Source organism: Pteronotus mesoamericanus, unplaced genomic scaffold (genome assembly GCF_021234165.1).
Source record: "Pteronotus mesoamericanus isolate MK-2021 breed Mesoamerican mustached bat unplaced genomic scaffold, CSHL_Meso_final contig_25, whole genome shotgun sequence".
Lineage (NCBI taxonomy): Eukaryota > Metazoa > Chordata > Mammalia > Chiroptera > Mormoopidae > Pteronotus > Pteronotus mesoamericanus.
The window spans coordinates 2,633,027-2,773,670 of record NW_026555105.1 but is presented as its reverse complement, the minus strand read 5'-3'; the positions used below and the strand labels follow the sequence as shown (position 1 = coordinate 2,773,670).

The window sequence follows — 140,644 nt, the reverse complement described above, 5'->3', positions numbered from 1 at the left end:
GCGGCCGGATAATTCCCCAGGCAAATGCAGAAAATGTTGGGGGAGGGGGCCCCGGGGGCGGGGGCAACCTTTTATTCCCCCAACGCCAGTGTTCCAGGAAAGAGTAGCCACTTCCCAGCAAAAAATGTGAACGGGAAACAACTGCCAAATAGAAGTATTAGGCTTTAAGAGTAAATGCAGCCTTCAGGAAAAATCTTACTGCACTTACCGTATTTTCTCTTCTTTTGCTTCAGGCCAGCGAGCCACCTGCTGGGACTTGAGCTTGGGGGCCCTGGCTGAGTGGGAACTTTGAGTTCAGAAATGTCTCCTTCTGGTCGCTGCAAAGGCGTATCGCAAGCCGAGCCAGCTTCATGGGCTGTGGCCCAGGGTCCCACGCTCAGAAGGACCCTGCACTTGGTGTCACATGCAGCCATTGTCACCCTGAGACTCTCACGGCTCTTCGCACAGGAGCCCTGCAAACGAGGTAGATGAGCCTCGTGGGAGCGGGTGAATCTGCATGAAAACGCAGATTCAGTCACTCTTTGTTGAGGCCGAGGATGAAGACAAAGCCGGCAGGACAGAGAGCTGCGAGCCTCCTGAGTTGGCCAGCCCTGCCTGCAGCTGCCGCCTCCCTCCGGGCTTCTCGTCAGCGGAGTAGTAATCTCTTATTATTGGAAATGGCTCTCCTGTGACTTCTGGGCAGCCGGGCCCCTTCCGCAGGGGCGCTGAGGCTGGGTGTTGCCAAGAGAGGCACAGAACCTTTTACTACACTATCGAGTGGGGAAGAGGGCATAGAATTCAGAATAAATCACGAGATCACCGGTGTCCTGGCCTCTCGGCCTCACACCCTGTCCGCACAGAGCCTTGTGGACGCCCTGCCCTGCCACTCCTCCAGGCCTCCCCGTCGCTCTCATGGACAGAGACAGTGCTCCGCGACTCCCTGCATTTCTGCCCGTCTTGTGAGCGGAGGCACTGACAGCTTTCCTTCCGGTCTGTCTTTTCAAGGATGTGGGCAAGGGACAGTCTTGGAAGACAGAGCTACTGCCTCCCTCCGGGGCGGAGGGCAGGTTTGCTCAAAGGGCGATAGAGAAGCCTGGGTCTTGTGAGCTCGGGATTCCTCCGCTGAGGCTCACAGCCCTGCTTGTGCAGCACCCCCGGGGCCGCCCCGCCCTGCTGTGTCCCCTGGGCCTCGGGTGTCAGGGGCACCAGTGCAAACACAAATGCCACCTGCTGTGTGGTGAGCAGTCAAGTCCTTTGTCTCTGCCCCAGCAGCCTCAGGTCTTCTGCCAGCTTCCGTGGAGCTGCGAGGGGCTCACTTGTGAGCTTGGAGGTAGGGAGTAAGTAAGGAGAGGGGCGTTATCATTACCGCTGGAGCGACCCAATGTGTCCAGGCTAATGAAGAAGCACAGAAATTCTATACCCCAGGGCTTGGCACATAGGAGGTGCTCAAAAGAGAGTAGCGATTTGCCTGTGGCACATGTGGCAGTTGCAACTTTTTTGGTTAAATAACAGAAGCACAAATCAAACTGGCAAAAATTATATTCACTGGTTCACTTGGTTGAAACGTTCAGTGGTGGACTTCAGGCACAGCTGAATCCAGGCGCTCGAACGACGCTGTCAGAAAAACATCTCTCTCCATCCCCGCTTTCCTTTCTTTAGCTGAATTCACCCCGCGGCCACTTCCCCCAGTTCTGGGCTTACCTTCCTCCCCCACCTCAGCCCGCCACCCTCAGGGAAAGGAGAACACCTCTTTTTCAGGATTTCTTCTGCAAAGCCCTGGGATTGGCAATCTTTGGCCTGGTTTGGGTTAGATTTGCTTCTCTGAACCTTGCCCAACCCCCATGAACTTTGGGGAAGGGGCAGAGGGTGGAACCCTTAACAAGAAGGGACAAGGAAGCCGGGCAAACACCTAGCGTGCTCCCCGGGGTCTGCTGAGTGAGAAGAATCATCAAGGACTCAGCCGCGCTGAGGTCGGTGGGTGGGTGTAGCAATGGCAACCACACGGGTGCGCCCTCCCGTCAGCTTTTCCAGGACTGGCAAGCGTTTCTGCGGTGGTCCTCACTGCCTGGACACCCGGAGCTGGAGACACGGGTGGCGTCAGTAGGAGGGAGACACAGGGGGGGCCCCGGTGAAGTTCCACGCGGGGTGGGGGGGGGGGTGTGTGGCCAAAGAGACTCTGACTTTTTTTCACCTCAGCCACTCTCCTCCCCATTTCTTTTTTCAGCCAACAGCTGGAGGCCCTGGTTGTCCTCTTGGGCAGATACGAAAGTCACCGATTTAAAAATATTGGCGAGGACGGTGGCAAGGGCTTGGGCCTCTCCTCTGACTGTGGAATTACAGTGTCCAGCTGAGGACAGCGCTCGGACAGCTCACAACTCCAGAGGGCCTCACACTCGCCCCGGCCCCCGGCCCCACTGGGTGGCGTGAGCCACCTTGGCAGCCAGCTCGTCGCAGATCCCCTGGAACGTTTTATCTTCTCGCTCAAGTTCTGTCCGCACAACACAAGAGGCCAGTAAAGAAAGAAATCCAACGTGTCATCTTCTGCTTTTGCTGCCTGAGGAGAACAGGGCTGGGCCCACGCCGCCCAGATGTTTGGGACGATCCCTCCATCCCTGGGTGAGGAAACGCCCATGCAGGTGGCTAACGGCAAAGGCACCTGCCGGTGACAGCTACTTCGGGGCTATGGCCTCATATCTGCAGTGACATCCCAGCTGCCAGCTGGCACTCCGTTCCCACGCGGCCAAAGAGGCATCAGCATTTGCCAGTCTGGTTCGAGACTGGCCCTGTGCCCAGCCCTGGGGTTCTTGGTCATGGCGGTAGGCGGGGAACCAGGGAGGGTCGCCAGACCACCCCCGAGGGTCTTCAGGTTGTGCTGTGGGTTCCTCTCAATCCTCACAGGGTATTCGTCAGGACCCATGGAACATCTTTTCACATTTAGTGACCATAGATCGGTGTTTGGGGATGTTTTTCTGTGAAAAACTGGCCAAGCCTTTTCTCATGTGGGGCCAGTGTCTGTTCAACATGCAGTCTTCTATTTGGAAACATTTAATTATATGAAATCTCCACTCACTTCTCTGGTTTTGAAAGTTTTCTTTAAAAACCAGGAATTGCTGTTGCATTTATGAAATTCCTCTGTGACATCCATCAAGATGACAACATAATTTCCTTCCTTCCCCGCCCGGTGTGAATTGTATCAACAAGCCTCTCCTACTGGAGCCCGCTCGGCTTCTGGAATGAGTTCCCCGCCTCCCCGGGGTCGTTCCGCTGAGCTTTGTGGGATTCAAAGGCCCTTCTTCCTTCTTCTCCAAATCATTAACGTTTTCTTGGGTTTATTGGCAGGAAAAAAATCAATGTGAAAAAAAATCTACCATTGTTCTTTATCTTCTGTTAAATAATTTTAAAACATTTTTACACAAAAAATAGGGCTACCCCAGAACATGGTTCTATATCATACTTTTCTTTTTTTTTTTTAAGTTCAAACGCAGACATGTTTCCAGGCAGAATAGCACACCTGGCCTCACCCCGTTTCTCTGGTTGTTCTTTTGGGGGCATCTTCCTTTCTCCTGCTGCACTTTCAAGGAAGGTTTCCCCCAGGATTTTGTCCTGAGACGTCTCTTCTTCTGCCCTGCCCTCCCCAGGACAGCTTCCACGCACAGCAGCCCGCACATCCAGCCTCAGCTCCCCTCTGAGCTGCCAGCCCCCCCAGGGAGGCCGGTGACCCCGCTCCGAGGCCTCAGACCAGGGTCACGGGACAGACGTCCAGGCCAGGCCAGGCCAGGCAGCCCGGCGGGCTGGCCCTTGCGAAGTGCGCACCGAAGGTCATCCTCTCGTGTCCCCTAGAACAGATGCGATCAGTTCACAGAGGAAAACCAGATTTTGTTTAGTCTTTTCCTGGCTCAGGACGCCTGGTATTTAATAAACCCTGGAGCCAGCCCCGGGGCGACTGGCTTTTATGGGCTCCAGGCATCCCTGCTGGCTCCCTGCCGGCAGGTGGGGGGCTTGACCTGCCCGCTGCCCGTGGGAAGATCGGAGGTTTCTTCAGAGCCCCCACAGCTCCGCCCACCATGCCGCCACCTTTTCCATCAGCCGAAGAGAAACATGGCCTCTAAGGGGCCCTTCTGCCCAAGCCCAACTCTGGGGGCAGCTGCACCAGTTTAAAGGACTAAACCTGCTCCAGGGCTGACCCCAAAGGAACGTGAGGTGACCTTTGACCTCTGGTTAGCCCAAGTCACGGTTCCACCGAGTCCCAGTCCGTTGGGGTCTTGTGACCCCAGGAACCATTTACAGCCAGAGAAGTAGCAGTGGAGACAGCGGCTCACTTTAAGACAGACGGAGAGATTTTAGGGACCGCTCCCGGGGCAGCTCAGGCAGAGCCAGACGCGAGGCCCTGGGCTGCAGAGACAGGCCGACGCCCCGGCAGCCCCGTTGGCCGCCGGCCATCCCAACAGGCGGACCGCTCTTTCCTGCTCCGCGGGAACGGGCTGCGGGTGGACCGCTTCCCCTTGGGGCCCCGCCCCTACCCCGCAAAGCAGGCCTCCAGGGGCTGAAGCACCAGGGGATGGAGTGTGGGCAGCAGAGGGCACGGTCGCCGGCAGGGTGTCCCGGGGTGGCCGGGCGAGCGGGTCACAGTGACCACCGGCTGAACTCTTCCTTCCTCAGCCTCTTTCAGCTCAGCCGGGGTCCCAAGGCCCACGGTTTAACGAAGAGCAGTGTTTTTAAATGAAGGATTACACACTTAGAGAATGTTTCCAAAAAGCGCAGAGAAGGAAATGACAATCACGCCAAGGTCTGTCACGGAGGCACAGCCCTGTTCTGCGTCGGGGTGACAGGGTCTCCCCATGCCGGCCCAAGATCAGCCCGCGGCCCCGCACGACCTGCAGGACCTGGTCCATCCGCCCTGGGCGCTGCTCCAGGCAGGCAGCCGAGCGCCCCATCCATCCCGTTCCAACGCTTCCCGAGCGGTTCAGTGCGTGGCTGCCGATGTCGCGCCACGCGATGTCCCTGGATGTTAAAATGAATAAACGAACAAGTGAAAAAGCAAGTGGATGAATTCACGCAGGGAGGGAGGGAGCAGAGAGATCCCAAAAGGACATTCAGTAATGTAAAAAAAAAAGTAAATAAATAACAAATAATATACTCGTAAAATAACCCTTCTCCGCACTCCACACCCCCCCCCCCCACCAACGGCGCTCACTTGGTACCAGTAGAAGCAGCCACATTATGATGTGACCCCGATGTCCTGGCATCCTTGGCCTGGCCCAGAAATGAGCCCAAGAGCCGCCACGCCGAGCCAATCAGAGTTGGCGGGGAAACACTCACAGGGCATCTGAGAGGTAAGACGTAAGCCTTGGGAGCTGCTGAGGGCCATATTTTCATCCAAGTGGCCCAAGAAGCCCAGGAAGCCAGGGGCTCTGAAAGAAAAGAAAAAGCGGCGGCGGAGCAGGGAGCAAAGGCGTGTGAGCTGCTCTGGTCCGTGCAGCCACCTCCCCGAGGGCCCTGGGTTCTGAAGCCGATTCGGGTGGGGTTCCCATCCCTCGAGACCCAGAGGCCTGGACACACAGCTGTAGTTCACGCCCATCCACGTGCTCTGTGTGCAGCTCCCACCACGTGCCGGGCCCTGGAGGAAGGTCCGGGCTGGCCTCGGGGGGTGCGGGTTCCGTTTACACCCTGACCTCCTGCCCCCTGGCCCTGTGCTCTGAACTTGGGGTCTTCAGAGCCCTTTCGGGCACGTCGCCTCCTGTTCTGCAAGACGACTCGGGCGATGGGCTCACCGCCCTGTGGGACGGAGACGGGCTTTCAGCAGCCCTCTCCCACCGCCTCGTGTGCCAGATTCTGTGCCAGGTTCCGGACCAGGCCGAGTGGCTGGCTACATGCTGGTTCACCAGTCCCCGGCCGGCCCAGGTTGCATCACAGGGAGCAGAAGGGCCGGGCTTTGGGGACCCCTCCCAAACCCGCCTCACCAATCAGCAGAGCGGAGGCACGCCCTCCGCCACGCCCTATGCCACGCCCCCCGCCACGCCCCAGGGATTACTGTCGGCGTGGCCTGTCTCGCCCCTGCTCCAGCGCCTGTGGGTTCCCACGACCCAGGTCCTAACCAGGAACCCGCGGAACTGAATTTGGAATGCCAGTTCCGTGCTTCCAGTCATGTGCTGAACATCGGCCAAGTGGTTAGAGTCTCCAACCGTTCGGTTTCTCTTAAGTGCATGAGATAGTGATTCTCCTTGGTCCATGAAAGCAAAGGTGGTCCCAGGGGGCTGGCTTTATGGAGGCTGCGTGCCCGGTGAGATCTATGGGACCAGCTAAGCATCTTGTCTATCCGCGCTCACAGCCCTTCCCTACAGGGCGTCATTCTCAAACTCTGCTCCCGTGAGCTGGCTGGCGCTGGAGGAAACGGGAAACCAACACACAGGACAGTCATACACTTCAGTGAGGGCTCCGAAGATAGCAGAGTGAAGGAATGTGGGAAAGAGTGGCCGTGAGGGGGCAGTCAGGGAAGGCTTCCTGGAGGCAATCACTCAGATCGTGAGATCTAAACGACAAGGAGACAGGCCGCCGGCAGCTGGAAGGAAAGCTCTGCGAGCAGAGCGGGTGCAAGGGCAAAGGCCCGGTAATGGGGGGAGCTGGGGAGCGGAGGCCTGGGCGCGCCCAAGTGGCTGGGGCGAGGGACCCCGGGGACCAGCCAGGAAGGTGATGCTGCAGGGGGACAGAGGCCTGCAGGAGGAGTTGTGGTTTTGTCCTAAGACGCTGAGAAGCTATTGGAGAACTTTAAGCAGAGGGTGACAGTGGCCGCTCTGACCCCCGTGTGAAGGCGAGAATGGAGGGGCCACAGAGGGACCAGGCGAGGCAGCCATCGCAGCCGTCCAGGGCAAGCGGGTGCTTTCTGAGAAATTCTTTTCTGTCCCCGATCTGACCCAGGCTCAGGCAAGGCCTCTCGTCGTCCGGTGTCTGGGCCTCCTGTAATCTGACCGATTCTTCAGCCTTTGTCTTTGATGGCACGGACATTTTTGAAGAGGACAGGCAGGGGGTTCGATGGCTGAGTAGCATCTGGCTCCCCGTGTCTCTGTCATAATTATTCTGACCACGCGCATCCCACTCTGTCCAGGTCGTTCTGTCCGCACCTGCTCACAGTAATTATAATTACACCCCCGAGGGGGACGAAGGGTGTTCCCCCCGGGAAACACATCCACGCCCTAACCCCTGGAGCCCGTGGCTGTGACCTTATTTGGAAAAAGTCCTGGCGGATATGATTAAGGATCTCGGGATGAGATCATCCCGGGTTACGCAGGTGGACCCTCAGTCCAATGACGAGCGTCCTTACAAGGAGCTCATGGAGGAGGAGGAGGCCATGGGAAGATGGAGGCAGAGATGGGAGTGATGTGGCCACAAGCCAAGGGACGGCCAGAGCCACCACCGGTGGAAGAGACTCGGGAAGGTCCTGCCCTGGAGCCTTTGCGGGGCAGGGTGGGAGCCCAGCCTTGCCCACACCTGGATCCCAGACTTGGCCTTGAGAACTGGGAGCAAACACTTCTCTGGCTTTAAGCCGCCCAGCTTGGTGCTTTGTTAGGCCAGCCCGGGAAGACGAAGGCACCGCCCCTTTCCCTGTCAGGTCGGTTCTCTGCTCAGCCTCCCCCTAGCGCCCTCTACAGTCCATGAACGGTTTGTTGATTGACAGATACACAATACAACCCCCACAGTCTGGGGACCATCCGATGGGAAGATGGGGACCTTTAAAGGAGGGGCGGGGTCCTCCTCAGTCCAAGGAGTGATGGGGGTGGGGAAGCCTGAGGAGGCACAGCTGGGCGGTGCCTGGAGAAGCCCAGCTTCTCCATTCAGGGGCAGCAGCCCCAGCTCAGGAGACTGAAGACCTCAGAACACCCAAGTGCTTCTGGCATTACCCAAAGGGGACAAGAGAAGCCACTGGCATCTGGGTGGCCCTTCGGCGACAGGGAAACTCCCCTGCCACTGGGAACATGTGCTGGATGTTAGCTGGCCCTGCAGGCCTCAGAGCTGGGGGGAGGGCAAAACCACCCCGATTCAGGCACAGCCTCCCCCGCAAGAGACCAAGGGGGCTCCCATTTGCCTGGCAGCAATGACCAGGGACCCTTACTGGGGCCTCATGACAGGCTGTCCCATTGCGTGGGAAGGAAGCAGGTTGCTGGGGGGGTGCGGGGGGCGGTGATGTGGGGCCAGGTTCCCAGGGCCCCTAGCCGCTCTGGGACGCAGCGCTTGTCCTGCAAAGCCTGGATTCAGTTTGCACCCCGCCCTCACCCAACCCAGGCCTCAGCGCAGACCTGCCTCGAGGGCCCTCAGCCGCACTGGGCCATCGAGAAGCTTCAGGGAGGGGCTCTTTCCTGTTTTCAGTCTTCTTTGATGTATTTTGTTTTTAATTTTCATAAAAAGGGGACATAAAAACCTTAAAGAACTGTGGGAAGTGCCTCTCTTGTGCCACAGGGAGAGCTGGCGGTGCCCCGGGGGCAGCCCGGCGGGCCTGCCTCCGCTTTCCGGAGAGCCCGGTTTATTGTTAGCACCCTCCCCTCCCCGGTGCCCCAAACGGTGCCCCAGCCAGGGGGTCGCCCTCCCCCGGGGCTGCCCAGCTGCAGTCTCACCTCCAGCCAGACGCCCGCAGGGCCCAGGTTGGGCAACACCGGTCTACCTCAGGGATTTGTTGAACGAGGCTGTGAACCCAAATCTATGGATGTTTTTACATGTGGGCACTTATGAAGATTTTCAAAACCTGTGTTAACAGAACCAAGTTTTGGCATCAGAGCATGATTTCCGGAAGAAATCTTGGGCTGCCACAGCCGCACACGTAGCCTTTGCCTAAGCCTCTCTCTCTGTGCGAAGCCCCCTCCCCAGCATTGCCTTCTACCAGCCCCTGCCTGGCAGGGCTTGGCTGGGGTGCCTCTTCCTCCAGGAAGGCCTCCTTGACCTCCTAGAGCTGCCTGTACTTACTGCCTGGTTCCGTATCTGCACTGGAAGCACAGAGCAGGGGACGCCAAGCTCCCGCCTCACTGCTGGCGGCTTCTGCAAACACCCATGTGCACGCCAGGCTACCCTGTGAGCTCCCAGCCACCTACCCACCTGCCTGCCTGGCAATTTGGGAGGGCAGCTGGCCGCACCTCCCTGTAATCAGAAACACACTTGCCCCGGAGTTGAGACTCAGCTGCATCAGCACTGGCTTTATAAAGCAAAAATTGCCTAAACGAACATTCCCATTGGGAAGCTGTCCATTTCCGCACACGTCAGTACCTGTGGTTTTGTGTGCACTGGGCCAATTCACAGGCGCAGCTAATTTTCCTCTGGCATGAATCCGATTGGTGTTTTCTACTCAGCGCCATATAAAATCAGCGCAGTTAAGCCAGGAAAACCACGTTGGGAAGTAGGGAAAGGATAAACCTTGGACAACGAATCAGTCAGGAGACTTTAAGCTATAAGGCAACATACATCTACCAGAGGTTCTTTAAAACAAATCTTTGTAATTTCACATCACGATTCCAGAGGAGGGCTGGCAATGCCAGACTGCTCATTCAGGACCTTGTTGACATCATTGGAGAACCGGGATTCTTCTACCCTCCCTGGGTCAGCTTTGGGTCTCAGGCTCATCTCCTCAAGGCACAAAAGGGCTGCACCTGCTCCAACCATTACCTCCTTACCAGCTGTATTCGAATACAGAGAAGGAAATTTTCCATCTAGTGTTTGGTTTTGTCTTTTCCCTCTAAGACTAAGGAACATTTTCCCAAACTCCCTTCATCAACATCCAGTACTTGGGGAGGAGAATTGCGCGCCCTGATTGGCTAAAACAAAGGATTAGCAAACTCAGGCCTGAAGGCCAAATCCATTCATCACCCACTTTGCAAATAGCCACTCCCATCCATGTCCATATTGTCAATGGTCACTTTCATGCTACTGGCAGAGATCATATGCCTAAAATATTTACTAGGTGGTCCTTTACAGAAAAAGGTGCATCCCCTGGTTTAGACGCATCAAGATTGATATTGGACAGAAGGAGCCGTCCCTGAGCAACAGGCTTCTCCAGTGAGGGAGGCGGTGGAGAGGAGGGTGGGATGATTTGGGCAGGAACCCAGTGATGCCTGGTTCAAACCCAGCTTTGCCTCAGACGAGCTGCGTGTCTTTGGGAAGCCCCTCTTTCTGAGGCTCAGCTCCCCGTCTGTAACGAGGTAAAATCTTTTGCTGCTGTTGCTCGGATTAAACGAAGTGATAGACCAAAAGCACCTGGTACGAAATAGACCCTGGTGTGTTCTGTTCCCTTCAAGAATTTCCTAATGAATTTTATGCCTTTAGACTCCCTGTTCCCACCCCCAGAAGAGAGGCTGCCCACGGGATTTGTGGTTTACTAATTAGAATCAAAACGTTGCTCCTGTTCTTACAAAAGTCAAATGACCCAAAGGAGATGGGTTTTAGGAACTTTCTGAAAATCAGAGTGAGCTGACAATAAAGCTCCAAAGGGGGGCTGTGCAACATGGCGGTCAGGAGGCAGGAGTCCGCGAGGGGCCTTTTCTTGGGGCTTCGGGATCCAGGGGTGTCTCGCTGTCTGGGGGCTTTGCTGCGGGACGCCGGTGGAGGCAGGGAGCAGGACAAGATGCGGGCTGAGCGGGCCCTTGGCGACAAGCATCGAAGGCGGGGGCCCCAGCTCTGCACCCCCAAGAACCTTTTAAAATAGCACAGCCACCCCATGTTTTGAAAGAAAAATGACTGCCAAACAAAATGCTTTCATTAACGAGTTTATTTTCCCTTATTTTGTGGAAAAACAACCAAGAACAAAAGCATTGGCCAATCGGGACTTCTGCTGGGACCAGGGACCAAGAGTCATGAAGCAAAAGGACAGGCTGTGGGTTTGGACAGACCCGGATTTGCACCCTGGTTCTCTGCTTTCGGCCGGGCCCCCAGGGCAGGGACCCGGCCTCTCTGAGGCTCAGTGTCCTCATCTGTAAAGTGGATATGACGACAGGGCTTCCTTCTGAAGGTTCTTGAGACTTGGTGAGACCGTATAAGATGTAATGTGGTGAAAAAGGGTCCAGCCCAGGGTCTGGTACATCACCTATGCTCAACAAAAGTTAAATATTATGTGATACTATTTAACATATATGACTCCAACGCAGCAAGAGCGATTGATCACATTTTTCAGAAGAGGAGACTGAGACTCAGAGGTTAAGTAATTTGTCCAAGGGCACACAGCCAGGAAGTGGGAGAGCCAGAGCACGGGCCTGGGTGGCACTAGAACTCCAGTGCGTGGAGAGCAGGCTAGGGGACCAGCAGAACAGGGCCGGGGAGCCCCACCGAGCAGTGATCGCTCCTGCCAAAGCGAGGAGTTGGGGGTGCTGACGTGCCGGCCGCCTCCTCCTAGCAAACGGACTGCTACTCTTTACAGCGCTGACAGCAGCTTGTAGGGGCACATACCTGAGCCCACCCCAAGGCCGGGGCACCCGGGAGAGGGATTCTCTCAGCCAACTAGGAAAAGCTGGGAGAAGCACCCAAAAGGGAGCCTGGCAGACTTCCTTGCGGCCACCAGAGGGCAGCAAACACATCAGTAAGGGAGGGCAACCCTGGTTGGGGAGCCCGAGGGAGCTCGCACACACAGATGCCCCTCGCGCTCCTCCCCCCCCCGCCCCACACACACAGGTGAGTGGTGAAGCAGGGACTTAAACCTGGGCCGCTGGCTCTGCATCCTGTAAAAGGATCCTCATTACCTTGTAGATATTGCAACAGCTGGCACGTAGTAGGTGCTCAGGGAAGGACTGCCGGGTGCACGAGCGAGCAGTCTGTGGCTCGCTCTGAGAGCAGCTGCTCAGCTGCACTTTTGTTATTAATATCTGTGTCCGGGAAGTCCTGGGACAAGTGTAAATTAAAGGCCAAGCAGGGATTGTCCCGCTGGTTTCCTGTTGCTGGTGCAGGCGACTCTGCCCCCCCACCAGGGGGCGTCTGCGCTCTCTCGGCCCTGGCCCTGCGCGCGCTCTCACACGTAGGCACGCCCATACTCACACACACACAGCTGCGCGCTCACACTCGCTCACACTCACACACATCTTCCCACATGTTCGCTCTCACACACACGGTTCACACGCGGCCCCTGCAGGCTCACGCTCGCACACACCAACACATTCATGCTCACACACTCGTACATGTGCTCGCAAATAGACTCCTTTTCAGAGCCCGCGCGTCCACCAGGCCGCTGACCCCCCGCCACCAGGCAGGCGGGCGCCTGCTCCCCGTCCGGAGCCCTGGTACCCACAGACCCCCAGGCTGGCCAGGAGGGCTGTCACTCATTTAATCCTCTCGGCGACCCAAGGGGGTAGCGGCTGTTATAACCCTCCTTCCATGGAAGGGAAACTGAGGCACGGGGCGGTTACGGGACTTGCCCAGGCTAGTGCCAGAGCTGGGCCTCAAACCCAAGCAGTTTAACCCCGAGAGGGACTGTCCTCGGAGCCGCAGCACCGCCCCGGGGACACTGACAACGCAGCCCGGCCACCCGCCACAGCGGCCACACGGGGCAGTGGGCGTCCGTGCGGCCCGGCACCGCGCGCCTCGCAGGGGCGTCACCGGCACCGTCTGCGTCTGTGGGAGCCGCTCGGCTGCCCCGCTCAGCCCCCGTCCCCGGTGCCTTCCAGCGGCGCCGACTGAGTGCGGGCCGGTGCGGGGGTCGGAGCCGCGCCGCCTCCCTGGCCCGCGTGCTCCGTGTGTCTCGGCCCCACGCTCTGCTGTCTCCGACTCTCTTTCCTCTCCCTCTCTGTCTCTGTTGCCTCTCTGTGTCCCATCTCTGCCGTCTTACCGTGTCTCTGTCCCTGTGCTGTCTCTCTGTGAGTCCTTCTCTGTCCCTTCACCCCTCTCTCCCTCCCCGCACATGGCTGTGTGTCTCCACCACCGCGTCTGTCTGCCTGGGTCTGCCTGTGGGGGAGCAGGCAGGGTCTGGAGGATGGATTCTGAAGTCCCTCTGGGAAAATTCAGTGCCCCTGGGCCTCTCAGGATTCCCTTCAGTGTGGACCAAGTCCAGGGTCTTCCTGGAGGATGAAGGGGGCCCAGTGGTGACCCCAAGGACGCCGGCTGGAGTCACCCGACTGGATGCTCCACTGAAGGGCTCAGGCCTGACATCTGAGGCAGCCCCCCCACCCCTGCCCAGGTTCCCAGCCCCTGCTGCTTCTCACTGGCCACCCCCACCTGCAATGTCGTGCCCCCACCCTCTGTGGAAGCCCCGTCCTTCCCTTCTGATGACTTGGAGTAGGCATTGTAAAATCGTGCCCCAGAATTTGCCTGAAACAGAAAAGCCCGTCATAAAAGTCCCCCAGTCCCTCATATTCGATTTCACGAGCCATTGTCTGGGCAATGGCTGGGAGCAGCCTCCAGCCCCAACGAAAGAAGACATACACACAGCCGCCGCACGCATGGAACGGTGCTCGACGTCAATAGGAAAACGCAAATCAGGCCCACAAAACGCCACCCACTAGTATGGCTATACTTTTTAAAAATGGAAAATATCAAGTGTTGGCGAGGATGTGAAGACCTTGGAACCCTTGTGCACTGTTGGTGGGAACAGGAAGTGGCGCAGCTGAAAGGCAGTCTGGTGGGTCCTCAAAAAGTTCAACTCAGAATTACCAGTGACCCAGCAATGCCACTTAAGGGCGCACGTCCCAAAGAGCTGGGAACAGGGGCTCAAGCAGATACATGCACACGCACGTTTACAGCAGCGCTTTCCCTAACAACCAAAAGGTGGAAGCAGCCAAATGTCTACCAGCTGGTGACTGGGGAACAGACAGTGGTATGTAAGTACAGTGGACGCTACTGAGCTGTGAACAGGACGGAAACACGGATCCGTGTGGCAACAGGGATGAACCTCGAAGGCATTATGCTCAGTGCAAGGAGCCAGACACCAAAGGCCACGTGTTCTATAACTCCATTGCTGTGACATGTCCAGAAGAGATAAATCCATAGAAAGAGAAAACACACTGGCGGTTGCCTGGGGCTGGGGGAGGTCAAGGTTGGGAGCACATTCTGGGTACAGGGTTTCCTTTCGGGGAAACAAGTCTGTTTAAGAACTAGATGGAGGTGGTGGTCGCACAACATTGCGAATACACGGAATGTCGCTGAGTTGTTCGCTTTAAAATGGTTAATTTTATGGGATGTGAATTTCACCTCAATAAAAAAAATACTGTGTACATCCTGTGACCTTGAAGAAGAGGCCAAGGGTATCACAGAGACATCAGCGCTGACGTCACAGGGCTGCTGACACGATGGCAGCTGCCTCTCTGGAAGCTTCTCGTCATGGGAGCAAAGGAAGCCCTTCTGAACCGGGGCTTCTGACCCTCGGCACCGCAGGCTGGCCCGCGGGTCTGTAAGCTGCCCCTCAGCACTCCCGCCGATGTGGTTACCGCTGTGCTAGTCGGGGGCCCTCTGATTGCAAGGGAGAGAGACCCAGCTTTCGCCGGGAAGGAGGCTGGCCTCCAGGAATCACGGGCGACCCGCGGCTGACTGCGGCAAGAGCGCTCCACGTGAGTCCTACGACCAGGGGCTAAATTCTGCCACAGCCACACACGCTCGGAGGAGAACCTGGAGCTCCAGCGGAGAGCACAGGCCAACCAACACCTTGATCTCAGCCCTGAGCAGAGGACTCGGTCACACGGTGCCTGGACTTCCATCCCTCATACGTGAGCGAGAACAAACAGGTGTTGCTTTAAGCCACGAAGCTTGTGGCAACTTGTTACGCAGAGTTGCAAACTAATGCAAACGGGAGTCCTTTCAGGTGGCCATTGAGCTGGGAGGAAGCTCCCCGAAGACCCAGAGCCCCCTACTTTCCCCAGAAATCTCCCCTCTCCCCACCGTACTCTCCACCCCTCCCTGCACATCCAGAAACCTCTTCACCCCCTGCTCTGCCTGGATTCCTGGCCACTGCTCTGATTTCCTATTTTCCTCTGATACCTGCTCCACCAATGAGCCACGTGACAGAGAGTACTCCTTGCAAGAGGTGAAAAAAAAAAAACCCAAAAAAGAAAACCGCACTGAGGCTCTCAGATGAAGGCCCCTACTCAGGGCTGGAAATGCCAGGCCGGGCTGGCACGAGGAATGCCAGCTCCTTGCCAGCGCAGTTGAATGAGGTTTTTTAGTCCGGAACAAAGCTCTCCCTTTGATGACTAGCTGCCAACAGGGAGCTCTTTGTTTTGGGTAGAATTTAAGATGATTGCCGGGACAGGAGAGGGGAGAAAGGTGACACCGTCGGGACCGCACTGTGTAAATCCGGGATCAGACAAAACATCGGTTTTGTACCTTGTTGGCAAATATGGACGCGTATCGCGCTGACACTCTGAAACATCCACCTGATTCGGGGCCCGTCCCCGGTCTCGCATTTCCCGGCAGGTGATCCCGTCACAGATATGCTCAGACGTGGGAGGGTCCGGCCAGGGGAAAGGCCGCGTCTCCCTTGTCGGCTTTTTATGTGGTTAGAAGAAAGGAAAGCAGATCCTCAGGATACAGCCCTGGCGTTGTTTCCCCAGGCGGAGAGCTGGGAGGCGAGAAGGAAGCGCAGGTGCCCCGCGGGGGCCGAGGGCTCGCTTAGAAACAGGCCGGCCTGGCGCTCGCGGCTGCTGAGACCGCGGGACCCTGTGCCGGCCGTTCTCAGAACGGGGGTGGGGGTGACAGGCCCTGCCTCCCCGCTCTCCCTCTTTAAGACTCGGTCTCCCAGCGAACCCTGAATAAACTCCCACGTCCCACGTCCCACTCTGGGGCCAGCGCCGTCTGCTCGGCTTCCCTGCTGCGTCTGCGGCTCGTGCCCAGCCCTCCGCGCCCAGCCCTCCCTGTGCCGGAGCCACGGGGGGCACGTCCCCACCGCACGGTCTTTGCACAGCTGTCCTCGCACCTGGGATTTTGTTTCCCCCATTATCCACCTGACCGACTCCGCTTAGCCTTCTAGTTCGCGCTCAAGAATGTCACCTCCTCAGAGAGGCCTCCCTGGCACCTCCTGTCTCTTCTCTCTTTACTGGTTTCGTTTCACGGGTTTGGTTTTTACCTCTCCCCCTCCTCCCCTGGGGAGCCGGAGCTCCACTCTTTGATTTCCATCAGCCCTGGCCTCGTGGGCGGATTCGGGCCCGCAGAGGGACAGCTACAGCTCAGGGTGGCCGCAGCCACGGTCCCTGCCCTGCTGGGACTCCTGCTCGGGGCAGGTCCCGGACACGGGCCCGTGAGACAGGGTGTGAGGGTCAGCAGGCGAGCACAGGGCGCTGGCCGTTCCCCGCCCGCAGCCTGCGCTGGCCAAGCGGCCCCAGGTTGTGGCGGGCGCTGGCAGGCGGCCCCGGGGCTGACCTCCCTGCCGGTAATGATTTTAGGGCCGCGCCATTTGTCAGCTCGGCCGTTCAAAGCTTGCAGGCGTGGGCCCCGAGCTGCGGTCCCTCCTCGGTGATCTCAGCACAGGGAAGGGAGTCATGACCCAGATGGTCCAGAACAGCCAAACACCCCGCGGGACCGCTGATAACAACAGCCAGGGCACGCAACTGCACTTGTTCTGACCACGCAGCCTGGGGCGGGGAGCTGGACACCTGCTTTCTCCTCTTTTTCTTTTCCTTTCTTTCTTGTTTTCTTTTCTTTTTTTGTTCTCTCCTCTTTTCTAAGCTCATTTTTTAAAAAGATTTTATTTATTTATTTTTAGAGAGAGGAAGGGAGGGAGAGAGGGAGGGAGTGAAACATCCATGTGTGGCTGCCTCTCGGGTGCCCCCTCCCGGGACCTGGCCCACAACCCAGGCCCGCGCCCTGACTGGGAATAGAACCAGCGACCCTTTGGTTCACAGGCCAGTGCTCAGTCTACCGAGCCACACCAGCCAGGGCCTAAACTCACTTTTCCATTTTGATGGGTCTGTGCTCTATGTACAACTCTCCTCCTTAACTCACAAAACCAGCCCGACCACCGCAGCAGCAGCAGGAGTTTGAACAGGGAGTGCGGTTCTGGGAGTCGGGGCCCTTCCTGCAGCCAGGCCGCTGGCCTCACCGTGAGGACCGAGTCCCGCCCCAAATGCCCTGGGCCAGACTCGGTCTCATTTAACTCTCACATCCGTCCCGAGCCGCGGCCAGGCTGGCTTCCGTCCCCTTGCGTGCCCTGCCTTCCTCTGCCCGGGCTCTCAGACCCAGGATTCCAGGAGGGGGGACCCCCCAGGCCTGTCCGGGCCGCGGGCCTCCGCACGGCCTCGCGCGAGTCCAGCCGGATACTTTGGAGCCCTGGCCGCGGCCTGCGGTGGCCTCTTGGGCTCGTGGACCTTCATGTAAAGGGTGCTCGGGGGTCCGCACAAAGCCGACTGACCCTCCTCGACGCAGGGTAGAGGATGGGTCCAGCCTGGGATTCCGCGTCCCCAGGTCCAGTCCTGACTCAGGCATGACGTACTCGGCGCAGGGGTCACGGCCTCTCTGGGCTTCTGTTGCTCCAACTACAGAATGAAGGAGGGGCTCGCTCTGCCGCCGTGGTTCCGGGTCAGGGAGGACTTTGCTGCCAGCACGTGGCAGAAAGCCCCTCTCACACTGCTTAGGAAAGGACGAGGAAGGGTTTTCCCTTCTCATGGAGGGATGGGAAGTGCGCGGGTTCAGGTACGGCTCGATCCAGGGGCTCCAGCAGAGCCGTCCTCTCCCTTCAGGGTTTTCCCTCCACCCCCCCCCCCAGTTCTGCTCTCCTCGGTGGCAGCTCTAAGGTGGAAGACGGACAATTAAACCTGCAATGACAGAAGGATCGGAGGGGAAGAAGGACCAGACCAGAATGGGGGTGTTGACCAAAGGAAAGCGGGGAGGTAGCCTCCACTGGTCACCCGCTGCTGCAGAGCAAACCACGCCCAGGCCCCGAGACTTCAGACAGCGCCCCTTCCCTGGTCCTCAGGGGTGTGTGGGTCAGCTGGAAAGTTCTGTGGCCTCCAGCGGCCTCCACTGATCCAGGCTGGGCTTCGACCTTGTGTCGGAGGTCAGCTGGAGAGCCAGCTGGTCTGAAGTGACCTGGGTCACATGAATGGTGGTGGCTGGGGTGGGGGGCGTGCCTGGACCCTGCGTCCCTCATCCTCCAGCCGGCCAGCTGGGGCTTGTCTGCCCAGCCGCGGTGGGGGCCCAGGAAGTGGGGCGCACGGCCTCGCATGGCCTTGGGTTGGAACTAGGCACCATCTCTTCTGCCACCTGCTGCTGTCCAAGGCCGGCCCAGGTTCCGGGAGGGCAGGACAGACGCCGCCTGGTGTTGGGAGGCCTGACACAGGCACCGTGCGGGGCGAGGCCAGAGGGAGGCGTGGAGGGCGTGGCTGGTGACAGGGCCTGCACAGGGAAGGCACCGCGAGTGCCCGCCGGGGTCCCTGCAGCGAGCAGGAAAGTCTCCGGTGCCTCTTGTGCGGGTCTGACCACGCAGGGGCGCCTGTCCTCCGGCCAGGTCTTCCTGCCGCAGCCTCTGGGTCACGCCTCTCCTTCCAGCCAAGCTCACCTTTGCCGGGCCAGCCTGACTCCAGGAGCCGAGAAAAGACCCACACGGCCTGGCCAGGGCTGGGCGTCCGGTGCTGGAGGTTCCTGGTCCCCGGCGCCAGCATGTGCCGCTCAGAGCCGCCCCGCAGGCCCTGGGCTCGGCTGCTGGGCTCCCGCCCACCGAGTCCTGGAGCTTCTGTGGGAAGGGCCAGGAAAGCCTCCCTAGTCCTCTCCCAGGGCCGGGTTCTCGGTGGGCCTGACCAGCGAGGATCTCTCTAGATTTGCAGCAAAATCTGATCTCTGGGCCAGCCCGCTTAATGCGAATGTGAGCAGATAAAGGCCCTGCAGTCTGTCCCAGAGCTGCTTCGGGGTGGGGCCTCCGGCCGTGGGGCCAGCCCTTCCCTGTCATCTCAGTGTCCCTTCGCAGGCCCCGCAGAGCCCCGGGGGCAGCCATGGGGCGTCCGTTTGGGAAACAGACTGGGTGGGCTCTCCTGCGAGGCGGAGGCGGAAATGCTGAGAGCTGGGAGCAACCCGGCTGGGCGGGGCGGGCCGTGCAGGGCCCGTGGACGTCGGGGGCCATCTCCACGGGTCCCCTGCCCTGTGGCTCTCCACAGGGTGGGCTCCAGTGTCAGGCCTCCGGGGCTCCCCACCTGCCTCTCCCAGCTCTGGGGTTTGAATGCACGTCAGTCACCTGCAAAGAGGGGTGAGGAGGACGGGGGGGGGCCCACAGGGGGGCTCAAGAAATATTCGCTTCAGTTGTTGCTTCAGGCTCGGGGCGCACCTCGGTGACTGGGGAGGTCCACGCCCACCAGCAGTGACAAAGCTTGTGTTCTCGGTCCAGTTCTGGTGCGAGACACTCGGGGACATACCCTGGAGAAGAGGACTCATCTCCCGTTGTTGCTGCTGCTTCTGCTGCTGCTGGTGGCTGTCCCACAACCCCCAAATTATGGTTGAAAGCCACCACCTGACAACTTCTTCCCAGGCCCAAGTTCAAATTCTCAGGGAAGTGACTCTGACTGGCCCAGCTTGGGTCAGCACCCATCCTTGACCAATCAGCAGTCACCAGGGGTGGGAGGTCAGCGGTATGAGCATAGCTCCTGGGAGCCACTCTGTGGCCACAGGGCAGTGGGGGGAGGGGAATTCCCCCCACACATGGGGGGGGTGGTGGCAGGTGCACAGAAACCCTGCAGGCTTCTGCTATACCTTTGTTGCTAAATATAAAATATTACCTTCTGATTGTAAGAGTTATACATTTACACTGTAAACACCAGTTAATCACATACTGAAAGGTATAAAAGCAGTTTTAAATTGCTTATGTTTGCCACCCACTTGGTATCTCTACCTAGCTACGATTTTTGCGTTCTGTGTGGACAGACACACATGTAAGTACATGTGCTGTACAAAACCGAACCTGCATGTTCACTTACATATTGTGGACCTCTGTCTAAACACCGGTCTAAGGCTGAACATGACATCACAAACGGCAAGGTCACCTGGTTCCGTTCGGCCACACGCACCACTAGCTTTCGATGACTGGCTACTCCTCCACCGTGGCACCGTGCTACCTGTTTCTAACGCCCCCCTCACTGGTCGCTGGCGGTGGCCAGTTTGGGTCCAGTCTGGGTCTGTTCCGAGCCCCATTGCCCTGAGTGTCTTTTGCACCATGTCGTGTGCAGGACGCTCGTTCCCAGGACTGGCTTGAAGCACCTGCCTCCGCTGGGCCTGCTGAAGGCACAGGCCAGGCCAGGCGGGGAAACTGATTCCAGCCTTTGACAAGGCTGCCTGCTCCCGACGGGGAGAGCCCGGGGTTTCTGACCCCTTCGCTCCCTGCCGGGACCCCTACCCAGCCAAGGGCGGCTGGCCCCGAGTCACCCCTGCCTGGCCTGGCAGCTCTGGGAAGCTGGATTTTCGTCCCTTCCCCAGAAGGGGCTGTCGGAGGGGAAAAGCAGGCGTCAAGTCCGGTCTCCAGGGTCTGTGGCTCTCTCTCCGACTTCCTCCCATCGCTGCAGTGAACAGGGCTCTCCCGGGCGGAACCTTGACCCTGTGGGGCCTCAGCTCCTCCACGCCCCCTCCCTGCCTGGCTTCCCTGAACCCCCAGCACCTGCAAGGACAATGTGAACGTGACCTGGCCCGGAGGAGGGGCCTGAGGCCCAGCAGTGCCTCCTGTCCAGCTGGGCTCCGTCACCGCCTGGGGGACAGGTTCCCACGCCCTGGAGCACACAGCTTTCACCCTGAGCTGTGGGGGAGCCGGGCAGGCCAGGAGCGGGGCCCTGAAAGGGGGCAGGACGCAGGCCAGCCAGGGGTGACGCGGCGGCCGCTGAGCACCTGCTCTGGGCAAGGCAGAGCAGCTGCATCAGGTGCCGTCCTTGTCGCCCCAGTGGCTTCTGGGGCAGGGGGCAGGGGACGCCGGTTAAATGGCGGCTGTGGGTTCTGAGCGCCTTCAGAGCTTCCGGGGAGAGATGATCGTGGGGTGTGGGGGGAAGAACGTGGAGCCGGGAGTTGGGGGACAGTCCAGGCAGAAGGGGTGGAGGCCAAGGTGAGCCGGGCGGGGCGGGGAAAGGAAGACTCCGACCGCCACACTGCGGCACCCATGCCTGCCCCCTCCTCAGCCCAGGGCAGGTCCTGACCCTGGCGTCGCTGGGCAACACCTGAGAGGAGGGGCACCTGGGTGACCCCAAAAGGGCTTTCATTAGCGACATGTATATATACTCGAAAAGAACAAAATGTACACTCTTGCCGAAAACTCTTTCTTTAAAAGATTTTTTATTTATTTATTTTTAGAGAGGGGAAAAGAGGGAGAGACGCATCGATGTGTGGTTGCATTTCATGCACCCCCTGCTGAGGTCCTGGCCTGCAAGCCAGGCCTGTGCCCTACACTAGGAATCAAACCGATAACCGTTTGGTTCATAGGTCAGCACTCAATCCACTGAGCCACACCGGTGAGCGCGCACCAAAAACTCTTACACATGCTTCTTGATAATCCCAGACCAGCCCCATGTGAATCAGAGATGAGTGTCATATCCCAGAAGGGAACAGATGCTCACTTTCTGTAACCCCAGCCCGGGAGCCCGGTGCCCCTCACCCCCCTTCCCTCGGTGCGGGGTCTCCCTGCCCTCCCTGGGTGTTCCCATCAGAGGGCCTGGATGAGAGCCTGGCCCCCTCCGCCACCGAGGGGGAGAGATGGAGTCACCGCACGATCCTTTGTCCCACAGGCCTGGGCTCCAGGGCTCCCCACATCTGCGGCGACCGCAGCTGCTGCGGAGCGTCCCCTGGAGAATCGGGAGAAAGCTTTCCTCTCCCTGCCCAGAGCCGGCGGCCCTTCCGGCAGAGCCACCTCTGCCGAGATGCCGAGCTGCCGAGCTGCAGCCATGAGCCAGCCGCGTCTTGACTGCCCCATGCGCTCTGGCATGGGGTGCGCCCGGGTGGGCCCTCTCCCCATGTTGTGCCTGGAAAGTGAGGCTCGGGGCTCCTCTGCCCTTGAACCCCACCCCACCCGTCGCCAGGCCTCTCATTTTCTGTGTCTCTCTCCGGGAGCTTCTGGGGGTCTCCTCCGGGAAAGCACCACCCAGCCCTTCTGGGGACTTCCCACTGCCCAGCCCCCATCCCAGAGTCAGCCTAACAGGGGTGACCCAAAATGAGAAACAAGGGACCACATGGAAGGCAAAGTGGCTCTGGGGGTGGGGGGAGGGGCGCAGCTGGAAGTCAGCAAGGAGGAACGTGGGCGCCCTCGGGGGTGAGCGACCATTAAGTGGGTTCTGTGGTTTGAGAAATACAACTCAACACCACCCTGCAATGCCTTCGAAAGCCCGGATCGCAGGGCAATGGCCTTGGGAATGAGAAAAAGCTCCAAAAGAAATATTATTTGTATTCCGTGGTTGTAAAAGTGAATGGCCGTCCCCCACCCCGCACCAGAGGAAGGGAAACTTGAAACCTGTCATTTGGAAGCTGGTCTCCAAGTAGGAGGGCCAGGCCTTCCTCGGGCGGGCCTGGACGCTGAGGAGCACGCAGGGCTGAGAGAAACCGGCTGCAACCCCACCCGCCGGGGGCCTTCTCTTGCGGGGGCAAGGTAGCCCACACAACCCTGGTTTCATCAAATGCAATAAGCAACGTGTTAGATGAGAGGATGGGCTGCAAAATAAAAACTTTTTTTTTTTTTTCAGAATTTCTTAGCTTGAGGGCATCCTCAGAGTAGCACTGAGAAAACCCAGATGCCCAGGGGCGCCTACCTCCAGGATGCGGCTTCTGCAGGCCGGTGGTTAGGGCTCTATTCAGAGGGGAAGTGCTGGGATGCACGGCCCGCTCTCCCGAGAAGACCCAGCACCTGCCATTGGAGACACTGCAGCGCCATCCTGGGAGCATTTACATCTACAGCAGTGGCCGAGCCAGACACGAAGGTACCAGGGCGGAAATGCCCAGAACCGGCAGGTCCGCAGAGACTGCACGGAGGTCAGCGGCTGCGGGGGGCCGGGGCAGACGGCAGGGGGTTGGAACGCTTCGTGATGCAGGGTGTCCTTTCTGATGACAATGTTTGGAACTTGATAGAAGTGGTGTTTGCACAACATTGTTAACCTACTAAATGCCGCTGAATCGCATGCTTTAAAGGGCGCAGTTACCTTATGTGAATTTTACCTCCATTTTGAAAACGTACATCCTCTCCAGTGCAGAAACTTCGGCGCATGACCTGAGGCCACCGTGCACCCCATTCAGCCCTGACGTTAGAGGGGGCGTCCCTGCTGCTCTGCCTTCCTGTGCTAACCCGAGGTCCCCGCCACACAGTCAACGCAAAGACGGCTGCCGCCGCGGTGCTCGCCACGGTTGCCTCCGTCCAGGGCCCAGGCTTCGCCCCCCAGCAGCTGGAGGAATGGTGGCCTCAGCTCCGAGCAGAGCCTCTCTCAGACTTGCCCTTGGTCGAAGACAGTCATATCCCCAATATCACAGCCCCATCCCAGGACGGCGGCCCTGCGTCCACTGGGCTTGTTAACGGGGGCTTAGAGGCCGGGTCCCCGGCTCAAAGAAGGAAGGGAGGGAGGAAGGCAGGTCGCCCTGCTGGCTGCTCGTCGGTTTTTTGGTAACAAGAGCGCGGCCAGACAGACTTCCGGGGGCTCCGTCGCTCTTTCTCTGGAGCCGGGCGTCGGAACCGTGTGTCACTCAGCACTGTTGCATCAGACAAACGCAACGATGAGTGTACGAGCGCTCTACGTTCCCCCCTCTCCCCGGACTCCCCACATCAGGCAGAGGCGGGTGATAAGGTCTCCTGGCTCCGGGGGGACCCAAGAGCACAGAGAACCTACGCCAACCACCTGCAGAAGAGGAGGCAGGGCCAGCCAGCTGCACGCACTCCCCCAGGCACACGAAAGGGCAGCTGTCCGGCGTGCCTGGGGGCCTCCCGGCATTTGCTCGGCTCAGAACCCCACAGCACCCAAAGAAACCTTCCCATGGGCCCCCGGGCTGCTCTGCCAGGTGTGGCCGAGGGCCCCAGCACCCTGGACAGGCTTTGCTCCCAACACACGGAGGGCACAGGGGTGGCTGCTGAGAACCGAGGACCAGGGTGGAGGGGAAGGAGGCCGGCTTGACACATGCCTGGGGACAGTCCAGTTCTGATTCCACTGCCCACCTGGGACTGTAGGACACCACCCCCCCCCCCCCGAGAAATACTCCAGGGAGAGGGTGAACCCAGACCCCTAAAATCAGGTTTCTGCCACCTGGCTCCGAGGGCTTGCAAGGGAAAGCGGCCCCAGCCGGAGCTACGGTCCCTGCGCACCGTCGTCAGCAGACCGAACAACGCTCACGCCCACAACAGACCAGGGCTTCTTTAGCCCCTGGGGGGAGCAGTCAGCTTGCTTCAGTTTCGTGAGCCTCGGCTCCCAGTGTGCTGGGCCAGGATTGGCAAACTCAGGGGCCCAGCGTGACCCACCGCCTGTCCGTGTAAATAAAGTTTTATTGAAACAGCCATGCCTGTTGGTTTACACGTTGTCCACGGCAACAAAGGCAGGATGGAGTAGAGTCGAGAGAGATGGTCTGGCCTGCAAGGGCGAAAACATTTATAACCCGGCCCTCTGCAGAAAAGGCCAGGCCACCCCCGCCCCAAACCCTCCCTGGCTTTCTTACAGGCTCCGGATTCTAACTCTCCGCCTACCGGCTGCAGCCGCCGCTATTGTAACGTTAGGCACATATCAACCGCAATATGATGGGCTTTATGAAAGGCAACCAACCCCTCTAGTGGGCCAGGGGGCTGTGTCCCTCAACCACACAATTCTTCTGACGTCCCCTCCAAAGAATGAGCCCCGGGCGCGGCGTCAGGCCGCCTGGATCCCGCCGCACATGCGCCCGCTCATTCTGCCCGAGATCCCCAACTCTTCCTCTTCCTCCTGCAGCCCCGCCCCGCCCCCCACTTCTTAGAAGCCCCCGCACCCCAGGCTGTCGCGGAAGGGCCGCCGTGAGAAGAGAAGGGTCCCGGTTTGGGTTCCACGGGGAATCCACTCTGGCCAGACCGCACCCAGCGCCGTGGCTGCGGCAGGACCCCGACGTTTGTCTCTATTAATCACAGGGGGAGGCTGCAACTTGAGCCCCGCGCACCAGAAATGAGTGGAAAAAGTGCAACCTGACCACAAAAGTATTATTTTATAAATAAAGCCCTTCAGTAGTGGTTAATTGGATGCACATTTTGCAAGGTTTGGGGAACATTAAAACTGTCACACTCCAATCGACCGGCTGGCTTCGCATTACTGCCCTGGCCATTTTCTGTGCGATGTCAGGCCCCAGGTTGCAAATTCGAGCTCCGAGACTTTATTTTTCCCCAAAGGATGTCACTTCTCCACCCCCACCCTTTAAAAAAAAGGGCGAGATTGATTTAGGGTATGTTTAACAGCTTCATAAATCACTCAACATCCTTGAATCTCATCAAAATTCTGCCAGAAATGATTTCACTGAAGCAGATGGCCTGTTTGGGGAGCTCATTTGGCATGCTTTTATTTTCACCAAACTTCGATGAGCGCCTACTGTGTGTCAGCCTACACCTAGCCCTGGAAGGCACAGCGGGCAGCTGCGGCCAGCACGTGTCCCTGTCCCCAGAGGGGGCCAAAATTGCAACAGCTGGAGGCCGGAGATGTTCGAAGATGCAGGAGATCAGCCCCGGAGACCATGAGAGGCAGGGTAAGTGCTAGTTGTGCTGAGGCGGTTTAGAGTCACAGTTTTCTCGCGGGGACAGAAGATCAAACCCAGGACAAGCTTTAAGGGGCCTCTCCCGCTATGCTGGTGCGGGGCAGTATGGGGACAGTGAAGGGACCGAGCGCTGCCTTCAGAGAGAGGCCTGGGAGGAAGGGTGGCTGGTGGGGGAGGCCAGAAACCTCATACCCATTATCTCGCTCGTTCTTCAAAATGAGCCCACAGGGCAGGGGCAATTATTATACCCAATGCGCAGATGAGAAAACCAAGTCGCTAGAGTGTCCCAACGTTTTCCATCAAAATGTTCCCGATCAGAGAACAGAAGGAGCATATGAACAAGGGACGTGAGGGAGGAGGGCCTCCCAATTCCACCTGCTGCAGAGGTAAAATGTCTTTGAAGTTCGGGAGTTTTTTCATGTTGATTTGTATTTTTTTCCTGCTCTCTATCTCAGTTGGTTTTAATATAAAAATGGTGTTTTTAATGGTCTGTCAGTGAAATTCCACAAACTTCCCCCCCCCAAAAAACGTCTAATAAAATTAACATCCCGCAAGGATACACCTCGTTTCTTCTGGGGCTTTTTTGACTGCGTCGCCCGCTGATTTGTTCTGGAAGCTCAACATGCTCTGGTTTAGAAGGCTCAGCCAGAGAGGAGGGCTTGTAAACCGGCGATGTTCTGGCCGCCTGTTCCCCTGTGGCCTGTGTTGTATCTTTAGTTTTCTCTCACACACACATTTCCAGGTTCTCTTGAACGGGGTCGCCGGACAGCCACTGTGCGGCTCTGAGCGGTGGCGGCCGCGGCAGGCCGGGCATGCGTTCTGCAGTTTGCCGCCGTTCCCGCCGCTCCTTCGTGTCTGACACCTGACCGTGTCACTGGCTCATCCCCTCATTTGGACCCCAGAGGCTGTGAGAATGTGGTTCTTGCCACGGGACAACCGATATTTGGCGTACGAAGTGCTGAAAAGCCGTGGGTTCCTCCCTGGGAAGACAGAGGGGGCCGCAACAGAAAGAAAAATCTGCAGCTCTGCAGGGTCTTGACAACATGGCGGGCGGGGGGCGGGTGCGTCTCAAGGATGCTCAGGGAAGCCTTTTCATTTTCCATTCTGCCTCTGATGCTGGTCGGAGTGATGGATTAGAGAGGCTCATTTCCTTTGGTTGGGGGGAAAAAACACCCCACCAGAACGCAAAAGAAAAAGGCAGTGTTCCATAAAACGTATGACGCAGTGGTCTTGGACCCCTCAGCATGGGGCTGTTAATTGCTTCCTTCCCCAGGACGCTGGTTTGCCCCTCTCTCGCGGACTTGGATGTGTTTGTCAAAAAAAGTAGCAGCCGCCCATAAGTCTCCAAAATGGTACAATACATCACTTGAAAGTAAGCTAGGATCAACACGTTGTTAACTGTTTGATCTCGCAAGTCAGAATTAATGATAGGTATTTTGCACAAAGAGAAAAAAATGAATGTTAAAAGCCTATTGACGTTAACGAAAGACATCCCTGCGGCATCGGGGGCGAGCCGGGGGCGATTTCCTGCGGCACAGCTGTTCCCCGTTTGCGAGACTGCGGGTGGGTGGCAGCAACCCGTAATCACAGCCAGATTGAGGGTGCAGAGCCAAGTGATGGGGGGACAGGGGCTTTCTGACAGAACATCCCGGTGACAAGCTGGGAAAAGGGGTCCCGGGTCAGAGTGCGGAGTGAACTCATTCAGCGCTCCAGGGAGTTGGGGATCAGTTTCTTCATCTGAAAAATGGGCTTCAATCATTATGAAAGTATGTCATGGGCCCGGGCTGGGCCCAGGCGATCCCGTCGGGAACACACCGGGTCCCTGCCCTCAGTCGGTCTTCCATTCTGAACAAAGCCACTGTAACTGACAAAGAAACAAAGAGATTAACAGGCAAGAAAGCTCCAGGTTATAACAATACTATAAAGAGAACAGACAGTTTGAGATGAGCCTAGAAGGGACCAGGATGCGCGGTCAGGGAAGGGCTCTCTGAAGAAGTGACATTCGATGAAGCCCTGAGTGAAGGGCGGCTGGACTGAGCCAGGCCACGCTCTGGAGCAGAACCTTCCGGCAGAGGCCAAAGCCCGAGCAAAGGCCCTGAGGCAGGAATCGGCCTGAGGGTTCTCGGGCTGCCGCCGGGCGGCCCCTGCTGGAACCCAGGGAGGGAGCATAGTGGGGGCAGGAGGCTGGAGAAGTAGGGACGATGACGACGTGTCAGACGCAGGAGGCACAGGGTCCCGCTCTCCCCAGCCCACCCAGGCTGACTGCGGTGGAAGCTTTTGGAAACATCGCAGTTGTTTCCTTTTTGGGCTGCCAGCAGCAGGACCCCCTCACAGCGCGTCAGGTGGAGGCAAGCTCCGGGGCGGAAGCGGAGGCCTCTCGTAGGACCTGGGAGGGGGCTGGACCAGCGCCGGCCACACACAGCTCTCACCTGGGAGCTTTCAGTTTATTCAGAGGCTCAGGCCGCAGCCCAGAGCAATCAGTGAGGAGCCTCGGGGTCGGGCCTGGGGCTGCGCGGAAATTCTAACTTCCAATCCAGCGGGGAACCCCTGAGTCTGAGCCCCAGGCCTCGGCGAAGATGCCTACAGGCTTCCACGCACCTGCTTCCGTTCTGCAAAGACGCAGGGGCGTCTCCGGGTACCAGGGCCTGCGTCGTCAGGTTCTGGGGCCACAGCCAGGAGGAGACACAGAGGGGCGGCCACTGGGAGGTGTTCCCCACGAGCTCCCTTCCCCAGCTTGGTTCGAACTCCACAGAGAGAGCCGGCGGCCAGCCCAGCCTGGGTCACACACGCCGCCGAGTCCACCCGAGGCTGCCCCGGCGGGGTACGCAGCCAAACACGGCCGCCATGGGGACCGCCCTCGTGGGGGGGCAGTTCCGTGGGCTGGGGAGGAGGGTATACTCCCAGTGTCTGTTTTTACAAGTAGTCCCTGCCTCTGGGGAGCTGGAGGTTGGCATTGAGAAAACGCTGGGGAAGTTGAGAAAAAGCCATACCTGAGGGGCAGAGGGAGAGGCTGGAGCGGCCCTGAGCAACACACCCAGAGAGTCGCGTTCCTGGACAACCAACTCCTCTCCTCTGGCCCCCTGGCCACGAGGCGGGGCTTGCTTGGGGCACCCTTAATTTCTCAAATGCATCCATTCGCCGTATCTGTCCACGCAAAGGACAGGTTTTCTGGGGAGAATCAGGGTCCGTCCGAGAGAGCTTCCACGCGGCTGAGATCCCCCGTGTGGGGGAAAGTCTAGTCCACAAGAGAGCCCCCGGGGGCTAAGGCTGGGGCTCGTCACCACTGTCCCAGGGCAAGACAGAAGCCACGTCTGAGTGGCAGCAGCGTGGGAGTGAGGGACAGTGGCCGAGCAGACCAGGAAGCAACCAGGCTCACTCCAAAAGTTCCAGACCAATCCCATCCTCACGTGTTGGCGTGAAGTCATCCAAGTCATACCTTGCTCTCGTCATAAGGTTTTTCTATGTTGCAAGGGGTTCTCACGTGTATGCGTTTATTCTGCTGTTCCGTACAGGCTGTCCTGAACGCCACCGGCGGCAGGCGAGATGGTTTCGGGTAGGACACGGACACCCTTCTTTAATTTTACATACTCCCTTTAGACTGGATTAGGAAAAGCCTAACGAGCTCCTCCAACACATGACGGAGAAGTAGCTGCCTGCGTCGAGGCTCACGTGGGCATTTACAAGGGAAAAAGGAGGTGATTTCTATGAAACGCTGAGGAAGAATATGGCTCTTTTATGGCTGAAGTGTGGGGAACGCTTGCTCAGGGGGTGGCCACAGGCGCTGGAGAATCCCTGTGACGTGTGCTGTTGTCTCGAGGTGACAGGATAAGACAGGACAGTGAGAGACACGAGTCTCAAGTCACACATTCTGTGATGAAGGACCCAGGGCCCAAGAACGGGGTTTTCAACTCCGGGGTCAAAGGCCTTGTCCCCCCACCAAGCTGAGAAGTCGTCTGTCATCCTAAAATGTGATTTGGCCAACTCACCCAATACAGTGCTTCTCAAGACGTCTCAGGAAGCAGAAAAACGACAGTAAAATGCGACGATTATCAGTTTGTTCTCATTTCTCCTTCTATAGCACTGGTCCTCGACCGGGGGGGGGGGGCGGGATTTTGCTCCCGGGGGGACATTTGGCAATGTCTGGGGACATTTTTGGGTGGGGTGGGTGGAGGCCAGGGATGCTGCTTGACACCCCGCCGTGCCCGGGGCAGCCCCCGCCCCGGAGAAGCGCCCGCCCCAAACGCCCACAGGGCCGAGGCTGGGAAGCTCTGGGTTATAATAATCAACACTCATCTCACTTCCCAAAGTCCAATCTCAGACTGAAGGGTGAGAGACCCCTCTCTCTGTGCACTCCCGAAGTTTGCCCAGAAGTGAACGCTCTGTTGGCTAAACCTTAGGGTATGTTTTCTCATGAACAGCCAGTGTGATATAATCATATCTTTTAATAAGACTGACATTTAGAGTCCTCACACTGTGCCTGGCGTTGCATGGAACCTTCACAAGCACCGCATCAGGATGGTGCAGAGGAGGAAACTGAGGCACAGAGCGGCGAAGCTGCTTGTCCGAGGCTGGTTTCCAAGCCTCCTGTGGCTCTCTAACGGTATAGAGTCCCTATGTTCTATGGGACACGCTTGAACGGTTTTCATCATTAAATGGGGAAAATGCCCCACGTGGCTTTTATTTTCCCCGAGTTGGTCTTCATGAAGAAAGCAGGCACATGGCCGTTGCAGGCTGTCCCCCTGTGCTGCAGACACCCTCCCTGTTTGGCCTTCATTTCCTCTTTGTCCTCGTGTGCCGCATAAACCAGGCGGGGGGAGTTCGCGGCGAGGGCTTCGGCCGGCCCCTGGGCCGCAGCACCGACTGGCTCACTCCGAGAGGCTCGGCCAGGCCCGGGGGTGCGCCCGCCGGCAGCCCTAGAACTGGGCCGGCCTTGGCACGCGCTCCCAGGTCACGTTACCACGCCCAGCTCCTTTGGGGGAGATATTGTTTGTGTTTTTTATTAAGATAAAATCTGTAAAACAAAATTCAGCCCTTAAATCATTTTAAAGAGTGCAGCTCAATGGCTTTTAATGCATCCATGATTTCGTGCAACGAGCACCACTATCTAATTCCAGAATATTTTTGTCCCTTAAGGAAAAAAAAAACACCTCATATCCATTAATAGTCACTCCCCCCCTATCCCCTCCCCTCAGCCCCTGGCAACCCCTGATTTATTGTCTGTCTCTCCGGATTTGCCAGGTCTAGACATTTCCTATAAATGGAATCACATGCTACATGGCCTTTTGTTACTGGCTGCTTTCTAGGCTCAGCCACGCCGTAGCAGGTGCCAGAACTCCATTTGTTTTTCTGGCTGAATAATATTCCATTTGTGGAGGGACCGTGTTTGTTCATCCGTGTGTTATGGTGTTCAGGTTGTTTCCACTTTGTGGCTATTGCGACTGATGCTGCTATGAACGTTCATAGACAAGTTTTTGTTTGAACACTTTTGGTTCCCATGGGATACAAGTGGGGACCCAAACAACTGGACTTTATTTATAAGAATGTGTATCTTACATGTTTAAACTCCAGTCACCTTCAAAGTGCTCTCCATCCGATGCGATGCACCCATCCAGATGTTTTTTCCACTGCTCACGACAGTGTTTGAACTCGTCAATTTGGATGCCTTTCAGTGCTTCTGTCATTTTTTTTTCACCTCTTCCTCATCAGCAAAATGTTCCCCTTTAAGGACTTTTTCTCCCTGGATAAACAAACAAAAAAAAGTCACTTGGGTGAGACAGGGTGAATAGGGAGGGTGGGACACAGGGTCACACCATTTTTGATCAAAAACTGTCGAATTTTCAGCCCGGTGTGGGCAGGCGTGCTTGTGAGTCGCCCATCACAAAATGGGCAAGTGCATTGAAAGAGTCTTCAACAAAAACTCACTGACGCCGAACGCAGCCTCTCACCACAACGCCAGCTGGTGCACGGATACAGATGGGTTTCTAGAACACTCCCCTCGTGGGGGATGCCTGTCCTACAAGGGGCCCGCCCTCCAGCAGGTAATTCTGGTTTTTTGGCCCCCCCTTCTTAATAGGGCAAAGGGCAATCTCTGGGTCACAGGGTAACTATTAGAGTTTCAAGCCCACTTTACAGATGAGAGAACTGAGTCCCTGCGTAAACTTTCGCACAATCACATTCCTCTTATACATATTTTCTCGGCTTCATTTTGTTTCATTATCAAATAATCGCAGCATGCCAAGTAATTTTTTTAAAGCAAGTGTATTAAAAAACACATACATGACTCACGGCTCACATGCTTTGAACAGCTCTTACTTCCGGGGCTGTTTTCATCACCAGCCTGTGCAGCAAGGGCGCAACACGCCAACCGAGCCACCCTGGGAAGGAGAGCCCGATCCTCGGCCCCCCGAGGCTTCACCGTTCCCACGGACGGCGGCGATGGGGCCTCCGAGGGCCGGGCTGAGCCATCCTGGGAACATCTCGTGCCTTCCGCAGGTGCCGAGGCTCATCCAACAGCAATGGCAGCCCTGAGCCAACGACACCAGCTCCCAGGTGAGGGCCACACCACCTGGCCTATGTGCGAGTCTCAGGAAAACTGCCTTTTCCCTCCCATTTTCTTAGATGGGGACACGGAGGCTCAGGCAGGTCACCTAACTCGCTGATGAGCAAGGGTCTGGGCGTCTGCACCAGCCCTTTCTGACCTCCAAGCCAGCGAGGTTTATTGACCACAGACCCTTTGATTTTATATCCGTATTGCATGCGACTCGCAAACAATCCTATGAGTAGAGACGTTCATGATCCTCACCTTGCAGATAGGGAAACTGAGGCTCGGAGACAGGGAGTGATTTAACTGAGATCACTTGGCTAAAGGGGGAGTGGGGCTTGAGCTCAGACGCCGGGCCGAGGCTCTCTTTCTCACCCGACGGCGTTCTCAGGCAGGTCAGGTGTTTTTGAAGAGCCTTTCTCTTTGGCTTTCCATCCCAATCTCCACAACTTCCAGGCTTCCAGCTCGATTAGCTGGCCGGGCTTTGGTGTCACACCGACAGGCCTTGGTTTCAAATCCCAGTTCCCGGCAAGCTGCTTAAGGGGAAACCAAACTAAATAAATTGCACGTCCATTCCACGGGGAAATAATAAAGAAAATAACCTACTTGTCTGAAGAGCTCGTTTTGTGCCAGAAACTGGGCAAAGCACTTTCTGTGCATGAACGAATGTAATTCTCATAGCCACCCTTTATCTAGGTGCGCTGTTTATTCCCGTTTCAGAGACATGGAGACTGAGGCCCAGAGAGACTAAGTCACTTGCCCGAGGTCACACGCTCCCAACGGCCAAGGCTGGCATTTGCAACCCAAGCAGTTTGGAAAACTCCATGGGGGAGGCCCCTCGTTTGTGTTCCGTTTTAATGCCATGCTGTGTTTTCCGAGTGCTCTGACTGGGTGCGGAGGCAGGCACTCGGAATATATGTTGACCTTAACCTTCAAGCAGCCCTGCGGGGCTGCCTCCGCCCTGGACACATTCGGAGGGGAAGACTCGGAGGCGTCCGGTCACGCAGCCCTGAGAGTCGGGGCTGGATTCAAACCAGGTGCTCGGGCGTCCTGCATGGGCCCATGTGGAGCCCTCACTGACTGGGCGCCTGGTCCACCTGCGGGAGGTCAGCGCCCCCACGACCAGCCCCTGCAGTGGCGAGAGGGCCAGGCCGGTGGCTGTGATCTGTAGATGCCCAGGCATGAGCCTGAGTGGTCCCTGGAGACTCACACCCCCCCCCCCGCACCCCTACACGTGCAAGGTGCTTTCCGAAATACGCAACAACATGCAGCTGGGGCAGGGCGCGGCGGCCCCCACTGTGTGATGCTGCCCCGTTAGATGCCGAGCTGGGGTGCGGTGAGGCAGCGGCGGGGGCACTGGGCGGGGCGCTCGGGGGGCTCACGCAACGCTCGGTGCCAACGGGAGGCTTTTACTGCGGCCACAGTGAACCCGGGTCCTGTGCTTTTCCCTGCAGAGCCGGCTGGGCCCTCGGAAGGCAGAGCCCCAAGTGGGAACCGGAGTCCGGAAGATGTTGGGATCACAGCAGCTGTGGGACCAGCAGCAGGGACACGAATGGGGGTGGGCAGGCTCCGACGCCCGCCCCTCCAATGTGCCGGCCAGACGCAGGACCGGAAGCCGGAGCCACATCAAAGGGGCAGGCGCCCAGGCTGGGGCGGGAGGGATGGAGGAAGTGTCCGGCACCGCGATAGAAACCCAGGCCCCCAGCGCCACCGCCATATACAGTCACAAATCCTCATCCAGGGAGAGGCGGCGGAGGCGGTGGTGGCGGTGGCCCGCGTGGGCCCAGGCCCCAGGTGGCGCCAAGAATGTGTCTTCCCTCCATTTTGGAGCCAAGAATGTAGGTCGTCAGCCAGCGAGGCCTCCACGCGGCTGCAGCTCCAGCGCCAGGCCCTGCAGCTCGGGGCGGGGGGTCCGGTCCTGCGCTGGGTTCCCCTCCTGGCTCAGCCAGTCACGAGAGTTACGACCTTATACAAGTTTCTTTTTAAATGTACATTTTAAAGTTTTTATTTATTTTATAGCGCGAGGGGAAGGGAAGCTGAAAGAGAGGGAGAGGAACGTCGATGTGAGAGACATCGATCGGTTGCCTCTTGTACAAGCTCCATCCGGGGACCCGGCTGCAACCCAGGCCTGTGCCCTGACCGAGAACCAGGCCGGCGACGTTTCTGTTTTCAGCACGACGCCCCAGCTACTGAGCGACACCCATCAGGGCTGGGCAAGTTCTTAAGCCCCTCCAGGCCTCCGTTTCTTCATCTGTAATTAGAGTGATGCCACCTGCCCTCAGGGTCAGGTGCGTCCAGCCCAGCGCAGGGCACACCGGCGTCCCGGGAGCTCCGCCCCAGAGGCACTGCCCTCCGCAGTGGGCGGAGCTGCTGGATGGACAGCCCTGCCTCCCTGAAGCGCCAGCTCCACACTGCCCCCAGGGTCCCCTCCAAGCCGGAGGCGCAGAGCCCTCCCTCTGTTGGCTGCCCCCGCCCCCGCCTGACGCCCCCCGACCCCCGGTCCCATCCCCGGCTCTCCATGCAGGTCCCTGCATCTCCACTTCTTACCTGTAAAGGACAACGATGGCAGCTGCCCTTGAGTTCGCTGCCCACCTCAGTACACTCTGCAAATTCCAACGTGCTAGACCAAGCCTGGGGTGGTGACCACGGCACAGTGCCCCTGCCACATGCGTGGGTGTGCACACTCACACATTCCCATGCGCATTCATGCACACACACTCACAGGCACGTGCACTCTCACGGACACGCGCGGTCCTGGCTGCCTGCGTGCCAGACCCGCACCCCTGCCCTGCTGGGCTCTCCTTGCTTATTCTTCATCTCTGGGAAAACACAGCCTCCGCCAAGCCCGCTGGGGAGAGGCCTGCCTACTCCATCGGCATTCCAAAACAGAAACGGAGCGGGGGAGCCTCTGGAGGGACCCTCCCCGGGGCAGGGACCGCTTTCTGGCCTGGCCGGGAGGGGAAGAGCCTCCTTGCCCTGGTACAGGCGCTGACGGCGGAGAGCTCAGAACAGGGGCGCCCAGATGGGCGCTTCCCGGAGCAGCCGACGTTCAGATAAAGTCGCAGGACTTACGTGGAGCCCTCTCTTCTCCCCGTCCTTCTCTCCCTCCCCTCTCCCTCCTGCCCCCGCCCCCCGGCCCTGCGCGCACGTCCCTCTCTGACCCTCTGGTTCTCTCCCCATCTCTCCTCATCCTCATGGTTTTCACTGCATGGTTGCAAGGTGGCAGCTGCACCTCCAGACATTGCACCCACATTCCAGACACGAAGACAAGGCAGAAGGAACCTGAATCGAGGCCTCCAAGTATTTTTCCAGGTGTTTGTGACAGAGTCGCGGGTGGATACCTGTTAGAATGAACCTCCTTTTACCTAAGTACCCCAGAACCACCGCCACTGACGAGGGTTTGATAGCCCCCTTGCTCAACGTTCTCCCCTTTCCTATGCTCTGCGATCGCCAGGCTCTTCCTGGGGTTTTGTGGAAGAAAAGCGGGAGAATCGATGGAGCAGAGGGACTGGTTAGCGGGAGGTGCAGGAGGGAGAGCGGGGGAGGGGTTGACCGCCGGGTAGGCTCCCTCTAAAACCGCGCTTGCCCGGCCACATTCATGTTGTCCTTGGTTCCTTCGTCCGCTCGTTCCTTCATTCGTTTGTCCGCCTGCTCTCCATGGGTCCCCATCCTCACTTCATCGAGAACTAAGGGGCTCATCAGACGGCAGTATGACTGCCTTGTGCTAGTCAGTCCCCGGAGACTGCGGCTCCTGGGGTCCCTGGAAGACCTGGGTCCTGCAGGGGCTGCGCTGTGATGCATCCGGGGAAGAGCCGCCCGCGGCAAGTGCTCAGCCGACCCGGATCTCTGGGCCAGAGGAGGCGGAGGTGACAAGCATCCCGGATCACCTTTCCCCATGACCCCCCGCCCCCCGCCCGATCTCAGACTCCTGCCGTGATGCCTGGGTCGGGTTCCCCTCCCCGGCCAGGACCAAAGGTGCCCGGGCCCTTGCGCTGCTGGGAGCGTCACCTTGAATGATGGGGCAGGCGCGGAAGCCCCCAGGGGGCTGGCCACCCTGCCTCCCCGGGGGCCTGCCAGGCAAGCCTTCGGTTGGCTCCCACTTGCGGCGGGTGTAGAGGTGTCAGACCTAGGGACCTGGGGGTCGAGCTAAGTGGGCAGGCGGGTTAGCTCAGTTCCAGCAACGGTGGGCCCCTTCGCTGACGGCTGCCCAGACACCTGCTCCTACCAGTGCCGTCTGCCCCCGGAGGCAGCCGCCTGTGCCGGGCGGGGAGCATTGCCTCTCGCCGTCTCGTGGGTCCGCTGAAAAACGGCAAGGGGAGCCTGATGACTATAATAACAGCGATAATAACAAGTCATTGTGGACTTGTTTGGTTCCTGATTATCATAAGAAGCTACGTACATGATGTTTCTTTTTCTTTTTATTCTTCACAACAGCCCCGTGAAGCAGGGGCTGTAATTATATCCATTTGGCTGATAAGGAAACAGAGGCTCAGGGACGCCAAATGGCACAGCCGGTAAATGAGTGGCGCTGGGACTCAGCCCCTGGGGTGGGGGCGGCATCCGGCCCACGCGTCTCCTGGGCTGACACCCTCCCTCCCACCTGCCTCCGGGGACTGCCAAGTATTGGGCTCCTCGCCCTCCTGGTGTGAATTAATTTATTGTAACCTGGGAGTGGCCGCTGAGCTCAGCTCCTCCTAAAAATATTTGCCTCTTTACTTAAGTGCTAGTTCATCCACACGCACGCTTCCTCGGTGGGGTGTTGAGAAACGTCAACCAAATCAAAGGGCACTTCCCTTACGCCCATTCCCGCGGGGCAGGCTGGGGGTGCTGCGGGGGGCGCGCTGACTCCCCTTCCGTCTACCAACCCCTGTGGCCGCAGAGGCGGTGAGAACATCACCCGCAGCCCGGCTCTTGGCCGTGAGTAAGTCCTTCCGGGCTCTCCCACGGCGGCCGTTCACCTCCAGCCCTAACGACCGGCCTGCCCTCTGCATGTCCAGGTCTTGTTTGGACTGGAAGCATTTAAAACGCTCTCTTATAATTACAGAGGCGGTGCAGGCGGGGGCCGCGCGGCCGGGAGGCCACTGGACACGCACGTCTCTGTGGCAGCCAGCAATTTCAGTAATGATAGTCATGCATGCTGTTTATCTTTGGGGTTTCCAGAAATACAGGGACTTTTCCAGACGCTTGTGAGCGTCTGTGAGGGGAGCCGGCGTGCGTCACTCTCCGAGGCTGGGAGGCCTCACTCCCTGGACCAGGTGGGTCCCGAGAGCGGATGCGGCGAAGGAGACTCAGAAGTGACAGCTCGAGAAAGAGGGCTGGCCAGGACTGAGGGTTTCCTGGGACGGAGGACTTCCGGTTGCAAAACCAAGAGAGTCCCAGACACACGACGGTCACCCTGCTCCTGGTGAAGCTAGGGCGCGGACGGCGCGCGTTTTCCTTTGCTCCATCTGGAGACCTTGGGAAAAGATAACGGACTATTCAAAAAGGGTGTTAACCCAAAGAGCAATAGAAATAGAAGAGGGGACACCAGCAAGTGGAGGGACCCACGGCGGGGGGAGGCGGAAATGGACGCGGGCAACCCTCAGAGGCCAGCAGAAAGGTGGCCTGTAAGAAGCGTGGGTGTGGGGCACAGGCTCCCGAGCTCCATCCCCTCCCCGGCGGGGCGTGGAGGGTCAGCCCCACAGAGAGACGAAACCAGAGCCGCTCCCGGGGCACAGAGGGCAGCGCAGAGGAGGACGGACACCCAGCCGTGAAAACTGGACGCGAGTGTCCAAGTCGGTGAGCGTGGCAGGGAGGCCTTCCCCTCGGGCTGCCCCCGGGCCCTTGCTGGGACCCGCCGCCACGTCCGAGCCAGGAACTGGAAACCTCGGAACTTGGGGAGCCAAGGCAGAGCAGAGAGGAGACACATGCCAGAGAAAAAGGCAGAAAACTCAGTTATGAACCTCACGGAGAGAGAAGATTAAATGTGTGAAACAAAAAGAAAAGGCTATTATTAAAAGAAAAAAAAAAAAGGAGGAACCTTCAAGAAGCAAGAATGGACTCTTATAAAACCACAAGGAGTCAGCAGAATAACTGAGATAAAGGCCAAGAGGTGTCCCCAAGCTTGGCATGAAAACGCAGAGATGGAAAAATAGGAGGAAGAGGTGAGGGGGTGGCATCACTCCCGGGCACAGCTCCCAACTGGCAGGAGCTTTAGCAATGGTGGAAATGAGGGAGAAGTTAGCATAACATTCAAAAAAACGACAGGTCACCGGAGATTAAAAAAAAAGAAGAAGCTCCAAATTTTCAAAGAGAGGTGTGGGGAAAGGCTGTACACACAGGGTCAGGAACCAGGACTTCCTCACAGCAAAACACTTCGATGTACTATCAGAGGCACACGGCTCACACCAGTGGTGCAGGAATCACGGTATAAAAAAATAAACAAAAAAATCACAGCTCTGAAGAGCATGGGGCAAGCCTTGGGAGCCTCCAAACATCGGGAGGAAGATTATTCTCTAATCTGACCTCTCTATCGGGCGACCCAATCAAGGCGTGGGACAGAATAACAATGTCTTCAGGTACTGGAAGTTTCACGAGGCCACCCCCTATGTATCTTGTCCCAGGCAGTTCCTGGAGACCTCGTTCCACCCACACCGCAGGGTGAAGAAACCATGAGAGAGGAAGGCGGGGGTCCAGGAACCGGAGACACATCCCGGAAGGCCGGTGAGGGATCGGCTCGCGTGTAGCCACTGGAGGCCGCTGAGAAGGGTCCAGGAGCAGCAACGTAACCACCACACCAAAGAGTCGCCTGTGAGATGGCCAACTGCGTCCGTGCAGAGAACAGCTTCAGGACTTTCGGGGCGCATTGGACAAACCCAGTGGTGAATGCAGAGAAGACGAAGCAGGTTATCTTCTAAAGGCAGTGATGAACCCCGGGAAAACAAAAAGTTTCACAGGAAAGGAAACGATGCCACAGTCGACGCTACATGACGGAGAGGTACCTGATATTTACACGGCCACCATGACGTAATTATAAAAAACATTATGATTCTGTGGGCGACACTGACTAATAATTTCACCAAAAATCAGGATCAGTAGATTAAGAGATGGCAGTGGGAGGGACGCGGTGTAAGGTTTTCAGCCTCCGCCTGAGAGGTCAGGGGCAGCGAGTGGCGGAAAGAGGAAATCGAGAGAGAACAGCGTGAGCATGTCATTTAGAAATAGAAGAAGGAGCTGAACAGCTCAAAGGAAAAACTGGTTCCTTCCCGAGGCACTAATGCCCAGATTTAACGCGCCCATCATGTGCCCAGCACAATAAATCTCAGGATGACGGAGGCCAGCCGGTACCCCGGCTGGGACTAGGGGCGTCTGCTCAAGGGGGGTCGGGTACAGCTGCTTTTTATTATAAAGCTTGTATTGCAGTGTAGCTTTTTATTTACCTCTGCACAAATAAAAGTTAAATTTAAAAGGCAACAAAAGGACAGTTTTCTATGGGAAAAAGAAACGTAACAAGAGGAATTTGTCCGCGTATGCGTCTGCAACGCCGCGGGGCGGCCCGACCTCAGAATCGGCTGGACGCAGCCGCTCGAGGGCCATGACCAAGGGCAGGAGTGGCCGCCGTGACCCAGTGGCCCAGGACTCTCTCGGCTTGAGCTGTACCGTGTCCGCACCCCGAGGAGACCTGTCAGTCTGGGCAAACCAGGGCGGCTGGTCACCCAGAAAGGGGCCAGCTTTTCTGCCTCTCCTACAGGCCTGCCGTGGAGTCGGCATTGTGCCCGCCCCCCTCCCCCCCCACCCCGGGCAGCCCCTGGACCACGTGTGGTCGTCCGGCCCAGGTGCCGGCCCCCATTAACTACGCTGCTCCCTTTTAAAAAGCTCTTACTCCAGTTTTATTTGCCATCTTCCTGTTTTTCATGGGTTTGGGTTTTTGGTGAAGCCTCCCACAAAAGCTTTTGTGGGGGAAGCAGTCCATCTGTAAATCCCAAACAAATAAATGCACCGCTGTCCTTTCCGCAGCGGTCCTGGCATCGGCGGCCAGACCCCCCGATAGGCTGGGACCCGCGGGGCAAAGGAGCTTCTTCGGCCTGAACGGTTGTGCTTGCTCGTCAAGAGGGGTCCGTGGGCAGAGCTGTTGCTGATCCTCTCAGGCTGTGCTCAATAGGCGACCAATGAGCTCACTTGTTTTTGTTTTAATTCACCCACATACAGGTTTGGGCAAGAAGCCCTTCGCCTGGATTCCAGTTCAGGTTCGCAGAAGGTGGGCACCCACGTCGGTGAGGCCCGAGGTCTGCGGCAGAGGCCAAGGAACGCGAGACGAACATGGGTCTGCGGCAGTAGAGTCAGCTTGGCCTCCCCTAACTTGGGCGTGGCGGGGGGGGGTACCCTGGTGGGCAAAACAGCGCCGGAGATAGGAGCAGCGCTGGTGTGAGAGGAACCCAGGTTCAAATCCCTGTTCATTGCAAGTCTTTCTCTGGGCCAATATCCTCTTCCCTGGGGTTCTCTCTCAGCCTGCCTAGACCCTCTGTGTGAGCGGGGAAGAGGTGGCCTTCCGGGTGAATGTGGCTTTCCCAGAGCTCGGGCGACAATCACAGCATCTCCCCATGGATGGACCGGGACATGGATAGAAATGCTCCCAGCAGCCCCAGCCGACAGGGGCCTTGCCGTGCATGGCCAGCAGCCAGCGGAGGGCTTCCTCTTTTCTGCCTCTGGTCCTGACCTTGTCCCAAGGTACCTCTGTGTGGTTGCGGATCCGCCTCAAAAAAATTAAACTAAATTACAAAATTCAAAATTCACTTGAGTAACTCCCCAGAAAATATGTGAAAGGAAAAAGACGATATCAAGTTTTGGCAAGGATGGGGGGGCACGTGGGGCTCCCGTACGGTGGGGCTGTGGGGTTCAGCCACCGCAGAAAACAGTTTGGCGTAATCGGCGAGAGCGGACAACTCACAAATCCTGTGACAGGGCTGCGCTGTTCCGTTCCCAGGAACGGACCCAACAGAGGCACCTCATGTGTTCACCAAGACACGCGCAAGGACGTGCATAACAGCATGTTCTCATTAGACGGGAGCGGAAACTACCAAATGCCATCCATGGAGAACGGATCAACACATGTGCTACATTTACGTAATAGAATGTTCTACAGCAACGAAAATGAGCCAAGTACAACTGAACACAACCTGAGGGAGACACAAACGTAACGTTGAGCAAAAGAGGCCAGGCACACACGAGCACGCATCCTACTATTTGGTCGCATAACTTTCAAAAGCAGAAAAACCAAACCAATCCGCAGAGTGGGAGTTCAGGGCACTGGTTACCCTGGGCCGGGGGGGTGGCTAGAAGGGGGCACGGAGGACCTCCGGGGACTGTTTCTCGATGTGTTCCAGGTGCAGAGACCGTCATTCCAAATTCACTTTGTGAATGTTCGCTCTTACAAGTTTGTGCCCGTTCTGCCTGGGTATCATGGCTCGGTAGAAAACTAAAGGTAGCACTGGCTGGTGCAGCTCAGTGGATTGAGAACCAGAGGGTCACTGGTTCGATTCCCAGTCAGGGCACGTGCCTGGGGTGCAGGCCAGGTCCCCAGTAGGGGATGCGCAAGAGGTAACTGATTGATGTCACAATGATGTTTCTCTCCTTCTCTCCCTCCCTTCCCCTCTCTAAAAATAAATAACTAAAATCTTTTTTTAAAAAACCTAAAAGTCAATTGTTGCACAATCTTGATCTTGTCTCCCTGTTCAAGCAGCGGGGGGTGCTGAGCTGGTGGTGACCCCCCCTGGCATCCTGTCTCAGCTGAAATGTTACCTTCTCAGGGGAGCTGTCTCTGGAAGCCCGTCCCAAAGCAGCCACGGGGGCTGCCAGGCCCTTGGTGACCCTCTGCTTGTCCCCATGGTCTGCTGTCTCGCCTCTCTGCTGTTTCCTCTGCTCGCTCGGTGTCACGTGCTTGCGCGGTTCCGTTGGTCGAATGTGTCCGGCCTGTCTCCCTGGGAGAGCGGGGGAGCCTGTGGCCTTTCTCCCCACGGCTGGCCCGGCTTCTGGAAGGCGCTGGGCCTTTCAGGGCTGAGGTCTGTGAGCGTCGAAAGGCCGGTCAGACCTTCTCAGCAGGACCGAGCCGTGTCCGTGTATGTGGCGCTTTACGTCTGGTGAGGGCACGAGGTTGGATTTCTGGGCGATGTTTTATCTTTACCTTTTCCCATGTGCTGTTCCTTATTTCCAAATTGGGGCCAGGAGTAATCGGTGCTAACCAGGGGAGCATTCCGGTGGTGAGCCGGACGAAGGCTTGGCACCGGACAGTGCAGGCGAGTGCCCCACTGCCGATGGCGGGGGCGCGAGGCCACAGCAGGGTCAAGGCCAGAGAGAAATGTCAGGGTGAGTCCAGCCGGCGTCCCCGCCCCTCCCAAGTCCCGCTCTGGCTGAGGACACGGGGCCGCAGTGGCAGGTGCCTGAGCACACAGGAGTGTTGGCGGGCATCAAGGACCAGGCGTGCCAGGCCCCGCCACGGACGTCACACCTGTGCACTCAGGCTTCGAGCCCATGGACTATTTATAGCCCCGGAATGTCACCAAGACCCGTGCACAATGCAAGCTCCCAGCTGCCCCATCTGGCCGAGGACTTCGGCAGGGACCTGCTCAGAGTTATCAGCGGGCCCACTTCAAAGATAAGGAGGCTCCGCTTGGCCCCACTAATGGTATTATTTTAGGGACCACTCGGAAGGACCGGAGGGGACGGGGGCCCGGGTCATCTGTCATTCTTTCCTTCATCAACACACTCAACGAGGTCGAACGAAGACCAGCGCTTGTGTGGAGGGCCGGAAAGCCATTCTCCCGGAAGGAAGGCGGCTGGGAAGGAATGTGCTCCGAGCGACGGTCCCCACCCCCCACGGTCCCTCTGGCCGACCCACTACCCACGGGCTGAGGTGTGGGGTCAGGTGGAGGGTCAGAGCCGTTGCTCTCCAGCCCTGAGCTCGCGGAGTGGGTGGGACGACGTCTGCTAAAACCTCCTAAAATAGAGAGATCCTGGGTCTGGATTCACTTACAAAGGGTCAGAGCTCAAACATGTAATTTCTCTTCTGGCTTTAGCAATTGAAGCCATTTTTATTCGGCCTTTCTATAACTTAATTAAGTTGGATATGCACCGTCGAGGGTCAAGTACAAGGGCGCGGGCCTCCGAGCAAAGGGCGGCCAACGTCTGCAGCCCCCGCCCACCGCCACCGCCACCCCCCAGTCCCTCACTCCGCACCCCGACACACACACGCGTGCTTTCCTTGTGGCATTAAGTCATGACGTGAGTCAGGGAGAACACGGATCTGCTGTCAGGCTCATGGCTCCCAGGCTCGCCCAGCAGCTTCCCTTCCTGGGGCAGGAAACGGAACGCAGAGGAGACGGCCACAGGGCTCGGGACGGGAGTTGGCGGTCAACGCCCCGCTGCGTTGGAGACCCGCTCTCCGCCCCGGGAAAACGTGTCCCCGGTGATCCGAAAGCGCCGTCCGGAGGGAGCCGGCAGAGGCGGAAGGCCCCCCCATGCAGGCAGGGCCCAAGTCTCCCGATTCCGGGCCCGTTAATCACTGTAATGACATTTGTCCATCGGACTTGTCACGGGAGCGCTGCTGTGTGCCAAGCCCTGGGCTGGGCCCTGGGGACCCCGTGGTGACCAAACCAGACAAAAGCGCTTGCTTCCTGGAGGGTGAGGCAGGCACCATCCCATGAATCAGCGAAACATTCGATGTTGGGGTGGCGATGAGCCGTGGAGAGGACACAAGAGGCGTGGGGGCCGGGAGGGCCGGGTGGAGACTGCCGCTCTCCCCGGGGGCCCGAGGACGCGGCACAGGGCCTGGCAGCGCTTGGGGAAGGGCCGCAGCTGCCTGGAGGACTGCCTCGCTCCAGGCGAGGGGCGGAGCCCGCGCGAAGGCCCCGAGGCAGGAGGGCGCCGCTGGGGCGGAGCGAGGGAGAGGAGGGGGCTGGGGAGGCCTTCGGTCGAACCTGACGGTTCCCAAGCTAGAGCAGCTGTGCCCCCCAGGGGACAGGTGGCAATGTGTGGGGACGTGAGCGGCTGTCACAATAGACGGGTGCTACTGGCATCTAGTGGGAAGAGGCCAAGAAGGCTGCGCACCCTACGATGCACGGGGTCCCCCTCATCACAGAGACCTACCCAGCCCCAAATGTCGGCGTCATGTCCGAGATCCCATGTAACTGACTACGCTGTACTGGCGGCGGGTTTCCTCCTGGCCTTGACACTGTCCCTGGGCGGCTGCCACCAGCCCGGCAGGCCCAGGCGTGACACTGGGGACTTCTGACTGCTCCACCCTGCTCCTTTCTGACACCCTCTTCTACAGGCCCTGACTGAGGTGCCTTTTGCCTCCCCAGCCCTACAGGGTCCCACCTCTCCGGGGTGGCTTGCTGGTTCACCCACTCTGCCTGGGGTTGGACGTGCATCCAAGATAGCGCAGCCTCGCCTGCCCCTCAGTCACAGCATGTCTTCTGTGCCCAGAACACTGTTGGCAGCGAAGAGGTGCCCCAAATGCACTCGTTGAATGGTGAGTGTGGCAGAGGCCAAACTGGACCCCTGGGTCTGGCACCAAAGCCCTTCCTCTGTCCACTGGGCCCACGACCAACAATGGAGTCGAGGGGCCCGGAGCAAAATGAAGCCGTGGAACCTCGTTCCAAAGGTTCAGAATCAATGGCTGGCAGCTGCACGCGTTCACCCCAACTTGGGGCCACATGGAGCCGCCACTCTGCTGGGAGTGGGCCCAGCTCTGGGCCTTGCAGCCTGCGAGTTGGGGGCTTGAGCCCTGCCCCCTGGGCCCCCTCCCCTGCCTACAGGAGATGAAGCCTGAGATGGGGGTGGGCAGCCAGGACCAGAGCCAGTGGAGGAAGCGCTGTGCTCCCCGCCCGGGCGCACGCTGCCTCCGTCCAAATGGCTGTCGCAACTCCGAAGGCTTGGGAGAGGTCTGAGTTTTCCTCTTCTATTTTTATTTCCTCAAATCTAAGACCAAGAGAGGCCAGTGCCAGAGTTCTGGAAGGGTGGGAGCAGGGAGGAATCAACCCACAGGCGAGGGGAAATGTCTGCAGGAGGTCGCTGTGAGGATCCTCAGCAGGGATGGGTGTACGCCTATCTAAGTGGGGGGCTGGGGCTGGGGACACAGGGTCCCTCCCATGAGAAGCCCTCCACTCAGGGCTGGGGCCAGGCGGCCTGCGCATTGCCCCGCCCTGGAGGGAGCCATGTTCCCCGACGCCTGGGTGAACAGCACTACTTCTGAACATCCAATGGCACTGTCCTCTTCTCACCTGCCCACACTGCGTCTGCATGGGAAGGATGTTTGAGTTCGGAGCCCCCGGCTTCTCCAGAGGGGCCAGTGAGCTCAAGTGTCAGGCACTTAGTGTGCCTTGGGCGGTCCTGGCCCAGAGGGAGCACCCAGAACCACATACCACATTTTACAAAGATCCAGACCGGTCACACCATCATCCTTCCCAGGTGCGTGTGACAGAAGATAGCTGCGCCCTGGCTGGTGTGGCTCAGCGGATTGAGCACCAGCCTGTGAACCAAAGGGTTGCTGGTTCGATTCCCAGTCAGGGCACAGGCCTAGGTTATAGGCCAGGTCCCCCGTAGGGGGCTCTTGAGAGGCAACCACACATTGATGTTTCTCTCCCTCTCTCTCTCCCTGCCTCTGTCTGAAAATAAATAATTTTTTAAAAAATTTAAAAATAAAAGATAGCTGGGGTGATGGGTGACTTTATAAAGAATTTGGGGACTGCAGGTAACGATTCCAGGCACATGGTGGCCCCAACTCAGATGGTTCAACTCATTTGGGGAGGTGGGGAGATTGCTAGCAGGAGGACCGTGTTTAGCTGTGGTCACTATTATCTGTGTGCCTGTGATACGCCTGGTACTTTGTACACGCATGTCGTCTCCAACACCTCTTCTAACCTGAGACGTGCAGCGCAGGTTAGGTCCTGTGCAGGCAGAATTCGAAGTGACCCCCAAGGTGAAGAGATTTCATGGATGTGACTAGGCCTCTAATCAGCTGACTTTGAATTCATCACAGGGAGACTATCCCGGGTGGGTCTGGCCTAATCAGGTGACCCTTAAAAGAAGGAGGAGGCTGTCCTGCTGGCGTTGAGGAATCAAGGTGCCGTGCTACAAGGGGGCCACGAGGAAAGGAGGCAAGAGTGCCCTCAGAAGCTGCCAGCAGCCCGTGGCTGACAGCCAGCAAGGATGTGGGGACCGCAGTCCTACGTCGGCAAGGAGTTGAATTTGGCCAACAACCTGAATGGGCTTGAAGGAGGAGCCAGGCTCCAGGTGACAGCGCAGCCGCCGACACCTGGATGTTAGCCCGGTGAGGTCACGAGCAGAGAACCCAGCTACACCTTGCGCAAGCTCCTGACCCACGGAAGGCGCGAGATGATAAATGGTTTTGATGATTCAAGCCGCCCAGGTTGCGGTGATTGTTATGCAGCCATAGGAAACTAAGACAGATGGCTAACTGCTAAAATTCACCTAGGAATAGGGCCCTGACTGCAGATTTTTGACTGGGTACGTTGCCACCCAGAATAGACTATCGTTTCCAGTCTCCCCTGCATCTAGGTGTGGTTATAGGACTATTTTTTGCTAATTAAGAGTGGAAATTTTGTATCTACCCTTTGGGATGGTGCTTAAAGGGCACATACAGCCTGGAATATAGATTTGATGACTGGTGCGCCAGCAGTTATGTTGGACCATGAAGCAAAATGTGAGGACAGAAGCTGTGCGTTAGGATAACAGAACAGAAAGATGGAAAGGGACTAGATCCCAAATGGCACAGTGAAGCTGCCGTCCTGATCTCGGAGGACTGACCCTCAGACTTTCTTTAAATGAGAGAGAAATAAATGTTCACTCTATGTAAGCCCAAGCTTTGGGTTCGAATTTCAAATTCTAAGATCCAGCAATTATTAGCTGCGGATTTTGAGTCAACCCCTTCACCTCTTTGCACCCTTTCAGCCTGACCAGCGGGGATGTCAGGCCACGTGGTGGGAGCAGCGATCCCTGACGCAGGTGGCCTGGGAGCAGCGGCAACGAGAAATGCACTAAGGTGGAAATGAGGAAGAGAGAGGGAAAGCAGGAGGGGGCGGGGGAGGGCGAAAGTGGGCAGGGACGAGCAGGCCAGGTTTGTTGTCAGCTCTCTTCCCTGAAGTGCGTGGGCCTCTCAGCCCAGCTTTTGCTTCCCTGCTCTTAGTGGACAAATCAATACCGACAATTTTTAACACAGCACCTGCCATGCGCACCTTTGTGAGAGAGGCGGTAGGGAGTAGTGGAGACTGCGGCAACAACCCTTGTCTGGCTCCAACCAAGAGCTTCCGCGCAGGAGGAGGGGTCCAGCGTGGCCAGATCTGCCAACGTCTCAAGAAAAGCCAGAACTTGGGATTTTTTTCCTCACCCCAATCTTTTGATTTTTGAAAGCGTGTTGGCAATGAACTCACTTTTTAAAAAGATGTATAAACACCAGGCAGGGCCGCATCTGGCCCTCGGGTTTGCCATCTGGGCTTAAGCCTGTTAACAGAACAAAAGCGAATTGCACGTCAGGACCATGACAACAGGGTTTGGAAAGCCCAGGCGCTGGGGCTTGTTAAGAGCCGCCGCTGGTTTGAGGCACCAGGGAAGAGAGGGCGGCCGGGCCAAGGAATGGCCGCGATCCTAGCACCCTTCAGGTGACCTTAGTGTGTGCTTCACAGCGAGAAGGAACCCAGAGGAGGCTCCACGTGGCGTGGCTGCTCTGTGCGCATCCAGGGCCCTCCCCAGATGGGGCCTGGAACCCGCAGGTCCCCCCCGACCCCCCCCAAATAATCCACGCTGGGCAGTGTCAGCTCTGGGGCCTGTGCTGCTTTAAAGTTTTGGGTGTACACTCCCCTCCCACCTTTTTTTTTTTCTTTCTTTCTTGTGCCTCTATTTTATTGGGATGACTAAACCTTTCAAGTATGCTCGCAGTAAACAGAGCTCATTTACCCCCCGCCTCTCTGAAACAGCTGCTGACAGCTGCACTCCGCGTAACCCAGGCAAGGACCTTTGTAGCGGAGCCTACCAAGTTCACATGGGTCGTGGGGCCCCATCTCTCCTGCCCAGAGCCCCGTACAGCTGCACCAAACCCCGGCGCGTGCCCATCTCCCCAGGGCCTGGAGGGTAAGCAGTGTGTGAAAGGCGGAGGCTCCGCAGAGAGCGCTCAGCTCACCAAAAGGACGCCCGTGCCCGGAGTCGAGAGGAAAAAACAACACGCAGACACACACAGGCCTAAGAAGCAGAACCAAATGTCTCCTTTTATTGCAAAGTCAAAACCCTTTTTATTTTGTCTCTTTATACAGAATTTTCGCTGAGGACCGCTCTATGCAACAGCTGGAGGTACATTGGTCCGATCGTTAATAAATAGTCTTAAATAAGAAAATAAGCAGGTTGGAGGGAAGGGAGCTCATCATCCCAAACAAGCGACTGGAGGAGGGTCTAAAAAGAGCTTCTGATGGACATAAATAATTTCTTTGTTTTGTAACAACTATTTACACATTTCAATGTACAAATGATGCTAACCAGAGGCCGTTTGGCATAACTGGTGAGAAATCTTGCACCAAGAGGGAATCACAGGAAAATCCTCAGATCTGCCAGCAGACAAAACAAAAATGTAACAAAAACCAAGACTCTTCCCTGTTGACCCAGCAGCGTGAAGGCTGCAGCCCAAGCTACTGAAGAAGAAAAAACAAAAGAAAGTAAAACACAAAGTTTCTCCAAAGTTTCCAGTGGCCAACTGAGTCATGATAGAAAAACAGTTCCCACTAGAGCAGGTTCCAGGGACCTCCTGGGTAACCCTGGTCTTTGTTCACAGACAACCCTGTGTGCCCAAAGCCCTGTGCCGGAGTGGGGGCACGGCGGGGTGCACACGATTTGGGGACCCACTGGCCAAGGGGAGGAAGGCTCTTGCCAAAAGCCATGTCGGAAATGGCACCTTTCAATCAGGACACCAGATTAGGACGTCACTCTCAAAAGGCTTCTAGGTCCTTCCATTTGAGATTCGTGTCTGGCACACCTGACACCCCGCACCCTCCCGCTACACTTCAAGGAACCAACTGCTTGCAGAACCCACAGTAGGGGGTCTGCCAATGAAAAGAGGGGGCCTCAGAAGCCCAAGCCGAACCCAAGATTTCAGAGCACGGCTCTCAGCGAACAACGGACGAGCCTCCTTGAGGGACGGATGGCTGCCCTGCCGAGAGCCAGGCTTCCTCGGCGCTCCTTTGAACAGGCCATGTGGCCCAGCAATCAGGGTCAAGTTGCAGGTTCTGTCCTAGCGCTGCCGTCCTCCACGCCGCCCTTCACACTGGCGTGGAGGGGTGCTGGAGAGCCACTCGGAAACATCTGCTGGGGCGCCAGTGCCTGTTTTAATGTCTGCCATCCCACGCCCAGCCAAGTGACAAAACACATCTCCTCCAAGGTCAGCTCGCCCCTTCCTCCCAGCAGAAATGCACCCTTCCCCCGCCCCGCCAAACCTTGGTCATGGGCATGTCCACGTAAACCCTGGGTCTCTCTGGAAACCTCGGATGAAACCCAAATGGAATGAAGAGGGGCCTCCCCCCGCTCCGCCGGCCACAGCTTCTGTTTATGGAATTGGAGTAAACCAAGAAATGGGAATAAATTGTTTAGGAAAATATATCTGTAACATCCTAACCACTTTCATTCACTCGTTTTATTGGGGCATTTATTACAGGAACTTCCACGCCAGGGTCCCTCCGGCACAGGCGCCGAGGTGCCCACCCTCGCCGCGCCCCCTTCCGCCGCTGCTGGGTGGCCTGGCCGAGGGGCACCCCTCGTCACCCCAGGAGCACGTCAGGGCCCAGCCGAGACTTTGCGGCCCGTGACCGCGGCGGGCGGTTTCTTTGTACGTTCTTCTTCCTATTAGGTTTGGCCTGCAGCAGCTTGTAGGGTCTTGTCCATAGGATGACAAGGAACAACCCATCAAAAACCATTTGCCTCTCAAAGTCCTCATTGCTCCTACACCATCCAAGCTGGGGCAGGGGATGGGAGGGCCCAGCAAAGGGCGGGCAGCCTGCTGGCTCCTTGCCAAGGCGGGCAGCGGGGCACGTGGGATGGTGAGATGTAGGGTCCAGAAAACTGCGGCCCCGCGGGCCTGGCTTCCAGGAGGGGCTAGTGGCAGCCACAGGCCCGCACCACCATGTTTCTGTATTTCTTCAGGATGACGTTGGAGCTGTCGTCGAAGTAGAGGACGGAGATGGCGTTGAGCTGGGTCGGGGCACAGCAAGGCTTGGGCACCGTGTCCGGGTTGATGAAGTGGACCTGGAACACACCCAAAACGGGGGCAGCGGTGAGTGCGGCGCCCCCACTGCTTCTCTCTGGCCTCCCTATGTCTACAAGGGCCGTGTGCCGCGTGGGCGAAATGACCTCGGCGACGTGCGTCCAGCGTGCCCCATCCTAAGCACATTGTGTGCAACTACCTTGGTTCTGCGGTGACCCCCGTGCCACAAAGGAGGGAACCGCATACAGGCCGGCTGAGCACAAGGCTGGGAAGTGAGCGCCAGGCCAGAGGGCGGGGCGGGGCTCCCCTGGGCTCGGCGGGGTGTTTAGCAGCGCCCTGGACTCTGAGGTCAGGCCCACTCCACCCCAGCCCCCAAGCGCGGCATCCGGAAGTGCGGCTACAGGCCCAACAACCCCGAGGGGCAAAACTGCCCCCCCCACACCGTGGAGAACCACAGGGCTGGACCAGGGTCAGCCGCAGGCCCAACCCGGCCCCGTGAATAAGGTTTGCTTGGCCCTCGGCCCGGCCCATTCACCGGGCGCGTCAGGGCGGCGCTTTTGTCCCAAAGGCAGAGCCGAGCAGTTGCGATTTATGACTCTCAGTCAAAAATGTTTACTCTCTGGCCTCTTTTCAGAAAGAGGCCACTGTTCCTGTTCACGAAAAATAGAATGCAAGTCACGCAGGTGATTGGAAAGGTTCTTGCAGCCATATTTCAGACGGTGGGGAAGAAACCGGTAACATTCATTTATGTACTATATCTAATTGAACCCAGGGTTTCGAAAATATTATCATTTCAACATACACTTAATATAAAAAAGTCATTAATGAGACATTTTATCTTTTTTGGTACTAAGTCTTCGAAACCCACTGATTCATTCGATGGGGGCGGGGGGCACAGGCCCAGTGCGGGGGAGCCACGCGTGAATCGGCTACCGTGTTGGATGGCACACGTCTAGACCCCACCAGGCTATTCTGCCTCTTGAACAATAGCAATAAGGGGAAGGAATCTGGGCAAATCCTTGGGAGACGTCAACAAGGACGCGGCACGTCCAGAGGTAGGAACGAAGAAGGAAGACAGCCAGGTGCCCAGGTTTCTGCTCCATCTCACACCTGGGCCTCTGTGTGCCTTACAGGGGCTAGTAGGGGTCAGGGGCAAACAGACCCCTACAAGCCCCTACTGGGCTCTAAGTGCCTACAGGGACCACACGAGTGTCACTGAGGGGTGAATGAGGCCAGGAGTGAGACGATAGGGAAGAGTGAGACCTGGGGCAAACTAAGAGGTCTCTCTCCTTCGGCCACAAACTGACCGCGGCCACCGATGCCGGTGTGATCAGATGTGCTGACTGTTCAAGATAGGCTGGGGATGCTGTTGTTTTATTTTTAGGTGAAGTTTCTGGTTTCCAAAACACACGTGTGCCCAGTGAAAGCACCCTGCTCACCAGCCTCCGGTCTGTGACTTTTGACACATGGCCATGCACTTCCTAAACATTTTATCAAGGACAATTTCAAAGCCTAACATCGAAACCTTCCCCACCTATTTCACCCGGGAATAATTTTAAAGCAAATCCCAGGCATCAGCTCATTTTGTTTGTATTTTGTTATGACTTCCAAGAAGATAAGGAGCCACCCCCTTTGAAAACATGACCCTCGTTTCGGACTAACTGGAGGATTCAGGCTGACCCGAGGCGTCTCCGGAAAAACACGGATTGAGTGGGTGGGCCCGGGCCCAGGAAGGGGGCGTCGGAGTGCAGAGGGGCGCCTGCCCCCCGCAGCCTGGGGACACTCCCGTCACCGCCCTGGGTCCTGAGAGCAGGACCTTAGCAGGGACCGGGGAGCAGGGCCGGGCCACGGAGCAGTCTGGGTGATGGGTCATTTCCAGCGCAGGGACTTTCAATCCCAAACAGTCTTCGGGGTTTGCTGTTGCGGGAGGCAGGGCCTGGAAGGGCAGCATAAAAAAGGGGGCCTTTCCCTCTGAGGGCGGAGCTGGTCTGTGAAAGGACCAGAGGGGCTTTCCCTCCGAGATGGGACACGGGGCAGGGACAGGGACAGGGACAGGGACCAGGGAGGCCGACCGACCATGCCACCAAAGCAGCGCAGAGCTCCCTGACACACAGCACCGTGGGACTGAGTGGCGGCCCTGGGCAGGGAGCTGTCTGCCCTCAGGAGCGGTCAGGCCAGGGAGGGTCACCCGTGGTCCGGAACGGCCCAGGCAACGCCCATGGCAGGGAGCCAGACAGCCACGGCCCTGGAACCCCGGACTCTAAGCTGGAGAGCAAAGCCCCCAACTGTGGCCGCTGCTGTGGGCACCGAGCCCTCCGACGGCCAGGGGTCCAACCTGGGGCAGCCGGGGCTCCCAGCCCATCTCTCTACCCTAATCCCCTCTTGGCATCTCCCGGTCACTCCCTCCCTCCCCGGTTGCCTTGGTTGTTTACTGAGTGTTTCCTCCCTGGGAAAGCGAGGCCCTGAGGCAGGGACCCCGTCCGTGCTGCCTCTGCGGTGTCCCCAGCTCCCCGCGCAGGCTCCGCAGGCTGGAGACCCTCACCAAGCGCAGTGGGTGCCCCTAAAGGACTGAAGGGTGAAGTTCAAGGCTAAGAGGATGACATATGAGCTGGGGCGGGGCGGGGGGGGGGCGGGGGGAACAGGCTCTCGAGCCCCTGACCTAGGGGAAGAGCAGACATCATGGGGCAGGAACAGGCCTCCAGACACAGAGCAGACAGGCTGACAGCTGAGAACAGTCGCCCCAGGCGGGCCAGGCCAGGGCCCACGGTAACGTTAGGGACCCACGAAGCTGCTCTAACTTCTTTTTCAATGAGGAGAAATAAATAAACTTTAGGGACTCTGGGGTCAAAGATTACACACATCGTTAGGTCAACACAGCAGTAAAATATAACTTTCAGCCTTTTTTTTTTAACAGAGAAAGGGGCCCCCAAGGAGGGAGGAGCCACAGCGGGACGCGGGGCCCCGCCCCGCCGCCTCCCGCCTGCGGCACTCACCAGCGTCTGCACGATGGCGTGGTTGGTGGCGTTCATGTAGGAGTTCAGGGGGAAGGCGCACTCCCCCTCGCAGTAGTAGGCGGCGTAGCCCTCGGGCGCGATGATCCAGTCCTGCAGGGAGGGGCGGGGGGCCGTACGCAGGGCCCCACGGGAAGGGTGAGCCTCAGGGCCCCAGCCTCCAGGTCGGAACCCCCTCCTGTGGGCCAGACTCAGGCGCTGCCCGGGTCGAAATCACCCTCCTGAGTGGCAGGAGACGCGGGCGGTCCCCATGGAATGCAACAGGAAGGACGGACCACGGTGGAACTGGGCTGAGCCCGGAACGGACATCGTGTGGTCTCATCAGCACGTGGCACAGAGTGGGGGGCCAGGGAGGCACAACTTTACCTCTCCTGGGGGGTAACGCCCAGCCGTGGCCATAAAAACAACACCCCATGCCTCCGTTCACCTGCCCGGGAAGGGGGCTAATGGCCCACCGTGGGCGGAATGAACCGACAGTGTGGAGGGCTCAGCCCGGTGCCTGGTACGCACGGGCGGCTCTAAGAAGGACGCCCGTGGCGATGCTTTCTTTAGGGTGGGGGTTTGAGCCAAAAGATTGTTCGAGCAAAAATTACACCTCTCACGGACCCAGGTCCACAGCCTCCTCCAGCAGAGGACCCTGGAGTCTGGGGCCCTGTCCCAGGAGCGCGCTCCAGCAGGAACAGGGCCCCCCTCGGACACGAGGACATGGTCAAGGGGGTCTGAGCTGGCTATGCGCACAGGGGCGCTGGGAGTGTGCTGGGCACGACCCCCAGGGCAGAGCTGGACTCTCCCACTTGACCTGCTGACTTTATGAGAGCGTCCTGCCCAGGACACTGGAGCTCCGTGAGGCTGACCTGTTGCCCCACTCACTGCTGCCCCTTCCGGGCCTGCAAGAGGGCCCAGCAGGTGGGAGGGGCTCCTGGTTGTTAGACCCTCACTCCTCTCCCAGGATCCATCCATCTCCTGCCCTCCACCCCACTCCATCCAAATGGTTCCAGAGGGGCAGCCATGCTCCTATACCATGACCCCGCCCCCTAAAACAGCTCATTGGTTCAATGAACGCCTGACCTGAGCTGGACCAATCAGACCCTTCTCTGGGAATCTGAATAATGGAGAAGGAGGGGCAGACTGGGAGCCCACTCTCCAGGCGGCTGGGTCCCAGCGCCCATCTGAGGAGCAGCCAGTGCAGGATGGCAACGGGGTTCACATGCAGAATGACATTCAGAGTCCCAAGTGTTTGAGTTCCTCATTCTTGCTTGAGTCTTGGCCACATCTCTGCTCTTGGGTTTCATGAGGTACCCCGGATCCTTACGCTAAATCCCCGACCCCAGTTAGGCCTCTTGGCACCGGAGTCTTAACTGACGCAGATGGAGTAGAAACAGGACTCGCTGCCCCTATGGGGCACAGCCCGCGGCCTTGGGGGAGCAGTGGGAGCCCACCCCTTACCTGCCAGCCCAGGTCGCGGAAGCTGACGTACAGTTCATGCTTCTTGCAGGCCTGCCTCTGGTCAGCGCTGCTGTTCTCTGCACGGAGGAGCGGATGGCGGGGAGGAAGAGGGAACACACAGGCGTTAGTCTCCCCAGCCTCAGGCCGGGCTGAGCGGAGTCGCACTCCTGCGGCTGCAGAGCGACTCTTGGGCCACAGGTGCCTTCGAACGCGGTTCCACCCCCATCCAACAGCCTCGCAGGGGAGGCGCCGACACCCCCATCCCGCTCGCTCAGCCTCCGCTCACAGAGCCCTCGGATCCTTCTGCGGACACGGGTTTCTTTTACACACAAACGTGGACTCAATGCTGACATCCGCTGGGTTCCATACGGGAGTCAAACCCGTCCACGCTCCACACTGGCTGCCTGGAGGGGTCTGCTCTCAACCGGCCTCGCCATGGGCAGCCAGCCCACAGTGCCCACACCTCTGCAGGAGGCAAGAGGGGGTACAGACAGGGCCTGGGACAAAGTCCCCGTCACCACTACCACGAAGAGTAAACAAGACGGCGCGAAGCCAAATCCCACTGACCTTCTAGAAAAACACAGGGCTGACCTCAGGCGTGAGAATGATGCACTAGGGCTTCCCAGAAGAAAGTGAGGTTTGCAGGCACGGGGGTGAGGGACCGAGCATTTGTAAACATGCCCAAATCTCTATCTCTCTCTCCCAGATAGAGTGTCCCCCGAGCCCAGCTACCTACCCACAGCGACCCTTGGTCTGCTGGGCCTTGGCTTTCAACATGAAGCCAAACACCCTGCTGTGCTGTAAGGCAGGGCTGGGGAGCGGTGCCCAGGAGCCGCCTGAGCCTCCTCTGCTCCTGGCAGGCATTGCCCATCAATCGTGGCACGTGCCGCTCACTGAGCCCTCACACAGCTCCAGGTCCTTCTTTCTGTGGAGCCAGCACCAAGCAACTGTTGGTGCACAAAGGGAAGGAATGGGATACTCGAGAAGGAGGTCCCGCGCTGCTGCCCCTCCAGTCCCGCCCCGACGGCCCGCAGGCGAGCAAAGGCAAGGCAGCTGCTTCCTCCACCCCCAGGAGCTGCAGCCTGAGCAGCCAATGAGCTACAACTGGTGTCCGGGCTCAGCTCCCACCAGAGGGTCATCTGCTGAAAAGGGTTAATTACCAGGGAGGTGGGTCCCCAAGTGGGTGGGAGAAGGGCTTGGAAGGGAGGCAGCGAACCCAGGCTCTGGCCCCAGACCACAGCCGGTGAGCGGGCCCCGGAAGGCCTGGGGCGGGGGCGCCCGCAAGGAAGAGCTCCCCGGTGGCCCACACGCCGCGGCTTGTCTCCTTCCAGCGCACAAAGGGCTGTGTGGGAGCAGAGCCGACGTGTGTGGCCCTCCAGCAGGACTCCTGGCCTGTCCCGCAGGTAAAGCCTTTCACACGGGCATGTGCGGGCACGCGGGCACAAACACACGCAGCTTCCGCCTGCCTGGGCCCGTGGTGGGGCCCAGGCCTCCAGATTTCTTATCAAACTTCCAGGCCGGGCTAAGTGGGTCGTCCCACAGGGCCAAGATGCAGAAATCCACAGGAAGGAGGGGATGCCAGGCAAGAAAGCACATCTGCCCTGTGCGGCAGTGAGAGACCCGTCCTGGGGGTTATGTAAATGGAGGCTGGCCGGGGGGTTGGTGAAGAGGTGGCGGGGAAACTGGGTGTTGAATTCTAAGGCTTTGAGGCACCCCGGATGGAATGCGAAGACACGGCATTTTTCCTGGGATGGAATTCGCCGCACTTCTGCCTGGCTGACTTGGAAAGGCCCCCCGACTCCTCATCCCCAGGCCCTGCTCCCCACCATTCTCAGGGCAGCGGTGGGATCAAAGGGTCATCTGATCAGCCCCACCCAGCGCCATAGCCTGAGACTCTGCAAAGGCTCCCACATTTGCTTTGGAGGAAGCTCAAGCTCAAGACGTGGCTCCCAAGAGGACACTGCCATGCGCTCACCTCAACAGCCCGACCCTCCCCTGGTCCCAGCCGCTGCGCCCTTTCACCCCTCATCCCTCACAGGCGCCGCATGGCCTCCCAGCACCGACCTCCGCACTGCAGACCTGCCGCCTGAGCCCTACGATGGAGCCAGCGCAGCCCAGCCTCATGGGCACCCGCCCGCCCCAGCGCCCTGAGCCGGGAGGTCTTCTCTGAACCCCCAAACTGGGGGTCCCTAGTCACCACTCCCCGACTCTCAAGGCCGTCATTAGTGTGGCCGTGAAAGACCACCAGCTCCTGGGGTCCCCTGTCCCCAGGGCACCACGGCTGGCTTTCGCCATCGAGCCCCAGACACCGAGAGCCCAGCATGGAGGAGGTTTCCAACACAAGTTCAGGGGTGTGGCTGGTTTTAACCTGGGGGAACACAGACCGCTTTGAGGGAAGGATGATGCACCTGCCGGAAAAGAACCCCCGTGCACAAACTGCAAGCCCCCCACTCCCACCAAGGTCCTCCCGGGCTCCTGGGGGCCGGGAGGCCCACTCCTAACAGCTCCCGCACCCACAGCAACCATATTCCCCTTCCCTCGAAAAGAAAAATGAACCGCAAGGTCCAAGTCGGCTCGGTGAGGCATAAGAAGCGGCTGGCAACATAAGGCAGATTTGGGGGTGCGGGCTGCTTTGCATATTCTAAATACCCCTGTGTCCCCCTTCCAGGGTTCCTGGGACCAACCCCAGGCCTGGGAGCCAGTGTGGCTGATGAGCTCCTCGGTGAGCTCCGAACACGCCGGCCAGCGGGCTGGTCGCTGCCTGTGACCCTCCTTTACCTCGAGACCAACCCAAGGCACTGGGAGATGGGCTCCGGATGGGAAAACCCACATTTAACAAGCGTTCCAATTTGCCAGGAGTTTCCAGTATTTTTCACTTAAGAAATAAAATTAAAGATAGAGCAAAGCCCCCCACTTTTGCTCCTGCCCACTCCGCAGGTGGCCGCGGCCTCCCCGGGGGGTGGTGTGGCATCTCCCAGCTCCTTTGCGTGTCCTCCTTCATTTATCTCTAGCCACCGGCTGACCCACTTAGAAATGGCACGGCGGGTCAGCCCCTGTGTTGGTACTTGCATTTCTGAAAGAATTGTGACTTGCACACAGTTACGAGGGTGAGCTCTGCGCAGAGCAGGGGTTTGTGGATCTTGCCTCCTGCTGCATTGGTTCCAGAACCGTCTGTGGGGCACAGGATTTCGAGTCGCTCCTCGCCGGGCCCCTCCCCATCCCCACGTCCCTGGGGTCTGTGTCTGGGCCCTCCTGCCCCGGGCGTACCTGCCACGTTGGCCATCCTCAGCGCTTCCTGGTTCTTGGGCGTCTTGGAGCGGTTCTGGCCGCGCTGCCGGCCCCCCGTGGAGCGGGTGCTGCGAAGGTGGACCTCGGTGGCCTTGAAGAAGGCCACCATGAAGGGCTGCTTGTTCTGGGGTCCGTGCCGCCCGATCAGGCCCGCCAGCTTGGGGTTGATGCTCTGCCCTAGACCGGAAGCAGCCAGACGTGTAGAAGACGTGGTCAGCGGGGTTTCACTTGTGCCTCACAGCCCACTCACGCACTCGCTGTCCACCCGCCCAGCCCCAGCTCTGTGCCCGGTTGTGTTAGGAGCTTAGGACACAGTGGGAGACCATGCAGAGAAAACTCCCCGTCCCCTGGGGCCGGCTGGCAGGAAACTTGGACCACAGGCATCCCACAGTGAAAAGACGCTGCAGGGGAGGGCGAGGAGCTGGGCTGAGGTCGGCAGAAGGTCTCGGGCTAGAGGAAGTTCCACTCGTTTTTCCATGGGCAGAGCAGGTACATGGTCTACCTACTACCTAGAGGTGGGGCAACTCCAGGCCGGCCAGGGAAGGTGGGAACAGCCGCAAGCCGTCCCCGCATCCACCGCCCTCAGCTCGGAAGGACCACTGGAGCGGAGACGTGGGTGACGGGGGGGGAGGGGGAGAGCCACTTGGCTATTTGGGAGAGGACGTCCCAAGCAGAGCGCACTGGCAAGGCGAATGGGGGCCGGAGCTGGGGGCCGGGGGGCGTGTTTAAGGAGGCCGGCCCCCTAGTGGGGCAGAGACTGGGGCTGGGGAGGGTAGAAGGGGGGTAGGAGGGGTGAGTGGTGGGGGAGAGTAGGGCATCAGCAGCACTACTGATCCCTCCTCTAGTTACTGGGCTGAATAGCGTCCCCCGAACCTCAGGGTGGGACCTTATTTGGAAGTAGTATCTATGCAGATGAAATCAGTTAAGGTAAATTCACATAGGATTAGGAAGGGCCCTAATCTAATGACCAGTGTCTTTAGAAGAAGGCCATGTGAAGTCACACACACACACACACACACACACACACACACTCATACACGAACGATGGCCATGGAGCACGAAAGAGCTCCCGGAGCCTCCAGGAGCTGAGGGAGGCCAGGCAGGACCCTTCCCTGGACCCTCTGGAAGGAGCACAGCCCAGGGACACCTGGACTTTGGACTCGCCGCTTCCAGCCGGTGAGAGAAGGAAGCCTGCTGTTCTCAGCTCCCAGGTTGTGGTATTTCATTACTGCGGCTCCGCGGGGGGGCTCCTTTGATCTGCGTGAAGTGGAAACCATGGGCGTACGAGAGCCCAGGCGCGGGCAGCTCGAGTTGTTGGCAAAGACCACCGCAGCCTGCCCGGCGCGCTGCCCTGGGGGGTCAAGAACGGAAGCGGGAGGGAGACCAGGGCGAGGCGTCCCGGCCGGGGGCGGGCAGCCAGAAGTGGTCAGCTCTTTGGTGGTTCGTCTGTAAGTCCATCTTTAGAGTGGATTTCTAATGTCTTGTTTTGAAATAATTACTCAAAGGAAATTGCAAAAAAAAAAAAAAAAAAAAGCCCCAGGGAGGTCCCAGGGGCCCTTCACCCGGTGGCCGTATTCATCGCGCCCAACACCCCCACCTGGACCACGACCCCTCCTGGATCTATTTTGAGAGGAAAATGGAGGGAACTTGGTGAGGGATTGGGCGTAAAAGGTGACACAGGGAGACGTCACACGTGACTTCTGGGCTCTGGGCCTGAGCGCCTGAGAGACGGGAGGGGCCCTTCATGAGGTGGGGAAACCAAGGCAGGGCTGGGAAGTGGGACGGGGAATGGGGAGAACTCGCCCGGAGGAGAGGGTGGAAGGCGGCGGCGGCGCGGCGCAGCCTGGGTTTGGCGCCTTTGCCGGGGGTGGGGGGCGGCGGGGGGTGCGGATGACAACGCAGGCTTGGAGCCAAGACCCACTCTGGCCTGGGACCAGCCTCCCGGGGTTCATGTCCTGCCTCTGCCGGTGGCGACAATATCCCAAAGAAAGATGAAGCAAGAGACTGGACAAAGAAAGCCTGCCATCGGAGAGGCAGGAGAGCCCGCCCAAGGCCACGCAGCCTGGAAGCAAGGAGCGCACCGGAACCAGGTGCGGCCACGTGGCCACCGCAGATAGGACGCCCCCACGCTGGGCGGCCAGGGTCAGAGGCCGGCGGGACCGGTGCTTCGGGAGCCCAGGCCCAGCCACATCTGGAATTAACTTCACCTGGAGCCCCCCGGGCGGGCGGAAGTCAGGAAACCTGGCCTCCCAAGGGCCCGGCCAGCACTAGGGGTTCGCTTTGGTTTTTTAACAAGGAGCATTTCAAAGACCAAACTCCCCGTCCACCACTCTTTCCCCCTAAATTAACCCCTTTAACGTTCGCTCTCCTGCATTCTTGAGTGGGGTTTCCCCGAGTTCACCCATCTATAATTGGAGCGGTTCTGTAAAAAGAACCATTAAAGCAGAGCCCCTAGGATTTGCATTCCCCCCTGGAAGGCTTTTAAGGGCAAAATAAAAATGCATCGCCTGAAAGCGCCACGCTGCTCGGATACAGTAACCCCCCACTTGCCGCGGGGGTTGCGGGCGGGGGCGCAGGGGTGGCCAGGGCCGGGACCACAGCCTCAGCGGGGAAGCGGGCGACGGAGCAGAAGGAAGAGGGTCTCCAGGTCTCTGCACCCACACCCGCTGCTGACCGGCCTGCGTGGGCCAGACACGGGACACTGCGTGCCGGGCCCAGAGACGGCCACTCAACAGAGGGCCGAAGACGCAGCGGACTTCTCCACCCGGCAGGCGGCGTTCAGGCTCTTCCGGGGGCCGCAGGGGTATTGCAGGGTGTGCGGCAGCATCCCTGGTGGTCCCAAAAATGTATCCAAGTGTCCCCTGAGAGGCCAGGCATCCCGGGTGGAGCCATTACTCCCCCCAAGGTAAGCCAGGCTGGAGAGCCGCGCACAGGTGAGTCACCGAGTCAAGCCTCTCACTGCAGAACCTGAGAGACGACGTGAGGTTTTATTAACACAAGATAATTAAATTCGGGGACATGGCTACACAGGCACCTAAACAAGGCGTGCATCTCTTCACAAGCATTCCTGGCGCAGTGTCCGGCCAGCACTTTCCTGCGCCCTGCAGGGTGCCCTGGGAACCAGAGAGGCCCAAGCTCCTGTGGGGCCCACAGAAGGAAGGGCCCCTCAGATCCGCCCCAGAAGGAGAGGCCAAACATGATACGGTGTGATTTACAAGCGGGAGGAAAGAAATTTAAAGCCTATACGAACATATGTGGGTACGTTCATACATAAAGTTCATTTTTATTTTAATATCCCCGAAAAGGGCTGGGAAAGATTATATTGGGGGAGAGGACATGCGGGTTGGCTGGGATAGGAATTCCTTTTCATTTTATGATATTACGTATGTAGGTTTTACTTAGCAAGTTCACGCATTCATGTGGGTTGTTTGTGTTTAAATGTCCAGGGCGGCCCTGACTGGTGTGGATCGGTGGGTTGGGCGTCATCTTGCAAAGCCATAAGGCTGCCGGTTTGGTTCCCGGTCAGGGCACATGCCTGGGTTGTGGGTTCGGTCCCCGCTGTAGGGGCGCATATGAGAGGCAACCAGTTGATGTTTCTCCCTTACATCGATTTTTCTCTTTCTTTCCCTCCCTTTCCCTTTCTCTAAAAGTAAATAAAATATTTGAAAATAAATGTCCAAGGCAAGTCACACTGACAGGGGAGCCAGACCAAATGTATTAGGCAGACAGATCGAGGCGGCTGAATTAATTGAAAAAACAAACAAACAACAAACAAAAAGATGTACATACTCTTTCAACATAGGTCTGTGTCTTTAGTAAAGCTGAAAAAGGTTTCTATTCTAGCCAAGGGTTAATAGATTTTCAAGAAACCTGAAAATTTTTCCAAGAATAGGGTTGTCAGATTTTGCAAATAAAAACACAGGACACCCAGTTAAATTTGAATTTCCAATAAATGAATAATATTTGCTATACGTGGGACATACTTGTATTAAGCAATTACCTGTTGTTTACCTGAAATTCAAGTTTAACTGGGCGTCCTACAGTTAAGCTAGGATGGACAGGTTGACCAGATGGACGATTTTGGCCGAAGCCCTGCAGGCAGCAGCTTGGGGTGGGGGCAGTGTGCTGGCCACCAGACAGGCAGGTAGGGACCCGGGCACTGGATTCACTGGTCTGTTCTTTAGTAGAGCTTGTGGTTTGCCTCTCTGTGGTGTGTTTTACTTCTTTTGTATTTTGCCTTTTTAAAACTTTCCTTTTTAAATTAACATGTAGTAAAATTGACTTCTTGTACACAGATCCGTCAGTTTTATTTAATGCATGTGTGGATTCATGCACTCGCCTCCTCTATCAGGAGACAGCGCAGCCCCCGCACCCACCAAGGGACTCTCTTCTGCTGCCTTTCCTCTCAGTGGGTCGAGCCGAGGGGGACAACCTCTGCTAGTCACCACCTCCCCCCCAACCACCCACCAGCCTCTGGCTACAACTGACCCAGTCTCATCCCTCTAGCTCTGCATTGTTTCGTACGCATGGACCCCCAGGCTTTTGCATTGGCTTATTTAATCTGCAAGCCTTTGAGATTCCCCCACGGGGTCCCAGGCTTCAGCCCTGCATCCCCTGTTTCCCTGGTCCGTCCCCCGGTGAAGGGCCTCTGAGGGGAGCTTCCAGGAATATCGTGAGAAACGTCCAGGACAGAATCTTGGGAGGCCTGTATTTTCATTTCTGTGACTGACGCAGAGCAAAGTCCATCATGGGGCCCATTTCCCACTGTCCCTGAGCACTCGAGGCATCCACCAGCCCCGGGCCCAGCACCCCTGCTCCCTGCCGGGGCCAGGCAGCCGTTAGCATGGGCTCCGCTCTCACTCCAGAGCTGAGAGGACAGCACCCACCCTAGCAGCGTTCAGTGAGGCCACGGCTGCCCGGGCAGGCCCACCACCAGGCCATGCCCAGGGCCCTGGTCCCCGATCCTCCCCCAAGGAGGTGGCCACTCGGACCCTTCCCAGCCTTGCCAGCAGCTCCTTCTAGCACGGCTGCGGCAGGCGCCTTGGAAACATCCTCCTCCCTAAAAAGGCAGGCGCGAGAAGAGAGCATCCTGCAGCCAGTCTGCCGGCCTCCTTCCTCCATGCTCAAGGCCCCAGATGCGGCCGTCTTGCCAACTGTGACGTGATGAGCCTCAGGCAACAACGGCAACACACGCCACGTGCGAAACCAAGAAGAGACGTCCTCACCCTTTTCCCAGGGGTCTGCACACTGGGGCCCCCAGGCACGCCCAGCACACCGGCTGTTTCTGCACAGAGTGCTTGGAGCCCTGCCACATGCAGTCACCTACATGTCGGCTGTCTGCTTTCACACGGAACAGCCGGGTGAAGGGCTGCGACAAACAACGTCTGACCCACGAGGCCCAAAATACCTACGCGCAGGTACCGGACCCGGAAGGTTGACTTGCCTCTGCTCTCACCACTCCTAGCTGCACTCCCTTCCAGACGTGCACAGAAATCCATCCATGTCCCCATGAGGTAAGACCACCCCCCCCCCCCCCCGCCTATTATTTGCCAAGGAAAGTACTCCTGATAGAGCCGATTCTCTGTCTGTTACCGGTTCCCAGCCAAGATAGGAAACCACCATTCTGGAGTATTTGCTCTGAGCCCGGCGCTGTGCTGAGCGCAGCCCACGGGCAGGACTCCTGGTCCCATCTGCATGGATGAGGAAAGGGAGGTCACAGGCATGAGGCCACCTGCCCAGGGCCCAGCGACAAGGCGGGCAGAGACGGGGCCCACGCCCTGGCCCGGCTCACTGTGCCTGAGCCCTTAGCCACCGAGCTGCGGCTGCGGCTGTCAGGGCAAACGCAGAAAGGGCCGTTCGCCTGGGTGTGGACGTGGGCGAGGGTGAGGAGGGTCCGCTGAGGCACAGGGAAGTAAGACCTCCCACGAGGCCAGCCAGGCAGGTGGTGGTATGGACACAGAACTTTGGGAAGGACACGGGACTCTGAGTTGGGGACAGGGATGGGTGGCAGGAGCCAAATCAGCATGCCTGGCCCAGAGGGAGAGCATAGGGGTGGCATGGAGCACAGCGGGGGCCTCTGGGGGAAGGAGGGGTGCAACCCTCCCACGGGCAGGGCGGCACCTCGGTTTCCTTGTGGCGTCTTTGTTTTCCAGGCCCAAGGCCGTTGGCTGCCCCTAGGAGGCCCACAGCGTACGAATGTTCCTTGTTAATTGTGCAAAGCATTAATTCCAGCCACTTGTCTTGATGGACCAAGGCCCAAGTGACAAGCAGGACCACAGTTAACACTTGTGACATCGGCGCGGCCCAGTCCTGTCGCCCCCACCACGTAGGCCCGCCCAGCCCTGGGAGGACCCATCCCAGTCTCTGGGTCACCCGGGCCTCTTCTCCCTCCTGCTCCAACTTCTGCACAAACAGGATGTGAAGCAATCTCCAGGGCGCAGCCGTCTTGGGGGCAGCTGCTCCGGGGGCGGGTTGCTCGCCAGCCTCGGCTTCATCGGGCTTGGCCTCCGCGACCGCCGCGGGCCAAGAGCTCATTCCTGGGCCGTGCCCGGCTGTCGCGGCTTCAGCACCACCCCTCAACATGCCCTCAATCCCTTCAGCGCCCCGATGCCATCTGGGAGGATCAAAAAGAGGGACCCAGGACCCACGCCCGAGGAGAGCTGCCCAGGCTCCGCTCACAGACACACAGAATGTATCCCACTCTGGGCGGCAGAGAGGGGAGGGGAAGCGGCCCTCCTGGCGTAGGGGTCCGGGGCACGGCAGGCAGCGGCTGGAGGGCTGCCCGGGGCAAGTGTGAGACGGGGAAACAAGGCCACCAGATGGTCTTCTGGGATCGGAGAGGCAGGGCGGGTCCATGCTGCCCTCCTGGGCCTCCAAGCTGTTTCTTCTGCAGACAAGGAGGGGGACCCCGTGAACTCGGACGAGATGCCAAGTCCTCCTCTTGGGAACAAACGACCAGATGCTTCTGCGTCTGCAAGGAGGAAAGAGCCCCCAGCCCAGAGCAGGGTTCACCGCCCCACAGCATGGGGTCGGGGGTGGCGTGGGGAGCGCCATGCAGCGAGGAGCCCTCCTGAGCCGCCCTCAGAGCTCAGAACTTGTCTCCAAGGCCTCACCCCGACCTCCGGCACACGGTCCCTTCACCCTCAGCCTCTCCCTTTCAGAGTCGGAGCAATGTGACGGCAAAGCCCCATCTGTCTGGGCCCGTAGCAGTCCGCAGCTTGCTGTAGGTACAAGCCAGCGTTTGTTGAGTGAGTACGCGTGGTTCTTCTGCAGGTGAGGAGGCTGCTGGCTGTAGGAAGCGGGTTTTGACAGCCAAGCGCTGGGCGGGGAGGGCCCGGCTTCCCTCCCCGGCCAGGGGTGCGGGGCCCAGGGCCAACCTGTCCCCCAGGCACGGTGCCCGGGCCCGCGACTCTGTTAGAGCCCATGAAAACGTTTTAAGGTCTCTTAAAACCAGAAGACAAAATATGAACTGTTCAGGGTCAGAGAAAATGTTTTAATTTTTAATCCAGCCAGGATTATAGGTGTCTTTAAATCAACATGGTCATAAAACGTGCTTTTCAATGTTTTTTTTATGGAAAGGGGAGCCCAGGAAAGTCAGACGCAGCCCTGGCCGCCTGTGTGTCGCGGCTCCTTCGATCAGTCCTGCAGGGAGTCTGCTGTCTTCTGGGTTCTCTTTCAAACTCTGGCCTCCCCAGGAAAGGGGGGACGGCAAGAATGGCCCGCAGGAGCCAGGGTGCCCTGGGGCCCTGGCCCAGCCGTGCACCGAGCAGGGGATCTTTCACCTCGTCTGGGCCCCCTAGTCTGGTCCCCGGTGACCACAAGCTTCGGAAGGCTTTCTAGCAAAGAGCAAGTCAGAATCCATGGTGGCATCTAGGGATGCCTGGAGCTAAGTGACGCTGGTCAAGTTGCTTGGCCTTCCCCTCTGTTTCTCATCTGGAAGAGGCCAGTGAGGACAACAGCGCTACCCGGGCAGGCTCATCGCGAGCATCTAACCTACCAACAGCAACGACAGTAACATCTCATGCTCAGGAGCACAGGCGGGGCCCGGGGCTCAGCATTTTGCATGAATTCGCTCCTGTCGTCCTCCCAACTGTTATTACACCCATGAAACTGATCGAGGGACCAGGCAGCCTGCGGCTGGACCAGCAGCCAGAGCTCCCACGAAGCTGCCTGCAGGAGGCCGGCATCTGTGCGGGAGCCCAGCCCGGGGCCTGGCCTGCAGCAAGGGCCGGCTCTCCCCAGAGCCGCCTGGACAGGGGCACGCTGCCCGCTCCAGCGGGGCCACCATGTGCCAGGACCCCTCCGCACAGGGGGTGGGAGCACAGGCTGTGAGCTCGGGACCGGGAGGAACTGCCTCTCCTCCTCTCTTCTGCACAAGGGGCCAGGCAAGCAGATGCCAGCCCTCCTTCCTGCGGCGTCCTGTCCTGGGGATGAGATGATGCTCCCAGGTGGCTCCCGATGAGCCGCAGGTGTCCGGAGTTTATGGGCCCCCCACCTTGCCCAGTCCCAGAGCCGAGGCCCAGCTGTGCCGCTCCCAGGGGTGACTGACAGGAGGGCCACAGCTAGAGAAAGCGGGAACAGACACAGGCCGCCTGGGTGGTCGCAGGCGACATTTGGGGACCAGGTGGGCGGGGGCTCACCTCGCACCAACACAAAGCTTCTGAACAGAGGCCTGTGCCGCCTTAGATGGAAGGGAGCCCACCCGCGTCACTGTCGCCAGCAGCCGCTGTGTGGGCAGGAAAGGGAGGCCCTGCCGGCCGACAGGACTGCCCAGTGGCTGCAAGATGCTGTCTAGGCCTGGACAAGGATTAGATGCCGTACCCAGGACCCCCCTCCTCCCCTCCTGGTTGGGGACAGGAGCTGGGCATGGCGACTCGGCTGCTCCAGGCGCTGCCCGCGATAGCAGTGCTCACGGAGTTCCTGTTCCTGCCAGCGGGGGGTCCCGGGGCCGGGACCGGGCTGCCTCGGCAGGCGGCACAGGCTGGCACGCAGCAGGGGGCACCAGGCTGCCCAGCACGTAATCCCTGGAGACCGCAGGCTCCCCAGCAGCCCTGCGGGCCTGTCACCAGTACAGACCTCTAACAGGAGGAGGATGAGACCCAGAGCCTGAAAGGAGCCAGTCAGCCCCTCTAATGAACAGGGCGCCGCAGAACACAGGGTGCGACTTTGCCCGAGTGTTATCGCCAACCCAGGCCCCAAGTCGCCCAAGGGGCTCGTGGGAAAAGGCAGGTGCCTGGGCCCACCCTCGGGGACATGGCATCAGGGGGCTCTGGGGTGGAGCCAAGGAATCTGTATATTCATGGTGCCTCCCCGGGAATCCTGGAGGGCACTGTGCTGGACCAACTCCGTGGCAGGGAGAGGAAGAACTTCAGAGCCTATGGTCTGGGAGATGCTGGGCTCACTCGCTTCTTACCTTATTCCCAAAAACTCACACGCCTCATTGGCCAGACTGGCCAGCTGGTACACTGCCCCTTCCCCGACCCAGGCGACCACACCAAATGGCACGCCCAGCCTCTGGACAGGAGAGTCCCAGGGTGGTGGCACCATGCCCGCCCCCCGTGCCCATCCTGGAGGGGCACCGGGTCAGGGGTACGGCACCCCAGCCTTGCCCTGGCTCTAGGCAGCGCCTTGTGACCACTAGGCTACACTCGCTGCGGATGGAGAGGGGTCCCAGACGGCTGCGGGGACGCGGCGCCCCGCCACCTGTGCCGGGGGAGGTAACGAGGGCGCCCTCTCACTGGGGAGCCGTGCGGGTCACGGGGGACGACCATGGAGGGCGTAAAGCACAGACATGGGGCCTCACAGAGGAGCTGCCTCGGATGGAGCAGTAGTTACGTTCTTCACTTGCACAAGCTCTGCTCGTCCTCCGCCACCACCCTGGCAGATGGAAACTACTGTGAGCCCCATTTTCCAGTTGAGGGACAGTCAGGGACACACTCTGGGTCACATGGCTAGAAACGGCAGAGCTGGGGTTTGAACCTGGGGAGTATGACTGGCTCTTGAGCCCACACTCCACTGGACAGGTGGGGCCAGCTCGCTAAGCGCTAAGCCTATCCACAGCCTAGGGTGGAGCAGGAGTCGGAGACAGAGGGGCACGAAGACCCTGACCTGGGGGGAGAAAGAGGGTGGTAAACCTGGCACAAGTGGGGACCAAGCTGAGTTCGGCAGGGCAGGCAGGACAGAGAAGCACTGGCCCCACAGGGGTCCAGTGGGAAGGTCCAGCCAATATCTGCAAGTCTGGGGCAAGGTCACCCTGGAGAGAGAAATCGGGTCTGGCTTAGCCTCACTTTCACCTCGTTCCCCGCTAAGTCCCATGGGGGCTTCAAAGGGAAAAGAGAAGCTAAATGGTTCTATGGCCAGATCAGCCTGGGATCCCGCGGGCGATCCCTCCCATCAGGAGGTTCACCACGAACACCGGCCAAATAAAGGCTCTGATACGGCCTGCGGAGAACGCCGTGTTCACGCGTCACCGACCGTGGCCCCCAGCAGGGCTTGCGAACTCCTCCCGTCAGCAGCATTTCTGAGTGACGCGGGTTTTCAGCCGCGTGGGTCACAGGGCTTCTGTCGGAACGGCTCCGCTCTGCTGTCGCGGCACAAAAGCCACTCTGGCCGAGACAGGAGCCAACGAGCGTGGCCGGGTCCTGACGAGGCGTCACTGCCGGACACCGATGTGGAAGGGTCGCAGAATTTCACACGTCGTCACCAAACAGTCTTTTGATTTTTCTCAACCATTTAGAAACGTGAAAACCCTTCTTAGCCCACGGGCCAACCAAAGCAAGCAGCAGGCCCAGCGTGACCCATGAGACGCCCAACGTGACCCATGAGACGCAGTTGGCCAACCCCGTACAGAACGATGGGAAATCCAGCACCTCTGAAGACCCACTTTTAAGGGTCAGGGGTGTGGACAGGGGACCATGAGTAGAAAGAAGACCGGCCTGCAAACAAGACAAGGGTGCTCCCAATTTCTGCGGTCCCCTCCCATGTGGCTGTGGCTTTAGGTGAGCGATTCTGGTTTTTGGAAGCTCAGGCGGGGGGCGTTGGGGAGGCGCAGCTCTAGACCACAGCAGCGACCTGATAGGAGGGAATCGAGGCCAAGCCCAGGAGCAATAAAGGAAAAGGTTATAAAAGTTAGCGACGTTGTCCAAATCCACTTGGCAAAACCCAGTATTAACCCCACTAAAAAGAAAAATCACAGACTGGGAAGCTGTTTGCAGCCCCAATCACAAAGGGCCAAAGGTCTCCAAAATAAAAAGGAGAGAAAAACCAACACCTGACGCGAACCGTGGGCCGAGGATGCAGACGGACAGACAGCACACAGGGCATACCTGAGGAAGGGCCCGGCCTCGCGCACGACAGAGAGAAGCAAAGCGAAACGGCAAGATTCTGCCTGTCATCGGCTGGATTAGCAGCACGGAGCAGTGTGAGAACTTGTGCTGACGAGGATGGGAAGCAGGGGCCTTCGTGGACGCTCGTAGGGTGCGACGGAATGTCGCCTAGGGAGGGCGAATGAACAATGCCTGTCACATCCACAAATAGTGCCGTTGGCAGGCATTTATCCTTGGGCTGCACTCACTCGCAGGGACGATGACGCGTGCACTGAGGTTTTCCACTGCAGCCCTGTTTGTACGAGCAAAAGCCCAGAAAACACCCAGGCAGCCATCCCAAGGGGGCTGGGTAAGTCACTTTCGGTAGCAATAGCAACAGCAATAATAATAACAGCTCTCATCCAGGGCGAGTGCTAGGAGCTGGGTCCTGTTCCCAGCCCTCGATACTTGAAGCCCCACCCAGAGACCAGCAGCAGCCTCTCAGCCGCCTGGGGGCTGGCTGGAAATGCAGGTTCCCAGGCTCCGCCCAGACCTGCTGAATCAGAATCTGCATTTTAACAAGACCCCCAGGGGGTTCCCGTGCAAGTTAAGTCATTGTTTTTAAACCCTTCCTGCACTAACTCCTTTCACCTCGGAACAACCAAAGGCCCAGGCCCTCTCACTGCCTGCCGAGGCCCAGAGGCAGTCACGCAGCCCGTGAGAGGCAAGGACACACTCGCTCCACGCGCACACACACGCACATGCACACCCACAACGGCCTGGCCTTTAGCGAGCGAGGATGCTCTTGAATCGCAGCTAAGGACCAACCTCCAAGATAAGTTGCCAGGTGGAAAAAAAAGCAAGATGAAGACACTGTATACACTCTGCCACTATTTGTGGGAGAAAAATAAAAAAAGGAGAACAGAATTTGTATGTAATTGCTGAAATACCCAGAGAGCATCTCTGAAGAGATATCCAACTGCTTGGAAACAGCAGGTGCCTCTGGGAAGAGGAACTCAGCAGCCGGGGGAAGGCAGCCCGAGGGACGCTATTCACTGTGGCACACGTCTGCACCCGCTGAGTTCGGGGCCATGGGCATGCATTAACCTACTTTACCATAAGTGTTTTTTGTTCTCTTCTTAAAAACTGGTGGAGGAAGAAGCGACACCCCCGCACCATTCTCATTAAGAAATACACTTTGGGGAAGAAGAAACTGGCACAGCTGGGCCACCCCCACTCCCCACTCCCCTTCCTGTCTGCCCTTCCCGTCTGCACACATCCCTGAAGACGGATGCGTGGAGGGCTGTGAACGGTGTTGGCGGGGGTGGGGGCGGGGCGCGGGCGAACAGCAAATTCTCTGAGTATTTGTGGCTCAATAACATTTACGTTTTCATGGAAGGGGCTTAAGGCCTTGCACCCGCCAGTGTGGTGGTCCTTAACGAGGGGCGGTTGTGAAACGTCTGGAGACCTTTCTGGATGTTACAGCTGGGAGCGGCTACGGGTGTTGGGTGGGCAGAGGCCAGGGATGCTGTTAAACAGCCTGCAATGCGCAGGGCAGCCCAGGCTGTCCCGTGTCCCGAGGTGCAGGAGGCACACTGGCATGTTGCAGGCGGTCACGTGCTTGGGCATCACCTGGGGCTCTCGTTCAAGTGCAGGTCCTCATGCCACAGCCCTGGGGCGGGTGAGGGTTGGCCCGTCTAACCCTGCTGCTGTGGGACCACGCTGAGCGAAGAGGCCTCCTGCGCAATCATCGAGGGCAGGGGGGCTGGCGGCCGCTCTCGGTTTGGACCAAAAGTCTGGACCCTGAGGACTGGTGGGGGAGGGGCAGGGGCTGCCGCCCTTGATGGGAACAAGCCGGAGCATTCAGAGACCCTGCATCAGTCCAGAGTACAGGCTGCATCAGAACCAGCGGGGGAGGTGGCTGGGGACTCACCATCCAAGGTCTCCACGGAGAGCTGCAGGCCCAGGTTGTGCCGGGGGTTGACCACCCAGTGGTTGCTGGTGGCCGTGATGTCGAACACCAGCCAGCCCTCCTCTGAGGCCCAGAGAGTGCGGCTGTCAAGCAGGAACAGGTCCGAGTCCCTACAAGAGAGGAGGGGACACAGGCTCTGGGTCAGCAGGTCATGGCTCTGTCACCCTGTGATCCAGCCAGACGCTGATGGGGACAAGGACCGTGGGGGGTGAGGAGGCAGGAAGGGGTCTTCTGGTCCCCAAAACTGGGTGAACCAGACCAAGATCCAGGCATGGAGGCCCCTCAGCAGCTGTTGTGGGAAAAGGGACTGCGGGAGAGGCGTAAAGAGATGCCCATCGGGGACAAGGCGCGGCTGCAAGGCACGCTGGCTGCTGAAACCTGTGAGCGGGACGGCAGCGGGACAGAGTCCAGGAAGGCAGGAATTAGACAGCCTCCGTACTGCTGGACGTCTCAGGGACAGCAGTCCTCATTTGCTGGGTCACGTGCCCTTTGCCAGGTGCCAGCTGCCCCACGTGTCTCCATTCTCTCGGCCCTAAGCTGCAGGGATGTTATCATCTCCATCGAGTCCGTGGTAAAACCCTGACTTGCCCCGGGTCATCCGGCCAGGAAGTTGCCAAGTTGAGCCCAGGAAACTGGGCTCCAGTACACTCTCATTTCCAGGCTACATAACCTCTGTATGAGCCCAGCCGGTGCCAGGAGGCGAACTCCAGGGCTGATGTTATTAACAGAGCCGGCCCTTTAATTCTCTCTTCTTCACATGCTGCAGTAGCAAAATGGGTTGGACCACAGCTGGCCTTGCTGGGGATGGAGGATGGATACATGGATGGACAAACGGATGGATGATAGATGAGTGGGTGGGTGGATGGATGGACTTCACATTCCTAGATAGGCTTCTAGTGTATAAGGTATCATAATGTCTCTTTTGTACTTTTAGTGGTAAGGATTCAGTTATAATATGTTGAGTCTTTTGATAGTCGATTGAAATATCTGAGCCCCTACGTGGTGCCAGGCCCTGAGCTACAATGATGGACAACACCCAACCAGCTCCTGCTACGGCCATCTCCAGGTTACTCGGAGTAGTCTGCTTTCCCTGGAAACTAAGGTGAATGTTCTCTGCTCACAGATAAAGCCATCACATGTAATTACTTTTATTGAGCCCTTACCATGTGCCAGGCCCTGGGTGGAAATGCCTGACAAGCAGCGTGTCCTTGAGTCCTTATAATGACGACATAAGGTGGATACTATGACCTGGGTCACCGTGTAAAACTCAAAACTGAGGCTCAGAAAGGTAAAGCTGCTCACCCGGTTACACTGCCCGAACACAGGGAGGCAGTGTGGACAACTCCCTGGTTCTGGGACCCATCCAGGCCACCTGTAAGCCCACCTGTGTGACCACACACGAGGACAGCTCTTCTGGACACGACCTCCGCTCAGGGGCCGTTGTCATTTCAGAGCGTTGGGGAAGTCACTCACTGCAAGATACCCACTAAGCTTTCAGCACGTGTCTCCCATGGGTCCCGCCCGCCCCTTCTGAAACAATGGCCAATCATGCCCGCTCACCTTCCCCGTGTGGCCCACAGACCTCCAGGTTTGTGAGGTTGGCCAAATTGTAACTCTGCTGCATGCCAGAACACGTCAGACCCAGGCACGTCAACATGCACAAGACTCGCAGGAGGGCACCCAGCCACTAAATCAGCAGTGTTTGCCTGTGTCTCAGATTCACGTGAACTCAAACCCACCGGAAGTGCAGCAGAAGATTAACAGGTCACTCAGAGAGACCAACACGGGGTCGCAGAACCGGGCTCAGAAACACACAGGAGCCACGGCCAGTGTGAGGGCGCAGGCCGGCTCATCACAGCGGCAGAAGGAATGAGCTTGAGCCGCACTTCCCCCTCTGCATCTCTCCACCCAAAAATCTAGGGGCGGAGAATCCAGCTGGTCTGGTCAAGTCCATGCCCAGCCCTGGGTCACGGGAGGGCAGGGCACTCCATGGTGATGGAGAGCGTCACCAAGGCCACGGGATGGGAACAGGGGTTATCCCTTCCACAGGCTCCCTGAAATCCTCCTCTTTACGTAATACCACCTTCCAGAACCCAATTCCGAAAACGCTGGTTTACGCAGTGCGTTGTATATGGAATGGAATGCAATGGGACTTCTGACCCTAGACCGACGAAATGTAGCCATGGTATGAGACACTGCATTGTCTCCTCGCCGGCCAAAAGGAAGTCCTCTCTCAAACGCAGAGACAAGATAGAAGCAAAGAAGTCTTTTCAGAGACACAAAGGATTTTGAAGACCCTAAGTTTGACTTGCAAGTCCAAGCGGAATAAAAACAAGGAGATGCTCTCCGGTGACCCATCCCCTCCCCTCCTTCCCAGAGCCCGTCCAAAGGCAGTGTCAGGACTGGCTTGGGGGGTGGCCACACAGACGTGAAACGTACAGGAGCTTCCTGCGGGCGTCATCTCCGATTTGCCTCGATGACTCCCCTGGCCGTGGGGGGCTCCCAAGCCTGTCAAGGAGCCAGTCCGTTGCCCTCAGCAGTTCAGTGAGAGAAGAAACACCACCCTGAACCAAAACAAGCTCCGTCCCGGGGAGCCAGGCTCCTGGGGCCCCTGCGCTAACGCCCCCACGACGGCACAGAAGTCACAGACCTGGGTGGTGACTTTGCTGGGAAATTGTTATTTGTAGGAAAATGTGACCAGCTCCCTGGGGAGGCCCTTCTGGGCAGCAGAACAATAAATAGTAACTTACGGAGCAGAATCGGGCCTTTGATGAGGGAGGCTCTGCCAAGCGATACTAAGCCTTCTCTTATTACAGGCCATGACTCCGAGGGCCAGATGTTACAGGCCAGCCTTGACTCATCCCTGAATCAACACAAGCGCACCGGCGCGCCCCCTCCACGCCACAGTTTGCACTTTGTTCCAGGCGCGCTTGGAGGAGCCAACCCTTCCTTTGAGGATGTCGGGACGGGAGGGCCTGGTTGAGGTGGGGAGGGTGAGGTGCCAACGCGGGTTTTGCTTTTTGATGGAAGGCCCGGGCAGGAGGTTGGCCTGCGAGAACAGGACCGCGGAGAAATAGCTCAGCAGCCGAGCCCTGACAGACAGGTGGGAGAGCGGGACTTTCTAGCTGCCGTCGGGAGCATCTCATTAGAACACGACAGTTCTTAGCACCAGGAGGAACTGAACAAGCCCTTTGTGATGTATCTATTTACCTTGAACACACTGGCCTCCCAGACCCAGCCCAGGTGAGGGCAGGGTGGGAGAGGCTCAGGGGACGGCCCGAGGAAACAACACGCACTCATTCACCGGGCCCGCGGCTGAAACCTTAGGGGCTTTCCTGGCTGCAATTCCCTGACTCTCCCAACAGTAAGACCACTGTTCCCATTTCATAAATGGGCAGAGCGAAGGTCGGAGGTGAAGCCGTTTATCCACACTGACAGACCTTATAGGTGATCTTAACACTTGAGCTCTGAAGCTTGTCACCTCCTTAGCTCACCCTCTCACCAAGGGACAAGAGACACAGGGAATCATTGACTCCTGCAGTACACGTTCTTGTCACAACGTTGCACGGGGCCGAGAAAGTTCTAGAGATGATGAGCTCTAGGTGGTGGGGAACAGAGAAGGCAAGTAGGTCAAGCCAGCTAAATCCTGAGCCTCAGCTTCCTCTTCTGGAAGGTGAGGATAACGCCACCTTCTTCAGCGACCGGTGACAGCCAAGTGAAGACCAGCCGGGGACAAGGCATCAAGGCTCCCTGGAGCTTCTCTACAGCTACGACCAGTCCCGCAGGTGTCCGTGTGCACTCCCGGGGAGATGGCAGGAAATTCTGGGAACTTTATCTGTCTTGGCCCCAGTCATTATGTGACTTCCAAAGACCCGCATGTCAACAGACCATATATTCATTCAAAGGATGGTCATTTGGCTCCAAAACTCATCAGACAAGTATATCCGCATGTTCCCAGCTGCAGATTTTCCTGCTGGCTTCATCTTCAATCTGTCTTGATGACTTTCGACCACTAACCACTAACGACCACTAACAATCCCTGCTATCACTGGACCCACACGCAGCTCTACCATGAAGTTGGGGCTGACCACACCACTCGCTGTGAGCCTGAGAGCCCGTGGAGGGGTCCCGCCATGTCCAGGGCTAAGGTGGAAGAGCCTCGGCACTTCTCTCTGGGAAGCTGGCCGTGGGATCAAGAAATCTGACTCTCTGCTGCAAAGCCAGACCACAGGCAAGGGAAGGAGGTGGAGGCTGCGCAGGAGGCGGGTCTGTGAAAGACACCAAGCCAGCCCTGGGGGGAGTGGCCGCCTTGGGCGCTCCAGCCCCGACCGGGCGCCCAGCTTCCTCAGTGACGCAGCAGCTACGGCAGAGTAGAACCTCCCTGCTGAGCTCTGCCTGAATTCCTGAGCGAGAGAGTAATGGCTGTTTTAGCCACTGGGTTGTGGGTGGTTTGTCTCCCACTGACATGGAACCCAAGCAATAGCCTCACTGTTTGTAACAAAAACTGAACACAACCCAGAGGGCCTGGTGCAAACATGATGGACGTACGAGTGCTACACAGCCGCGTCAACGGGCCGTGCAAATCGACTTCTCAGAGAGAAGGAAACATGGACTTCACCAAACAGGTATTATGGAACAGCATGGGCAGTGTGCGCATTTCTGGGAAAATACAGAGTGCTCAAGATGGCACGAAAAGGTGTTGAAAATTTAGCCACCTTTCCCAGCCCTAATCCCCAGATGGTTTTAAACTGTATTTTCACCAAATTCTCCAAATTATCAACAGATAATTTCTTCTTATGCAAATTGATCAAGAAAATGGAAGAGAGCAAATTGGAAAGCTAGTATTGGAAAGCTATTGCTTGTATGCTGTCGATTCCAAACATGGATAGGGCCAACTTGGACAGACATTTCTCTAAAGATGTACAAAAGGCCAGTGAACACATGCAAAGATAATCAACATCTTAGGGAACTGCAAATCAACACCACAGTAACCCACTAGCATGGCTAAAACCAAAAGCATAGACAATAACACGTGTTGGCAAGGATGCGGAACCCTCGCACCCTGCTGGACGGAATATAAAATGGTGCAGCTGCTTTGGAAAACAGCACAGCAGTTTTTCAAAAGGTGAAACATGGAGTTACCATATGCCCCAGTAATTTTACTGTGCAAGCGAACTAAAAGTCCTATACACGAATGTTGATTGCGGCATTATTAATAATAACCCAACAACTCAACTACCCACCACCTGAGAGCTGGATAAACAAAACCGGGCAAACCCCTACAATGGACTGTTATTTGGTCACGAAAAGGAAGGAAGCACTGACACGCCCGCCACCTGAGAACTTTGAAATCTTTAAGGACAGGAAAAGGAGTCACACACGAAGGACCACACACTGCATGGTATCATTGCCGCGAAATGTCCAGAAGAGGCAGATCCACGGGGACAGAAAGGTTAACCATTGCCAACAGGCGGAGAAAGCAGAGGTGGGGGAGGCTCGCTGATGATGGGTACGGAGCTCCCTTTGAGGGCGATGAAAATGTCCCCACTTTGAATGGTGGTTTTTGTTGGACAACTCTGAATAGACGAAAAACCACTGAATGGTACACGTTACAAGCATATATCTCAATAAAGCTATGTTTTCAAAAACAGACAAAGACAACATAAGTCCCAAATGCATAGCCTGACATTATTGGAGTAATTCTGCGTTCACAGTGTACACACCTGCGCGCGAAAAGCCCGCACGCCCGCAACGCCGGAGTACCCGCGGCCGTTCACTCGGAAGGTGCTCCCCTCGATGCGAGCACGGCGACACCGTCCCAAGTTAGCAAGCACAGTTCTCTTTCCACAAGAAGCAAGATCCAAGGCAGGGGGTCGGGGGCCGCACACTTCCACATGCTGCTGGATCCGCGGAGCAAACCTGGGCTAGGTGGGCGCCTGCCTCCTGCCGCCGCCCCGAAGCTGACAGGGAGGCTGCGAGCTGGGACGCAGCCTTGGCGTCCCTCCCTCCTTCTTACGCGGCTTCCGAGGAAGGAAGTGGCAGGAAGACCCAGAAGGTCCCCTTCTTCCTGCCTGAAAACCCGGTTCCCCCAAAGCCCTGCGCTCTGTGAGGCATGAACCACCGGGGACCCTGAGCCACAGCACTGGGGGGTGTTAATATTTCATTGCCTGCCTGGGGACAAAGCATGGCTGGGGCTTGCAGGCTCCTCCTCGTAGGGACACCATGAGGACCAGTGAAACCTCACCCACAGGGAAGAGGAGGACCACACACAACCTAGGGGCTAGTTTCCACCCGTGTCCCTCAGCCCACCTTCCCCCAGAAAATGCTCCCATGACGGAAAAATGGGTATTTTAAAATCTCCAACGTGGGAAGGTGGAAAGTTGTTTTTTCCCCCTCTGGCTCTTTAGGGACTATTTTTAGAGACCACAATCTCAGGGGCCTTCACCCACGGTCCACTCCGAGGGCAGGAAGACCCCCGCACGGGACACAGGGTGTCACGCCTGGACCGGGGCCTCAGAGAACACTCTGCACACACACACAGCCCCAGGGAATCCGGCCCCAAAATGGCAACGCGGGGCTGAGACAGACGCCTGAGGGTCGCCCTGGCCCCAGGCTCTCCGGGGAGCAGCCGGAGCCAGGGGAAGCAGGGGCTCCCGGGGGCCACCCAGCGCCCGCCGTCCCAGCCCCCAGGCCAGCCTCTGGGCCCACTTTCACACGTCTTCCCTCCTCCTCCGCAGGACTAGGTGGGTGATACCTTGGACCCGCCAGCGTGCCCCAGGGGTTTAGGCCTGCACAGCCCCACCAGACCTTGGAAAGGTCCCTCCCGCTGCGTTTCGGCTCGGAGGACCAGGGACGCTCTCTTGTGCGCCCCCCGCTGGTGGCTGCGTCAGAGCCGGACCCAGTTCGGGGCCTCCATCAAGGGTGGGGGATGGAAACAGTCTTGTGTCACAGCCCGGACCCAGAGTCACTCCCCCTAACCCCCGATGACGTCCCTCAGGACCAGCCCATCACCGTCAGGGGCAGGTGCAAGCCCCCCCGGCCCCCTCCCCGCTCCAGGAGCCACGGCGGGCGGCCGGGGCCTCGGCACCCACTGCGCCACGAGCTCTCCAGCGAGTCTCTCGCCTCGTCTTCTTCCAAGGAGGTGCAAACAATGGCGAGCCCCGCTTTACAGATGAGACCACTGAGGTGCCGAGGAGTTAAGAAAGCGTCCTCGGCCAGATGGAAGGCAACAGGAGGCACGTGGAGCCACCTGTCACCAGGGCGCCCCCAGCCAGGAACTTCCCCCCAGGGTTAGAGGAGACAGAGAGAATCCAACAGAGGATGCGACTGGCCTAGGGCCAAGTGCCGCCCCCGACCCCTTCGAAGAGGGGGAAACGAACTTCAGATGCTCTGGCAGGCAGAACGACCCCCACCCCGAGGCCCCACATCCTAACCCCAGACCCTGTGACTCGGGCGCTTGCCGTGGCAAAGGGACTTGGCGGGCGTGACTGAGTTGAGGGTTTCTGAGATGGGAGATGACCCTGGATGACCCAGGTGGGCCGCTTATCTGCACACGGGTCCTTACGCGTGAAAGGGGGAGACGGGAGGACAGAAGCAGGGGTCAGAGTGACGAGACTGCCAGGGGAGGGACGCGGTGGCACGAGCCACGGACCGGGGCGGCTCCGGAGGCTGGAAAGGACGAGGGAACGGACTGTCCCCCGGAGTCCCCCAGAGTCCCCCGGAGTCACGCAGTCTCGGGACGCCCTGACGTTTGTCTGGCAAGATCCATCAGGATGTCTGACCTCCAGGACCGTAAGACAGCCCTTTCGGCGCCTCGCACAGTGAGGGTCGCTGAGCCCTGATCAAGGGCGGGACAGGGAGGGATGAGTCCTCTGGGCCAGCGGGCGGAGGAAGAGGCTGGACACCAGTGTCGGGGGAGGGGGTGACAGTGTTCGGGAAGAACGTCCTTTGGGAGGTCGCTGGGAGGAGCAGGGCTGAGGCGGCCAGGAGGGCTTCCGGCAGAGGTGACGGGATGCGGGCTGTGATGAGAGAGGCTGACAGGGAGAGGGAGCAGGTGCCAGAGTACAGGGGGCGGGGGGATGGCTGGAGCCCGCGAGGCACCCCATCCCCTGCCCCCCCGCCCCAGGAAGGTTCTGGCCCTAAGAGAACCGGGCGGCTGGGGAGAGCGTCAGGCAGGGGTGGAAATGACCGGCTCCGTTGCTCATGGTCCCCGGCAGGCTGTCCCCCACCCCTGCTCTGACCCCTGACCCTGACCCTGCGTTTTCTCTCTGGAAAGCCCCACGACCGACCGGGCGTTTTCAAGCCCTGCGTGCCAGGCGCTGCTGCCGGGCCCAGAGGCCGCGCCCCTGAAGGCAGAGAGCGAGAGACAGGGCGATGGAGAAGCCAGAGCTTTCCCAGGCTAACATGATGTCAGGGAGGAGGGCAGGCCTGTTGCTGCCACGGATGAGTCAGGCTGGGGAGCCAGCTCCGTGCACCTGGAGTCCGACCAGCCCGCGAACACCAGCCCTGCAGGGAAGCCAGCCGGGAAGGAGATCAAAGGAGCCTGGGAGGAAGTCGGGCGTGGCAGCTGCCAGGCCCGGGTCCAGGCAGGGCCCCTCCTGAGCCCCAGGCTGGGGAGGACCCAGCCCTGGCCCCAGCACCCCTCCTGGGCTTCGGGGAGGGCCCTGCCTTTCTACCCCGTCACCAAACAGTCCCTGGCGTCCCCAGGGCGGGAAGATGAAGTCAGGGAGGTCCAAAGCTTTTTTTAAACACTCTTTAAGCCTGCACATCCAGGAAGACTAAAATTAAGTCGTTTGGGAGAAAGGTGGAAAAACACACAACGACGCATGGAATCCTCCTCCCATGCGCCGCCAGCCCACAGCCTCCCTGCCCCGTGACCCTCCGTCCGTCTGTCTGTCTCTCTCCGTCCTCTCTCCCGCCCCCGCGCCTGGGCATTCACGAGAGGTCAGGCACACTCCTGCCCCGAGTCCGGAAAGCCCATGCGGTCAAAGTCAGAAAGCGAGTCAGCAGCCGTCAAGGTCCGGGTTTCAGCTTCCCCGTCAGCAAGCGAGGGCTAGAAGTTTATCAAGGTCTTGAAAACCAGCCTCCATTAACAGGACATCCAAGAGAAGAAACGGAGAGGGTCAAAAATCCAAAAAGCTCTGCATTTTGCCCTGGCTGCTGTGGCTCAGTGGGTTGAGCACAGGCCTGCCAAGCGAAAGGTCACCAGTTCGATTCCTAGTCAGGGCACATGCCTGGGTTGCAGGCCAGGTCCTCAGTTGAGAGGCAACCACTCAACGTTTCTCTCCCTCTCTTTCTCCTTCCCTTTCCTTCTCTCTAAAAAATAAAAATTTTACAAAAAAAAAAAAAAAAAAACAACCCCTCCGTATTTAGGTAAGTTTGGGAAGCACTACACGATTGTTGCTCCTTAGAAATTTCGTATTGCACATTAGCTCTCTAAAGGCTCTGGAAAGTTCTGCTACAAAGAAATGTCTACTCTGGCAATGCCATGTGGTGAAGAGGCTCTTGAACTCGTGCGTCCGCGCAGAGCGCAGTGCTGGGCGGGGAGCGGGAGGAGGAGCACAGTGAAAAGCGGAAGCCCCCCCTCAAGGGGTGCCCCGACCGGCAGGGGAAAGCAGCCAGGAGGTCTGAGTGGAGCACAAGGTCCTCTTTGTGAGAAGTCCCCAGGGTGGTCCTTGGTCACACTTTGGGTGGTCAGGAATGGAGGTGTCACCACACAGGGCTCTGGGTCCTCAGGACGTTGCAGTACAATCCCAGGGGAGGGACCCTGGGCCAGCCGACCTCTGTCCCTGAGGTTCTTCTGTTTGTCAGGTGGAGAACGGCACGAGGCCTGCGGATTAAACGGACGCTGCAGCCCAGACGCCAGCACAGAGCCGGGCTCGGCGTCCGTGTGAGAACCTTCTCCCGCGGACTGCAGCTGCCCCACCCCCAAGGCAAGGGCTCCCAGCCTTGCCGCGCGGCCCTCCTTCAAGACACAACACCTGAGAACAAGCCTGGCTCTGTGACACCGAGAGAGCTTGCGGAAGCCCATGGCACCGGGGGCGGGGGGGCGGGGAATGCTGTTGTCCCGTCGGGGGGAGACGGAGGTTCGGCGAAGCCTGCCAATGTCCCCAAGATGGAGGGAGAGCTGCCACCCTCCCTGTCCCCAGAAGCCTGCACAGGCTTTCAGAACCTCAAATCTGAACAGACAACTTCGCTGCCTTAACCCTTTATTAGTTCATAAGATAAAAAGCCCAAATGCCCTAATGTCTTCCATGACACGGGAGATTATGTAGCTGAAGGTGCAAAGCGGGAGAGGAAGGAGGCACTATTATAACCCCAGGGGAGCCCCTACCTCTAAGGCCCTGAGTGGCCCATCCCCCAACACCTGTCTCACTCCCCTCTCCTGCCCCTTCAGCTTCATCTGCCCAGACTCCAGCCGGCCACAGGCCTTTGCACATGCCGTTCCCGCTACCCGGGACGCTGTTCCTTATCCTTTACCCTGCATCACATCGTTCACCCTTCCGCCCCCTAGGGAAGCTTCCGCCAACGCCCTGGAGGGCAAATCCTCATTGGTCGCCCTCTACGACCCTCCTTTCCCCCGTTCAGGCTGGTGTTTCAATTTGCTTGCACAGTTCTCTGGGTTTTCCTCTCTCCCCACAAGACCGTAAGCTCCTCGCGGGCAGGGGCCGGGCCTGCTTGGCCCGCCACTGTCATAGCCCAGCGCCTGGCAGGCAGCACGGCCCACAGCGCGTCTTAAGTGAGCGGCGAGTGGGTGCGCTGCTGTCCTCGGTGCACTCTGGCCAGCCTCGGAGGCTTTCTGGCCTCGCCGTCTGCAGCTTGTGTGAGTAAAGGAGGAAGAAAGAATGTTTTTCCAAATTACGCAGGTGTCTCCAGTAATGGCTTTGCCTCCAAGTCCCCGGGGCCTCGGGCCGCTGCCCCGCCCTGTGCCCATGGGTCAGACACCGTTCGGCCCCTGGGCACCTGCACGTCCCACCTCCCACGGGCCTGCTTGTGCAGTCGGGGGGTTGCCAAGTCACCCCCTGCAGGACCCCCGGTTGGGAGTCGCTGGCTGTTTGGGGTGTGCCTCGGCCACCCCTCCGGGCCACCCCTCCGTGCCACCCCTGCATCAGGGCCCGTGGCTTGTCGGGAGGAACCCCGCGGACACAGACAATAAGGAGCCACATCCGGGAAAACGGCGAGTCTTAGGTTTACCTTTGAACCCGACTCTCGCTCCCCCTCGCTTACAAGCCCTAGGTTTGGGTCCCAGAATTTCCAGAAACTGGAGGCCCTCTCTTTCCATTCAGCCCCCCAAGGGATGAGCAATAAGTCACACTGGGGGTGGCAGCGCTCAGAGACAGATCTGCGGTGACCCACAAGGACCTCTGGGGTCCCCCTGGAAACCCCAGGCCTTGTGGGGAGCGCGACAGGGCTTCGGAGACGGCTCTGGAAAGCGCACACTGCTGGGCAGCTGCGTGCGGCTGGCACCAGGGAGGTGGGCGGGCGGGACGCCAGCGACGGAGACTCATCGCAGAGACTTTCCCTGGTTGCCCCACTTCCTCCTGCCTCCAGCTCCAGCCCAAAATAGAACGAGGTAAATTCAGCCTCTTCACGCACATTCAGGGAATAAACAAACCAACACAAACACAGTTATCGGGCCGGCCGGGTCCTCTTTCCTACCTTCTTTTTTTTTTTTTTTAAAGAACCACAGGCTGTTTTCAGATTCCCAACCAGAGGCAGCAAAACGAAGTGTAGCCGGCAGACGGGGGAGAAAGGAAATGAGCTTAACAGCGGCGTCTGCAGACAGCAGCGTGTGTCGCGATGACCGGATTCAAGGTTTCCAAAAGCAAAGGACAGTTCGGAACAACGCGACGCAGGGGTGTCTGAGTCATGGGGACTGCGGATCCTCAAACCGAGGAGTGGCGGCCCGGGAGAGGGGCGGCGGGGGCCAAGGCCTGCTCAGGAAGGCGCCACGTGCCACGCTCCCTCCCACACTGACCCGCGACAGTCCTTCCAGGTGGATGCTCACTCCCCACCGTCCTTCAGGGACCCCCGGGAACAGATTCTAAGTCAAGGGCTTGAATGCGAGTAGTCTGTCGGAGAAGTGGCCTCAAGAGCCACCTGGAGGGAGGCAGGGAGGGAAAAAGACAGAAAGGGACGCAGCGGGCATCTGGGTCCCCCAGGCCGCGGGCCTCACGGAGTCCTCCCTGGGGAATGCAGGGCCCGTGCACATGTAACACCCAAGGAGGACCCCCACTTCCTCTCTGCGACAGTGACAGGTTTCTCCAGGAGCTCCCCTTTCTACCTCGGTCCCCTCTGCAAAGCTGGCTCGCAAACCACCCTGCCTCCCCCAGACCCCGAACTGCGGGCCCAGCCCCAGGAACGAAGGGTAAGCCCACACCCCAACCTACGACGCTGAGGGGAAAAAAGAAGCCTCCTGTGGACCCAAGTCTCTTCTTTAAAGAGTCCTCGAGGAAGAGCCAGGAAAAAATTCCTATCCCTCAAGAAGCACCAATATCCCAGTTCTCACTGCAACAGCCCAGACCGTGCAAGGCTGTGGGAGGGGCGGGGCCGGAGCAGCGTTTTTGGGGGGTGGAGAACGGCAAGCAACACGGGCAGGAAGGCGGGAAGAAGCCAGGACGGAGAAGCGCGGTCAGCGCCCCAGTACCCCGCACCCCCCCGGGGGCTCGTCCAGAAGCGCAGCACCTCGGGTTCTTCCCTGGCTCCCAGACGCCAGCCCCCATGTCACCTGGAAGCATCCGGGGATCACACCGCTCCCTCCACCCCAGTGCTTCTCAACCGGGGGCGACCCTGCCTCCCAGGGGACATCGGACAATGTCTGGAGACACCTCGAGTTATCGGAACTGGCCGCATCCTCTTGTGTCGAGGCCGGGGATGCTGCTCAAGCCCCGACAGTGCACAGGCTGCCCCGCAACAGAGGACGATCCGCCCCACGTCAGCGGTGCCGACGCTGCGAGTCCCTGCGGGAGGAGCGAGCCCGAGCCACCTTCCGGGGGACTCCACGTAGCGTGGCCCGCGTGCCTGGCTGCCCGCCTTGCTGGACACACTTCCCCTTGCCCTGCCCGTCTCTGGGAACATTTCCTAATCATTCAGGTTCACACACGACCCTCGTCTCAGGGTCAGCTCCCGGGAGGCCTGACCCGAGACCACTGGCCAGCAGGGTCCCCTCGATGGCAGCTTCACTCAACTAGCAGTGTCTGCCTCACGCCCGTGGCTCGGCAGGAAGGAGCGCTGCAATCCATTGGCAATGCCTGCCCCGGGTCCCAGATGGGAAGTGAGAGCGTGCACGCTGGAATGCGGGCCAGGTGTCGGCTTTCCTCCCGCCCCTCTTGGATGGGCAGAATGCAGGGCCGTGGGTCTTGTGAAGGGAGAAAAGAAAAAAACGCAAGAAAGAAAATGGCCCTGAAGATGGGGCTGGCGGTAGGAAGACACAGGAAGAGCCTGTGTTTGGACGGACCTTGAGCGTTTACCCAGAGGCCTGCTTCTGCCCTGAACTCAAAATGACCAAGGACTTCCTTCCCCGGGGTTGACTCCTGTAAAACATTATCTTCTGGGGAGCCTGCATTCCCCATCCTCACTGAGTTCATACTTGAGCAGGCACTTTCCTTCCCAGCCACAGATGACCGCCCATGACCAAATTGAAAAATATTAATTCTCTTTGTCTCCTGCCAAAAAGGCTAAAGCAATTACAGGCCTTGATATGAAACACAGATGTTAATACATTTGGAAAAATAGGCTCCTATAGGCGAGCAGAGGTCCAAGTATGAAGTGCTTTTGGAATTAAAGTTCCAGATCAAGTTATACCGCCAGCCCCCTATTCTGACGCCCGTTCTCCCCGAATTCACTCCAGGGCAGGGAACCCAGGGCCACGGCACACGCGACATCTCCCCCCTTTGCAGACGAGAACCATTCCACCCTTGGGTACCCCCTGGCGCACAGGCTCCAAATAATATAATTATCATCATCACGGGGAAACTGCCCTAAGATCGAAAAGTATTATAATTACGGGCAATTTTCACTTTTTGGAAATTGGGCTCAGATGCTGGAGAAAGACCGCAAACAAGGCGTTCTCAGGTTTCCGTTCTGGAGGAGAGGACACCGGGATGGACCGGCCCGTGGCGGGAGGCACTGGGAGGGCGAGGGGCAGGGAGGGGTGCCCGTGGCCGGCGCCCACCCCCGCTCCTGCGCCCCCCGCCAACAGGTATTTGCTGCGCAGGTCCCGGTGTCAGGTGCCGCACTGGGCGCTGGCAGTGCCTCGGTGCAGGATGGCCTGCCGAGGCGGGGAGCCGGCACAGGAGGCCAGATCCTCCTTCCATCCGTCCGCGCACGTGCAATTTGCTGAGCGCCTACTATGTGCCAGGCTCCAGGGACAAGAGGTGCATCCGCACTGCTGGGCCAGGGTGGGCAAGGTCTCTTGTCTTCCCGGCCTCAGTTTCCTTGGGCGGAAAATACGCTTCCCCCTGTTGCCGATTCCTAGGATGTGTGAAGGGGAATAAATATGTGTGTCCACCAGCCAAGGGAGCCAAACAAATGGGACCGGGGAAGGGGTAAGTTTCCATCCCTTAACCCCTACCGGGGTGTTGTGCCTCAGTTTCTTTGTCTGTAAAAGGAGGTGGTGAAGGTATAGCCCCCGTGGGGGTTGTGTTGGGAAGGACTAAAGAGTGTCTGCTGCGTGGCCAGGGCTCACTACAGTCACCTCTGTCACCGTCACTGTTCACGAAGGCTGCCATCTCTTCTCCCAGCCCAGAGGTGCCACCAAAAAAGCAGGGGCATGGATTACATGGTGGATTTGGGAGACAATGGCCAAATCAATTGAGACGTAAAAAGAGCAACCCTTTCCCACAAGGCAGGCCTGCACAGGGACCACTACATGGAGAGATGTGCTCACCTTGACCTTCACAGTCAAATCCACAAGGAGGGTTGGGGCCGAGCAGAGAGGAAATGTCCCCGGCACTTGCACTCGGTGTCCCATGTACCCTCCCCCTCCCAGGAAGATATCAGGACCCCCACCCGCCCCCCACGGGGAACCCTAGCCCCTCACCAGCACCGTCCGCCTGTGCACTCCCTGGGGAGGCAGGATGCAGGCCAGGCATCTCCAGCCCCATTAAAGGAGCAAAGTGACTCCTCCAAGGTCCCCCCAGGCCCTCAAAGGAACAGAACAGAGCAGGGAGCGAGTCTCCTCTGGGAGCCTGAAAAGCCCTCAGTGCCGAGGTGAGGCCGGAGCCAGCACATCGGAGCTCCGAAGGCGGGGCCTCAGCACCCCAAGTTTCACTTCCTGCCTGGTTTCGAACTCGGCCTCGGGAGGGTCATCTGACTGCTCTGCGCCCCAGTGACCTCACCCACAAAACGGGAGAAAACAGGCTGCTCAAGGTCACTGGAAGGAATAAGGCAGGGTGCGTGCCACTTGGTGCGCACCAGCCCGACCCGCCGCACGCCCTCGACAAATCAGATCTGCCACCGCCGATTCCCCCGCCGCCCATATTCTCCCGGAGAAGCCAGGCTTGGGATGGATTATGGAAGGAAATAAAAGGCACAGAGATCAAAACAGCCCCCGGGGCCCACCAGCTGCTTCAGCCCGCAGGACAGGAAGCCAAGGGGCCCGTGGCCCCGGGAGACCAAGCAGGGCAGGCCAGCTGCGCTGCAACCACGTTAATGGGACTGGACACAGCGTTTCCACCGCCGCCAGCGAGGGGTCCCAGGGTGCAGGCTTTTCCCAGAGTGGCCCCCTTGGACATGCGACAGGACCCCGAGGGGGACCGAGAGACACCCGTGGCCCTCGTCCCTGCTCAAGCCGCTCTGAGCGGGGTCTGGAGTGGGGCCTGGAAAGGGGCAGCAAGGAAACAGGCCGGGGCGTCCCGAGCAGGAGGCTGCTCCCTGGCGCACTCCCCGCTGACCTTCCGGGCTCTTCCGGCGGGGCCCTGGCAGCCAGCGGCTCCCTCCTCGCCCGCGACAAGGCTACTACGGAGCTGACAGGGAAAGTCCTGAGGAAGCAGCTCCAAACCAGAGCTCACACCCTGGGGCTGAGGTGTACTGGCGAGAGACGGAGGCCAGGAGACATGGAACCAAGCACGTAGGCCTTCAGGAGCAGCAAGGAGGCTCCAGAAGCTTCCAGAACCAAAGCCCAAGGGGCTCTGCACCCTCCGCCAGCCACCTCCCTGTGCCATTCGGACACTCAGTCAGGGCCTGGACTGCACTTGGAGTTCAATCTTGTGAGAGAAAAACCGTTGTCTTTGAGAGACCAGGCTAAAGGGCGCCGGGGGGCCCGTTACTGGGAGAGATCTCTCCCCTTCCATCGCGTGGGCACAAGGCGGCTCACAGACGAGAGAGAAGAGGGGTCCTAGCCCTCAGGCCACAGCCCTGGCTACACAGGGAATCGCCTGGGAGCTTTAACAGACATCGATGCCCAGCCCCACGCCCAGCCTGCGCTGGACGCCATGATTCCCGTGTGTGGCCGGGGCACAGAACCGCAGCTCAGGATGCCTGTCGCCCTGGGCGAGCCCCAGGGGAGGGGGCTGGTACAACGGGAGGCACCACGTTGCCGCCAGGGCCAACAGCCTGAGCCTAGAATCTCAGCCCCACGGAGCTCAAGTCCCAACGCGGCCGCTCGCGTGCTCGCTGCGTGGCCTCCACTGAGCTACCTCCGCGCTCTGAGCTGCCTCTGCACCTGAAAGCGGTGAGGGGGCCAAGTCCTCAGAGGATCATGTCCAAGGCACACAGCCAGGCTGAAGTGCCTGGCCTGGCGCAGGCAGGCGGCTGGAGGTGCTCTGGGGCGTGACTACGTCCCTCTGCCCGGACTGGCTCGCAGCGACTGAAGTCTGACAAAGTCCTCGTCTTGCACCCCAGCCCTTTGCCCTGCTTAGCACGACGGAGACAGGAAGTGTGGGGCGGCCCCCGTCCGGAGCCGCGCCGGGAGACGTTGCGGGGGCTACCGTGTTCCACGCCCAGCACCCGCGTACCTCCCCGCTCCTTGGACCTGACCCTAAGGACATCCCCCAGCCTGGGTCAGAAATGCAACGGCTCAGGCGCCACCCCAGCCAGCTGACCCCACACTGTACTTTCACCTGATCCCCTGGAGCCATGCGGCCAGGTTCCCGGGGACTTGGGGACACTGCTGAGACCAGCGAGGCCACCTCCTTGTGGGAGCTGAGAACCTGGGTTAGGCTGCTGGGGGCTGCAGGTGACAGAGCACCGCCCCTCCCCCCCTCCGCCCCAGGGCAGCGCAGGGGCACCGGGCTTGCCCCTCCCCGCTCACAGCCAGGGGGCTGCCTCGGCTGCCTTGGGGCGGAAGGGCGCCAGCAAGCCGCCCCTTGGCCTCCTGCTCCAGCGCACGGCAGGGACAGCGGGACAGCTCCCTCTTCCTCAGAGTGACTCAGGCTGCCACCGAGCCAACCTTGGCCCCAGGGACCACTCTGAGGTCAGCCTCCTGGCAGCCAAGTCCCTGAGATGGACCAAGGGATGTTTTCCATCCAGCTGCCCACATCATCGAGACCTGGGCAGTGCCCGGCGCCCTTCAAGCGGGCTCTGCTGCCCCCAGGGCCCGCGACCCCCAGGGGTACCTCACAGAGCACCCGCGTCCCCCACAGAGAGGGCAGCACTTGGCGGAGCAAGCTTGGCACCTGCAGGGGCAGGCAGGGGGATGGGAGGTGCTCGGTCTAGTTCCCAAGAAGGAAACCAGTTGTTGACAAGGGTGACCCCCACCCCCCAACACCCGCACCTTCGGCTGAAACTGAAGTTTGAGCCAACGGGGACAGACAGACGTGGGTCCTGCTCCAGGAAGCTGGGCCCCAGCTGCCCAGGCCCTGGCGTGGAGTCCGGAGCAGGAGGGCAAGACTCGGATGCCGTGGCCCCCACTGCCCCCCAGCAAGGCCACTGGAGCCAGGGGCACGGACCCCGGACCTGCCTCTCAGCCGCCTTTGGCCCGTGGCCCACCACGGGCGGTCCCAGCTCGCCTTTCCAGCTGTTCGGGGCCGCGCTGTGAGCCGGGCCCAAGGGCCATGGACAGCCTCCAGCTCGGCTCATTGTCGGAATTTAATCTGGATTCCGAGAGATCAAGAGGCCTCGGTGGAAAGAGGCTGTCACAAGGGGCGAGGCGCAGAGGCCAGCCCGAGCCAGCTAAGCCCCAGCACCCCGGGGCTTCTCTGGAGCTCAGGCAGAGGCTCGCCGGAGCGCCAGACGTCGCAGCTCTGCACAGCTGGGCGGCCGCGGCAGGGAGGCCACACAGCAGGGCGGCGGGGCAGGATCTTGGCTCCTCTCAGGGAATCGGATCAGCCCCAGGCCTCCAGCTTCAAGAAAAGGGCCGGCCGCGGGCTGAGGAAATGCCGACAAGGGCGCCACCCCTGCACGAGCTCCCGCTTCCGTCCCGTGGAGGACGGCGAAGCTCGGAGGTTTGGCAGAGCCGGGGAAGCGGCGCCACAGCGTCCTCGTGCCTAAGGAGGTCTCTGAGGTCCTGGGATGGTGGTGGCGGTGAAGGCGGTGATGGCGATGAAGATGACGGTGACGGTGGTGACGGTGGCGATGCTGATGGCGATGCTGATGGTGGTGAAGGTGATGGATGGTGAACGCAGGGGTGGCGGTGGTGAGGATGCTAATATCCGCATACCTTCACGGAGCACTTACTGCGCTATAAGTAAGTCCATTAACCTACCTATCCTCACCACAACCCCGGGAAGTAGACGCACTCACCATCCCCGCTGTGGAGAGGAGGGAACTGAGGCGCCCATGGGTTACGACTTCCCAAGACACGGGCACATAGTGTTGGGATTCGGACCCACACTCTTAAGAGCTGGGCTCTCCCTCTTGGGGAATTACATAATAGGATCGTCTTGCTTCTGGATTAAAAAAACAAAACAATCCACGAAGGGAAAAAAAAAGAAACAGTAATTGGTTTTCTTTTTTTAAATGTAACATTTTAACTTCTGGGGAATGAGGGACTCGCTTCCTTTTTTCCTGTGCAGAAGGAAATTTGGAGATCTGAAGGGAGCAGCCCCTCCCTCCCCTCCCCCGTCTCTCGCTCCGCCCCCTGCCCTACCTCACACTCTGCACCTGCCCGGCGCCTCGGGGGCTTGAAGGCAGCTCCCGGAGGGCAGAGGCTGCGTCCCGCCAGCCCACGGCACCCAGCAGGCGCTCGGACATCGCTGACGAGGGACTGGGCTCCCAGCAAGCCGAGAGCCCTCGGACGCAGGAACCCAAAGCTGGGCTGGGCATCCCAAGGCCCACCTGCGGCCACGCTGCTCACTGGGGACAGGCGGGCACCCCTGTCCGGGCCGCCTGCTGGGGCGCCGCAGACAGCTGTCCCTCCCATCCCGCTTCCAGCCACAGCGACGGGGACCCTCTCCTCTGCCCCAGGACGTCCGGACCCACCGCCTGGGTCTAAGGCAGGGGTGAGGAGGCCGCCACCTCAAACCATGGCAGGACCAGGCGCCCACGATGTCAGCAGCTGACACAGGCAGAAAGACAGGCCCTGCAGGCCGCCTGCTGGGGAAGCCCCAGGCTCCTGCTTCGCCTGAGCAAGGAGCAAGCGGCGCTCTCTGCCCGCTCACGCCTGCTGTCCGTCCAGCCTACGGCGCCCGCTCCATGGCCCACCCCTGCCTTACACCTTGAAGTTCCCCTGAGATACTCCCCACCCCCCCAACCGCCAGATCCTTCTTGTCATTCAAATGTCCCCCACGCAACAGGGCCTTCAATGGCCACCCAAGAACCTCATCAGGCCGGGGGGGTCTACCTACCCGCTTGCCTGTTTACTGATTGTCTTTTTCACACCCTGTCACGAGTTGAACTGTATCCCCTATAATGATGTGCTCAAGGCCCTGGCTGGTGTGGCTCAGTGGACTGAGCGCTGGACTGCGAACTGAAGGGTCACCGGTTCGATTCCCGGTTGGGGCACATCCTAGGTTGCGGGCCAGGTTCCCGGTTCGGGGCATGTGAGAGGCAACCAATCAATGTTTCTCTCCCTCTCTTCTTCCCTTCCTCTCTCTCTCTCCCTCTCTGAAAATAAGTAAAATCTTAAAAAAATAAATAGAAGATTTGCTCAAGGTCTGCCACTGGGGCCTGTGAATGTGATCTTGTTTAGACATAGGGTCTCTGCAGGTGCGATTAAGCCAGAGGAGGTCCCACGGGAGTAGGGTGGGCCCTGCACCCAAGAGGACGGGCATCCCTACAAGGAGAGGAGCGAGGCACCCAGAGGCAATGAAGGGCTCCAGGGAGCGAGGCCCGCCGGCGGCTTGGCTTCAGACTCCCGGCCTCCGGGACGGCGAGAGAATAGGTTTCCGTTCCTTTACGCCATCCAGCCCGTGTGGCTCTTTGCTGGGGAAGTCCCGGGAAACAGATGCACCCCCTTAGCATTTTAGGCCAGGTCCTTGCGTGCATGACCCGAGCTGACGTGCAACCACAGTCCAGACCTGAGGCGAGAGCCAGCAGGGAGGGCTCAGTGGCCAGTGATAAACAAATCTCTGGGCTCCCGTGTTTCTCTCCAAGCGCAGTGGCCTCTGCCCTCTGCGACGCCCGTCTCGGGGGCTCTTCCCAGTGCGTGGAGCCAGGGGGTGGGTGTGGGTGGAGCACGGGGCTGTGGGGCCAGTGGGCGGGGCGCCCCTCCCACCCAGGGCTATGACGAGGATGCGGGCAAGCTCCCCATCACAGCACGGGGGCCGACCAACCCCAGCGCCCCAGAGGCCAGCGGCCAGGAAGGGGAGCCCATGGCTGCCCGGAGAACTTGCCAGAAGGGCGGCACAGGTGGCACCAGCAGCGCTGTCGCGTCAGCCAGCCCCAGTCGGGGCAGCTGCGCTCCTGAGGTTAGCCCTCCTGGTGGGGGTTCCTGGGGCAGGTGTGGGGGCCCCCCGGGGGCCCGGGGGTGAGCAGGGTTCGGGGATCACTCAAGCAGGCCGATCGAGGCTGCTGACGATCAGCCTCCGGGTACCCGCCTCGCCCGCCCTTAATGTGCCCTTGTGAGAAAAGTCAGATACATGTTCTGGGTCAAGAGTCCCTGGGGATTTTTCAGGGTGCAGAGCAAAGGGATGCTCCCCCCAATCCCTGCTCCCCCAAGAAGGACCTCAGTGTTTCCTCTGTAACAGGGCCCGGGGCCAGGGCACAGCCCGCCAGGGGCACCTGGGGCACACGAGTCCTTTTAGTAAAATTTGGAGGTGACTGTCTGCCGCCGTCCCTGCACCACGCCCAGGTCCCCCAGGTTCCGGCACCACAGCGCACGCTGCATTTGAAGGGGTGGGGGGCTCTAAAATGCAAATTGAATCCAGTCAGGTACCATTTGTCACCCACCAGACTGATAACCAAAGATCAAAACAGTCTGACCGCGCTGGGGAGCACGTGGGGACGCGGCCTTCGCGGTCGCAGCCGCTGGGACCGTAAACGGACGGAACCCCGCGGACAGCAGTGAGACTCTGTCCGCGTCACCTCTGCCTGTGCCACCTCAGAGGGCCGCTGCAAACGGGGAACGAGATAACAAATGCGAGACATCGGAAACCCTGCAGACAAGTTTGGTTTTCTCAGTATTTAAGACGACCCCCCAAAATGGAGGCGGCTGGCTAACAAGGTGCTGCCGGTCCCCATGGCCCCGATGTGGTAATAGGTCCCCTTTCCAAGGAAGGTGCTCACCCGCCTCTCTTCCGGTAGTTACGAAGGAACACTGTGCCGAGGGGGGAGCTGAAAGGCTGGTACCCAAGACACCCACAAGCCCAGCCAATGGCTGGTACCACCGTGGCCTCGGCCACCTTGGGACCGCAGAGTGTCCTTGTCACATGGTCCAGATCATTCTCACAGCCTTCTTGCCTCTCGGAAGATCATGAAATTAAAGAGGTTCAAGAAATCCAAGCCTTTCCACACCAGCTTTTGGTTCCTGGCCTGACAGCCGGGACGCTGAGAGTTCTCTGCCTATTTATTCTTGGTTAGGGGGTTTCCCCTAACACTGTTACCAGCGACCACTCTGGTTGGTTGCCTGACATCACGTGCCGGGGTTCAGAGTGATGAATGGGAGGGAGGTAGACTTTTAAAACCATTTCTCCTTCTTCCTCACCCCCCTCTTTCCATGCCCCTAAACACACACCAGACCCGGATCACCCAAAAACACCCGCATGGGGCCACAGGACCTCAGGCCCAGCCTGGCCATCCCTATTCCTAACGGGATCCACGGATCGTGATGGTTTTAACAAACAGTGACATACACCATACACCTTTTAAAAGGCTATTCAGGCCCTGGCTGGTGTGCCTCACTAGGTCGAGCACAAGCCTGCGAAGCAAAGGGTCACTGGTTCGATTCCCAGTCAGGGCACATGCCTGGGCTGCGGGCAAGGTCCCCAATAGGAGTGTTCAAGAGGCAACCATACATTGATGTTTCTCTCCCTCCCTTCCCCTCTGTCTAAAAACAAATAAATAAAATCTAAAAAAAGATATTCATCACCGGGCCTGGCACGTGGTGAGTGCTGCGGGGTGGACGCAGCCGTGGCTGTCCCTGCCCCCGCCTGGTCCCATCCTTGGCTGTAACCCCCTTCTCCCTCTGTGGTCGGAGGAACCTCAGCACCCCTCCAGGCAGCAGCACAGCACCCACCTGCCCAAGTGCTCCTGCAGCACCTGGTACACGCTGATCCGAAACGTCTCGTTGTCGAAGCGTTCCCGGATGTAGTCCTTGTAGATCCGGAACTCGGCTGCAGTCACGGCCTCCCCCTCCGGGATCTTGGAGAGATCGAACCGGAACTCCCGGTGGTGGTAGCGCGGGTGGAAGAACTCTTTGTCGTGTTCCACTGGGAAGGGAAGAAAACACACACCGGCCCCAGGAGCTCGTTAGTGACTGGGTGTCACTCTTCCGGCTCAGAGCCCAAGCACCTAGGCTGTGCCGCACAGAGACGGGCCCATCGTGAGCGACCCCCGGGGCTAACTGCCCATTCCACGCTGACCCGCGGCAGACGGACGCGTCACAGGCTCAGACCCCTGTGTCACCTTGGAAAACAAGGGCCATGACTCTGCATCCACCCTGCTGGAAACAGTGGAGCATTAACCACAGCTGTCCCGGAGGCCCTGGGCAGACTCAGCTTCCAGGAGATCGGGCCTGGGTTTGAATCCCAGCCCAGCCGCTAACCAGCTGAATGGCGTGGACGAGGTGTCAAGTAACCTCAATTTCCCCATCTGAAAAATGGGGTTGATAATGCTCCTCCATTTGTTGTGGTCAGAAGTAAGGGATGTAATTCACTTAAGTAGTTTAACCTCAGGTAGGGCTAGCTAACTGTGAGCTATTATTCGTAAACATCAACCTTGCTCTGCCTATATTTCCTAACTGGCTCTCTGGGTCCCTGTCTGCGGTGCTGGCTGAGTTCCACCTCGGCAGACCTCCACTTCCCTGCAGAGGCGGGCGGGCAGGCAGGCACACGGGGTTGCGGTGGCCCGCGGTTCGCGCCCCGCTCTGCCCCGGCTGCCTCAGCTTCGCTGGGAGCACGTTCAGAAACCTGTACTTTGTAAAGCACCCAGATACTTCTCATAGCAGCCAGGGTTTACAACCACGGTCTTAGACTAAAAGCAGAAAAAGAGATGGCAGAGTCCGGGGGACGGGGGGAGCTTTGGAAAATGACTTCAGGACAAAATAAGGCACGGACCTCGGCGCTTCTCCCTGCCGTGGGCGGTGAGCCCTGACTAAGACACTGTGCCCGGCTCATGGATGATAAACCCCAAGACGGGCACAAGCCCAAGAACAGGTTCCGGGAAAGGACCTGGGGTTCCCGAGGATCGCACGTCCTCTGACCAGAACGGAGCAGGGATGACGCTGGGACTCATCAAGAGCAGCGGAGGTGCAGCCTGGCCAGGCTCCGCGTTCGCAGCATCTGCAGACCCTTTCATCTCCCGGGAGACGCAGCCCCATCTGCACTTCCTGCCCCAGGGTGTTGCGGGGGGGGGGGGGGGGGGCTTGGCCAGATTGGAGGAGCAGCGGCAGGCTGAGTTGGGGCCGCCACAGCCCAGGCAGGACCCGGATGCCTTTGAGGAAGGAGGGACCGGTACCGGTGGCCCAGGGGCCCTTCTTGCAGGTCTCCGTGGAAAAGACACTGGGCTGAGGGGGCCGGTGGCATCATCGAGGCCAGGGATCTGGCCGGCACAGGCGTGGCACTGCCTCGGGAGCGGCCTCTGGAGCCTTGGGCTCCATGGGAGAGCCGGCCAGAGGAGAGGACCCTCCAGGAACCAGATCGCAGCTGCGCACACTCACACACACACACACACACACACCCCTTTACACCCCCAAGGGACACTTCCCTTCTGACCCTAAGCAAAAGGCAAGGCTGAACCTGATGCCAAAAAATGGCCATGGGGATTGAAGGTGGAGGAGGAGGGAGGGGTCTTTTGTAGTGACTTCCAGAAGTGCAGACCATGGGGGATCAGCTGAGCCTCAGGAGGGGGCCCCGGGGAGTGGGGGGGGCATGGTAAGCCGCCTTGGCTGTCGCTCAGAATGCTCTGGGCCAGTCCTCTGTCACCCCTCGGGCTCATTCCACCGGCACGTCGGGAGGGGACGCACCTGAGACCCCAGTGGGGCAGAGTAGCCTGTCCACAGAGAGCCGGAACTGAAACCCAGGTGCCACCCCCAGAGGAGGCCTTAGCCACGTCTCCGCGGCGGCGCTGACAGCTGGGAAGGGGCGCGCCTTCGCGGGTTCGTCAGTTTTTCATCGTGTTACAGCACAGAGAGTATGTACGCAAACCAGCTGTGCGCCGCTTAGCGGATCCTCACAGAGGGGACCCACCCACTGGACCCCGCCCAGATGGGGACACCAAACGTGGCCGGCGCCCTCTTCCTCCTCCCCACGGAGCGTCCCCAACCCTAGGTCAGCTGTGCTCCCTCTCCGACACTCTAAGCAGGGGGTAGCACGGACCGTCTACTGCCCCTGCCTGGCTCCTTCCCTACGCAGGGTCAGTGGGACCGCCCCCACCGCCAGAGGCGCTCGCCCACCCTTGCCGCTGTGGAAGGGCCCGGTGTGGTGGTGCCACATTCATGTGCCCCTTCCCCCGCTCACGGGCACCTGCCTGGGTGGTCTGCAATCCGGGGCCCTGAGAGCCGGGCTGCCCCGAGCGTCCAGGCACCTGCATTTCGGCGAGTCTCCCAAGGATGCATCCCAAGAAGTGGGCCCGTGTGCATTCAGCTGTGGTTCTCCCGGGTGGCGCCCCTGAGGCCTTCAAGGGTGTGCCAGGAGGGGCAGACAAGGCTGCCGGGGAAGGAGACGGGCATCGTCTGGGCGTGATCGTGGCCTCCCCAGGGGCTGTTCTGCAGGGGGCTGGCAGGGGCGGCGAGGCAACGACTCTTGGAGAGTGTCCTGTCCCCCAGTGAGAGGTCAGGTGCGCCCAGGCAGCTCCCACCCCGGGCCCCCCACGAGGGTGCTCCCACTGAACGTGCCCCACCAGCCACCCAATCCAAGGTCACCAAAGACCATCCCTTAACCGTATGGAAAGGACACTCCACGGTCATCATGTTGCTGGACCTCCGTGTAGCCACACTCAACGCCCGGCCCTTCCTCCTTCAAGAACCGCGTCTTCCTGTGCCCCCTTCGCTGTGACCTCTCAGGTCACCCCCAGCTCCACCCCTCCGGCCACTCCTTGAAACATGCGCTTAGACAGTCCCCTGTAGGGGAGGCAACCTGGAGCTGTGGGACATCTCGGTCCCACAGGCCAGTCCCCGCCCCCATGCCGACAGAGCACCCAGGGGAAGCTTCCGCTGCCTGCCGGCCGTCTTCCCTCCCCCCTCCCAGCAGAGCCCACCGCCCGGCGGCCAGAAAGGTGCGACGCGGTGTTCCCACTCGCAGCAGCGGGAGCCCCGGCGCGATGCCCGGAGCACAGCAAGACTCCAACAGGCTTCGGGCTCCCTGCTCCCGGGACCGGGACAGGCCACACCTCAACCGGCTCCTGCGGGCGGATGCAGCTGCCCACCGACCAAACAGGGCACGGGGCTGGGACCCTGGTCGGTGTACAATAAAGGTGGATGAAGAACCCAGAAGAGCAAAAAAAGAATGCATGTTTACCCGTGCTTGCTCTCTGATGGGTCCCAAAATAAGGACTCTGTGCCAATCTGAGGGACCCTGGGGAGGCAGGACTGATCTCCTCTTTACAGATGGGGAAACCGAGGCTCAGGGAGTCAGGTGGCTTGCCCAAGGTAATGAGTTAGGTGAGTGGCTGAACTCCAAACCCACACGCTTGACCTTTACATTATCCGGGGTCAGGGGGCTTGAGTTCCAGACTCAGCTGCATCACTTACCAGCTGTGTGGCCTTGGCTAGCTTAACCTCTGCAAGTGACCCCTTCCTCCAGGATACTAATAATGGCCCTTTGTCATACAGTTTTTGGGAGGACAGTAGGAGCTGTCACTTAAACAGTGCCCGGCAAATGGAAGAAATCGGTGGCAGCCATTGTCATGGGGCCTCTGGAAAAATGAGCCAGGAGAGCCACCATCAGCACAGAAGCAGCAACAGGTGTCTGTGGATATTTACGTAGTTCCGCCAAGATAACTTTATTGGGGAGGGGGGGGGGAAGTACCGGCAATGCAGAAACGTTTGAATAAGCATGATATTAACACAGGTCTAAGGCTAAAGCTGCACACACCCAAGAGAGAAAACATTGATGCGTAATAACAAAGAATACAAAGTTTATTTTAGCAGGTATCAATGTTACTTCTTTAATATATAAGATTAAATGTATCTTAACTGCTCAGCCACTTTATATATGAGACAGTTAAGATAGCAGGGTTATAAAGTTTCTTTCTTTTAAAAAGAGTAACTGAATCAAGTGTCCAAGTAAACGTCTTGCAACATTTGCAGGCTCCTTGAGAACGGCTTGTTGGGCAAATTTCCTTCCTTCATTGTTTTAAGACAAAAGGCATGAACCTCACGCCATTCTGTTCTCCCATAATGTCACATGTTCTGAAAATAATTTTGTGAATTATCAAAGAAAGAATAGTCACTTTTTAAAAAGAGCAGTGCATAATTCAAAGTCCAAACCAAATTCCAAGTCTCATCTTCCCAGGGTTTCCATTTCATGTGGGAGCCACTCCCCGGCGTGGAATCCACACCACGTCCTCTGGGACCAGGACGGTTTGATCGGCACCACCCCATGGACGGAAGCACGCACGCACTTGGGGAGGGAGTCCGCCTCTAGACCACCTTCCTCAGTTACCATAGCTGATTACCCGAGACCTGGACTTCAAAATAAGTGTCTAGCGTTGCTATCTCCCCAAGTCCATGAAGGAAATTTTATGTATATAATTGGGCTTTCTAAGAAAACCCAGAGCCTGCAAATCCAGCCTTTTCTCCGCTGCCCTTTACATTCCACGCCCCACCGGATACAAGAGCTCCCAGGCATTACCAAAGACTTTCATCTTCAAAAGATTAAACGGGCCCAAATCCCCGAGACCAAACGGTAAGTCCAAAGAAAGTGGACTCTGGAAAACAGCCTCCTGACAGCAACAGGCCCCATGACTGTCTCCAAAGCCGATCCTAGTGTCTTTCCAAAATAATAACCCCAAGGCTGGCCCTGGGAGGGGAGACTTTGGGCCACAGGGTGTCAATAAAGGGAAGAGGCAGGGGAACAGGAAGCCACACACCAGGGTTGGCCCTCACGACCCTCTAACATTCACAGGTCACCTCGCTCTGCATGCAAGCCCAGCCTGCCCCCCAGTTCCTTCAGCCTGTGAGTTCTGTGGACGCCCTTCAAACAGGCCCCCTTTCAGCAAGCGTCAGGTCTCCAGCTTTGCACCCAAGGCAGCTAGCTCTGAGCAAAGCAACCGCAGCCCAGTTATACAGACGCCCGGCAGCGGACGGGCGGGACACATGCCCCGGTAATGGCAGTTATCTCAGGGCAAGCGTTTGCTGTGAGGCTGCTGTGTGTAGGCCTGGATAATTTTCAAGTACAGGAGGACCCCTTGACCCCTAGAAACAGGGACAATGACTGTCTCCACCCAGTGTCCAGCACAGCTTTAGTAGGGCTCCATAAATCTATTGGATTGAGCATATTACTCTCTTTTGTAATTCCCATCTAGTCTTTAATAAGCTATTATAGTCCTCATGTGCATACAGGAAAACACACAGACCAGAAGTGGTCACGAAGCTCGATGAACTTTCTCAATGTAAACACACCGAGAGCAGGCCGCAGCGCACTCACCGCCAGCAGCGAGGACGCCCCCCCGAGGCCCCCTCGCCAACACCAGCCCCTCCTCCCGCAAGGTGACAGCCGTCCTACCACCCAATGCCACAGGCTCGCCTTGCCTGCTCGGGGCTTCACCTTCTGCGCCTCTGCCTCCCCCGCGCCTGCACCCACGCCCCGCCCCTCACCCTGGGGGGCTGCCCCTAGTCATAGCTCGTTCATTTCCACGGCTGCATGGGGCCCATTGTGTTGCATAAATAGGCCTCCGCTTACTTTTTGATGGGCATTTGGGCAGTTCCCCGTTTGGCGCTACTACGGACCGTTCTGTGACCAGCGCCTCAGCACGTGCCTTTTGGCTCACTCATGTCTACTGCGTGAAGCCCACGCAGCGGGGTCGCGGGGTCAGAGGGCTCAGCGCTCTCACGGTTCCTTATGTCAGGGGTGTGGGGGTAACAGGGCACAGAGCCCAACGAGACATCATCCCTACAGAAGAGTTCGTTTTCCTAAGTCCCAGTGCGTTTGTTTGGGTAGGAGGCAGGTGGGAGCTCTTCACGGGAAAGGTGTTGATTGAAGAATGTTCAGGAAGTTACGGAAGAACCGAAGCGGACCAGCCCCACAGGGCAGGGGAGGCTTGGCAGGCGGAGAGAGGCCGCATGTCGGTGAATGGCGGGAAGTCTGAGGGGAACAGCAAGGAAGAGGCCAGCTGACTCCTCAGGGAGAAAGCTCTTGGGTGCCATGCTAAGGGGTCAACCACTGACCTCAACATCGAGGCCAGCATTGTGCTGGGTGGCGCCCTGATAAATCTGTTTCGACCAGAGGACAGGCGACACTGCAGGGCGCAAACAGAGACAGGGAGCTCAGGGGAGGGTCCGGTCCGGGGGCGACGCACATCCAGCACACGTGCCCCCTTCCTCCCTCCCGGCACCCAAGGGAGGCATCACTGGGCAATCCCAACACCCTTGGCTTCAACCTGGCGCTCCGGCAGCCACTGCCGATCCTGGCTGCTGAGCTAGCGCCTGTGTTTTTCATCCCTGGTCTGGACTGCGGCAGAGATGGAATGGACAGGAAAGGAAGCTGGGGGGATGGGCAGACGTCGACACTGACCAAATGCAAGCGGCTGACGGGCGAGGACTAGAGAAGGGACGCCCCCTGGTCACCAGGGATGCCCAGCGGGCAGTGGCGCCATCAGTCAATGTAAATACTGCAGGAACGGCTCTGCGGGTGAACAGGCGGGAAGAAAACACAGGTCGCCGAGGACAGGTTAGGCTTGTGGCGACTGTGAGCAACCCAAATGGAAAATTGGGCCGGACTGCTGAAAAGAGAGAGGTCCGAAACGCTGGCAAGAAGTCAAGCGTGGGGCTGCTGAGCTGGGGTCAGGGGCAGAGTTTTGTGGGGAAAATGCGCGTGGAATGAGAGCCAGACGCCGCCTCGGACTGACATCAGGGGCCGTGGGGAGGCGGAGCACACGGCCACCGGGAGAACTGGGCCCGGGGGAGGAGCAGGACCAAGGACAGGCCAATCAGGTGGCCGGATGGTGGCCGGATTCAGACATAAAAGGATGGGGAGACCGTTCACTGGATGGTTCATCGGCGGCTCACAGACCTCAGTATACGACTCTCATGGGGACATCCAGGCAGGAAGAACACCCGCAGAGCAAGACTGTGGCCACCTGCAGGCGAGACACGGGCCACGGGGAAGGGGAACTGTTGGCCTTAGCAAGCTGTCTTCACTTCCCCCCAAGCTGCTCTCCTGGCAGGGCGAGGTGAGTCAATAAACGGGGAGTGACCGACGTGGTCGCCCAGCAGCTCCTTCCAAAACTTTGTGGTTTTCAGAAAAAGGCTGGTTAACCTTCGGGCCATGTGGTCTGCCCCAAAGATGCCACTAAGCTAGGAGAGGGGACCAAGTATTTTATGAGCCGAGGCACGCTGTCCAGGGAAAACCTGCAGGCCGGCGGTTGGAACTCGGCTCCTCGCTCAAAGGCTGGTTTCCGTGAGCTCAGGCTGGACCGAGGAGCTCCGGGGACGGTTGGGACAGGCCCCTGAAGGCCCTTCACGAGAATGAAGCCTGGGAACCCACAGGACCAACCAAAGTCCACGACGTAACTGGAAGCTGGAAATGAGACCCTCGGCTGCTGAGGACCGCCCCCCAATTTGACTCTGAAACCTGCAACCCAGACTCCTCCCCTTCCCACAGGACCACACGCATCCGAAAGGTTCTGGCACCCGCCAGCATTCACCGGGGCCGACGTCCCGAGGCTGCTGTCTGCGGGTGACGCACAGCCCCGCAGCTCCGGGATGTGGGGCGCAATGGCGGCGCGTCACACGTGCCGAGGTTTCCATGGCAAGATGAAGGAGCCCTGAACTAGGAGTTCTCGGGGACGGAACGGACACACCCAGCCCCTCGAACGGGGAGACGCCGTCTTCCCGACGTGAGCGCGGAGACACTGAGCTGAGCTCTCGCAGGAGAAGGGAGGAGGCCGTCCTGAACCCAGAGGCAGGGACACCCCTGAAAGTCTCAACAACAGACGCCGTCCAGTGAGGGCCTCGTGCCTCCCTGTAGCCCGGTGCGCTCATCAACAAACATTGACAACTCCGGAGCGCCCCATGGCGGGTGCGCGAGGGCCCCCCCCGTCCTGGGAGAGCGTGTAAAAGGCCTGTTACACGGCAGCTGTCCCCCATCTCACCCCCAAGCTACCAGGTCGTGGCCACTGGTTTTAAATTTTTTATTTTTAATTGCAGTAAAATACACCAACATAAAATGGATCACCTTAACCATGTGTAAGCACACAGTTGGTTCATGGTGCGATACGGCCCATGCCCGGAACTCTTTTAATATTGCAAAACTGAGCGTCTGTCCCCATTAAACAAACCCCCTTTCCCCAGGCACCCCCAGCCCCTGGCGCCCACCGTCCCGCTTCCTGTCTCTGTGAGCTGGACAACGCCGGTGCCTCCTGTCAGGGGGATCTGCCAGTGTTTGTTCTGTGGCCGACTCATTCCGCTCAGCACAACGTCTTCAGGGTTCGCCCGTGCTGGGGCGCGTGCCAGCGTTTCTTTCCAAGGCTGAATAATATTCCATTGTGTGGACGGACTGCGTCTTGTTTATCCACTCACCCGTCTGCGGACACTTGGGTTGCGTCTGCCTTTGGCTGCTGTGAATGGCACTGCTGTGAACGTGGGCATGCGAATCTATCTCTTTGAAACCTTGCTTGTAACCCTTTTGGACATGGATCCAGAAGCAGAGTGGCTGCGTTACTTGGTCGTTCTGTTTTTCATTTCTTCAGGGACCTTCGCACTGTTTTCCACAGAGGCTGCGCCATTTCAGAGTCCCACCCAGAACCCACAAGCGTTCCAGTTGCTCCACATCCTGGCTGCCGCGTGTTATTTTCTGATGTTCTGTTTTGACAGCGGCCACCCTAAAGGGTGGGGGTGGACAGCCCCCATTACAAAAGCCCGCCCACACATGTCATCTCGTTGAATCCCTGCGCGGAGGCAGCACGCTCACCGAGCCTGTTTTACAGACGCGGACACGGAGGCTCAGAGAGGTCAAGCCACTCGCCCACGGCCCTCCGGCCAGCCTGAATCCCACAGCGTCTTCATACTTGGTCACACTCTCTCCCTCAAACCGGGCACCTCCCTGACCTTGCAACCGTGAAGACGATGAAAGGGGGACCGCTCTAAAGCAGACAAGCTCTTGGCACACAGGATGTGGTCACATTAGTCTCCTTAAAACAGGAACTCAGAGGCTGAAGGCTCTGCAGCTCACGCGGATCTCTCTCTGGTTTGTAAATTTTGCTCTGGCCCAGTGCCAGAGTCACCCTGGAGCAAGGCTGACAGCACAGATTTTGTAGCATTAACCCATCTCCCCATCATCCCTCCCTAGCCCCCCAAATCGGGGGGCAGGGGCCTGCCTGGTGGAGGGCACACAAGAGGCATTGTCTGCCCAGCCCCTGAACCGCTGCATCCACCCTCCAACCTCGCACCAAACGCTTGGGCTGCCAGCAAGACCACCTGGAGTCCCAGCGTCGGGCACTCAGAGAGGGTCTTCCGAGACACTGCCTCCTTGTTAGGCGCCGGGGGCTGCGTCCTGAGACGCAGGTGCGCAGGCAAGCGCTCTGGCAGCCTGGCTCTTTGTCATCAACGCTGCAGGCCGCCCAGATGTGGGGGTGGGGGTGGGGCAGAGAGAATTACTGTACCGCAAGATTAAACACTTCAGTGTCAACATGTGTGCAGTATTGCTCGAACAATGTTATCATTGTGAATTGAATGGACCAAAGGGTTTAGGGGATGGGGTGGGGAGAGGGAAAAAAGATGGGTTTAATTATCTCCAGGGCTGAAGCCAGTCGTTTGCCTAAAGAGACCCAGACGCTCGCAGGAAAGAAAAATGGGCTGTAAGTGCATGTCAGTGTTTCCGACATAAACCGAGGCCGCGGTGCCTCACCCACGGGCGCCCCTCGCTCCTCAGAGCAGGAACTTGGCCCCCGGGGACCTCCGGGTCCCAGTCCCATCCTTGGTTAACGGAAACATGAGGGTGGAGAACGGAGACGCGCTACAATCTTCAGCTAAACTAGCAACTGTCAACCAGGGGCAACTGTGTTCTCCCCTCCCCCACCAAGGGACCCTGAGCGATGCCTGGGTTCATGTCATTTGTGCCACTGGCTTCAGGCGGGTAGAGGCCAGGGACATGGCTGAACGTCCCGCGGTGCCCAGGACAGCCTCTCCACAGGGGGCAGTCCAGCCACTGTCACCGATCCCTGAGCTCACAGACAACCTCAAGAGCCAGAAAACCTGGCTCTTGGCCCCATCTGGGCTCTAAGCTTGCGGCAGGGCGGGGCGGGGCGAGGGGCAGGCTCACTGGGTCTCAGCTTTTCCCTCTGTAACCAAGGGATGGATTTCATCGGTCTGAAGCCTCCTTTCTCTTCTGATAGGCTGTACCAGATAAAGTCGCCAACATTCTACCGACTTTGACCTCTGTGTGGGTCAACCTAATACTTCTCACCTTTGAATTCTACATCGGCGCTGTCCACTGGGACAGCCACTAACCACGCGTGTCTACTGAGCACTGGAAGCATGGCCAGTGTGGCTGGGACCTCAACATTCACAATTATTTCAGGGTCATCGATTTCAGCCTAAACAGCCCCCCGCGGCCCCTGCCCGGCTCCCGTCCTGGACGGCACAGACACCGAGCCCTTGCAGCCTCACAGAACGTTCTGTCTCACCGCGCGATGGTCCCTGTTCAGTCACAGGGCTGCTGGGCAGCTTGTCGCTTGGTGAAGGACATCATGCTGCCCCCTGTCAGACCCACCACGTTCAGGAGCGCAGGGGCAGGGGCTTGGCCCCAGGAGCGGGCACCGCGGCCCCTTGCGGCGGCTGAGGTGGGCTCCGCTTGGTGGGCACAGCCCCACGGCTGCCGGCGCCCCCCGGCCCGTTTGCTTCCGAGGACTTTAAACCACTCTCATTGTCTCATTGATCGGCCTATTGACCTGTGTATCACCTGTCCTCTAGGTTTTAACTCCCAGAGTAAGATCTGAGCAAGCAGGGCACAGACACAGGCCCCGACCGTGCAGTCGGGCAGGGGTGTGTCCCCACCCTACTGTCCACCGGTGCTGAGCAAGTCGCTCCTCAGGGGTAAAAACAGGAGGACGAGGAGAACAGTACTGACTCTGGTCGGTCGCCTCGGCCTTTTTAATGCAGGAGGTCTGGGGCGGGGCCCGAGCGCTTGCACGTCTAACGGGTTCCCTGGAGATGCCGATGCCAATGCTGCCGGTCGGGCCCCCACCTTGAGGACTGCTGGCACGGAGGACGGGAACGAGGGTGACTGTCACGCCCGTGCTGTTCTGCACTGCACCGTCTACCGCACTCACCTGCGTGGCGTGGGCAGCGCCGCAAGTCCCATAGTGATGAGAGTTCGAAAACGGGTCCGCGGGGCAGGGACGGGCGGGGGGCGGGGACCTACCGCCTGGGTGTGAGCACCAGCTCACTGCCCCTCAGGACCAGGTGAACCCCCCCGGGAGGCTCCGCTCCCCCGACTCCATACGATGGGGCGTGCAGACGCTCGGGGAAGGGGGCTCCTGAGAACAGATGGAGACAGAGGCTAGCGACCGTGGGGCCCTGGGAGCAGGCGGCGCGGCGAGAGGGGCTGCCCTGGAGACCCCTTTTCCCAGGACGGGAGGGCGCCTGCCCAGAGCTTCCCCCAGAGCAGCCTGAGAGTCCTGGGTCAGCTGGGCAGGCACAGCTGGTTTCAGGTACTTTAGAAGCAAATCAAATCAAATGAGAATTTATAATCCTTCCTGAGGTCTGGGTTCCATCAGCCTAAACTCATTAGGCCCTGGCGGTGCAGGTGCAGCAAAGAGAAAGGTTGTTCTGCGTTTCCTTCGAGCCGGGCTCCTGCCTCCCTTTCAAAGTAAGAGTCCGGCGCCTCGCTCATTCTGTGTTCCCATTTTGATCAACCTGCACTTGAATCCCCAAGCTGGACAATCAAAACACCCTCCAAATTGCCTGGCTGTCCTTCAAACTTGTTTCTGGTAGAGGAGGAGGAATCCGAGACCAAACCAAAGACTGGTTTTGAAATGGCATTTTGGGTCTTCGGCTGAATGCCACCAGCCAGGTTGCCAACAGGCTTGCTGTCCTAGCTGAGGTCATCTCTCCAAACCAGTGCAAGTGACCAGGAACGATTTAGGAGAGTTCCTGTACAGTGAAACTTCCGTAAAGTTTTAGAGCAGCAGGCAGGACTGATCGGGCCGTCGGAGCAGAGGCCAGAGATCACCCTTGGGAGGGGTGGGAGGGGCTCCTGGGAGCAGGTGGGGTCCCCGGGGGGCCACCGCTGGCCCAGATGTGTTCACTCCGCAAGAATCCTTAGCTGTTCTTGATCTGCGCACGGCCCTGCACACACATTCCACTTCAACAAACAGTTTTATTAACAGTGAGTTTTGGCTGGCTTTCTCCGTGTCCAGTTCTGCTCGAGAAGTCTTCGTCTTCACAGCTCCCCTGCTGGAGGAGGTGCAATCAATTTCATGACAGCTCTTTGGGGTGCAGGTAGCACCACCTTCATCGATTTTGACGTCTTTGTTCCAGAACCATTGATAATCAAGGAAAAAGGATATTACGCCTCCAGCACTTCTCTGTGAAAACTTTACAGGTCTTTCTTCTGCCCTCGCATGGGACCTCCCAGCAGAAGGCTGTTTACTAGCCCCGCCAAGCCCATTATTTGCTCACAAGCAGTTCAGGATCAAGTCCGAGAGGGGGGGACCGGTAATGACACCTCTGAATTCAAATACACTCCCTGGTTGTCCTGGGCCAGCTACTCATGTCTCTGGGCTCAGTTTTCTGGTCTATAAAATAAGGTCTTAGCGCTGGGCAGGAAGACGGCAGCATCTGGATCAGAGCCGCAGATCTTGGTACAATACTTGGTGTTACGAAAGGATCTATCGCAGGCTCTGTCCTCCTGGCCAACGGGCGCATTAGTAGTGCAGGCTTGTCACGCAGCCACTGCGGCTTTGCACATTCACCGTGACCACCAACACTGTTGCTTATCTCCGGGAGCTGGGGCGCATGCGCAAGGTGGTCCTAGAGACCCCTGATGAGACCACCCTAAAGGAGCTGGCTGAGACCCTGCAGCAGAAAAACATCGACCACATGCTGTGGCTGGAGCAGAACATCGCCACTTGCGTTGCAGTCCGTCCCTACCCCAAGGAAGAAGGGAACCAGGATTTGAAGAAGTTCCGATTGTTCAAATGACTCATGTCATGAATTGCTTTGATACATCTGATATCAGCTGGATCCAGAAACTGTATGCCATCCATCCCTATGCATCATACGCTCATGTCAGTGGCGACTCACTCTTTAAGTTATGAGTTTCTTGAGAGTCAAACACATGTTCACATTAAAGTTGTCACTAATAAAAAAATAAAAAATAAAAAATAAAATAGGTCGGCTAAGAATAGCCCCCACTTGAACGGTTGTCACGGAAATTTTTATTAATTATCATTATAATGGCTAACACAGCTATAATTGAATAGTTGGCATACCCTCCAACCCCCAAACCCAGCTCCAAGGGGCCAGAGGCTGACGCCCAGCAACCTTGTTTATGTGGCATGATCTGCCTTCTAGACCCAACTGACTCACAAGTGAGCACGTGATTCAGGCTGCCCAACAGTCTCTCCCCAGTAACTTTAGTTGGGTGCAGTAGCTCATCCATGTCATCGAGAACTCAAGTTTCTTCAGCCTTTTTGCTCTGCTGCTCTCCTACGGCAGAGGAACCGTGGAGACGAAGACTTCTTGAGCAGAGCTGGACACGGAGAAAGCCAGCCAACACTTACCGTTACTAAAGCTGTTTGTTGAAGTGGAATGTGTATACAGGGCCATTTGCACATTGATGTTTAATCCTGAGGCTTGCTGCCTCATGATCACAAAATGGCTGCCATGGCTCCGAACATCACAGAGCCCCATTCAAGGCAGGGGATGGGAGGAAAGGATAGAGAGTTCTGCTTGCTCAGCTGTCCTTTATCAGGAAGCAAAATATTCGGAACCATCTACAAACCCATTCCACCCCTAGCAGACTTCCTTTTGTGTCTCACTGGTTGGAACAGCATCTGTGGCAACTGTAACCTGCTAGGGAAGCTGGGAAAATAAGCGTGTGGCTAGCCAGATTACAAGAGGGTTTGGACGGCCGACTTTCCCCCAACAGCTGGGTGGCAGAGGTAGCTAGCGCAGCAGAGAGGTAAGAGGGAAGCTCTTCAGTACAGAGCCGAGGGACGTGGCGAGAAGAGCCCCCGGATCCTCTAAGGACTGTCTAGTTGCTGGTGAGTCCTTTCCCAAGGCTTGGGGGTATGCCGCTTTCCTTTAGTTTTTCCTCCTGAAACTAGTTTGAATGTAATTCTTTTGGCTTCAGCCATAGAACTCTGTTCATGTACTTTGGTTCACATGCACACCCACTGCCCAGAAACAAGCCCTGAGAATAGCTTCTACCTCTGCTCCCCGCCGGACAATGTCTTCCAACCAGCGGGCCTAAGGAGACAGCAGACGCTCTCAGTGTTTCTTGCAAACAAGCATAAGCTACAGGCCCCACTTACTGGAAAGGTCCTTTCGGGCTGTCTCTGCACCTACACACCTCCGCCAGGGCAGGGCCTCTTCCCCCGAGCGCTCCCCACCCTCGGGGAGCGAACCGTGGCACAGATTCTTAAAATGCCTTGCGTATCTTGATCTGTCCATCCTCTACCCAATGGGCAGCAGGAGCCACCTGTCCCACAAGCAGAACTCAGACTAAGCCCCACCCCGGCCTCTGCTGCATCCCATGGGACAGTGCCTCCTGACCTGCTCGGGCCATTTCCAAGAACTCCTGCCTCTTATCTGAGGAGATCAGGAGGGGTCCGTAAACAAAATACAGTCTGTTTCCAGCAAACAGCTGGCTGCTGGCCAGAGTTCCGTGCATGCTTCAAAGTAAGGGTGAAAGGTGTACCTACTCACAGGTCTGAGTTTAAAGGGAAACGGAAGCCTCTCTGCGGGCTGCAGAGCGCCTGGCTGAGTTAACACCAGCCCGCCGCCATTCTTCTGCATGTACTTGCGCTGGCACAGATATCTGGACACTCTAGAAACTAGAATATGGCCTCTATTTACCTGGGCAGAGTTGAGCCAAAATACATGTGCAAATAGCTTCTATAAGTCCAACTACAGACCACATAGACAACAACAAGGAGGGAGAGAGGAACAACATACCACTTGAATGTGGCTACCTAGCAACCACTTCCAACACACTTTCCCCATCTAGCTCCCACTGTGGTGGCCAAAGGGCGATTTCGCTCCTTCCCATCCTTCCTTGCAGCAAGACCTGGGCTTGTGAATCAGTCTGGCCCCTGGGACTTCAGAAGTCTTCTAAGGAACTTCTAGGAAACCAAGAGCTAGACAAGGAAGGAGAGGTCTTTGGACACTTCCCCTTTGTCCTGCCTTAACTGTGAGACTGTATGAGAAAGTGATGTCTGGGGCTGTGGCAGCCATTTTGCAACCATGAGGTAACAGGCATGAGGCACTTCGGGTCTTGGAGGGAAGTTGGAAAGATCATGGATACCTGGGTGATAGAACTGGGCTGCTACCCCAAACTTGGGATCACCTCCCTGAAGGCTTGCTGTTGTGGGAGATAATGACATGTTTTCAGTGCTTCAGCGGGTGTTCTGTGACTTAGAACAAGTCCTAAATGAGACATCATTCCTCTCCACGGGAGCGGGGAGCAGGCTTTGGGAGATGTGTATCTTGTAGCGTCCTCTGTCCCTGAGGGTGGTGCTAGTGTTTAAAGATGAGTATTTTGGTACAATGTGGTCCTTAAACTCAGGACAATTATTTCATCTCAAGTGCCATGGGAGAAGCAGGGATCGGTCCCGACGCTGGAGGAAAACCCCCAACAGGGACTTAGCACAGAGACGGAACGTCTCTGCACCCAACACGGCAGCTTCCTAAGGGGTTTCAAAGGCAGCTTTCGCTGTGCCCACCTTCTGTCCTTCCCCTGCCATCAGCCTCGCCCCACGGAAGGGGCAGCTGCACCTTCCACTTTGTTTCCAAGTGCCCAGGCCGCTTGTCAGAATCTGTAATAGGAGTTGAGTAAATAACACAACAGAATTTTTTAATGTGAAGCTACTTAAGGAAATGCATAATTTTGCATAGGAGGACCCAAACTGGACGTAGAGAGGAACTCTCTGGCTCCCCCGTGACTTGCAACTGGCGGACTAATCAGGCCATCAGGCAAGAGTCCATTGTTATGACCACAGAAGGTGCTAGAAGAGACTGTGCAACCAGAGGGGACCCCAAAGGTAGGCCAAGGAGCGGCCTCCATGGGCGAGAGCTCCCAGCCATTATCTCATTGACCCCAGCCGCCCGGGGCCCTGAGCCACCCCCACATCAGAGGGAAGCTGCTGCGGCCTGAATTATGCCCCCCAAAATCCATGTGCTGAAGTTCTATCCCCTAACATGATGGCATTTGGAGATGAGGCCTTCGGGAGATGCCAGGTTGAGATGAGGTCATGAGGGTGGAGCTTCCACCATGGAATTAGTTCCCTCAGAAGAAGAAGAAGCGATTAGAGCACCCCCGCATCCCCACCCCGCATCCCCGCCCACCCCACGAGGACACAGCAAGGAAGCGTCTGGTCTGCAAGCCAGACAAAGAAACAGAACTGACCGGGCTGGGACCCTGCCTCCAGACAGTGAGAGATGGACATCCGAGGTTCAGCCCGCCCAGGCTGGGGGGTTCTGCTATGGCCGTGGCCTGGGCTGACCAGCACGGAGGACCAGGGTGCTTCGGAACCCGCGGTGACTTGCCTGAGGTCACCCGCCAGTGACCTGGGACTCGAGGCCAGACCCGATGTCCACAAAACCGGGCAAGAGTCTCGGTTTCCTCACACTTAAAAACAGATGCGGGGACCATGCTCTTTGACGGATGGCTGGCGTGAGTGCGTCGCACTTAAGATGGAGAAATGCCAGTTGTCTGTATCAAAAGGGGGCGTGGGGAGAAATGTTACCATCCTAAGTCTACAACAGGGTTTAGGAAAGAGAGAGAGAACAATTTCACTGTGGTTGACTGATTTTAAGCGTGGACCCGCCCACACTCCAGTGTCTAAATCTGAGGGGTCCTTTGTGCCCTAAGCCAGTGGCACACACAGGTCCAGGTGGTTTGGCGTTTCCTTAAAGCTCTGCATCGACAAACACAGATGGTAACCGGCGTGAGGCCGCTTTCTAGAATAGCAGGATTCTTAATAAGAAAACCAGCTTCCTGGTTTGTCTCGTGCCCAGTCAACCCAGCCGGGCTTCCCGTTTCAGCGGGGGAGTCAGCCGGACCCCAATCCCCGCCCCGGCCCCGCAGGGAAGCGGCAGCGCCCCCCATCCCCCCAAAGCCCAGCCTGCCCTCGGGACCCGCACAGGCAGGCCGGCTCCAGAGCGGCCCGTGTCCGGCCTGGTCAGCGCCGGCCTCTGCCAACAGCTACCATGCCGGGAGCCTGACGCCACGCGGGCGCCGCGCTCGGCTCGCTCCTGCCCCTGCACAGGGGTGCTCCCGGGGGCCTGGGGGCGGGCGCCGACGTCAGCCCGGAGGAGGAACAGGCACCCAGAGTCCAATCACCTGCCCAAGGTCACAAGGCTAACCAGCAGCAGAGGTGGGGGTTAGACTCACGTGGTCTGACCCCAGGGCCAGCCTTAACTGCCACCGGACCTGTTTCGGGAGAATTTTTGCAAACAGAACACTGAGGGGGTGGAGGGAGGCTGCTGGGATGAAGCACCTGGGGAAGGGCCTGCAAGTGCTCATGGCCTCCACGGGGATTCACACCGCACGGCCCACGTGAGGGGTCTGCGGAGACGGCTATTTACATCAGAGTTTCCTCAAACTAGAAGACGCTCCTCTGGGCACCCGGGAAGAGGGAGGGCGTCCATGTGCCGCTGCGGGTCCGTGGAAGGACAAAGGGGAGAATAAAACTCCGGGATTTTAAAATTTTTTCACCCCTTCCCAGGTGGAGGGTAGAGATCGCCTCAAGCAGGTGTCAGCAAACTTCTAGAATGGGCCCCAGAGGAAGTATCCAGGTCCCTGGAGTACGTAGGGCCTCCGTGGCGATGACACCCCATCCCAGGGGTGCGAAGGCGCCCGGACGCTGCGCCCACGACGAGCGTGATCCAGCAAGCCCTCACGGACGCTGGGACTGGAATCACATCTCATTTTCACACCACGAAACACTGTTTCCTTCTGATTAGGCATCACCTTTCAAAACACGTAGAGAGCCTTCTTGCTCACAAAAACAGGCCGCGGGCGGGGCGGGGCCGCCGGTGCCCAGCTTCCCCGAGCAGCCTCGGAGCGGCAGCCGGGCTCAGACAGGCACCTTCTCGGCTCCCCCTTCACCCCAACAAGCTACCAGCCCAGAGAGGAAACAGGGAAGAGGGGGTGTTGTCCTATTTCCTCCTGAGCAAAGTTGGGAGTGTTGGGGGGCCGTTCTCAGGGTGTGTTTAGTAACGTTTCGGAATCAACGGGCGAAAAGCGCTGTGAAAATGCCCTGGTCCCCAGAGCGGAAGGTGGCCCCACAGGGCTCGGCCCTCCACTCCGGCCCCAGGGTGCTCCCAGGAGAGGGCCAGCGTTTTGATTGCAATCTGGGCTCCTTTCAACCGGAAAATAACCCATCCGTCTAGAAATGCTGCTTTCTCCATTCGCTGCCATGGGCCAGTGGGTTTAAAGCAAAGGCTCTCCAACCAGTTTCCAAGTTTGAGGAACGGGGCGGGGCCCTAAACCAGTGGCTCTCACCTGGGGGCGATGCAGCTCCCCCCCTCAGGGGACGTTTGGCCATGTCTGGCGACATTGTTGGCTGGCACAGCCTTCAGGTGGGACACCTGGTGGGCAGACGCCAGGCTGCCGATATCCTGAAAGACCCAGGAAGGCCCCACAACAGAGACCTGTCCGACTAAAAACGTCAGTAGCGCCAAGGCAGAGAAACCTTGCGCCAAACCCACCCAAAAGGGGCACTTCCAAGCTCCTAGGGTGTTTGGGCCACAAGATCCCTCAAGATTTCTGGACCCCCTCTCCCCTGCTCCCCACCCACCCCCCACCCCCGTATATTAAAGACAATGAGGCGCTCAGGGTTTGAGCAGGTATAAGCAAGTAGCTTCATTTATTGTTTCCTCCTAAAGGAAATGACCAGCCGGTGCCTCCACCCCATAAACATTTACTGGCCCTGGAAGGTTCTGAGGCCCCACTGCCGTTTTTAAGGGCTTCTCGTTCGACCAATGTGAGGTCAAGTCAGCCCGAAATGGAACCTGAGGAGGGGGAAGACAGTGGGGGGGCATTTTACGAAGTTCAGGACCAAGAGGAAAACCGAAAGCCCTGAAACGACCCCCGCACCCCCTCTTTCTTGCTCGTAAACCAGTGATTGCTTTATACGGGGCTTCTTACGAACAGAGACAGAGTTTTAAAGGTCTCAGGGCACTGCCGAGCGGGGTTTGCTGGCTGAGGCCCCGACTTGTTCATGGGCCTGCGGATTGATACGTTATTAGCCTTTGGGGTGCAGTGCCCTGAACGCGCTGGAAGACCGGCTCTCCGGGATCCGAGCATTGGGAATGGGGAGCCCACCAACAGCCACCTCTCCTCACCTCCAGCAGGAGGGTCTTCTGGGTCTTGAGGCTTGGGAAAACGGAACCACGAAGAATACAGACCAAAATGTAACCAGCAACCAGGTACCCACATGAACAATGAACAAGCATTAATATAATGGTTGCTTTTTTTTCCCCCTAAATAAACATTTTATTTTAGAACAACTGCAGATTTACAGCAAAATTTCAAAGTACAGAGTTCCCATGCACCCTCACCCAGCTTCCCCCAAAGCAGCATCTTCCAGAACTAAGTTCTTGTCAAAACTAAGAAAGGGACACCTGTGTGTCACTATTACCCAAGCTCTAGACTTTCTTGGGGCGCCCCAGTTTCCCCACTGATGCTCTGGCTCTGCTCCAAGACCCAATCCCGGATCCGACGCGGCGCTTCCTAACGGTCCCCTATTGTTAAAAGAGAGAAAACTCGACAGGAACAGTTGGAGTGTGTTTCAAATACGTCACCAGCCCCACCCCTCTTCTGCCTCCGGAAGCAGCTGGTGCAGGTCCCGCCGCCCACGCCTCCCCAGCTCGCGGCATGTGTGTGAACCCACCCGCCACGTCCAGTGCTATCTGGTGCCCTTGTGTGCGTCTTCTGACACAATCACACATGATTACACCCGAAACATCTTTCTGCAACTTGCTTTCTGTTTTGAGTCTATGTCAATACCTAAAAAAGAAGTCTTTGCATTCCCTTCTGGTTATGACAGATGGGTAAGTGAATTTATTACACATTTATTTCTCCAATCGCCTGCTCGTGGACATGTAGTCGGTGAGTGATGTACGCCACTGCCAACAAGGCGCCGCATTTATTCCGGCCCAAGTGGTCTGCACCATCCCCGCGGTCTTTTCTAGACAGCGCCTGGAGGTACTGCCATTACAACACCCACCTGGGGCCACCCCCGGAATTGCCCATCGAGGGGGTGTGGGAGCTTGTAGAGGCCCCCGCACGCGGGCACGCACGGCCCTCCGCCCTGGTGATTGCGTCAGAGCCGCAGAGACAGAGGAGCGGGCGGCTGTCACACGAAGCAGGTGGGTAACGGGAGGGAAAGGCCTGAGCTGCTTTGCTGGACCTTACTCTTCAGGGCACCAACCCGCAAAGTCAAGACCAAGGGCTCAGCGGGCGTTTCGGGGACCCCCGCCCCACTCCCGCACCCCCACGGGGCCGGGAGGAAGGAGTGCCTGGCTTTCCATTCAGCAAGAGCGGGGCTCCCATGCCCACCCGCCGCCCCCGGCTCTGCAAGTGTGGGGCCTGGCAGTTTCCTCGTCCCCAAAATGGGGGTGCCACCTGCTCAACAGAGATGAGGAGCTTGACGAAAAGAGCCGTGCGAAACCCCTGACTGCGACAGAGAGGTCTTAACTCGCCCCTTGCACCGGATCGCTGTGACTCAGTCCAGCGATGCGTTTAGAGAAGAGGGGGCTCTGAATCCGGTGTCTACATTCAGCCACGGGAGGTCCTGCCTGCACTAGGAGGTGCCCCCAAGGCCCGGGAGGGCAGAGCCGCGCGCCCACCCAGGGCATGACTTCGCTCTGCTCAGCCGGACACACGCCAGCCAGGACAAGCGCCCGGAGAGCGCCCGGATCGGCCTCCTGGCTTCCCTGCGTCTCGGACCCGCAAACGAAAGCTAAAGCTTTTGCTGTCGCTGAAAGACAAGCCCTGAAGAGGCGGGTCACTGTGCAAGCGGGACTGCAGAGGAGCGGCTATTCCTGCTGAACCATGTGAATACCTCGGTGCGGCGGAAGCCTCTAGAAACACGGGTCTCCAAAATGGGGTGCCAGCACTTAGGGGGGGCAAGAGGGATCTGTTGGGATACAGGGGGAAACTATTACCATTACAACTAAGTGAATTTCAAGAACGGATAGACATCCAGGAAGATGGAAATTTACTAGCTGAGCTTCAACAACAATGTCTGCATAACTTGGGGCGGGGGGGGGGGGGCGGATTTAAAAACAAGGATCTTGTTTCAGTCCTGCAGCCAACAGCTCACTTGTTCCATTTCCACCTCTTTGTCTGGTAAGATGCCTTCACCTGCGAGAGTGTGGCAGTCACTAGGGCCACTTCGCCGGTTCTTTCCACGCAAGGGGTGGAACTGTAACCTCCTACCCACCTTGGGTCAGGGTGGACCACGTGACGGGCTCTGACCAATGAAATGTGAAAATTATTGGGTCGCCTCCAGGTGAAAATTTTAAGAACCCATGCATAATTCACATTGTCTCCTCCCGCTCCTGTAAAAATGGGTGACTTCAAAAGGGTAACGGCTCCATTGCCCTGTGGGTCTGAGCACACTCTCAACGCACAATGGAGCCATAACTTAACATAAGAGAGCAACAAACTGAGTCTCAACCTCCTGAGGTTGTGCGGTTCATCGTTATAACATAATAAATTCATTTATGTTGACTAGACCAAAAAAAGGATCAAAATGATCAAAATTTCGGATCAGACGTTTAGCTCACAGATCCCGAATGGCTGAACCATGATTTTGAAAGACCAAACTGATTCACACTGAAAATTTTAGTGATGGAAAAACCAGCTAAATCTCATTCATGAAAATGGAAATCTTTGTATTCCTTAATGATCCATCAGTTAAAACCTATATCGGGTAACATTAGAATTTTGGATGGTTTTTATCGTGAGTGCCTCCTAGTTACATTTCTGGTCTCGTCCTTGTTTGATTTAGAACAAACGAGGCGAAAACAAGAGCGATGTGATTTATTCCTAGTTAGAGTGTGTACTCAAAACTTTATTAGTGGGGAGGCAAGGGTAAAACGCGCTCAGCAAACGCGTCCTGAGGTGTCTTCACGACCCCACAGCCACTGTCCGGAGGCCGCCTGTGCCGTGAGAAGTCCGCGAGGCGGAGCCAGGGCCGGAGAGTAAGAATGCCTGAAAAAACAGTCAGGGCAAAAGTCCTTTATCAAAGGCCAAAACACAAGTCATGGAAACCACAGAATAACTCGCCTGCCTTTGTGTGTGCTATTAAATTGCTGGGCAGATGAGCACATGGGAGGCTGCCTGTCATGCTAAGTGCTTAGATTTTTTTTTCCCCCCTTCAAACTACATGAAAGCAAGAGAGAGGCTGACGTTACAAGACAGCACAGGCCTAACTCCAATGCTTAAAAACATGCAAGTCCTCGATTTTGGAAACAGTGCAAGTTTTTATTCACAGCCAAATTTAATTAAGCCAGACAACAAAAGATGGAAACTTGAAAGCTACTCTGGGGAGATAAAGATGTGAAAGAGTGACACGTGACCTCTAAGATGCAGGGAAACTTAATACTCGCTAAGTCAGATTTCCCAAACAGTATAGAAAGAGCCGGAGGGAATTTATGGGAGGCTTTGAGTGAGAAAGCCCACCGCTTGTCAGGGCCTGGAGGCGGGCTCTACATCCTCTGGTCTCCGGAGGCTTCTAAAGGCACTGACCCCGTTCGGACGGGCTTTGTCACAGCCCAGCCGCAGCTGGGGGAGGGAGGCAGTCTTGCACCTGCTCCCATAAAAAGTGGGGAAGCCGTGCCGCTCTGTTAATGAATGCTTTGGGCTTGTCGCTCCCTTGAAGGAAAAGACAATTTGTACTTTGACCATCCTCCAGAAAGGGGTGGGAAGAAATACTTCAGTAATGCGGTTTTTTGAAAGTAAAGCTTTTTACTTTGGAATAATTTTTGATTTAGAGAAACGTTGCAAAACCGTACAAAGAGTTCCTGGGTAGCCCTCACTCAAATTTCGGTTTCCCAAGTAGCAAAATGGGTAAACAGCCATCGGCTCTACAAGGGAGAGAAAGAGTTAGCATCGCACACCCCTTACGCTCCTGCAAGTCCGGTGTGCCCGCTCACGGGTCACCGATCGCTCTGAGGGGGGGGGGGGGGCAGGGAACGCGCATGCGCACGCATCTTTGGGGCCATTTTCTTGACATCTTTGAAATAACACGGGTGGCTTCGTCTCAGTGTTCTAAGGTGAAAATACTTAAAAACTGAAATCTGGACTCATTAACCAAAGCGACTAGTGATCTGGCCACCACCAATGAAAACAAGAGCTACTGTTGATAGCGCGCCTACTACGTGCCAGGCTCTACCATGCAGGATATGATGTTCGTCTTCATGAGGCTCTGCGGAGGGAGGGATTGTTATCCAGTTTTCGAAAACGAGGAGACCAACTCAGAGATGTTAAGCAACTCACTCAAGGCCACGCAGCGCGGATGCAAGGCTGGGGAAAACAGACATGTGGGCTTAAGCTGTGTCCACAGAGAATCGCTGCGGATGCCGTGCCACTCTGGCCGGCCAAGTCACACCCTCTGCTGTCACCGAGAACTTCCGTTACACAGCAGTAAAGCCCCCCAACCCCCCACTCCATATATCATCCAGAATTAGCTGCAAAGTGTCAGGGAACTTGGCCAGGCAGCCCCAAGCATCGGCGAGGGCTGGAAGCCTTCACTGTGAAGCCCTTTATAGAAAGCCGCAGTTGGCAGCCCCCGCTCCTGCATGGGAACAAATTAACATTGGCATTCCAAACACAGGAAAGGAAGGAAATTGGAAACACAGTGTATACTTGGCCAGCCCTTTGAAATACTGTACCATGCTACCGACATCAATTAATGAAAAGCAGGGTTGTGCTGAGAGGCTCTGGTTTGGAAATGCATTAACACACGTTAAACATGTTTGTACAGGAACCGGATTATAAGCACCCTGGCTCCAAAACAATAAAGCAATTACCCTAAAACTGGTGCTCTCTGAGTTGTCATTAATTCAATCCACTCCACGCGGATCAGCAAAGGCTTTGCGCGGCTCCCAACTCTGCCTTCCAACACAAATGTTGAAAGGACGGCATCGCACATGCTACCCGGGGTTGCACATAAGTAAGTGTCAAACTTCATACGCTCCTAATGTCCCCCCAAATCATAAACACTCCGTTCTGGGGCGGAGAGCATCCAGCGCAGCGGCACTGCTATTCATCGGCTCTGCCGTTTCCCATTGGGTTTGCGTCCTTTTTCACCGGGGAAGGTTCACTATGAAATATCTGTTCCATATTAAGGAATACCAAGTCACATTTTTGTCAAATGTTATTTGTCAAATGCCATTTGCTGCACAACCCAGAATTCAACTGCAGCTGAACACACAGCTCAGGGCGGACGGCTCACGTAATCGCCGCGCCCGCACACGGCAGGGTCTGCCGCGCAAGGGCCCTTCCGCCATAAGCTGCTTCAGCCACTGGAAAGAAAAGCATCTGATGCTCTGGAATAAATAAAGTGCCGTGCCTTGAGCTGCCCATGCAAAGGACCCCGCGTGCGGGGAGAGCAGATCAAAACAAGCGGGGGGCGCGCGCCCGCTTCCCGGTTTTGGGAGAACGTTCTTTCAGAGAAAAAGTTTGCGACCCAACGTGCATGGACCTCCATGAGTGGATCTTCTCTGGTAAGTGGATCTTTCTGGCTGGCTCTGAAAGAGTTGGCCAGTTCCTTGGAAGGCCTGCACCCTTGGGCACGTCACCCGCAGCTCTCCCCACCTGCACTTGGCACGCAGGGTCCAAGTGACAAACGTCCCCAATGTCACCCACCACCCAGCTCCCTCGCCCGGGGGGACATCACCCCGCCACTCCTCGTGGATCTGGGATCCATCAAGTCGGGGCAATTTGGGTGCGTAAAGCTAAATGTGTTATCATTTTCACCACAAATTAACAGTTTCTATGTAAATATTGGTATTTCCTCACCCCATGAAGGCGAGAGGAGGCAAATGGCACCGGCGCATTTGATTTAAACTAATTAAAAGCAGAGGGTCATGCAATTCAATATATTGATTTTACCAGTGGGACTTAAATCTTTTATAATAAGTGTACACAGCTGCAGGGCTCTCTCCCACCGCCCCTCTTTAAAGGCTAATCCTCGCATTCCTTCTGACAAAACATGACAGGTCCCACACATCCCTGCCGCTGCCCTCACCCCGTGCGGCCAGAGTGCATTAGGGCAAAGCGTTGCCGCAACTTGCAAAAAAAAAAAAAAAAAAAGTGTGTGTCAACAGCCCCCAGCTAGGGCTGAAGAGTGATTGCAAAAAAATTAACGTGGCCAGCCATTTGGTGCAGAGGACTCTCCATTCAAAACAGTCAGCTGGTTACACGGACAGGCAGGCCGGGGCAGGGTGGGGCCTGGGCGAGGGTCAGGACACTCTGCGTCTTGCAATGGGCCAAATATGACCTTACCCAATAGGGGAACAAAAATATTAAAGTGATAGGGGTGATCAATCAACTTCGATGGGACTCTCCCTGGAATGAAGTCACCGCTTGTCTCTGAGTTCAGCGGCCATGTGACATTCGCTCACACCGCAGGCATGCCGGTGGTCAGGGATCTTGCTCCAGCTGTGTTTATCTCGGCAGAGGCCGGACAGCCCGCTACCCAGGGCTGGGCCGCGGCCGGGAGCACGCCAGCGCCGTGGCCCGGAAGCGGTCTCTTCCCTCCAGGCACTCGGGGCATCGGCCCTTTGCTGCCCTGAAATCGATTTGTGCCTGGGCCACCTCCCCAACCCCTTTGAGGGGCTGCTCCCCAACAACCGACAGACAAGCCTGGAATAAAAACTAAAAATGGCCACCAGAGCTGGCATCCAGGGCTCAGCCTTAACCTGCTTGGTTCCAGAAGAGAAATACAAAGAAGATCAAAAAAGTTCAAATCTAGGTCACATATATCCTTGGGAGAGGGTGGTGGCGGGGGGCGGGGGGGGGGGAGATCTTTGATTTATAGAAGCAGGAAAATGAGGTTTAAAAGAAGGGATTTTGAAAGGGTTACTAAAAACACAGCTGTTGGCGCACTCCTGAAGTGAAGGCACTCTGCAGAGAGAGAAGGGACAGCCTGTGTGACATCTATATTAACCTCTGGCTGCTTACCAGCGAGGGCCGCGCTCCGCGCGCTGGAATGCGGAGCAGCCCTTCCAAATCTTAACACAAGCCAGGTTACAGCTGCGAATGCCTGCAGCTCATGCTCCCTTCCCGAAGCCCTCCCTGAAGGAAATTTTTAAACTGTAACAGAATCTTTTTCTAATACTCTACAGTGGTAGGGCCTGTTCTTAAGGGGCAAAAGGAGAGATCTTAATGCCAAACACTTGTCAACAAAAAGGATCGCCAGATGGTATAAAGGAAAAGTCAAACAGCAAGGCCTCTCGCTCCTCTTCCGCTGCATTCACAAAAGCCACTTTTACACACGGAGCCCAATAATGACAGGTTTCCAACGCTCTCTTTTTTTTTTTTTTTTTTATTTAGCTTCGAAGATTAAACAAAGTTGGTTCCTTCCTGGCCTGAACCAGAGATAAACATGCCATGCACAGCCCTCATGCCAGCCGGCTTCTTGAGAAGATTCTGATAGAAGCTGCTGGATTTCTCCAAAGAAAGAATGGTGGGGTTGGGGTTGGGGGCGGGGGGGGGGGGGCCGGTGGTTATCTTTGGATCCCGGCGGCAGAATTCACATTGCTTGGGAACTATTTAAGAGAAGGTAGCCTGTTTTAAATTCCAAAAATTAAGTCTATACAGAGGAGCCGGGGCATGTTAATCCAAACCAGTTTACACATCTCGCCTTTGAACTTATAGGGCTCAGGTTGGGACGAAGGACGTCTCAGCTGCCCATCTCCAGCAAGATCGCGCCAGGCTTCATTGTATAGGCTAGTCTTTGTCATAAGGTGCGGTCTGAAGTCCTCGCTCTCAGCACCTGGTTTTGTCATAAATTCTCCTCTTGTTCCCTCTCTAGCTTAGATCCCACTCAGCCTGGCAAAAAGCTTGAATTCCAAGGACTTATAGGAACAAAACCCAGTTTGGCTGCAGACAGAAGGAAGAACAAACGCACTAGGTCTGCAAAAGCCTTCAGAGTCCAGGCAGAGGTCTCCAAGCCCCGCAAGGACAGCCCTGTATGCAGGGCTGGGAGGAGGGGCCGAGGAGAAAGTCAGCCTCCCCTCAAGATCTCCACCAACAGCCCCCCAAAGTACCCCCCAGGTCCCCTGCACTGTAACAAGTAATGGTTTGATATGGACAAGTGACATTTTCTCCCTTTTAGGTAAAGTGTGAGACTACATACACCTTTAGAAAACTTTCTCTGTTACAGATCACCAATTTGCAATCCAAGGGAAAATCGTGTGTTTTCTCAGCAAACTCAACTTCTAGGCAAGTTTCCGACCGCCCCCCCCAACCCCGGCCCCCCGCCTCCAGCGCCCCCCAGCCCCTCCTGGGGAGAAATTCCAGGACCACAACAGATTGGAAGGGACAAGCCGTTTATTCCCGTGCTGAGCAGAAGTAGGGCAACCTCAGAAGCACCTACCGAAGGGTCCTGCCAAACTGCACTCCCAGTTTTCACCCCACTAATTACCTCAGGTTTTAGGGACCCAGAAAGAAAGAAAACAGGGTCAGTGCACTCTGCTGAAGGCCACTCTGCCTTCTAATTTGGAGAGATGTCCCAGAAAGCAAGACCTGAGAAAGTCAGGACTACCCCACAAAGCCCAAAGCCAGCCCGACTGATTAAGAGGCTCAGACAAGCCGGTCTTTGTCCTTTCAAGATGAAAGAAATGGAACTAACAGGGTTGAAAGGTGTGTGTGCAGCCAGAGGAGGAAAACCACCCAGCTGTGGCCTTCCCCAGCAAGTCCCCGCTTGCTCCCACCTTCAAGGGGAGCAAACAGCCCTGCCCCAGGATCCCCAGGGGCACCCACTTGGCAAGCTCGTCCTTCTCCAGGGAAGGGGGTGGGGCGCCAGGTCTGGCCCGGCAACTGGCCCATAAGCAGCAGGGTACTTTTTGCACGGGATTTGCAAAGCCAGGGCTTACAAATACCTTTTTAATGACCCCAGCCAGGCTCTGAAGGCAACCGCGGCGACCGGGCTGCAGGCACCGGGAGGCACGGGTGCCCAGCAGAGCGGGATGCCATCAACCCCAGCCAGGGAAAGGGCCCTGCACGACCCCCCGCTTCAGAACCGCCACAGAGAGATGCTTCCATTTACTCAGTTCTATGTAGCTGGAATGTTTCCTGTAGCTGCTGGTGTAGGTCATAAATACACATTGTTAGCGGGGAAAACCACACAGACAAAAGCGCAGACAATGGAAGGTCAGACCCCAGCTCCTGCTCCCGGAGCCCTGCGCCCCTCGGTGCAATCTATTTCCAGTTCCTGGGGTCTTCTCCAGCGGGAAAGGATGATATACAAGCCCATAGGTAACCTCGCTGATCTGCACCTTGCTCTTTTCCACCTCATACATCTTGGAGATTGTCCTCAATCAGGACATATGGAGCTGCCTCCTTCTAACAGGCTGCTTAGCGTCACTTAAACTTTCTTGAAGTTACTTTGGCATCTAAGCCTCCCACCCCTGCTCGCTGAGAGGCTCACTTCACTATTTGATTGTCGGCTATTACGAGGGACAGACAATGGCATCTGGCGGGACTCCTGGGCCCTTATCTGGAGCGGGAAGCATTAGGGCTGATCCTGGCTTCCCTGCGCCCTCCATCCGCGACCCCAAGTGCGGGGGGGGGGGGGTGGCGGGTGGAGGGGGCTTGAGTGTCATTATTTCCATGTTGACGCAGCGCCCGTGGGCGTGAGTTTGCTGTCTTGACGCCGTTCGGATTTTCGCAGCAAGTTACACATGTAGAATGAAAGCGGCTCAGGAAACAGCGCTATCGGGGCGTGTTATCTCGGAAACCAAATATTTGATCATCAGCCCTACAGAGCGCTGCCGGGGGTTAGTTCGAGCAAGTCTAGTGAGTGTGCGTGCACGGAGGGAGGCGGCGGCGCCCCCTCCGCTGCCCCAGCCTCGGGTCTCCCGGGCCGTCGCGGCTCCAGTCCGGAGCCGGGTCCCCCAGCCGCCCCCGGCGGCGTCTGCTCGGAGATCCCGCGCCACCCAATCGCCAAAAGCCGTGGTTTGCACTCCACATGTGATAAACGCTGAAAATGGATTCTGCCCGCCCGGGACCTATCATTAAATATTTAAAATAGAAAGCTCGCAATGGCAACGTTTCTTCCCCAGCTCCAGCCAGGAGAGCTGTGAGCGAGGGGGCGCCCGGCGGCCAGGAGAGGGGCCCCGAGGCGCTCGGGGCGCACCACGAGCTAGGGCGGGCGCACCGCGAGCGGACAGGTAGGGCTCCCCAAGGCGGAGAAGGGGGAGCGCCGCCCGCAGTGCCAGGGCGAGGCAGGGCTGAGAGGGGCCCAGAAAGGGCGGGAAGGCAGCTTCGCCGAGCAGGGCCCTTTAAATCCAGGTAGCGCGGACGCGCCGGCCCGGCACAGCTCACATGACCAAGCCCCGCGCTTTGAACTGAGCCGCGGCCCGCCTGGCGTCTCCAGCTCCAGAGGTGCGGCCGCCAACTCAACCCGGAGGGGCCTTCAGACCAGTCCTTCCCTCCCCAAAACTCGCACAGGCCAAATGAGCCGGGCTTGCCCTACCTGGGGCGCGCACAACGTGGGGTCCACTAGGACTGGGGAGAGGGGAGCCTCGGCCGGGCACTACCGTTGTGCAAACGGCCAGAGTGGGCTGGATGTAAGAAGCGGCCCCCTCCTCCCCGTTCCCAAGCGCCTGCTGACCGAGACGGTCACCCCCTCCCTCCTGCCCTCACTCACCGAGGTTCACGAAGCTCATGACCATGTCGGCGTCGGTGAGGAAGTGGCTATCTTGCAGGCTGGCCAGAGGGGGGCCCTGGGTGCTGAAGACCGCCTTGTAGGGGTAGGAGAAGCCCTGGCCGTCGGGTCCGCCGCCCTCCTCCACCGCCATGGCATTGTACAGGTCCAGCATGAACATGGGCGCCGAATTGTGCTTGCCCTGGAGGTGGGGGCGCGGGCGATGGGGCAAGCCCAAGATGGAGAGGATTTCGCGCTGCATCTCCCGCCGCTCCTGGCTGCGGAGGCTCCGGTGGATGAAGCTCGAGTGCACCTCGTTGTCCAGGCTGAAGTCGGCCAGGGCGGAGCGCAGCAGGAACAGGGGCGCCCAGAGCGCCACGAAGCTGTGGGGCGCTGCGGCGAGCAGCGAGCGCACGTGCATCGCGCCGGCTCTACGCGCGACCCGGGCTCTGGGCACCCGGCACCGGGGTCCGCGCCGCCCCAGGTGGCGAGGGGGGCAGGCGGCGGTCCACGCCACTAGGTCACTGGCAGCAGACGCGCCCCGCGGCGCCCGCGCCGGACATGGCCCCTCCCCGGCCCGCTGCTCTCTGCCCGGACCCCCGCCTCCGGCTCGGTTCTGGCCAGGGGGCCCCTCGCCCCTCACGGGCCCGGGCGCACCGCTAGGCTTGGAAACCCGCTCGAAAGACCAAGCGAGCGAGCAAGGAGGCGGACGCGGGTGGGAGGAGCAGGCAGCAAACCTAGGAGCCGGGAGAGCGAGCGCCGGGGAGGCGGCGAGGCGGCGGGCGGGCGAGCGCTCCTTCTACTCGCTCCTCTCGCGCTCTGGCCCTCGGGCGGCGGCGAACCACCCTCTTCCGAACTCCGGCGCCGAGAGCAGGGGCCCCGGGTCGCTCTCCAGGGCCTGCGCGCCCTCGATCGCACGAGAGGCCGCCACGGGAGCCCCAGAGTGGTGCGCGCTGGGGCCTGGGAGGAGGAGGAAGAGGAGGAGGAGGACGGACTTCCAGGGGCCCCTCCCGCGCCCGCGGCCTCCCACCTGCCCTCGGCCCCGCCCTCCCCCCAGCAGCGCCCAATGGGTTCATTCATTCCTTATAGTGAGCTCTGCAAATATTTACCGAGTGCCCACGGGGTGCCCGGCGCCCGGGCGGACGCCGCGGGGGTGCGGAGGGAGGAATCCGTGCCCGCCCTCCCCTCCCCTCCCCGGACTGGCAGCGCGGCCCGGGGAGGAGGCCCGAGCGCGACCCGCGGGATTCGGTGGCGAGGGAGGAAGCTGGGGGAGCGTGTAAGGTGCGCGGGAATGGAAGGTTCCCCGAGGGAGGCGACCCCCAGCCCCTCTGGACGCCCTGCCCCCTTTACCGCAGCCAGTCTGACCTGTCTGTGTCTCTCCAGCTTGTCTTTGGCACTCGCCTAGACAATTGCCTCTGCCTGGAGCCGTCTCCCGTCCCTCGACGCCCTCTCCCACTACCTTCACCGGTGCTTAGGCTGGCCAGCCCTTTCCCACCCCGAGGTGCCACTCAGGTGCCACTCCCTCCCAGAGACCCTCCCAGACCAGCAGAGCTGAAGCCGCTCCCCCGCCTCAGTCCCACACATGCTTGTTTTATTTTCTTCAACTCCTCTCACCATCGGGCGATTACTGTTTGAGGTATTCTTGCTTTCTCTATTGTCTCGTCTCCCTCACTGGGAAGGGACCACTGGGGTGCACTCGGGAGTGGGGGATGGGGGGAAAGCTGGTGCTTTTCTTGGTCGCACTGGACCCACCGTAACTTGAACCTACAGCCTGGCAGCCACTGCTGCGGCACAATCGCCGGTTGAACATATACATGGCGCTGCGTGAGCTGGAGAACTCCTCCCCCTTCCCCTGTGGGCTCTGTGTATTTCCAGCCGCGCCTCAGCCTGAGACTGGGGACCCAGCCCGCCCCCACAGCCCTGCCGGGCACCCAGGCTGCATCCCGTTCACCTCGGAGGGTCTGTCGGGGCCTCACTGGACAGGCAGCGCCCCTGGCCTCCCTATTCCCTTCCCTCATTTGTTCCCGCCGCAAGCAACAGTGAGCCAGCCACTCGCCGGGAGCCCAGCTCCCACTGGGCGTGGGCACCGGCCCTCCGGGCCGCTCGGAAGAGCCTGCTGGGGGCACCTTAAGTGAACTGCTGCTCCTCAGCCTTGGTTTCTTCATCTGTACCCGTGGGATCAAAACAACTCTGCCCAGAGCGGCAGCGAGAACCGTGGGGTGACAGTTCAGCTGTGCCTCCTTCTTCCTGGCGCTGCCCCACAGAAGCAAACCCACAAACCCACGGTTCTCCCGAGGGGGGCTAGACAGAGCGTCAGCCCCAGGCATTGGGGAAGAAGGGCAAAGGGCTGAGTTTGGGGGTGGGATTTCCTTGGGGAGGGTGTACGACTACATCTGCAAAGGAGCCTGGTCATCTGGCGTTTCTAGCACAGAGGGAGTTCGGCCAGGGATCCCTCAGGGGCTTCTGGAAACAGTGGCAGCCTGAGGGCCCACGTAGGTGGACGTGGGAGAGACCGAAAGCCAGGCAAGGAGAAGAGAAGGCCGCAGTCCTCACCATTCCCAGCGCATGGGCGACCCTGCCCCCCGTCCAGCAGGCACTGGGAGAGCCGCCTCTGCCTGCCCTTCATCCGCGAACTCCTTCCCTCAGCGAAGGTTGGTCGAGTGCTTGCCAGGTGTCAGGCAGGGTGGGCTTAATGACTATGTGACCAATGTAGGTGGCCAGGCCCCCACGCTCAGAAGGGCCCTGCACTTGGCTTAACGCTCTGCTGTTGCCACGTTACATTTCTGAATAATCTATGAAGACAGGACCCCCATTTTCATGTTGTGCTGGACACTGAAAAAGATGTTGCGCCTCCAGGTGCCAGGCCCAGTGCTGGGCTGGGGGGCAGGGCCGTGGGAGAGCCCGCACGGTGGCTCCCCACACGAAGCTGGCTCTTAGGCCAGGGGACAAAGCAAGAACCGACATGCAGTTTGGGGTAGGACAGGGGGGCGGCGGTTCTGCATGGATCCTCTCAGGGAAGGGCGTGGGGTGCCCGGGGAGCGACCAGGGACAGGCCCTGTGGACGGGGTGAAACAGACACAGACCCACCAACATGGGCGGAGGGGTCCGGACTGGAGTCAGTGTTCATCGGAGAGTGTGCAACCCAGACCCGTTTAGCCAGTGACAAGTGACAGGACAAAACAAACAAGGTGGCACGGTGCGAGGCGGGAACAGGATCTCCCGGAAGAGATGCCATTGACCTGCGGCCTGGGAGGAGGGGAAAGAGAAGGCTTTCCGGGGAAGGCGGCCCAGGCAGCGCCACCGACAAGTGTGCAGGCCCTGCAGGCACGCAGCCGGCGGAGCCAGGCTGCTCAGGGCGGCCTGCTCCCGGGGCTGGCCTTCCGTCCAGGGGCAAAGCCTCTGCGCCCGCCCTGCCGCCTCCTGCGCCCGTGGGGTGCAGGCGCTGGTTCCTGCCGAAGTCCGGAAGGCCACCCCTCTGCAGCAGCCGCCTGTGCTTCCGAATCCACTCTCCAGTCTCTGGGGGAGATTTTAACCAGCAAGTGAGGCTGGGGCGGGCGCAGCCAGCGCTCGTGCTGTTAACTTGCGTATGATAACAACGGAGTGGCCAGCCTCTGTCCTGCCCCCGCTCAGCCACAGGAAGGCTGGAGGGAGGCTTACAGCTGGCCCCGGGCGCATCTCTTCTGCGCCCACCCGAGCGTGGCCCAGCCGGGGCTCAGTAAACACCTGCCGAGGGACTAGTGATAAGCGCAGCTAATACGGAGGAGCCCGGTGGGCTGAGGGCTGACTGTGCAGGCCCCAGGCTGGGGCGCCTCCCACACCCCTTGCCCACCACCCTTCCACGCAGAGGCCATCTTTTCTCGAGCAAGATGAAGAGACAATGGACCTCCACGTCCGAGACCCAGAAGAGATAAGGTTCCTTCTGGACTCCCACAGCCCCCTGTTTAGCCTTTTCTTCCCTGTGATCAATGCTGGGAGAAAGGTGGCCTCTGTATTTCCCCTGATTTCTCCCCCAAAAGGAGACCCCAGGACAGCACCAGGCCCTCAGGGAATGCTCGTAGAAGGAAGGAAGGAATGGAGGGAGGGAGGGAGGGAGGAAACGCGCAGGCAGGCCTTATCTGGCTGGGGCTTCATCGGAGGCTACCCTGAGAGCTGAGGCCACTCGCAAAGGCTCCGTGGCTGTTTAGAGAGAGCCTTGGGTGGGGGGCAGCCGCCTGCCCTGCACACTCCAGCCATGCCACTTGCGATCTGTGCCTCAGTTCCCCCACCTGCATAGTGGGGGCCTAATATTGCCTGTTCCCTAGGGTCGCCCTGAGGATTCGGAAGTTAATTCAATTCACGTTCGTTACCATCTGGATGAAAAGAAAACTACGTTAACAGGAAAGCCTCCTAAGTTTACGAATCGCAACAGAAGATTCACGGATGGTCTGCTTTTTGGCCAAAGAGAGACCGGCGCATGTATCCTGACTCTGAGAGAACCGGCGGCGCAGGAACGGGCGGGAGCGAGCAAGCGGAGCGGGAGGGTAGTATTGGAGGCGAAAGGCAAATCCTCGCATTCTGTCCCCTCATTGTCCCCCTCAGCCTGCCCCACTCCAAGCTGCCCAGAGCCCAGGAGCTCCCCGGGGCCTATCCCGTTTCCCCCAGCAGCCAGCCTCCCACCCACCCACCCCCAGTGGCGGTTCCCCAAGCCCAGGCACCCATCGCTGGACTCCCAGCCGTAACCCGATCCGCCCCAGTCTGCTCCACACCTGGGGCCCCCGCCCCTGGCTGAAAGATGGCCTGGAAATGTGAGGCTGTTATTGTGTCTGGCCCGCCCCGGCGGAGGGTGCGCACCCCTCGTGCGCTCCCAGCCTCCCAGCGCCAGCGAGGAGTGTTCATTTCATACATCATCAGTCACATCTTGCCGAAGCGATTTCGACCAAGTCAGCATATGTCTCAAAGGCAATAAAAAGAAGAAAAGAATTGTGCTGACACACACATTCAGCGGGAGGTAGGGACCTCATCTTCCCGGGCAGAACCCTTCCACCATCTGCCCGGAGGAGGCTCGGCTGACCCGGACGTCCCCGGGGGCCGCTGCACTGCCCAGGGAGCGCGAGGTTGTGTCCTCTGTCCACCCACCTGGCCAGGGCCTGATGACCTGGGCCTCAGACCCCAGCAGGGACTAGGAGGCCAAGGGCTTCCTCATGCACAGACTTTAAACTCCTCGTCTGCAAAGCAATCCACCCTGGAGAGGAAATCGTTTTAGCATACCTGTAATGAAACGTTGCTCTCCCGGCAACGTGCGTTGTGCTGGAGATAAAGACTCGTCGCTCACTCACTCCGGGGCTTTCTTTGCACAAGTTTTAAACAGAGGAGTGAGATACTAAACAGCTTCTATCAGTCTTAAGTACACGGGGCAGTAGCCACAGCTCTAAATGGAAAACACAGATAGACACACACGCGCGCGCGCGCTCGCACATACTCCAGAGCAAGCTGGTGGCCGAGGCGGGGTTTCCAGGGTCCCCCGTACAGCGAGGGGAAGCTGCGGTTTTGTTTATTACTGTTATTCCTTCCTCGGCTGGAGGCAATCTGGTTTGATTTTGAGCATTGCTACTCCTGCTTCAGCTTCGGCGGGAGCCCCTTCCTTCTTCCCAGACGTGAGCGAGAGTGGCTGACAAGTCCAAAGCCTTGCCCGTCCACCGGGCAAGAAGCCCTTGGACTACCTTCTTGGGCCACAGAGAAGGAGGCCAAGGTCCTGAGAGTGACTTCCTCCAAGTCACACAGCCCGTGTGTGATGAAGCCATGATCCAAAGCCTCTCTGTCCACGCCTCTCAGGCTCTTGACCACGTGGTGGTTTGGGGTCTGGGAGAAGACCTCTCCCCCTTCGCTGGACCCTAAGACAACACTTCTGCACCCTGGCTGTGCAGGTGAATTCCTGGGGGGCCGTCAAAGTGCGGCCTCCTACCCAGCCTGCCCGGGGGTCTGTGACCCTGCCCTTTCGCCCTGGTAGACTGAGGGCTGACCATGCAGGCCCCGCTTGTCCGAGGTGCTGACACCGCTTGTCCGAGGACTGGCTGCGGAAGAGCAAGTCTCTACGTTCCTGAAGTTACAGCCAATTGTTCAAGGCCCCACGTTAAAACTTAAATATCTGCCAGCTACTGTTCCGAGTAACAGCCCTAGACGATATTCATTATTCTTATCCCCGTTTTACAAATGAGGAAATGGAGACTCACGCGTTTGAGGGAGCCTGCTCACAGCCACGTGACTGCTGACCAAGGGGCGAGAGCAGAATTCAAACGCAAGCTGTCTGGTCCAAGGGCCTGTGTCCTTAGACCCTGGGGCATGCCAAAAGGGAGGGTTCGCCTTGATCCTATCTGTATGTCCTAGGATCAGCAGAGGCTTGGCACACAGTGGGTGCCCTATCGGTATTGATAAATGCCCAGGGTACCTCTGGGCCCCTCTTCAATCCCTCCTTTATGCACTTAAAGTGCCTACAGAGGCCAGCCAGGTAACATAAATACAGACACAGGGCCCATGTGGGGAGGCCCAAGAAGTACTCACCTCCTTTCTAATTCCACTAGCGGAGACCGTGAACACTGGCACAAGGGACAGGTAGCGAGGGCCACGGGGCCTGGCTATAGTAGGGAGAGGTGGGGACCAGGGTGGACCAGAAACGCCCTTCCCATGGGTGATGCCCTCCAGGAATTTGATGCCGATATTACCAGATAGTTTTAATTTTCAAGAGAAGCTAGAAATTTGAGTTTATATGAGACAGCTTTCTATGTGTATTCATTGCCAAATAATTCAATTTGTTTTTTAACCATTAGACCAAAGAAAACCCATCTACCAGTCAGATTCCATGGAACCAGTTTACGCCTGGCCTCCCAGAGGAGTCTGTTGGGTTTGGGGGTGCACCAGCCTCCCCGACCCAAACCAGAGAGCCGAGGTGGGTGCGCTTCATGCATTCACGTTCAATTTCCTATTCCAGGAGTGCTCATGAGAAGTTGGAAAGATTCAACCCACCCCGGCAAAATCAGACCCTAACTCCTCTCTCCTCCCTCACTGTGTTAATGTTTTTTTAAAAAACTTATCCTCTGTTCTAGTTTGGGTTTGACCTTTATCGCCTCTCCCTGCACACCCCCTCACTAAGCCAGATGAACAGATTTGAGCTCCTCTTGCAATGGCTGAGAAGACAAGTGAGAGTTAGCACTGATGGCATGGCCGCCTGATGGGGAGCATGTTGCAGGTTACCCCGCATGGTCTCGCAGCCCTAAAATTAGATGCTATGTCTCCCATTTCACAGAGGAAGCTATGGAGGCACGCAGGTCAAGGAGCCTGGCCAAGCCCTGGCCAGTGTGGCTCAGCTGGTTGGAGCATCGTCCTGTACTCCAAAAGGTCGCAGGTCGGATTCCTAGTCGGGGCACATGCCTGGGTTGCGGTTTTGGTCCCCGGTGGTCGGGGCGTGTGGGAGAGGCAACCGATCTATGTTTCTCTCTCACGGCCATGTTTCTCTGTCTCTCCCTTTCTCTTTCCCTCCTTCCCCACTCTCTAAAAATGAATAAGCGCATCCTCAGGTGAGGGTTAAAAAAAAAAAGAAGAAGAACGTGGCTAAGACTGTATGGTCAAGGGAAGGAAATGCCAGCGTTCAGACCCTGGGCAACCCGATTCTGGCTCTTATTTCTTCCGGCCACTCCTCTCTATAAAGCCAGCCCGCAACTTTTATTTCCATAGCTCACATGATGACTGACCACTGAGTAAGACCACCAGAGTTAGCAAATAAAAATATAGGACACCCAGTTAAATTGGAATTTCAAATAAACAATGACTAATTTTTAGCATAAGTATGTCCCATGCAATTTGAGACATATATTTAAAAATTAGTCATTGTTTATCTGGAGTTCTAATTTAACTGGGCATCCTGTGTTGTATATCTGGCAATGCTACGCTGATGCGCTCTTCTGGGTAGAGCAAGAAGCATCCACTTTGTCCTAGGTTCTGCCTCGTAGTTAAATGCCCACCTCAGGGCCTTTGCACCTGCTCTGCCATCTTCCCAGAAGGTTCATCTGCTGATACCCACGTTGCTCTCTCCTTCACCTCCTTCGAATCTCTGCTCAAATGTCATTTCACCATTGAAGCCTTCTCTGAGCACCTACCAAAACCCTGCCTTTCTTGGCCTCCTGGCCACGGCCTTCTTCTAACATGTACCTTTGTTTAGTGTTTCTCACCCCCGCTGCAAGGCGGGCATGGATTTTGGACTGATTTGTTCACCGTTGTAAATGGAGCCCAGAGTCATATCTGGTATGTAGGAGACACTCAACAAATACTTGCTGAGTGAACTCCCTGACAGTGCGTCTTGGTTTCTGTCTGACTCAGAAGCAGGAGCTGGGCTTGTCACTGGCACCTTGTCCCCGAGGCGCTGAGAGATGGCTCGTCATCGGACAGCCCAGGCTCAGGAGGGGGATCAGGTGGCGAGACAGCCCTCACAGTGACAGTGGGACACAGGCAGGCATGGCCGCGTGTTCAAGTGTTCAAGCGTGGCTTCCTTTTCTCCCTCAAGGGCGCAGGCCCCCAGACGACAAGTCCCAGGGACAGGAGCCCTAAAAGCCAGCCGCTCCCATTTCTACCCACTGCTCGGAGCATCTCCAGGCATGTTGTCTCCATGACCCCATTTAATCCTCACAACTCTTTCGAAGTCATTACTTTCATGCCCATTACACAGAGGAGGAAACCGAGGTTCAGCGATCGCGCCATTTTCCCAAGGACGCACAACAACAAAGCAATGGAGTTGAGCACGAGCGCGGACAGCCTGCCGTCGGTCTCCAAGCCCATTTCCTCGCCTGTAACCCAGGCACGGCAGCCGCGCTGCCTTGCTGGGATGCAGCGTGAAGTACTGGCTCGGGCTCAGGCAAGGCCAGGCGCCCCCTGTGGCAACCTAGTCCCCCCACGGGACAGAGATGACTATGTTAGAGAAGGCCCTCTGAGGGCCACCATTTCAAGCTGGCCAGCGTGACTGAGCATGGCTTGGAGCAAGACAACTAGCCGCGCCCATCAGATTCATTTTCTTAAGTCTTTGATGTAGGAACTTCGGAGAATATGAGGCTCCCCATGAGGAACTGGGAGTTGGGCTGGGTCGGAGGCAGAAAGTGACAGATTACGAGCAAGCTGGCATGACAGAGGTGCCCAGGCCGCCACGTCCAGCAGGGCAGGCTGTGCACGGCACACCCGGGACCACCATTCCCATCCCGGCCCGTGAGAGTGGTGCTATTGGGAGCCCCCGCAGCGCACGCCCCGGGGGTGCTCCAGGCAGCCCTGGGCTTTTATTTACTTGCTGACTCAGTCACTGTATTTATTCAGTTTCTTCCCTGTAACAGTCTAGCAGGCCTTGAGGCAGCAGCAGCACAAAGACATGCAAACTCCCTCATATACGGGTTGGGGGAGAAAGATGAGAAACAAGAAGGAGTAACAAATGCCACAGAGGAAAAGAAAGCCAAGAGCCGCAGAGAGCGGCAGGTCGGAGAGGCTCCTCCCGAAAGACGGCGTCTGTGAGGGAGCCGGACTCGTGACGCACAGCGAAGGGGCGACCTCAGGAAGGCGTCGGCACGTGCCAAGGCCCTGTGGTGAGTCCCAATGGCACCTGGGCTCCTTGACATTCTAACTCCAGCTTTCCCTGCGGCCCAAGGGTTCCCTACGCCCAGAGCCTGGGCACAGATGCCTTGAGGGTCCCACCGCATTGCTGGGTGGTGCTTGGGTGCCTAATTCTTACAGCCAGAACTCAGCCCAAACTCCCAGTTGGGGCCCCTGGGCCCGAGCAGAGTCCACACACGGGGGCTGCTGGGTGCGGGTCCCCTCCTGGTGTGAAGCTCAGCATCCTCGCCAGCCAGACTCCTCCCCAGCCACCTCTTCGGAGTGTGCTCCCAGCTGACTGACGGAAGTTTCACAACCATATGGGGACAAATATTGTCCCCAAACATCAAGGAGGCTGCAAAGATTGCAGTCCCCGCAGGCCAAGACCTCTTCCACAGCTGCTGCTTAGATCCCGAGTCCAAGGCTCTTCCCTGAGGCCTTCCCTGCAGGGCAGAAGCTACCGAAGCCTCAAGCCGCCCATCCCCCCACCCGCACCCCAGCGCTGTCACCTGCGGCTCCCCGGGCCCTCCACATCTTTGGCACTATGGCCCTGGATTCGTTTTTATGGAGTAAGAGTCTTTGATTCCCAAATGCCTGGTGGGAATTTGCTGGAGGTGCAAGGTGGGAACCAGAAAAACAAAAGGATAATGTACAGGGGTTCAAAAGCCTCTTTATAACCAGAAAACTTAATTTACAGACATTTGGTTCTTTCATTTCCATTTTTGAAAAAGAAAAAAACAATCCGTTGAGTGCAACCACACCGAGCCCCCCTCCTTGGAGGTTAGTTCAAGGAATCAGGGGCTTTGGGAGGCCTCCTTGGCATTAAGCGGTAAGCGGGCCAAGCATCCTGTGTTTAAAAAGCGTGTCTGTCTCCGAGGCAGAATTTTTATAGATAAACAACAGAACGAGCAGTCCTGTGTAAATAGGGCGCCGCGTGGACAGGGATCCCCGCATCGCCCTGTGGAGCTGAGCCTTCAACTGATAGGAAGGTTTGGGGGTCTGGATCATTCTCTAGATCTGCTTTCGGGCAACCTCCCGGAAGCCCCATTTTCTAGACGAGTTTGGTGTGGCAAATGCCTCCACACCTCTGCTGATCCATCACCTGGAACGCCCTCTCTCTTTCTCCCCAGTCATTAAAATGTTTGCATCGAAAAAGGACTTCCTGGGAAGAAGGACTTCCTGGTCAAGGAGGTTCAAGAAATGATGAGCTGGAGAAAGAGGAACAGGTTTCGTCACTGCAGGGCTCCTCGGTCTCTAATTAGAGGGCAGTGTTCTCCTGAGCCTTTCCGTGAAGTCAGCAGCCTGTCAAGCGCCCCTGACACAAGCCCCGGTCCTGTCCGGGCTGCGCGGGGCCCGGCTCCCACGGGGCCTCCTCTCTGCGGCTCTGGTGCCCCCTGGCTCTGGCTCTGTCTTTCAGGGTGGCATCTGCTTGAATGTTGGAATGTTGGCTTCATTATTTCCTACCACCCACAAGCTTCCTCTGTGGGGCCAGGGGGCCTGGCAGCTGACCGCTCCAGGCACACGGGGTCAGCAGGTGGCTCCGGTGCAGATGGGCACTTCTCGCTTTCCCTTACGCCCAGGAGAGGACATCCTGGTCTTGGCCCACTTCTTCAGCCAGGGGACAGAACACCTGGATCTGGATTTCCTGACGAGATCATCTGCCTACCCCTGGGTCAAGGTAGGGTCAGGGCACTGGGTCAGCCCCACCTGAGACTCATGTCATGGGGTAGGAGCAGTTCCTCGCAGGCAGGGGGTTGCTGTCACCAGAAAAAGTGGGGAAGGGAATACTGGGTGGCCGACTCAGCAGATGCCAGCACCAGGTCTGATCAAAGAGGCCCCTGCCCAGCCAGCATCCAGATGTGCTGGGAACCAGCCCTCATCACGGCCGAGCAGCGGCTCCATCCTCCAAAGTGCACCCGCTTGGCGGCTGGCAGAGCCTCAGCACTGGCCGCCACGTGCCCATGAGCTGGTGAGGTCCCGGAGGGCGTGCCCGGTGCCGACGTTTGGGTTTTGTGTTGGGGCTCTGCAGGGTGAGTGCTCCCTAAACTCCCACCAGTCGGAGGAGATCGCAGAGCCGCACGCGCTTCCGCTCACAGCCTCAGTCACTTCAGTGCGATTCCCGGTTTCCGCTCCAGCTCCCCAACGGAGGGACGCCCGCCGTCGGGCAGGGCCGTGCCTGCCTTGTTCGCCCACGGCAGCCCCCAGCCCGTGGCAGGAGGGGAATCGGAGAATGGAAGCTGTTGCTTGTGTCTTGGTTTGCGTTTCCCTGGCTTTGTTCCATCCGTCATCTTAAACTCACGTCTGCAGGAAGGACGTGCCATCCTGCTGTGGGGCCTCCTGTCTTCAGGCCACAAACATCTCCTGAGCGTTGCCATGGGCCGGGCACTGTTCTGAGAGTGGTGGGTCCGGGGGCAAGCCACGTGGGCTGAACACAGCTCCTGGCTTGCGGAGCCTCTGTGCCAGGGTGGCAGCCAGACAAGGGACCGCGTGAAGCGGAGCAGGGGTTCAGTGGGCCAAGGGTGCTCCTTTGGCCACTGTAGTCAGGAAAAGCCTCAGGGAGGACAGTGTCTGAGCAGAGGCCCCTGGAGGCAGTGTGGCAGGGCAGCCTCACTGGAGAAAAGCGTTCCAGGTCCTGGGAACAGAACGTGCAAAGGCCCTGGGGCAGGACCTGCTTGTATGTTTAAGGAACAGCCTGCGATCTCCTGTTTGGGGGGTTGGGGAAGGGATGGAGAGTCAGAGTTTAGCTCAGATTTGATTTGATTAGATTTGATCAGGGGCCACATCATGAGCACCTTGAATGCCATGTGGCAGAGACTTTACAATGGCGCCTAGTTTTTCCCACCTCCTGAGGCTCTTGCGCTGTCCCTGTTCCCTGACCGTGGGAGAGGTCTGGGACTTGTACCAACAGACTATGACAAAGGTAACAAAATTAACCATCACAAAGGGTAAGAAGGCTCCGCCCCAAACCCCTCCAAGCATGCGAGTTTCAGGTCCCAGGCCCCAGGGGCACAGGGACAATTCAGAGGTTATCTGTGGCTTTGGGGGACAGAGAGAGACAGCCACGGTTACGACCGTATAAAAAATCCTACGGCCGACGGGTACTAAGGTGCTGTTCTGTTCACTTCCTGACCCAGCCTCCTACCTGCTCGTGGAATTGAAGGGGGAAAAATAGGCATTAAAATTGATTCCACGCCAAAACATGTCACCATGCCACCCCACCCATCATTCAAGATGCCCAAGAAGGTCAAAGATTCCACTTCTCATATTACCGACCGCGCATAATGATCATTATTAGGAACGTACTGTGCGCCCAGCCCTGGACTCGGTACTTGAATTGGTGGGATTACGTTTGGCTGTAATGTAACAGAAACCTGCCTATGATAGCTGGGCCAAAAAAAGGGGTGTGTTTTTTCCCCCATGCAGGAAGTGTATAGGGAGGAAGTCCAAGGCTAATGCAGCTTCTCAGGAAAGAATGCAGGTAGCTTCCTCCTCTCAAGCTTCCTGCTCTGCTGTCCGTGGCCTGTGGTTGGTTTCCTCATGGTTCCAGAGTGACTGCTCCAGCTCCAGGCATCACAGGAGCCTTCTAGGCAGAGTGAATGAAAGGAGGAGGAAGGATGAGGGGAAACAATATCCTGACTAAGCTAATATCAAGACATCTCATCTTCCCGTCTCATCAGCTCTGCAGGAGCGCACAGGCACCCTTAGCTGACAGGGACATTAAATGGTGAGAATTTTTTCCTGGAACAATGTGGATTTTCAAGGAGGAAGGAGGGGAGAACGGATACCAGGTCAGCAACCAGCAGCCTCCACCTCAGCACATCACAGGCTTCATTCAATTCCTCTTCCCGACGTCCTCGTGAGCAACGGAGAGTCTGGATCACGGCCCACTGGCCGCGTCCAGTCGCCCGGCTTGGCTAATGAACTTTTATTGGAGCACAGCTACAGCCATGGGTTTGCATAATATCTATGGCGGCTTTTGTTCCGCAGCGGCAGGGTCGGGTGGCTGACAGAGACCGTAGAGCCTGCAGAGTAAAACACACTCACAACCCGACTCTTGAAAGGAAATGTGTTCCGACCGCTGCATCGAAGGCTTGCGACGCACACGTGGCGGGTGAAGCAGCAGCAGCAGCCGCAGCAGCAGGAGCAGCGTCCCTGTCACGGGGGGCAGGCTCTCGGGCCCTCCAGGCCTCTGGTCAGGACCTGCCGCTCCCTCGCCGCGAGAACGTGCGCAACTTCCAGGGTCTTTGTGAGTCTCTGTGTTCTCACCGGCCAAAGGGCCAGAGTTCTTTCTCTAATTTGTCTCCTTCGTGTCGCCAGGAAGAAGCAAGGAGATAACCCGTGGACAGTGCCTGGCCGCGTGATTTTTTCCTTAGGAAATGGTGATTCATGTCCAGTGTTGGTCTTCGGGTGGGCGCCACGGGCTCCGCTGTCCCGGGAGGGCACTTAGGGCGGCTCTGGGGAAGGAGAGGCAGGCTCCTGTGCTCTCGGTTGCTGGGCGCCAGGAGAGAAACACAGGTGACATCAGTCTGGCACTGGCTTCCCTGGGGCTTTTATTCAACACGACACAGAAATGCTTCTACCTAACTGGTCCCCTGCTGCTTTCTGGCTAGCCCTTGGGTCTTCGCACGTGAGGGTCCTCCTCAGGTCTCAGCACACACATTTCCCCCCCCAGTCGAGTCCAAAACAGTAAGACCTGTCCCTCCAACTGCCTTTGCTTAGGTCTGTTCAGGAGCCGGAGTGAAGATGGCTGTGAGCTGCGTTAGGTCCGGCACCGCGGGAGCAGCCCACAGCCGGCGGGCGGACCTGGACCGCTCTGGAAGTCTGGACGAGGAACCCAGAGGGCAAACAAGATAAGCTTCTTCTGAACCTAGTCATGCCTACAAACTTCATCTTTGCCAATACACATACACACACACACACACACACACACACAAATGTAAAAACTAGTTAAAAAACCCAAAAATGTAAAAATAACTTCTTTTAGGTTATCTATTCCAAAGCATCAGTGGCACCGAACTCATTTGCTGTCCAGAAAACTGGCCACGAAAGTCCAACCCTCCATGACACACAAACGGCTCCACTTTGGGGCAATTCTCTCTGTTTCCGGAAGGTTCTGGAGGTTTACCACAAATGCCCCTGCCTGCTTGGAGCTTCTCAGCAGCAGAAAATCACTAACCGCAAAGCTCCCAGGGCAGGCATTTAAAATCAACCCCAAGACACTCCTCTTTCACGTGCTCTGCCTCCGTCTACCCTTTCACGTCCCGCTCCACACGGTTCCTCGCAGACAGGATCAGCATCCAGACCAGGAGCTCTTTCAAGGGGCTCTGTGTGCGTAAACATGATCACCTTGAGCTTGTGCAGGAAGAAGAGAGCTCCAGTTACCAGGGGCTTCTGAAGGCTTTTAATAGGAAACATTTGTGCCAAATAAAAAGGCCTCTCCTTGTGTTTTGCTTCGGTTGTAAATTATCTGCTCCAAGACTCCACCCAGGAATCTCTGCTGAGGGCGGGCTCCGCGGCGTGGCTGGATCCAGACTTGTTGCTTGGTGCAGATAGATTTTCAGCTGCTGCATCCAAACGGCAACCAGGGGGACAATAAGAACAGAACTTCTTTTGTTCTGATTAAACTGTTTTTAATGGTCTCTTCTAGGCAGGGCCCTAGTGGAAGTCTCAACAAGGCCACTCATTGAGACGTCCTTGAAAGAGCCAAGTGGAGCAGAGCGCAAGGGAACCCTCGGGAGGGGCTGGCGGCCCTTTGCTCAGCCTTGGTGGTCCTGCCGCAAAGGAGAACTAGGCTATTTTATTTGTTGTCTGAGATGGAAAAGGGGCGGGGGTTGGCGAGACCAGGACTGTCCCACAAATTTCCATAATTAGCGCCTGCAAAGTGTTAGGGACACACACACACACATACACACACCCCCACACACACACAGAGTGACACCAAATGTCACACCGAAGGGAGGGACAGGGGTTCCTCAAATCTGAACCCCAGAAGCAAGTAAAGCAAACCCACTAAACGGAACATGTGCCCCCAGTTTCGGACGGCCTGGCTTTTCACCGGGAAGTCCAGGGAGAGCCTTTGGCTCGTGCAGATTCTGGAACACAGAAGGGAAGGAGCGGACGGAAATGTACCGGCCCCTCACAGGGCGCAGCATGCTGCCCGCTCAACACCCCTGCGAAAACGCGAGGTCCGCAGTGCCCACCCTCTGAGGGCCTCCCAGGCGGCGCCTATGTAACAACAGGGACAGGAGATGAGAAAACAAAAGCTATGATTTTTCCCTCAGAGAAAGTTCCCCCACTGTTGCCTGTACGCGTGCACGTGGGATTTTTAAATGTGCTAATGTGTTCTTTTCTAAAGGACACACCTCGGTTCCCCCGTGTCGGTGAAGCCTACATCAGCGGTTCTGGGCCAGGGGCAATTCTGCCACCCAGGGAACCCGCGTCATGATCTGGGGACGTTTTGAGTTGCCGCAGCTCATGAGGGGGTTGTGCTATTGGCATCTGGAGGGTAGAAGCCAGGGAGGCTGATCAACATCCTACAGTGCACAGGGCATGACTGAGAAGGATCCGACCCAAATGCCCCTGGGGCCGAGGGTGGGAAACCCAGTGGAGCCCCCAGCCCATCACCAGGATGGGAAGGAGCCGCGCGCTCGCTCAGTTGAAGGTGAGGAAGATCGAGTTGCCTTCTGACTCAACTCTCCCTTCCCGATGAATTACAACGAGGGGGACTTGGGCTCTTTGAAGCAAGGGCTTTGGGGTTAGTCTTTATCTGGCACTAAATCATCTTAAATTGCATGGGAAATGGAATACAATTCAAGTTATATTACTAATCAATCTTTCAGTGGAATAAATCATGTGCAATGATATTCTATTAAATCTGTAAGTAATTAAAGGTCATGCAGACTTCGTGGGGAAAATTGTGGACTTTCATCACGTTCCCCTCATACTCAC

The 140,644-nt window shown here is 57.9% G+C and overlaps 1 protein-coding gene and 1 pseudogene across 1 annotated transcript; one reads left to right on the top strand and one right to left on the bottom strand.

Annotated features, from left to right (window-relative positions):
* Window positions 1-49,546: 49,546 nt before the first annotated feature.
* Window positions 49,547-124,632, bottom strand: BMP7 (bone morphogenetic protein 7). The gene is made up of 7 exons (XM_054573349.1): window positions 124,100-124,632; window positions 93,906-94,098; window positions 71,315-71,463; window positions 58,058-58,255; window positions 54,791-54,867; window positions 53,327-53,437; window positions 49,547-50,374 (listed from the first exon to the last, which is right to left on the bottom strand). Exons 1-7 carry the CDS (start codon window positions 124,515-124,517, stop codon window positions 50,225-50,227), a joined length of 1,296 nt encoding a protein of 431 aa, XP_054429324.1. The 5' UTR covers window positions 124,518-124,632; the 3' UTR covers window positions 49,547-50,224.
* On the top strand, window positions 104,678-107,189 carry LOC129070394 (putative peptidyl-tRNA hydrolase PTRHD1; annotated as a pseudogene).
* Window positions 124,633-140,644: the final 16,012 nt, after the last annotated feature.

Coding starts and splice junctions, on each gene's coding strand:
- BMP7 (XM_054573349.1), bottom strand. CDS start 124,517: ATGCACGTGCGCTCGCTGCTCGCCGCAGCGCCCCACAGCTTCGTGGCG. Junction 58,256..71,314: donor CTCCGTGGAGACCTTGGATG/GTGAGTCCCCAG, acceptor CTTCCGGTCTAG/GGCAGAGCATCAACCCCAAG. Junction 50,375..53,326: donor ACGCCATCGTGCAGACGCTG/GTGAGTGCCGCA, acceptor GGTGTGTTCCAG/GTCCACTTCATCAACCCGGA.